General features: G+C 40.8%; 1 protein-coding gene across 5 annotated transcripts; it reads right to left on the minus strand.

Moving 5' to 3' along the window:
• Positions 1-22,870: 22,870 nt before the first annotated feature.
• Positions 22,871-88,347, minus strand: akap13 (A-kinase anchoring protein 13). 5 transcript variants are annotated; one of them, XM_080002617.1, is made up of 38 exons: positions 86,961-88,347; positions 81,994-82,067; positions 70,135-70,225; positions 66,493-66,635; positions 64,303-64,474; positions 62,998-63,202; positions 62,021-62,080; positions 60,514-60,573; positions 58,424-58,616; positions 57,221-57,329; positions 54,929-54,971; positions 52,990-53,113; positions 45,599-45,761; positions 42,055-42,122; positions 41,777-41,831; positions 40,659-40,839; positions 40,250-40,356; positions 38,658-38,804; positions 37,717-37,826; positions 37,205-37,348; positions 36,579-36,704; positions 35,860-35,977; positions 34,046-34,166; positions 33,531-33,661; positions 33,050-33,126; positions 32,843-32,909; positions 32,635-32,749; positions 32,309-32,391; positions 31,814-32,005; positions 29,260-29,415; positions 28,676-28,746; positions 28,461-28,505; positions 28,186-28,236; positions 27,520-27,720; positions 26,478-26,759; positions 25,771-25,890; positions 25,278-25,488; positions 22,871-24,705 (listed from the first exon to the last, which is right to left on the minus strand). In XM_080002617.1, exons 1-38 carry the CDS (start codon positions 88,204-88,206, stop codon positions 24,650-24,652), a joined length of 5,718 nt encoding a protein of 1,905 aa, XP_079858743.1. In that variant the 5' UTR covers positions 88,207-88,347; the 3' UTR covers positions 22,871-24,649. The 5 variants fall into 5 exon arrangements, with proteins under 5 accessions (XP_079858743.1, XP_079858744.1, XP_079858742.1 ...); XM_080002618.1 differs by having other exon boundaries at positions 28,186-28,233; positions 41,777-41,834; XM_080002616.1 differs by having other exon boundaries at positions 41,777-41,834.
• Positions 88,348-144,179: the final 55,832 nt, after the last annotated feature.

Here is a 144,179-nt window from a genome sequence, read left to right on the forward strand (position 1 = left end):
GACATAAACTAGGAACTAGAAATAAGAACCAGGAGCTAGGAACTTGGAAGGGCGCCAGTAGCGATACAACTCGGGTAAGCTACTTGATGGTCTGGCAAGGAATGACTGGAAAGCTGGGGCTAAATACTGTGCAGGTAATTGATCCCAGGTGTGTCCAATCGGGCTCGAGTAGGGAGCTGCAGATGGGGCAAGGGCGGCCTCTAGTGGCGCTGGGAGGCCGTGGGCCTAACAGATCGCCTCCATGCCACGCCGCATTGATGCAGTAATTCATGCAAAAGGATGCCCAACCAAGTATTGAGTGCATAGAAATGAACATACCTTTCAGTAGCCTGACATTTCTGTTTAAAATATCCTTTTTTTATTGATCTTATGCAATATTCTAATTTTCTGAGACACTAAATTTTGGGTTTTCTTTATCTATAGCCACAATCATCAAAATTTCAAGAAATAAAGGCTTGAAATATTTCACTCTGTGTAATGAATCTATATAATATATGGGTTTCACTTTCTGAAATAAGTGACAAAAAATATTGAACTTTTTCATGATATTATAATTTTATGAGATGTGTTTGTGTGTGGGTGTGGGTGTGTGTGTGTGTGTGTGTATATAAAATAGTGTGTCATTCTCATCTGGTTCTATAACAGCAATTCCATTAAAAAAAAACATTCCTCTGTGACGATTGAATGACATAAAAACAACGACAAACAGCATGGTTAGCATCAAGGTGATAACGTACTTAATACCAGTGTAAGGTTTAGAAGATAAGGTAATTCATATATTTGAGTTACCATATTTCCTCAAATATAAATAGTTACTCAAATAAAAACCAGGCCTCTAATAAATGCCGGGAGTTATATACCAGGTTTAGCGGAAAATCCAAGGATGAACTACTGATGCCTGTTATACAGCAGGTGTACTGTATGCCGGTTAAGCATTATGTACATTTCCGCTGCTTTACTGTAAACTGATAAATTCCTGATCACAATCATGTTATATTCAACACTCGGTAGCTCAGGAGCTCAGGAGGTAGAGCTGGTCGTTTAGTAATCTAAAGGTTGCTGGTTTGATCCCAGGCTCCTCCTGCTAGCGTGCTGTAGTGTCCTTGAGCAAGACACTTAACCCCTAATTGCTCCTGATGGCTGCGTCCGTCGGTGTTTGAATAAATGTAAGTCGCTTTGGATAAAAGCGTCTGCTATATGTAATGTAAAACACTCTGTTGTCTTCAACTCATTGGTAAACCTAACGCTGAGAATTGGAGCATTATAATTTTTTGCCGTGTGGGCACCTTGTAAGTTATTATTACTTTTTACTACTACTGTACGGAAATACTAATTTAAAGTATATTATTAGTATCTATCAAACCCGTTGTTATTCCGAACGACAACTAATGCACATGTACAGACACAAGTGTAATTAACCATCTGTGCATTGTGACTATTGATTGTATGAGATCGTTTTTATCTGAATTGCTGCACTACGATTGCTTAACACTTTTTTTTCTGTTTTAACTATTGCTTCCTACTTTCAGTTTTTTTTTAATCATCATTTGTATCGGAGCCTCCCAGGCTAAAACTTTCACACAAGGGTACAATACTTGTCTCAATTGCCACAGTACATATTTTTCGAGTGACTACCGAAGCAGATCGCAGGTAAATCCTTGGGCCATTTCTTTGTTTGCACTTAATGGCCGATTATTATTGTATTGATTATTGTCACCAAACAGGTCTGGAAGCCCTCACACCTAACCTGTACATACTGTACTCAAACGCAGACCCATAGACGAAAATCTCCACATCCCAATGGAGCAATCCACCCCTTTCTCACTGAGTGGAATCAAATATCCAGTTTACTATCATACAGGTCTTCTTAATAATTCTTAATTCTTATTCTTAAATTCTACTCTTAAAACTAATAGATTTATTTAATAGCTGATAACTAATCCGTCAAGGAAACCATGGAGTTTAAACTGTATAAACAGTAAAACAATCTTGAGTGTTCAGAAGGACCCATAAACTATTTAGTCTCTTTCACGTTTGTACAAATTATTATTATATCCCTGGTATTGATTTTATTTGATCAACTTTTGATCAACGACTGGTTTTTAACATTTTATTGTGCCATTGTTGTTTTTTTTTTTCGAATTTGGAAAATCAATCTGATAAATGGGGGTTGTGGAGGGCGGTTTCTCCGACAGAGAAGCTCAAATGCAGAGATTTGTTGTGATATTTCACAATTATTTTGAGTAAAATAAAAATATATAGTTCAAAAACTCTTATTTTGACATTAAAAGGCCAAAGACTAGAACCTTTAACTCCCCACACTTGACAACTTTAAAAATAGGCTGGTAAAACTTCAAAACTAGTCACTTTAATGTGTCAAGTATTGCATTGCATACCTGTTTTGTCTTACCTTTTAGTAGTACATGGCATTGTTTGTCTTACAACACTCTGTCTATCTTGCCATTCAGTAAGACACTGCATTGTTGTGGTCCACGACTATTTAAGATGTCCACTATTAACTTGACTCACTGTCATTATTTTCAGTATTCTATTTTGTCTTTATTTTAGGTAAATACTTTTATATTACTTATAAAATGTTAAAAGTTGTCTTTAAAAACTGTTTAAATTCTCGTTAAATTCTGTTTTTAAATACTGTTTTATTTTAATCACTTATACACCCTTGTTATACATATAAGTTGAGTAGCCTCTGAGACTAAGAATCCCATTACTGGTAATGATGCTTGCATTGTTATCAAGTATTTGACAATAAACTTAAAACTATAATTACAGTGACCTGGTTTGAGTGCTCTCATTACAAAGCTATTGAACTTTGTAATTTAAAAAAGCTGTGCAACATGTAGATTAAATAAAAGCATTAAGACCTGTTCTCATTTATATGACAAAAAAAACAATGGAACTTTGAAAGATGACCTCTGGTCAGGGTTCAAAGGACAATATCTCAGGTACTGGGTTAGGGTTAGGGGTGAAAATCTGAAATCGAGATGGTGGAAGCCGGCACCATCGAACCCTCCACGAGCTCCTGGGCGGCGCCGGTGGTCCTGTTCGGGGAAAAAGGACGGCACGTGGCGGTTCTGCCTTGACTACCACCTGCTCAAAGAGGTCACCTGCAAAGACTCTTACCCGCTACTACGAGTTGATGGAACCGCTTTCGTCCACCGCCGCACGCCTGGTGGACGAAATGTTCTGTCGGTTCGGGGTGCTGGAGGAGCTGCACAGCGACCAGGGTCGGAACTCTGAGGCTCAGGTGTTTGCAGAGGTCTGCCGCCGGCTGGGCGTTAAAAAGACCCGGACTACGCCGCTGCACCCACAGAGTGACGGATTGGTTGAACGTTTAACCGCACCTTGGTGACCCAACTCGCTATTCTGACGAGCCACGAGCAGCGAGATTGGGATCTTCACTTGCCCTTGGTCTTTTGGGCATATCCGACAGCGGTGCAAGAATCCACTAAGTGCACTCTGGCAGCCCTCATGTTTGGATGCGAGCTCCACACCCTGTGGACTTGATGTTTGGCCCTCCCCCCGAACCAGAGGTGGCCGGGGAGCCAGGCATGGACTATTTTCGCCACCTTCAGGAGCAGCTCTGGGCAGTGCATGAACTGACTAGGCAGGGTCTCGCCAACGCTGATTCCCGTCAGAAAAGGGCTTACGACTACCGCGCCAAAGGGGAGGATTTTACCTCCTGGGCACAGGTGTGGGTCTACAGCCCGGAGATGAAGAAAGGCCTCTCCCCGACACTGATGAGCCACTGGGCGGGACCCTGTCCGATCCTTGAGAGACTCTCTGATGTGGTGTACAGGGTGCAGCTGATCAAAAGGAACCGGGTGGTAGTTCTTCATCGCGATCGGCTTGCCTCCAGTCTGTGCCTTGCCACTGGAAGCAGCCGAGGGGCCCCCTCAGCGGACCCGGCGACAGCGTCAACTCCCCAACACCTCAGAGACTTTGTGGCGGACACATGGGCTGTTGGGGACAGCTAACCAGCCAGGTGGGGGCAATGTAGCGTGTTGGGGAATAGAGGTGGGGCGGAGATTTCCCAGCATGCTTGTTATTGTTTTATGCTATTGTTTTATGTGTTCTTAGTTACAGTTATGTTAATGTTGTGTCGTTGTCAGTGTTAGTTAGCCATGTTACATGTGTTATGATAGATTGTTATTACTTTTATGTCTTTGTTGATATGATTGTTGCACCAGTCATGAGAGTGTGTGTGCCGTTATTGACCTGCCTGCCTTAACAGTGGGGTGGTTAAAATTATTGTTGGATTATTGTTTGTTTCTCTGCCAGATAGTGGGCACAGGCTACTGTGCTTGTCTTTTTTATTTTATAACTACTTATTTTCATTTGTTTCCCACATGTATGGAATGATATTTTTAAACACAACTGAGTTAAGGGACTGTCCTGTTACAAAAAAAACAAAACAAAAAAAAAATGTGATCAATCTGTTTTCTTACTATGTGTGAAAGGGTAAATCTAGACAATGTCTAGAGTGCATGTGTGAAAGCAGATTTAGTATATATTATATATAGTATTTAGCAGACGCTTTTATCCAAAGCGACTTACAATTGTTCAAACACCGACAGACGCAGCCATCAGGAGCAATTAGGGGTTAAGTGTCTTGCTCAAGGACACTACAGCATGCTAGCAGGAGGAGCCTGGGATCGAACCAGCAACCTTTAGATCACTAGACCACCAGCCTGAGCTACCGTCCCCCAGAGGTATCCGAGTTGTACGTCAATGGCAGCAACAACCATGCAAGGTGCACACCAGCTCATCGAGAGCACTTTAGTGTTCAGTGTCTTGCTCAACGACACTTTGAGATGCTGCCAGGAGGAACAGGGGATTGAGCCAGAAACCCTCTGATTACTGGACAACCCGCTCCACCTCCTGCACCACCGTCGCCCCCCAGTAGTGATGAAAAGTTTGGTTTCTTTTCAGAGATTCGACTCTTTATGAGCGAGTCGGTAAAAAATTTTAAATTTTCCGACTTGTCATGCATTTCATTCAGTTGGTATAACCAGTCAGAAGAGTCGGTTCAGCTGTGATTTGTGAATGGAATTCTGACAAGAATCATTTAATTCTGTCAGAATTATTTTTTGAGGTGAAATGCAAAGTTTAACTCAGTCACATTCAACGAATAAGGTGAAGTATGGTGAGGTGACTTGAGTTGACTCCTGAGTCATTGAAAAGATTGGTTTGCTATGAATCGTTGTGAACGCTATGAATCGTTGCGAGTCTTGCATTGCTACTAGGGAGAACGCTGGCAGGAAATAATACTTCTCAGGGGGAAGTGATGTGAATCGTGAAAGATTGAGAGCGAACACTGGAAGATCTGCTTCTACAGCTCCTGTGAAAGAAATAACGTTGTTTTTTTTTTCTAAAAATCCAAAGATTTTAGGGTCGTTTAGACGATTTGTTTGGGGATCGTAGTCTGAGTGCCAAGGGAGCACTAAAACTCTAAAGCTGTTCTGTTCATCCTTCTATTGTCAACATCCCTCGAAACCTTGCTTGGAATGCACAAGCCCACTGAAGTGCTGCATCGCCAAGCTCGGGCGATGAGTTTCGTTGAGTTTCTCAGCCCTCCAGACAAACTGGTTTTGGTTTCTCTGAGAAGATTTTACTCATAGCTCAGCTCCACTGCTAGACAAGGGCCAATGAAAGAACAGCCGCAGGGGGTTGGAGTAAGATCAGTACTTTATTAACCTGCTGGGGAAGAGTTTCTTTGTCACAGCACAGAACAGAAGATACAGAATGTGTATAAAATATGAGAATGAGGAACTGTTCGTGAATACCATTGCATGCATCTCTAATTGCATTTTGTGCTCTACTGATTCAGTCATTTATTATTTGAGCAGTATATGTCTTAATAAACAATTTAGCAGCAGAGCATAGGTACTTTTTGTTGAAGCAAAATGCATGTTCTATAGTTAATTTTCGTTAATGTTAATGTTAATTAATGTTCATTTCATACAAAATTGTATTTCTGTTATGACAGAGGAGAATTTGACTTTCATAGTTTTTCTAGCCCTCCTGTTTGGTAATAGTATCTAAAATGAGGGAAGATCGTATAAAAAGAAAAGACCATAAAAACAAAGAAATTTAAAAATATATAAAATACATTAAAATAATAAAAAGTCACATTTAAGAGTGCTATTATTAGTAGCAAATAAGGCACAGGTGAACATAAAAGTCTCTAGCCTGTTTTTAAAAGTAGCCAGAGTCAGGGCCAATCTAAGAAAATCCGGAATTTATTCCAGCTATGTGTGGTATAATAACTAAATGTGGCTTCACAATGTTTTGTTTTTAATCCTAGGAACAGTTGGCAGCCAGGTCCCTGATGACCTAAGAGGTCTTGTGGTTTCGTAGGATGGAAGCAGGTCAGAGATGTATTTTGGCCCTGAACCATTGAGTGATTTATAGACAATCAACAGTTTTTTGAAGTCAATTCTATGACACACTGGTAGAAATGACCTGAGAACTGGTGTGATATGTTCAGCTTTCATAGTTTTTGTTAGAACTCTAGCAGCAGCATTCTGAATGAGCTGTAGCTGCTGAAGTGCCTTTTTGGGAAGGCCTGACAAAAGACTATTAAAGCAGTTTAACCTACTGGAGTTTAACCTAGTGTGAATTTATTTTTCTAGGTCTTGTTTGAACATGTATCCTCTAATTCTTGGTATATTTTTAAGCTGATAATAGGTGATTTTGTCATTGACTTGATGTGGGTGTTACATCTGAGTCAATAATTGATGACATTCACAAAGACTTGATTTTTGGACTTTAAAGAAAGGGAATCAAGATGAGCCAATGAATGCGTTTTTTCTTTGTTTAGTTGGAGGAAACTTTGGCGCAACCAGTGATTGTTTGGTCAATACATGGACACAGCGAGTCCATAGTATAGTCAATTGATGGGAGAGCTATGTATAATTGAGTGTTGTCCACATAGTTATGGCGAGGGATTTTGTTCCTTTGCATAATGAGGTCTAGCGGGACCATAAAGAGGTTGAAAAAAAAAAGGTCCCGGAATTCAACCTTGAGATGCCCCACATGTCATGCTAGTTTGCTCAGATGTGTACTGTAGTTGCCAATGGAAACAAAGTAGTGCCTGTCTTGCAGTTAGGATCTGAACCAATCTATGACCTTGCCAGAGAGTCAACCCAGTTTTCCAGTCTATCTAGTGAATGGTCGACAGTATCAAAAGCAGCACTAAGATCCAGATACACAAAGATTGAAATATAGCTGGAATCAGTGTTCATGCAAATATTGCTTAAAACCTTTTAATAAGAGCAGCTTTGGTGCTGTGATGGGGTTAAAAACCTGATTGTAATTTGTCAAAGAAAGTATTTGAGGTTAAAAAGTTAAGATGTTTGTAGACAATTTATTTTGATTATTTTACTTATGAAGGGTAGATTTGATGATGATTTGATGATTTGATGATCCGTAGTTGCTAATTACGGAAGTGTTCAGTTCAAGTTCAAGTTCAAGAGATTATTTGTCACATACATATACATATAGTTATACATATGCAGTGAAATGTCATGATACCCGGTGATTACGCACAATAAGCTCTATAAGCTCTTAAATACTAAAAATACTAAAATGTGTGTAATCTCCACAAGGTGCTCACGCAGGCGGTCGCAAGGGGCGGTGCCACAATCGTGATTCTGGATTCTATAATGATATAATAGAATTAATTGTCTGTGTTGTATTAAATAAACATTTAAATCCTCCGAAATTAAACTTACCACAGTTTCGTAGTCAATGGCATTAAACAGGGTCATTTTACTGGGTCAAGTTACTTTTATATGAATGCAGTGGTGACACATTTTGTTTAATGTGGAACTACTGATAGATTGTCTAATGTTTTGAACTGTATCCCTAAAGAAAGAAGCAAACTCACATTTATAGGTGGATAGGCGTTCAGGGGCTATCATGATGGGGGGGCGGGCAGTCAGCCTATCAACAGTTGCAAATAAAGTGTGTGCATTATTATTGTCTTTGTTGATGATGTCAGAGAAGAAGGATTGTCTAGCAGTTTTAAATTCCAGAAATTCTCTCTTTATAGATGTCATGGTCAATGTGGAGCTTAGGTTTTTGCCATTTACATTCAGATTTATGGTACTCATTTTTATGGATTTTTACAGGTGCAGCTTTTCTCCAGGGTGCTATTTGCTTACTAGTTGTTGACTTTACCTTAACAGGTGCAATGCCATCAATAATTCACCATTTTAGAATTGAAATTATCTAAGAGATCATTAACACGAGATGAGGTAAAAGTTGGTGACAGGGAAATCCATCAACACTAGTGCACTAGTGCACTAGTATTCTCATTAATATACAGTGTTTTTTTCCCATCTAATACCAATGTCAGGAGCACTAGACATTTCAAGGAAAATATCAAGATGATCAGACTGAACAACATCAATAGCCGTAACAAATGATGACTTCAATTTAGATTTATTTAGATTTAGTTATCACCCCTTGTGATAAATAAATTAGAGCATTTCAGTACAGAGGCAAGATATTCAAACGATGAGAAGTCTCCAAACGATACCTGACTACATTGAAACACGTCTTAAAAAAGTTACTCCTTCACCTTTCTTATCAACTCTGGGGGCATCAATTAGGTAATAATTTTGGGTGCTGATTCAGCAAGGACAGCCACTCTGTTATTCAAATCAAGCCAAGTTTCATTAAGGAACATGAGATCTAGTTTCTGACTAATAATCAGATCACTGATTAGAAAAGACTTATTCGATAAGGATCTTAAATAAACAGTGCAGGCTTGAGATTAGGCTTGATGTACTTACAGAATGTGTTGAGTACTGATCGTTTAGACCAGTAGTTCTCAAAACAGGAATGGCAGAGTTTACACTTAGAACAATTTTATGGGCAGGCTGTTGTGACACAGTGTTCTTGGCAGATTGGAGATTAAGAAAACAGATAAAATTGCCTTTTGTCAACTCTGACTGCTGACGGGTAGTGTCATTGGTGCTGACATAGACTTTTACTTGTCAGGAATGAATGCAGGAGTCCTGGGAAGTTCTCCAGGATGTCAGTGGTAGTAGCTCCAGGACAACAGCGCAAGACAGGGACAGTCTTCTGATGGATGAATGATGTTGGCCTGAGGAAGTGGAATTGGGACTGGGAGTGACGAACCTGCCCAAGCGCCAAGGAGGATAATGCACAACAGATACCGATGCAGCAGCTCCCTCCAAAGAGCAACTGATCATCTGAGGAGAAGGGATCCATTATACCCAGCACCACAGAACTGTTTCCCCATTGGATGACTCCATTAGGACCCGCGGTGTCAACGGGATGCGGGTTGGCCACTGCAGCAGCCGGTGCAGCCATTGAAGCAGGAGTTGTCCTAAGCTGGGGCAGGGATTCCACAGGTTCCATACAGAAAGGAGCAGCATCGGCCACGGGAACAGCATCAGCCACAGGTATATCCATGGAGTGAGCCGTGGCATCAGCCATAGCATGGCAAAGCGATTTAAGTGGTTCCAGGGCGGAGGGGGGGCAGCTCGGAGTCTTCCTGTCTTGCAACCTCCCACAACCTCCGACCAGGTAGCCTGTGAGCTGAGAGTGGAACAAGAAGAGGGCCGGCAACAAGATGATGGGTGCCAGAAAATGGTATCCGAGAAGGCTGAGTTCATGACTGAGATCGTTTTGGACCTTGTGGCTGCAGTGTCAATGAAATAGGTCCTTTCAGCTCTTTCATTCCTTTTTTGGCAGTTCATCTGAGAGCCGTCAGATATCCTCCTTGAGATTAGTAGAAAAAGTAACACTTTTTTGCTTTTAGGCAGTCCTCGCAAGGCATAATAATATTAAACTAGTTGTTCGATGTTCACAAAAAACAAATTCCAATACGAAAAAATGCGTACTCCACTGCAATAAAATCCGTAAAGTCTGTAAAAGACCAATAAAAAGGTAACAAAATCCGCGATCAAGACTGACCTGAGCTGAGCTGGGCTCAAAGCGCCGCTGTCTGGCTGCTGGACTCCCCTCTCTCCGGTGCCACCTGCTCAGTTTTGCTCCTCAGGCCAGGATGGGGCTCTGCGGCCTGCTCCCATGCCAAGCAATCCACAAGTGAATCAACGTTTTGTAAACAAGTCCAACTCTCCTGACTCGTTTTCAGACAACCTATATCTTCCAATCCTGGGGACAATGATACTCAACAACACTTTGCATGCACCAACCAGCGCTCTACCAAAGAATCACGAGATGACATTCACAACAGGGCGTGAACCTCAAAGTGTGATTGGCGGATTCTCTTTAAAATACACACACACAAAGGTTTGACCATTGGCCAGTGGTGTGTGTGTGTGTGTGTATGTGCGTGCGTGCGTGCGTGTGTGTGATGAAATGTCTTACTGTTTGTTGTCGTCATCTTTGGTGTTTCAGCTTTTCTCTGTTTACACCACAGGACAATCTGATCCCCATGGTTAGTGTAACTAAAATAAGAACCTTCTAGAGGAATCGGAGGATTTTTTATGTGTATCACGACCCGTGTGCACGCGCGTGCACATGCACATGCACACGCGCGCGCACACACACACACACATACATACATACATACATACATACATACATACACACGCACACACAGTTTGTGCATTATTTATAGCTGTTCCTGTCTGAATGTCTAAGGAACAACCAAAAATGGGTTCACGCAGGACAAAATCAGTATGCGGCTTCTCTCTAGAGATGTACAGCCGAGCAAGTACGTGTGTGTGTGTGTGTGTGTGTGTGTGTGTGTGTGTGTGTGTGTGTGTGTGTGTGTCTGTGCATTTGTGTGTGTAAAACCTTCCTGCTCCATCGAAAATCCACCACCACCTTGCTCTTCTTCCCTACATTGAGCTGTGGGTAGTTGTTGTCGCACCATCCGATGAAGCTCGTTGTCTATCTGCATTGCTGCATGCTTGTCTGCCAACTGGAGGGGCCGCATGGTGTTGACGCTCATGGGGACTCTCCTGGTTGTTATGGTTGTGCTCAACAGCAGAGGTGTGAATGCGGGCAATGGCTGATGGGTTAGACTGTCCTGTGGAATTCTCGGGGGAGGGGTGTGGCTGCTTAAACCACACCACCCCCTCACCACAGACTTACTTTAGCCAGTCATCCTATACTATGATAGTTGGATTAAATGAGTAATTGTTCGTTTAGAAACTGCAGAAGTAGTTCACCATTGCATATTGGTCTCAATGGTTGGCCTGCCATCGAGTCGACTTAGCCTTAGTCTTGTTACTTCACCAAGAAATCTGGCACATAATACCACTCGTACTGTGCTGGGTAAAAAGGCCTTCAAGTTTTCTGTTCCCTCTACTTGGAGGAGCCTACAGTACCAAGTGATTTACAACAAACTTAGGTCTCTTTATTATTTCAATATTAGACTTTAGACTCTTTTAACCATATTTTACCATTGATCTCATGTATGTTTTTTATATATGGTGTGTGTGTGTGTGTGTGTGTGTGTGTGTGTGTGTGTGTGTGTGTGTGTGTGTGTGTGTGTGTGTGTGTGTGTGTGTGTGTGTGATGAAACTGTATGAATGTGAATCAGGGCATTGCTGTAAAAGAACATGCATGCTCAGCCAACCTACCCTGTGCAAATAAAGGTAAATTAATACAATTAAATTTCAAATATTTGTCACAATTAAACATCAACTAAAATTACATGATCATGACATCCATTGCTAAGTTATGGCATTGGCCTTTATCAAGATGGAAATGTCTTCTTTTTCCTGTTTGTTTGACGTCTTGCTTCAAACATCTTGTTTTGAGGTCTTGCTTCAAATGTTTGAAGGTTTTGTTCAGCTCTTCTGTGGTGTTGGGAATCAATGAGCAAAGTAGCACTGGGGCTAATGATGTAAAAAAATATATGATAAGACCTACACTAGTTCTCTCATTTTTATTTTAGGTTTACATGGCCTGTAATGGTATAAATTATTACTACTATTTATAATAGTAAAACACATAAATTCAATAGGTTGTGTCAAACATGTTAAATAGTTCCAACAGTTCCAACAGGTAACATATTGTACATGTGATGAGGGAAGCAACGTCATCAGACAGCGCCTTGTATTCCTTGAGTAAGATGAACAGCGCACATGCTACAAATGGACGCTGTGGCACTTTGGCCTGCAACACGCCACCCAAGTGATGTTTTCAGGGCCTTTCGACACGATGGGGTTGAAGAGTACCAGTTTTATTGTAGCAAGTGCACAGGGTGGAACAAGTCCAGAGCAGATGTAAAACATGTCATGACAAGGGCTCCTCTCCTGTGTGTGTGTGGGGATGGCAGTTTAACCTGTTGCTCACTGATTACTTTAAATCTAATCAAAGAAACACGGACCCAAACTGTTACAGTGTGGATATACATTATGTGTGGGACCATTTACTGGGCCGCCAGATGTTTATTCGGAGCATTATGGGATGGATACATCTCCTCCAATCCCAAATCTCATCAATCTCCATGATGACCTATTCATCACTCAGCCAGGGGTAGCTGCAAGATTGCCATGACTACCAAGTTTTAAAATACACTGTGACATGTGAATTCAAATCAAATACTTTAAAGGCCACCTCCAAGTGCATTGTTTAAAATGTTCCTGCTTTTATGTTTTGTGTTCTGCGTCATTTCCCGCTCCAATACCATGGTCACCTCCATACACGTTTGAAAAATAACTGATTTTAGCACCAAAAGTAAAAGCTGTTGTTGAAAAGGTACTTGATAAAAAGTAACCTGTTATTATCCAAGCTGCCACACCCACTCACCATGAGATACATTTTTTCACACTCGTTCTGCCACTTAGTGACTACAGTAGTAGACACAAAATCTATTCAGTGAGTCAGTTATCAGGATAGAAAAATCCAACACAAAACCTTTGCTTGAGTGATTTATTTTTTGTTGTCCTTGCTGAAAAGTCATTGAGATTTGTAAAGTCAAATTTTCTTGGCAATTTTGCTTACTTTCCTTGGCAATTTTTACTATCAATGCCCACATCATTCTAAATAGTTAGAACTGATGCCAAGCGACTCCCCTATATGCCATTGGAAAATTACAGTAACTTGAGAAAACAGTCCTAAATGCACCCGTCCAGTGACACATCCCTATGTGTCCGGTGACACATACAGTATGTACGTGTCTCATGAATATTTTGGTCCATATGTGTCACATCTAGGTCTAGGGTTCGCGGGAAGTTCAGCAAAAAATTATCAAAAAAGCACAAAAGTCCAAGGCCCTCTTCTGCCCAAAACAAAAAGAAAAAAAAAAGCCTTTATTAAGATGGCAAATTCATAGTGGAGTTGCTGAAGTCTAATGCATAAAGATAAGGATGTAGCAGCAAAAACAACCTACTAGGAAGATAAAGGAAGTGGACTAGAAAAGTAAGATGTTTTCTTTGACATGTGTTGCATTTATGACTCCTGGTGTGACCTCCTGGTTTCATCCCTCTCCTTTTCTCCCTCCCTTACTGCCATAACAATCACAGGAAGAGGCCACATAATAGCTGTTCCAATATTCCTGGATGTAATGTCAATTTACATGTTGTTTGGTGGTTTTTTTTGTCTCACCTGTGGTGATTCCCCCCTCTTAGTAGTAATGATGATTAGCTGTTTAAAGACCAAAACATGGTAAGATTGTTCTCCAAAGAGGGGATCGGTGGCGGTCTTGTGTAACCAAAAAGTCTAGTCGTGACTTTTTGTCATCGCACAGGTCGTCCACAGGACAGAGTTGTTGCAAGCAGTTTGTGATGATTAAATAATTAATAAAATAAAGAGGCGTTGCAGGTTGAGAAGCCTAACTCCACTTGCAGACGAACTCAGTCCTAGATGCAATAGCATACAGAAAGCCTGCTGACAGCACAGGTTGGAAAAAAACTAAAAAAACAGGCATTGACACACTTGTTCGAGAGGAGTTCTTCTGAAAACATACAGATTTTGCACACTAGGTAAGTGAGTGCACCTTCCTTACTCTTAAGTTATTATTCATGTCTAATGGACGGCACTCTGAAACTGACTGGTCAGCACTACTTTCAAATCAATTAACACAAGACACGGAGGGAGGTAGTGAGTGTGTGTGTGTGTGTGTGTGTGTGTGTGTGTGTGTGTGTGTGTGTGTGTGTGTGTGTGTGTGTGTGTGTGTGTGTGTGTGTGTGTGTGTGTGTGTGTGTGTGTGTGTGTGTGTGTGTGTGTGTAATCATAGAAACTACAATAAAATGTTGAAAGGTTCTAAGAGATTGAGACCGCAGAGTGTATGTAAGTGTGCAATTAAAGAAATTCTCCAATATGTTACTGAGGTTACGATAGGTTCACCATTTTTCAACCCAGGCCTTGTAAAATTATTTACAACTGTTCATATCACAACCTTGCTGAACACTTTACTATTGCGAAACATACCACTCCACTGAGTCCAGAAGACCATCAGATCCTCCCACTTCCTCTATGTGAGGGGTTTAATTATTTGGCTATGTCTTCTGTTAAATCAATAACACAATTTAAAAAATTTAGCAGCACACTGGGATTTTGACAATTCTTAAATATGAGGTCATTTCATCGTGTAAAAAGTTTAATTCAGTCCTGTTTTACTTATGGGAGAACCAACTTTAAGAACTGCAAAATATGGTAAATATAACATTAGGAGACGTGCTACATGATTTGCACAAAGCCATTTCTTAAAATAGTGGATCTGGATATGTTGTTTGGAATACATTTGGAGCTCCAGCATTGGGTGTGTAAACTGATATGATTCTTGCAACACTGTATGGCTGCACAGGCCTTGGTTCCCATGGATCGGTCTGTTTGCCGCCTGTAAGAAATTACTCCAAGAACTGGAAGGGAAACATCAAATTCATATAGAATTGATGTGCTCTTCTATCAGGCAGGTGTACTCTAAGTCACTGTGGTCGTCATGAAGAATTCTTCGGCTTTACACAAAAAAACAGAGGTGCAATGCTTGAGGCATAGAGAATTTGATGTCGCACTTACCTGACACTGTGAGTCACGTTATATCAAAGTACAGGCTCACAGCATTATAGATCATGTTGTAGCTCAGTGGTTCTCAACGAGGGGTTTGGGGATCCTCCAGTGGTCCCTTCAGCATTTTCCTGGGGGGTTCCCAGCAAAATGACTAATAGTTAAGCTTTACTCTTATTTCGTTTAGCCACATCAGATCATGTACAACAATGGCTGTTTTGAGTAAAGTTTCAATATTTTTTCCCTAAATATAGTATAGAAAGGTATGGAAGTTGGAAATAAATCATATCTAATAACAAAAATAATCAAATGGGATCTGTTGCCTATTGCACATCAACTTAACAGTTGATATGAAAAATGTTGAGAATCACCAACTTATTCAGCAAAGTTATCTTTTTTATAATTTCGCTAAAACCAACCTTGACCCATGTCATTCTTTATCTGCAGCAGAGAGCAACACTTCATACTGACTATCCACGGCACCAACACCTGCACAACAATTAAGAATGCAGCTTTGTGGTGCTAAAATATTACAATGATGCTGCTGGCACTGAAGGGGGACCAAACAGTTTTAAGGTCAAGTTAGGGGAAAAAAAGATTAGTGCTTACCAGCAAAGACTTTGATACACAGACAACCCCATCATTTGATGTCTAAAAACATAGTTTGCCTTTCCCATGGTGAAAACTGGTCACGTTTTCCGTTTCCAACAGTAAACACTGAATAGTTCCACTTATTTAAACAGTGGAAATACAACTTGTGACCAAGGTTACATTTCATTTGGGCACTTTTTGGAATTCTGAAATCCCTGATTTTTATTCAGTGAATCCAGTTAAAGGATAGGTTTGCCATTTTTAAACCCAACCCACACAAGCTCGGTGAAGGCTTTACTATTGAGAAATTTACCAATCTGCTGCAACTTCTTACTGTGCTTAAATGCAATCCAATGGGGCAAACAACAACTTCACAAAAAACATTCACATTGTAATCAGTAAAGATCAATTTACATCTTTGTTAATTTTTATTTAAGGTTAGAGTACTACTGTGTCTTTCTAACCAACTCATGTATTTTTGGAACCAATGCTGCCTACCTACATAACACACAAAGCCATTTTGTCCAAATCAGCAGTGATGACGCACGGTGAGCTGCAGTAACACCGGGAAAGAAGAAGTGCATCGATCGATTCTCACACCAACTCTGTGTTTTCCGATATTCTCACTACGGAAGGGGAGGAAACGTGCCTCACCAGAGACAATAGAGGAAAAACAAGGTCAGCAAGAAAACATGGAAAGATAATGATCCCAATCAAGATAGCGAGCGAGCACACACACACACACACACACACACACACACACACACACACACACACACACACACACACACACACACACACACACACACACACACACACACACACACACACACACACACACACACACACACACACAGATTGAAGAGGAGGAGATACCGGCTGCTAATGAAGTTAGTCAATGAACCTTCCCCCAAATGACTGATGCTCCGAACAGTCTCAGGGCCCACAGGAGGGTTTAGGGCTAATGTGGGAATCCAAGGGCAGATCCTCGGAAAGAATGGAGGAAGGAAGGAATGACTGAATTTAAGAGTAGATACCTGGAGGCAGGCAATGGCGGCAGGGGGGTTTATATAGTTTAGGGGTTCCTCCCCTTAAACTATATAAACACCGGAATCTGAGCATCAGTGGTGAAATAAACGAAGTTTACAGCCTGAAGTTTTAGATTAAATGCTGTTTTGGAAATAGAACACCTGGAATAAAGGAAGACTATTCAGGGAGACCACAAACTCATGCCAAATCTTGGCATCGATCCCATGGGCACAGATCCGGTGGGTACCTCCCCTCAACACCCAACATTTAAACATGGATGTTATTCCAATGTTACGTTTATATATTATTACACGGTTAACGTGAGTGGGTGTGGTTTCAGCGTCTTCAGCGGAAACACCCCCAGTGCCTCAGAGCAGAGGGAACTGCCTTTTTTTCACGATTTTGAAATGAAATCGTATTTACGTGGCAATTTTTTAAATCATTCTAATTCGGCTGGTCGGTTAATAACATTTTTCTGTGGTGTGACAAACTCACTCAGAACACGTTTATTTTTTCACTTTGCAAGTACTTGAACGTCTCTGCATGTGCCTGCTGAGAGGGAGGGAGGGAGGATGGAAGGAAGGATGGAATGGAATTCAAGAGCAGATACGGGGAAGGAAAGGAGGGAGAGAGAATGGAAATAAAGGGAAGATACCAGGGTGAAAGAAAGGACAACACTCTTAACATAAGTCGGAAACCATTGAGTGTGTCCATGCTTCCCTCCCAGGCCAAAGCCAGGTCCAGGTCCCATTTATATATAAACAATAATAAAAAGTAAAATAAATACATATACATACACACACACACACACACACACACACGGCACCTGGCCAGAATCCCGTGTCTCACTCCTTCACTTCACGTGGTTACCTGAGCGTGGAAGCATCTCTTTTGTGCTTGCGTTTTGTGCTTTTTGTGCAGTTATTTTGCCAAAAAGAAAACATTCTAAGTGGCAAACATCAGTGAAGAAGATTGTTATTTTTTTTAAGTTAAGCGAAAGTGAAGTGAAAAAAAAAAAAAATAAAATAAAATTGTAGCAATTAAGTTAAGCAATAAAGTGTCGCAACAAACGAAAGCGACCAAAAAAAGCACGAAACAAATTCCTCCGCCTATCTCCTCCACCTCCGCCAACATCTGTCATTAGTCCTCTGATCTCCAAGGAAAACACACTTTATAAAACCAGTTTATTTCTTTATATTCTCTTTTATTATGTTTTTCTACAATATTTGTAATTTATAAATACATTTTTCTTATTTAAAAACACGTAACAGAAAAACATTGGGTTGGTTTTTTGGGGGCTGGAATGGATTAATGGCCTTTCAATTAATTTCAATGGGGAAAATTGATTTGCTATACGAGCAGATTGAATAACGAGCTCTGTCAAGGAACGAATTAAACTCGTAAGTCAAAGTACCACTGTATATATATGTACACACACATCTATATACATATATATATATATATATATACATATATATGTATATATACATATATACATATATATATGTATATATACATATATATATATATATATATACATATACATATATATATATATACATATACATATATATATATATATATATACATATATATATATATATATATATACATATATATATATATATATATATATATATATATATACATATATATATATATATATATATATATATATATATACATATATATATATACATATATATATGTATACACACACACACACACACACACACACACCGGCCACTTTATTAGGTACATCTTGCTAGTACCCGGTTCGACCCCCTTTTGCCTTCAGAACTGCCTTAATTCTTGGTGGCATAGATTCAACAAGGTGTTGGAAACATTCCTCAGAGATTTTGGTCCATATTGACATGATAGCATCACGCAGCTGCTGCAGATTTGTGGGCTGCACATCCATGATGCAAATCTCCCGTTCCACCACATCCCAAAGGTGCTCTATTGGATTGAGATGTGGTGACTGTAGAGGCCATTGGAGTAGAGTGAACTCATTGTCATGTTCAAGAAACAAGTTTGAGATGATTTGAGCTTTGTGACATGGTGCATTATCCTGCTGGAAGTAGCCATCAGAAGATGGGTACACTGTGCTCATAAAGGGATGGACATGGTCAGCAACAATACTCAGGTATGCTGTGGCGTTTCAACCATGCTCAATTGTGCCCAAAGTGTGCCAAGAAAATATCCTCCACACCATTACACCACCACCACCCGCCTGAACTGTTGATACAAGGCAGGATGGATCCATGCTTTCATGTTGTTTACACCACGCGGTCGCAGCTGAAATCGAGACTCATCAGACCAGACAACGTCTTTCCTTCTACTGTCCATTTTTGGTGAGCCTATGGGAATTGTAGCCTCAGTTTCCTGTTCTTAGCTGACAGGAGTGGCACCCGGTGTGGTCTTCTGCTGCTGAAGCCCATCTGCTTCAGGGTTGGACGTGTTGTGCGTTCAGAGATGGTATTCTGCATTCCTTGGTTGTAACGAGTGGTTATTTGAGTTACTGTTGCCTTTCTATCGTCTCAAACCAGTCGGCCCATCCTCCTCTGACCTCTGACATCAACAAGGCATTTCCGTCCAGAGAACTGCCGCTCACTGGATACTTTCTCTTTTTCGGACCATTCTCTGTAAACCTTAGAGATGATTGTGCGTGAAAATGCCAGTAGGTCAGCAGTTTCTGAAATACTCAGACCAGCCCGTCTGGCACTAACAACCATGTCACACTCAGAGTCACTTAAATCCCCTTTCTTCCCCATTCTGATGCTCGGTTTGAACTTCAGCAAGTCATCCTCCCCATGTCTACATGCCTTAATGCAATGAGCTGCTGCCATGTGATTGGCTGATTAGCTATTTGTGTTAACAAGCAATTGAACTGGTGTACCTAATAAAGTGGCCTTTTATATATATATATATATATATATATATAAAAGTACACTTTTATATATATATATATATATATATATATATATATATAGTTTCATCATCTGAGCAATTCTTACTGAATTTCATCTGATGTACTTGCAGTGAAGCAAATTGTGTCCGTTTTGTAAATATTGTGTTAATATTCATATTTGTGTGCAAAGTCTGTGGATAAGGGTAATCGATGACATTTTGACATGGGTTTGAGCTTGTCTGCCACTCGTCCTCGAAATCAAATTCCACTGACCTCCATTGTGTGGTCATTTAAAGGATAGGTTTTTGCCATCGTTCAACTCTGGCCTTATTAAAATGTCGGTTCTCATCATTTATAACTGCTCCTGTGAGTTTCCATTTGAGAGATTTACCAGGCTAAAACGCTTGCCCCATTGGACTGCATTTAAACAGAGTGAGAACCTGCAGCAGAGTGGTAAGGTTCTTAATAGTAGTTGGTGTTCAGCAAGGATGTGCTATGAACAGCTATAAAGGATGGGAATCGACATTTGACTAAGGAAAAAAAAAAAAGCAATTAGGTAGGAAAGAAATCATTTAAAAAAGGAAAAATAGCAAACCTTTAAGGGTGCAATGTGTAGCATTTACGGAATCGACTTGGCAGAAATGGAATATAATAAGTGTTTTAGTTAGTGCATAATTCCATGAAAATATTGTGTTTTTGTTATCTTAGAAGGCATTTTTGTCTACATAGGGAGTGGGTCCCCTTCCACGGAGGCTGCCATGTTGCACCGCCATTGAGAGGGGTATTTGGGTGCGATTTGCAACCTCACCATTAGATGGCAGTTAATTATACACACTGCACCTTTAAGACATTTGACTTTGAGTTTTTGATGAGTTTTTATCATTTACCCAGGTGTTTAATATCTATTTTCCATTCTTCTCCCAGTGTCTTTATCCGAGCCTTTTCTTAATCCGTGATCAAATTTTTTTTAACTCCTCACTTCAGTCTCAACACCAAAACGTTTCCTCTTATGGGAATATCTCTCGATTCGCTCGAAAGTGACGATACACAACGACAACGGCTGACAAACAACAAAGTGATTTATTGAAAAGGGGGGGGGGGGATTACTGTACATTTTTCATATATTTTTTATGCCTCCAAACAGTAAGAGTACAGATAAATATAGCCTTAATAATTATTTATAAAAAAAATCATTGAACATTGAACATCCGAAAAAAAAAACCTAACAAAAGAAAATCCACAGTCGTCAATATTTTGAAAGTTAAAATTTTGTACAAACTTATTTACACAATTTGTTCTGCCCTTCTTTTTTTCTGCTTGACACATGAAATTAAAAACAAAAACACTACATTTGTACCTTCTTGGGTTTAGTACAAAAAGTCATTCGTTAAAAGCTTTGGTGTACAGCGCAAAAACTGTAAGATCTAATGTGTTTTATTTTAAAGCTACTGCGAGTTCGTTTTCGCAACATTTTAGTGCATTTTCATTGGGAATTCCATCCATGTTTTGAATAATGCTGTATTCCTCTGCACTCTATGAGGCAGACTGTGTGTGTGTGTGTGTGCGTCCAGCTGCAGAGGTATTTCCAATGCTGGAGGAAAGAAGCAGGTAAGACGGCTTCGGGACATCTGCTCTCAGGTTTGTGTTTCTTAATGTGTCCCCGTTGTTTGACCCCCCCCACACACACACAAAAATAATAAGATTAAAAAAATAAACACATAAAAGGGGCATTAAAGTAAAGTCCATGGAACGTTGTTGACTTATCCACAGGGAAAGAACTGTCTGGCTCAGTGTGTGATGAACACACTTAAACCAGAAAGACAGTTCGATTTTTTTAATAACATTTAATGTTTCTAAAACACTTTGAGTTGTAACCCAGTTGAAGGATGAAATGTCTTTTGAAGGGGAAAAATAAAAAGTTATTTGGCCTATTGATGGTCGATCACCCGGTATATATTTGACTGCTCTCAGGTTTTTCACAGGGTGGCGATCTGGAGCTGTCGCGTGCAAGCAGCAGTAAAAAAAAAAACCCAAAAAAACAAAACTGCCGCAAAGGTAGAGTTCCATATTTTGGCATTTTATCCCCACCGAGATATTTCACAGGGACAGACAATTTACCTTTACCAATTCCACCTCTTGGGATATTAATGTGCGCTTCCAAAAATTGCGAAACTAAGAGGGACAATTTCTGGACCTGGTGATGTCTCCCAAAGTGTGCTTTCACCAATTTAAAATCCTTAAACTGTAATATTGCAATGCATATATAAAAAAAATAATAACAAATGAAAATGTTATTAAATTCTTGGGGGGCTTTCTACATCAGTGTCGTAGCTGTGTAAATCCTTATATAAACAAACCCCTAATCTGTTTCATTTCGGTACACTGGTGTAGGCAATATTTGTCAAATAACCATAAACGGCCGATGGCAGTGTGCTGGTTTATCCAGACCAAACAGACCTGTAATAAATGTAATGAGGACACTCGAAGTTCATGCGTCCAGGATCGTCGCAAACGACGAGGCGATGAAAAGAAAAAACACTTAGCAGTCCGACCCGTTCGTTTTCACACTTTAGCCTTTTCTTACATCGGTCAAATAATTTAAAAAAAACGAGGAGGATGGCGAGAAGCTCCCCAACTCCCTGGAGAATCTGCACCTGTCAGCAGAAAAGGGGCGGGTGGCAAGGAAGCAATCGGAAATGAAATATTAGTATCTACAGAGCCACAGGGGCTCCCGTAGGAATCCCACTGTTCACTCGGGAGATAGAGAAGAAGAGTGTGTGTGTGTTTAACCTCAATACCAGAACAAGCCTGATTGGGTTAAAAGGGAAGTTGCTGTGGGTTTAGCTATGGTCTAAAAAGGCTGCCCCCGTGACGGCAGGAGCCGTTGACTTTGTTCTAAAGTGACAAAAAAAAATAAAATATATATACATATATATATATATATATATACACATATATATACATATATACATATACACATATATATACATATACACATATACACATATACATATATATATACATATACACATATACATATATATATATATATATATATATATATATATATATATATATATACATACATATACATATATATATATACATACATATATACATATATATATATACATATATACATATATATATATACATATATACATATATATATACATACATATACACATATATACATATATATATACATATACACATATACATATATATACATATATATATACACACACACACACACACACACACACACACACACACACACACACACACACACACACACACACACACACACACACACACACACACACACACACAGCCCCCCCACCCCCCCCCCCACTTCATTGCGGCTTTAATAATTGTTTTCACCAATATCAAAAGAGAGAGAGATGCGGACTGGCCTAAAAAGTTCTGCGCAGCGCAGAGGGGTCAAGCATCATTTATTATTATTTTTTTTTAAGATTCTCGGTATTAAAAGGGAAAACAAAAAGATGATCATCTCATTTGAACAACAACGCCATGGTATTCGTCTCTGTGCTTCAATCTAAAGTGCTTGGAATAAGCCTCCCAGTCGAGTCAATCGTGTAGAGGGAGGAGCAACAGCGCCGGTGACTGGAAGTACAGCGACGGTTACAGATACAGGGGTTGGCAGCACCGCTCGTACAGATTGTCAGGGTAGGGTAGACTTTTTTGGGACAATTCGTCCTTGAGTTGTTTTATGTGGGGGGGGCATCTCAAAGATGACGAAGACAAATAAAAGTATCTCCGGATGAGTTAAAGCCCATTTTCTATCATGAGGCACCACTCTGGAGGTATTTCCTTAACATCCATTCACAAAGCCAGAAGGATCCGTTGGAGGGCCAGTTTCATCAATGCCCCGTGTTGGCCGATTCACAGGGTTTCCTGAGAGCCGTGAAGCAGTGGATAGCAACGAGAGGGTTGGAAAGGCCAAAGAGCACTGTGTGAAGGTCATGGATAGGTTCCAATGTAAGAATGGGCACCGTCAAACTCTTTCTCAGCGTCATGAAACACCATAAATTGGCGCAACGATCAAATCAGTCCGTTTACATTCTCTCTTCTCTGCATCTTTCTCTCACATCCATCCAAGATTCTCTGACCATGTCTCTCACACACACACACACACACACACACACACACACACACACACACACACACACACACACACACACACACACACACACACACACACACACACACACACTCTCTGAGGTCAATGGTTTAGGGGTGGGTCCTTTAGCCCTTTGTAAAGGCAGAGATTCTGCTGAAACAGCATTCAGTTCCAAGTGTAGAATGTGAAAAAACACTGACGACTTTGGTTTCCATCGGAGGAAGACGTTACCGTTCAGACAGAGGTTAGCATAAAGATACACAAAACAAAAACTAATACCAAACCAAACTGTTTTTCTTTTTTTCCCCCCCCTTCACCCCTCTAGGGCTCACGCTAATGTGGGGAACCTGGTAGCGTTTTAAAGTTAGCATATGCAATGGGATAAGAAAAGGGCCAGCCGGGGTTATTTGCCTTTAAAGCTCAAGATTTGCTACAGTTCCCAACATCTGACGGGGATCAACACCCCTCCACTTTCAAATGCGTCCAAAAGTTATTTTCCTCTCCTTGAGGGTAACTGAAGGAGAGTAAAAACAAACCATTTTGTCCTATTTTCAGTCTAGTCTTTCCTTGCACTACCTGGCCTTCCTAGAACTGCAGATTGCAGACACATGCTGCGTTATTAGAGTGATACAGAGGAGAAATGTCTCGCAACCGCAGGCTATTAGGCTTATTAAGAGGCTAAATGGTTCTTTACCATGAGCTATGTATTTCCATGGCTTCTCCCACCTTCTCCACCCGAGTGACTGAAGGATGGAGATTCCTGATTGTCATCGAGAGGGGAAATTCGGGCCTATTACGCTTCCCGCTCTTGGGAAGACGCCCAAGCTTTATTGTGCTTAGCACCTGCAGGCGCTAAAGGGTACTATGAGAGATTGGCTTTGCTGCAGCAGGTGCCTTCCTGGCTTGTTGTTCCCCTGAGAAGGCCGACTGGAGGTTGCTGTGCACAGACAAAAGTCTTAACCGCCGAGAGAGTCCGCTGTCCGGGGCTGTCATCAGCAGTAGAAGCTTTCTCCGTCGTTGTGAGGTTCTGGCATCACCGTGGCCGCACCTTCCAGAGGAAGAGGAACCATAAGTTGGCACATAGGAACTTTCACCTGGGCAAAACACACCCATCCTGGACTACAGACCACACAAACCTTCTATCTGGCCTTTCATGAATACCAGCAACACAGCAAATGAATGCACAACAAGGCTCAGGACATAGGGAAGCGGAATCATGGGATATCTGGATCAATCGATTAATGTCTCCACAATATTTTGGGGGGAGCCCAATTTTAGGCATTGTTGAGTTGAGAAAAATGTACACTTAAGACAGACTTAACTCACCGGCCAACAGAAACATTGACCCAGTAAGTGACCCTTATGTCAGTCAGTTACTGGGCAATGGAAGCCTAAACATCAAAATAATATGTCTTATCACAAGCATGTTTATGGATCACACTGAGTAAATGCTGGAGCTGAAATATACCATTTGGATTGATTCAGAAAAAGTTTTCTTACATATTGATTCACAATTTGGTCAACTCAACACTTCAGTCCCCAGAACAATGGTCATTCCCACAGGGTTCAAATAAACAATTGTCAATAATTGATGAATTGGCCTGTAGAGTTCAAACCTACCTATCTCCGCCTCCTCGCCTCCCTTCTTCTTCTTCTTCTCCTTTTTTCCCTTGGGCTTGGCCAGCTGGAGGAGCCTGGCAGGGAGCTGCACCTCCTTCTCCCCTCCCTGGGTCTTGGAGGAGGAGGAGAAAGGGTTGAAGTTTTTGCCCATCCTCTTGGATCCGATGCGGAGGAAAGGCTCTTTGGTGGGTGCAGAGGAGGAGAGTTCAACCTGCGAGGCAATGGGGCGACATGGAGGTTATTCGGCAACATAGTTCAGTATTGTTGAGTGGAGAAAGCACTGATGTTCAAGTCATTTCGATTTCAAATACAGATCCGAAATACATTTAGAGAAGGTGATTTGCATCAGAATCTTTTAAATAGATTTCGTAAAGAGAGAATAGCTTCAGCTAACTGCTGAACTGAATCAATTCAAAAGATTCTCAGACCAACCACTCAGGGTGACTCCCAGTGATTGAAAAATAAGGTTTAGGTGTTTATGCTGCCCGCCTACCTCCTTCGATTGATCTGGCACTTCTCTGGGTTCTAGATCCAGGGAGCCGGAGCTGTGGAAGCGCAGAGACTCTTCGGAAGTGGTGGAGGGCGTCCGCTGGTACCGCTGGAGCTGACCCGACTACAAAAAAAAAAAAGCGTAGGCATTCTTTTTAGGTGTCCGAAGCCTGGTGGAAAATGCTAGCAATGGCCCCTGCTCTAGAACTTGTACAAACATTGTTAATATGTTGCAGGCCTCCTCTGCTACTTGTTTTGGGGGGCATTTATTTTTATAGCTATTTATTGTTTTTATATCCCTGCTGCAATCCATTCCACACGCGCCACAAAACATTTTTGACAATTTTTTTGTGATCTTATTATCAAGTGCTTTAAGTTAATTACCTAAAGGTTTTGATTTTTTTATTTTGTGCCTTGAAATTTATTTTGTCTTATACACCAAAATAAGCCATTCATCTCTAAAGCTGGTCCCGGTAAAGTCGCTGCTATCCAGGAGCCCCTTTTCGAAATCTTCTACTTTACTTTCAACCTGCAGACCTCTTATACAGTTTTCTCTTTTTTAACCGTGAGATGGTATGGGACATCTGTGACATGAGATCATGACCGGCTAAGAACGAAAAGAAGACGTGTAAACTCCATACAAACTGAACCCGTGACCCAATTTTGGATCAGGACCCACGAGTTCCCTCTTTTACTCTCTCTCTGACTCACCTCGTCCATCCGGAGGGCCTCCATCCTCTCCACATCTCTCCTCAGGGACTCGCGCTCCCTCTCCAGCCTCCTCTGGGCCTCTCGGAGCTTCTCTAGCTCCCTCTGGTACTCCTCCTTCTTCCTCTGGAGCTCCTCGCGCTCCTCCTCCAGTGCACAGCGGCCCCGGGCACTCTCCCCCTCCGAGCCCCGCAGCCTGTCCTCCCTCTCGGTCAGACACCTCTCCCGCGCCTCCCACTCCCTCTCCCAGCGCCGCTTCTCTTCCTGGTGCGCAGCCTGCTGCTTCTGGAAAAGGAAGAGGGCCGTCAGGAGTAAAGAGTTTGTTGGACTTGATGTTGTTAGAAATAAAGCTGAAATAAAGTCATACAGTGACGTGCAATTTTGTAGTAATTGCTAATGATGATGCAAATAAATAATAATAATAAAATAAAAGCTGTCAAATTGGCACCATTTGTGGCCCAGTGAGGTACAAAACATAATTTGTCCCCAGAGGCGCAAAAATACCCATACCAATGATACAATCTTGGGTAAGCAGACATTGAAGGTACTGTTGGTGGGACAAGCCATTTTACTTTATTCTTTGCTGCATGAATGGAGGATTTTGCATTTACAAGCAAGTATATATAATCTAGGGAGGGAAAAAGTTTTCAGAACACTCTGGTTTGATCACTTCCGTGATTAAGAAATCACAAATCTGTGCAACTTCAATATCACTCAATCTGGCTTGGTAAGCGTTTTTATAGCCTTTATACAGTAGGTATATGCATTGAAGAGGACATGTCAACATTTGTACAACACGTTCTGAAATTCTTGTTTTGACTGAAGAAAATGAATGAAAGTACATTAAAACGGCTCCTTAATCCAGCGGGGTCAGGATTTAAACTCTGCCATAAACAAACACACAAATATTCAACATTATTACATACAGCAGGGCCTACATTTCACCGTCACTTTTTAAAATTGAAGCCTGTGGAATACTTTTCTTAGCGACACACAAGTAATAAAATGATTTCAAATCAATATTCTGTGTTGTGTAGAGCTCCACCTGCAGGCTGGCGGCTTCCTGCCGCTGTCTCTCCAGGCTCCGCTGCTTCTCCTGCTCTATGAGGGAGGAAGGCCGCGAGGAGGAGGAGGATGAAAGTGAGGATGAGGACGACGAGTGTCTGGAGGAGGGCTGGCCGGCTGGACGTTCACTCAGACCCTGCCGCTGCTCCTCGATGAAAGAGTCTTGTTGGGCCACAACTGCCTGCAAGGGGATGGAGGGAGGCATTGTAAAAAGAGTCTTCCATATCTGAGATCTCAGCTGGTTAGCAGTGTGCATAAGTGCTTGTTCTTACATTCCTCTGTCCCCGTATCAAACACTGCACGATTTTGAATAAAATGGGACTGATGATTTTCTTGATTAGAATTGAGATCAAGAGTCTCTCATTATTCTTTTAGATCGAAGACAAAGGTAAACGCGGATGTTTTGAAAAAACAAAAAATAAAGTTGCAGTTTTGAATGGTAACTGCAACTTTATTTTCCACCCAACACAGACAATCTTATGGATTGCAACTTAAAGACACTGTTCCTACACGTGATGTTCCCTAGTTATGCTCAAACTGTGCATTGTGGTATGACCATGTCGTGAAGTTACAACAACATAGAGAGACATTTCCCGTCTGTTTCTGGATCTAGGGTAAGAATGAATGCGTGCGTTTTGTCGGCTACCTGAAGCGAAGTCAGCAGGTCGTGGAGCTGGATCACACTGTGCTGGACCTGCTGGACACACACACACACACACACACACACACACACACACACACACACACACACACACACACACACACACACACACACACACACACACACACACACACACACACACACACACACACACACACACTTAAATTGATCTTTCATTCCAGAGGAGTGCACACTGCTCCGAGGTCAAATGACGTAAAACATCCGATCTCGCTATTCGGCAAAAAAGCCCCGACAATTACCTCATTATTCCTTTTATGCAACATCTGCAGGCTGGTAGTGGCTCCCTGTTGAGAAAACCAAGCAACATGTTCAAAGGAGGAAGTGAAAATAACGCCCACTCTCTAAATACTTGATAGCCAATCTGCTTTAAATCTACAGATTTTGGGATACCCTAATAAATAAATAAAGAATGAATCAACGGTGATAAGATGAACGAAACATATTTCTCACACACCTTCTTCAACACGCTGTCTGACTCAGTCCTGCGAAGGTCAAGTGCGTCATCTCCCTCTTCTTTCTCTCCGTCTGGGGGAAGAAAACAAAAAACAAAACACGAAAACAAAAGTGTGAGAGATAGAAACGGAGAGCGATCTAACTCCTTCCTGTCAACAGAAAGACCTTGGATGAATCAGGATATGAATGAATGAGGTTGTAACGCATGTATAGTCATTTAAAGTATTGTATTGGTCCAAAGCGCTGTATTTCCCCAAGTAAACCTCCGGAGATTCCACATCCTATATCGTGACGTATTTGACATTTCAAGCAAAAATGTGAAACGCGGTACCGCGCCAAATTAATCACCACTGAGAGACACAACGTTATTGAATTTATGCCCAGCCCTTCAGCGGTGGTACCATTAACACAAACACCTCAATAGCATATAATCCTTAAAACCGATGTGAGCTCACCATTTTAATTAGGCCACATTTACGAGGTATTGATTCAGGACACTGTTGTGTGTCTAAGTGTGTTACAGTCTGTCTGCCAGGTGGGTGGGGTTGTGTGTGTGTGTGTGTGTGTGTGTGTGTGTGGGCTTACTCTTGCTGATGTTCATCTGGTGACTGTCGAAGCCGCCGAAGGTCTCCGCTCGTCTGGGCAGGCACACCGGTCCCACGCTGCCCCCTGCCAGGTTGACAGGGCTACTGCACCCTGCCCCACCCACGCCACTGTTAAATAAGGCCTGGAGCGTCTCCACTGGTGTTGGGGAAGAGACCAGGACAAAACCAGTAAATTACAAAAACAAAATAAATAAAAAAACAGTGGGATTCAAGGGCTCACGTTAAATTTAAGACTAAGCTTTTTTTTTTTTTTCATACCTGATACAATTTAGAACCTTTTTTTACAGTGAAAATCTCCCAAGTAAATGTCAAAACTATAGTGACCAGAAAGTGAATTCCGACCTGAGGCTGACACAGACATGCCAACCTTGGGAAAATATTTTGAGTAACACAATAGTGTAACAGGGAGTCTCCGTGGCGTTTGAGTTACTGCAGCAAAATGACTCGATCAGTTATTCACACAGTAGCCACCTCATAATGAGGCTAATCACATCATATGCAAGCTACTATGGCTAAGTATATACAGTATACAAATTCATCTCATTAGGATACATCCCTTAAAATGCATGATCTCGTAAATTACCGAACAGGTTTACCAACTAGAGATGCACCGATTACAATTTCTTTGGCCAATTCAGTTTCCTGATTCTTTTAAAGTCTGACCTGCCGATTCAGATTTCCGATCTGCTGTACGTCAATGACAAATGCATTGCGTGATCTGATGATGCTCACGTAATGGGACAGCTGCACATACGGATTACCGCGTCAATTTTCAGTTACCACAATAGTGAGATTGCTGATTTTGACACTATTTATTATTGTTCATTATTCACTATGGAAAAATAATAGAACATAAAACTGCCCCTGAGTTCCAATAAAATAAAATACAACATGGAACGGTAACTGAGTTCCAATAAAATAGAATATGGGACTGTCACCAAGTTTCAGTATAATGCAAACTGTAACTGGACACAACATATGACTAACATGGAAATGGTCCAATTCAAATTTAAATTAAAGTCTTTCACTTTTAAGTGCAAATATAAATTTATATTATATTTATATGGTACTTGGCATTCCAAAATAAATTGCAATCATTACAAAAAAATTGAATATAAAACAAATGGCACTCTTTTCACTTTCGTTCACTGGAAGTTCTAATTCGCTCATCGTACATTAAACCAACTGAATCAAATCGAATGACTCGTTTTACTGAGTGACTCGTCAAGAACCGAGTCTCAAAAAAGAGTCAAACTTTTAATCACAAGTGGAGCTACGCTGTAACAGCGGAAGAAACGCAGTTTGCACAATGTTGGAATATTGTCAGGCAATAGATAAATAATTGATCTAATCTTTGTTTACCTTGAAGTACCTCCAAATAGACTACATTTTCTTTCTTTTGCTCTCTTTTTTGAGTGTCAACTACGGTACATTACGTTGGTATCCGGTTTGAGTACCGGAGCATTTTTACCAGTACAGTACATAAGCGCAGTATCAAGCGTGTAAATTGGCAAAGAATCTGAAACTATCTGACACTGTTCGTCCGATCACCAGTCATGGCCGATTAAGCTGAAAAAAGCCTGATGCATCTCATGTCAATTTTATTTGCTATATCTAATATACCAATCCTATTGAAGGCTGACAAAGAATTTAATTTAACTGACATATTTTTATTGTCAGTAAGTAAAGCTTTATTTATATTGAACTACTTAAAGCACACTGTTGCAAAGTGCTTTACAGACATGTGGCAAAAAAAATACAAACACAATGCAAAATAAATGACAAACTGAAACATTTTTGACAAAATAGGCATGCAATTATAACACAAGTCTTACCTATAAACAAAGATAAAACCTACAGAATTGTGTTTTCTCATGATCAACAGATTTGGCTGATCTAATAGATCGAGGGAGCCTTCTTTAAGCCTTCTGACTTTTGATTATAAGTCACTGACAAAAGCACCCACTAAAAGACGTAGGGACGATTTTGCAGACGGGGTTCAATCTAAATCAGGACTAATTCATCCAGAATTTAAAAACACCTTTCTGAGACGTTGCTTAATTTAAGATGACTTAGTTCTAGACTATAATGTCTAGAGAATAAGGTAATGAAGACTAGTCAGCTTCTTCTGTCTGGTCTTGGTGCTGGTCTTAGTCCAGATAATCAATTTTCTCTGTTTTCAAGGTTGACCTGGAGGCCCACATCCATTAATCCAAAAATAAACCTGCCAGGTTTAATTTAAGCCTTCACTTAGACCTAGATTAGCTCTCATCTTCCTTCTGGAAATACACTTTTTTTTTTTTTTTCCTTTAATCGAGATTCGGGCAGTCAGACTATTTTAAACCATGAATGACAAAAAGGCCATTTCACAGATTCAAAGTTTGATTCAGTCCACGATTAGGCATAATCTGTGTCTGAAAACCATCCCATAATCTAATGCGATATGATACAATGCTTAGAACCACCTGTCCTTCTAGGAAGCTGAAACAAAGACCTGAACTTCCCAAGAAGCACAGGTCTGTTCTCCCACCCACCTTCCTTTATGGCATCCTTCATGATCGGCTCGCCCCTGGTGATGCTGTTGGGCGTGGCCCTGAACAGCATGCGCTCCCTGAGCGATTGGACGGCATCCTCAGGGGTGGGATTACAATCACATAGGTCTCTGAAGATGTTGACCTTCTCCTCCAGCAGGGAGACTATCTGTTCATCCTTTCTCCTCAAGAGTTCTTAAACACACATGAATTCATGCAAAGTTAAATCAAGCGAAGTTTAGAAATTAGCTGCCAAGTCTTTCCTTGTGAGTTCCAGCATGCAGTGATGGATGAATATATAATGACCGTACATATACTGTATTGATATCACCGGTGTGAAATATGGTCTGGATACCAGATTATACAATGTTGGTTACCATCAGTTCTACTTGTTCTTCTTGAAACAAAAGTGGAAATTGCAGATCAGAATAACGGAGCAGAATTAATTTTTTGAACATGGCGGAATTAAGTATTGAGGGCTGCAGACAGAGTGTCTACCTCTGATCTCCTTGGCTCGGTTTTCCTGCTGCCTTCTGTCCTCCTCCGTCTCGCTGGGGACGCCCTCGTCCTCCTCTTTCTCCCTGTCATGTCACAATGCACCGTAAAAAAAAAAGAAAAAACAACAAACAAAAACAACCTCATGTCACCATCTTTGTTTAACCTGGTTTTGATGATTTTAAATGTTATATTCAGGGTTGGGAATGTTGTCATTTTTCTGCCAAGAATATAAATAAAGCTGTTGCTCTTCATTTATCCAACAAAGCAAAGTGTTTAAACTATGTATAGTTCTTATTATTGATCACAGTGATGCTCTGAGGTCTTACATGCAGTGCATGGTGTCCTGTATGAGACTCATCCAGGTGTTGCGTTCTTCCTTGCTGCTCGCCAACACCTCCACCATCTCCGGCCGATTGCTGCCCGCTGTGATCAGAAAGAGGCCTGGGAGACAAGACGTATTCAGGTTGTCAACTTAAACATGGGGATTGAGGTAACAACAACAAGAACAACAAACACACTAAAAATTGAACAGACCTCTTTCTTCGTTGGCCACCTCCCTGACAATGAGCTTCTGTAAAGAAACAACTGTGGAGCGCTGATCCTGAGACAAATGAATGAGACTTTGTTAAACACACTCTCTAGTGCCCTGCCCTTTAAAGCAGCAGTTGGCAACCAAAACAAAAAGAAAGGAAATGATTGGAACTAATTCAAGACCTATTTTCGTATTTCATCCCAACTCACCAGAGAGGCGAAGACGTACTTCTGGTCTTTCTCCTGAAGGAACACCAGCACATCTGACAGCAGCATGGCATGGACATCTGGAGATGCATTTAAAATGGAAAATAGGGGTGTATTTAGCAATTAGTAAAAAGTCATATTTTTTGCCTCATGAATACATAGAGTTCATAGGATCAGTAAAATATTATAGGCAAAATGATAATGTAATGTATTGTTGTGTTATCAACAGAGCAGAACCTGATTGGCTCACAACAGTATATTTTGAATTGGAATGGAACGTGACTGTCTCAAAACAACATAAGAAATAATATTATTTGTATTTCTACTATTCCCTCAAACAGTCAAATGTTTGGTGAGACCGTCCAGTTACAACTTAAACGGTGTTACGCTTACAGCAGTCAACAGGTTGTCAACAGGTCCCATTAACAGGTTTAGTGGTGATATGTGAGCTTGAAAGAATGACATAGTTGCGCAGCGGTGGAACCTTTGAGCCGGGCCGCAGAGTTCTTGAGTTGCAGTGGCCCGTCGTGATGCAGCCTCCTGCCTCTGATGAGGTCCTCCTTGGCAAACATCTGGCCGCTCTTCATACGCATAATGGACTTGCTGTCCGTCCGACTGGGGAAACCAAAAGGAAACACCATTAGGTGTCCATGCATTGCTCTTGAAGTTTACCTTTACTGATAATGTTCCAGCAGAAAAGGTTAGAAAGGGTAGGTTACACAACATTTTACAGAAAGGAGCATAGAACTCAATAAGAGATATAAGAATGACTATATAAAACAGATATAGTAATTTGATATTACTAAACATTGTAATGGTTGCCAGTAGAAAGCACCACAACTTCCTTTTTCTGGTCTCTTAAGTTGGCACTGATGTAGCCCAAAGGGATATAACTAAAAGGAGATTTAATTAAGACTTAAATATTTGCCTCGTTGATAAGAGCGGTACGTTTCACAATATTATGTCTGTACACAATTTGGGGGGGGGGGTTGGGCTTACCTGTAGACCTCCCTCAGACGCCGCTTCTTCTCCTGCTCGTTGACCTTGCTGTCCACGGCGGCGATGAGCTCCTTCACACAGCGCAGGGCATCAGAGACACACGCGTGATCTTCATCCGTTTCTGCACGGAGGTGGGGGGGGGGTGTCAGAGGGAGAGAGGGCGCTCTGACTGCTGTTGACTGAATACTACAGAGGTTGAGGGCATTACAGTATTCCTGATACTCAAATAAATGTCTGATTAATGTAATAGTGGGAGGTTGAGGTGGTTTCTGTTGTTGTTACACGTAGAATTATGATGTTTTGCACCGGTGGCTGCACAAAATACAAAGGGGAATTATGCAGCTTATATGACGAATTGCCTTGCCATCAGTTAATAATATTTAACAAATTTTTCCATAGACATCGATAGTAGAGTCAGATCCAGTACTATACTCTTGTACACATACTTGTAGAAACACTGTTTCCACAAGTATGCTGCAGTGAAGTAGCTGCATCAAGTAGGTGTTTATCATTTTGTTTTGGGAAAATAGTTTCATAGGATATGTGATTTGGTTTAAACAAGGCAGTGAATAAATCCATTACTGAAGATAAAAAACAGTTAATTACAATTTTGTATACTAACATATAACTTATATACACTTATGTATTAACATTTAATCCATAGGACAAACTAGTCACTTTTTAAAAGTACTTATATTTTACTAGTTACTAGTTGCTATTCCAACAGTTACACCAGTTACTATTTTAGTTTTACTAGTCAAAATGTATGAGGTACTAGTACTTATTTATTAGATACTAGTAACTATTCTCATTGTTACTTGAAACTATTGCTATGTTACTAGTAACAATTTGGACTTTTTTTAAATTTAATCCAATGGGGCTCCGTGTTTGCGCTATCAAATATTTGCCTCAGACTAGTATCTATTCTGATTGTTACTAGAATCTATTTCAATTTTACTAGTCACTATTAATTGAGTACTAGTACTTTTTCATTAGTGACTGGTGCCTTTTTCTGCTGTTACAAGTAACATTTTCATTTTTAAAATAAATGAGTAAAACATGAGTAAAACCCTAATTAAACTAACAACAAGCTGTTCTGTCAAGTATTTTCTCATGGCGAGCTGTTCAGAATCAGAATAAGAAAATGTTGCTAGTAACAGCAAGAAAAGGCACCTGTCACTCATGAATAAGTACTAGTATTATATTTCTAGAAACAAGTAACATTGAAAGAGATACATGTAACAATGGGAATATATACTAGTCAGAGGCAAATATTTAATATCTGAAACAGAGGCCCATAGAATTCAATAACAAAATTTGTTATTAATTGATAATTGCAAATTGTTCCTAGTAACATTGCAACACAGGTACCCCTCAATTAACGACCTACCTGTTTAACGACGGTTCGGATTTACGACCAGCTCTCTGACCAGTCTGTATTGTACGCTGCGCACAATACCATGGCGTCTCAGTGTCAAGCACCTCATCGCGCATTACCGCAGTCTGTCAGTATTCACTAAACTAGCATTCACAATTGCCACACCGCCTTATCGTGAAATAACACGGGTCCTCGCTTCTGGACTAATTTGCTTAATGACCTGGTCCTATGAATGGAACTCGGTCGTTAAGTGAAGAGTACCTGTAGGTACTAGTAACAATTGGAATAGTTACTAGTATCTAATAAATAAGTACTAGTACCTAATACATTGACTAGTAAAACTAAAATAGTTACTAGTAACTGTTGGAATGGCAACTGCTGACTAAAATATAAGTACTTGTACATAAATACAGTACATTCTTTGGCCTCCTCTTACCTTTGGTGTGTTGCAGTATCCTCTGGATCAGCACGGGGTACTTGGTGATCCTCTGCGTCACCAGCAGGATGCACTCTGGGATACTGAGCCTGCGTACAATACTGCTGCTCATCGTCCTCTGGTGAAACACAATGGGGGGACAATTAACAAAAAATAAATTGATCATTCTCTGTTGTTCTATGCCCTCCTTAATGATAAGGTTTGCTAGTATTCAAAACAGGCTTTATTCAAATTGTTTTGCCGTGAAATGTATACATATTAAAAAAATAATTGTAGGGAAACGTAGAATTTAGGCATGCGTGAAGCATCCACGTGACACATTCCCAAGATATGATTGGCTAATTCAGCACCCAGGGTGGGCATCATCCCCCTGGAACAATTTAAATTAGCTTGTCATGTCAATGTTAAAATGTCTAAACTGCTAAAAACACTTTTTTAAGCAGGTTTTTTTTAAGGTTTTTTTTTTTCTTTAATTTTTCCGTGAAATCTGTTATTTAAGAGAAACAACATCCATGAAATTGAGAAAAAAAAAAATCACTGAATTAGACCAACTATACATATGACAATCTGGCTGAACACTTGGGGAACACACCATTGAGAAACTTACCACTCTACTGCAGCTTCTCACTGTGCTTAAATGCAGTCCAAATGGGCAAATGTTTAAGCTCCCTAACCCCCTGAACCACCCTTCACACTTTAGTGAACCCCCCCCTGCTTACCTTGATTAGGGCCTGGAAGCGCTTGTCTTTGGCGTGCAGTTCTTTGTAGAGGTTGACCGCTTCATTGTGGCGGCTGCAGAACTTGCCGTAGACTTTCTTCATGCGATCTGCGTTAGACCCTGAGAACTAAGGAGATCAAATCAAGTATTCTTTTAAAGAGAGAATATAAAAATAGAATCACTCTGGTGGTGTGTTTTTTTTGTTAAAAGTTCTTTACAAGTTCAGCAAAAACAGATATTTTGAATGTATCCTATTCATTGTATCCTTACCCTGATACCTCATTAAGCTATCTGACATAGTTTTCTTGTTCCAGATGCTTCATAGCACTCAACATTTTGGTTCTTGCAGTCATGTCACATTTAAAGACAACAGTAAGATTTTCCGGCAGCTCTTAATTTCTAGAGAAATAGACCGAACTAAAAGATGGACCCGGCTTTGTCCTCACAAAGAAAAAAACCTGCAAAAACAACTGACTGGCTGAGTTTGTACATACAGCACTCAATGAAAGTCATCTTCGGGATACCATATGATATTTTGATATTCAGGGAAAAACCACATTTGATGCAAACTTCAAACACTGCCTCATGAAATCGCGTCAACCCTGATGCCTTCCTCGCTGTTCTCACCTGATTTACAAGGACGTCACCGATACTGCGAATCACAAAGCTGCCGTCGCTGCACCCTTCGGCCGAGGAGGTCCTCTTTCGCTCCAACAGCAGGGTGAGAAAGTGAGTGTGCGTGTCCAACAGGTCGTCGAGCACGGGAAAAACCTAAGTTGAACAATCAAAGCACAATATTAAATGAACGGATAACAGCACTTTATGTGTCTTTTAAAAAAAAAAAAAAAAAAAAAGTCTGTATGATAAAAAATATACATAGTAAGAAAGAAAAACAAAATAATAGAACATTGGCAGCAATGGTGGGGAATGTAAAAATGGGTAATATGTAACGTATACTGAGGGTTGTAGACCGAGATATACGTACATGAGTATGTATGACTGGACAATAAGAAGTTTATTAGCCTTTCAGGACAGTGTTTTTATGCCATGTGAGAATACAAATATTCGTAAATACAGCTTGAAAGTTCCATCCGCACATCAGAACCAATACAATTCTGGAGCAGGTTATTAATCTGTACCTTGTCCAGAGTATGTGTGTCCAGCTGCAGCTCTTTCTGAACACTTTTGTAGTAGACCTCAGACATGATCCTCAGCGTTCTGACATGGTGGAATTCTGTCTGATACAGCTCTGAGGCCAGGCGGAAAGGAAAAGAGGAGGCAACTATTTACAACAAAAAGACTTAAAATATAAAATGTCATTACATTTAAACTTTGAAGTGAACAAACCTTATGAAATAAATCACTTGGATCTAGTCCAATATCAGGGTGTCTGCATGTATCAGGCAGTTACATCTAATAAGATTTATTTCTAGGACCTTTTATAGAAAGTATTAAGTACAAATATGGTAGGTTATGAACTAGATGATTCTACGATTGTTTATTATAACATCTTCCTTTAGGTCAGATGGCAAATAAGTGATAAAGGAACAGTAAATAAAGCTCACCATTACATTTAAGTCCATGGATTTTCTTGGTTCTCTCTCGACAGGTAAGTATAAAATATAGAAATGTTGACTCTGATGCAGAAAAATGTGACTCATTTTGAAATTGTATTTATTTATTTATCTTACATTGTATATACAGGTAGTCCTCATTTAAAGACCTACCTGTTTTTTAACGACTGTTAAGACTTACGACCAGCTCTCGGGCCAGTCTGTATTGTACGCTGTGTACAATAACGCTGCGTGTGCGGCGTCTCAGCGTCAAGCATCTCATCTAATCACCCTTTATATACTATATACACTCATCTCATCACTGTTCTCAGTGTCGTTCCTGCAGTCTGTCAGTATTCACTACACTAACGTTCGCAATGGCCACGCCCCCTTACCATGAAAAAACATGGGTCCTCGCTTATCAATTAATTCGCTTAACGCCCTGGTCCTAGGATTGGAACTCGGCCGTTAAGTGAGGAGTACCTGTACTCAAATCTTAGCAAGAATCACTTCTTTTAAATTTTTACCGTAAATGACGTCTTGTCTCTTGACTTCGTCTTTCTTATGCAACTTCAGGAACTTCTTGTCCACTGTGGCGCTCCAAGAATCTGCTTCCAAGTCTTTGACCTCACACTCAAACTCTCCCATCAACTGGCTGTCAATCATCTCTGTACCTTTACAAAAGGAAAACATATATTATATCGTTCTGAATGCCAAATATCCTTTTATTGTACTTTTAATACTTGGTCAATGATCATACATGGTTAAAAATGAAACCATCTCCTTCTAGCTTGAAGAAAGTAACATTTAGTTTCATTTTTGGCCTGTTGTAGCTGAAAACAAGTCACATAGGTATCAAACATTGGTATTAAGTAGCGACGCACTGATCCAATGTTTTTCAGCTTTGATCCGATTCCGATACATATGTGCCAATAAGATACTGGTTACGATGCCAGAGCTCTTTTTTCTTCTTAATGTTGTTGTTGGTATAATGTGTAAGGTAACATGAGGCTGTAGTAAACCACACAGCACTTCTTATTAACAAAGCAAAATATATACAAAAACCCATTAAGTTTAAATGTATTCCAAAGCAATTTATTTGAACTGTAGGTTAAGTAGACTTCACATACTTCACATGTTACCTTCTCATACAAACAGGTGTAGGTTTACAAAGTGAATAAGTGAAAAAAAATAAAAATAAAAAATAAAAAGATTAAGAACCGGATCTGGACCTTTGGAACGTACATCAATGGGGCTGCCATACTGGAACGGTCGTGGTCGTGGACGGGCGGGAAGGGGACACTTTTCAAAACTATTTTCTACTCCACGTAGATCACAAACCCTTGACTATAAAAATGACTCATTGACATCGGTTAAGAAATGTACACACTGTAGTGCTTTTTATCCAGATAAAATGTAGCTCCCCAGTTTACTTGTATGTGTTTACAGGCCAGTCTTGCTCATTCCAATATGGCGGCGACGTTGACGTAGGATCATCTTGTTTTTAAACCGGCCGCAATGGGCAAGGCGAAGGACCTTAAGGTGTAATTTTTTATCCTCATTGTTTCAGTTTGGCACTGCACGAATATAACTGAACTACCTCTATGGCGGCGGATATTGTAAATATCTCATGACGTCTTCTTTTGAAGACAAACACAGGTGAATGGCTGCTTCAATCAGTGACAGTTTGTCCATTATAGGTTAATTATTCACCCAGTTGAATTCTCGAGGAGGCAGACCATACATTTTTTCTCTGATGGGTAAATGACGTCAGTATTGGCACCCAGTACCGATATTGAATCAGATCAGTCCCTTTTCAAGTATTGGGCGCGGAATGCAATTTGGTTGATGACATTAAAATATTGATTCTCTGTATCTAGCTCCAGCAAATACTGATTCAAAATCTTTAGGGAGTGCAGATCCAAGCCATTACTTTTACTGCACAGCATTGACTAAAACTGTTAGTTTGTGGTCACGAGTATATTGTATTTGACGTATAATCCATTTTCTGACATTGGAGAACATGGATGTATTCATTCTACATTTACCTGTGTACATGCACGAATGCATTTATGCACATATTTGGATTTGTATCTGGAGTGTGACTGGTTGGCCCTACCTTCGTCACAGAGGGACTCTGTGGAGGCGTTGACCTTGCTTCCCTTATTCAGAGAGTCGGTGGACTGAGAGAGAAACTTCAGGCCTTTCAGAGGCACATCATCCAACCTACAGGGGACCAAACCAGCAAATAATATTAGAGATTTTATAGAGAATAACTATTGATAGTAGGTAGAAAAGGTTCATGTCTTCACCGTGTACCTCGTGTATATGCCGTTCTTGTAAATAGGCTAGAGAGGGTTCAATACCTTGTTGACAGGTTTGGCATGTCCATTATTATTGTTATTAATAGTATATTTATTTTAAATATCCCACTTGCTAAAGGGAGGACTGAGTGGCAATTTGTCGATTGCGTATATAGAATTTGGAAAATTTCTCTCCTTTACTGTGTGTGTGTTTGTGAGACTCGCCCTGCTATGTTGCTGGTGGAGATGCTCTTGGACAGGTTGCTGTGTGTGTTGAAGGACAGGATGCTGGGGTTCCTCCGTGGGAATGCCAGGGCAATCTGATCCTCAGGGCCAGTCAGGGTGGACCAGCGGTCGCGGGATAAGGAGGAGGATGACGATGATATAGACGAGGATGAAGATGTAGCTGGAAAACCAAACAAACAACATATGAAAAAATAACTCAAATGAAATTGGATATGTCCATTCTGCAAGCAAGTAAAAAAAATAAAATCACACACACCCATGCACGCACACACACACACACACACACACACACCTCTCCTGGAAACCCAAACTAATTATAAATACAGTATATTGCTCTTCTCGTACAGCACCCGAAAAGAAGAGACGCATGCTGATTGATACAAGCCGCTCCCGAAAACGGTTTAGAGGACTATTTTGGGCTGCCCAAATAACATGGGTGGTTTGACGCCAGTTTAATGAGCCTGTGATGAGACACAGTTTATTAAAGAAAGTGTGGAGCTGAGCCGGGGATAAAGAAGCCACTTCCAGCACTCCCTAATCTGCACGGAGTGTGTAACCTCCTTTTGGGTTACAAATTAAATACATAAAATTTTAAACGTCACTGCTCGCTTCATTTTTTTCGAAAAAATAAAAAGTTTTTATTCCCTTGGATTTACATAATTGAAAGTCCCTATAAATTTTATATTTATTTCATTGATGATTGGGTTTTAGAGGCTGGTTCGTGTCTCCGTGATGACTGATGTGCTCAGAAGTCGTACAAAGTCACCACACAGAAGCTTTGGTCACAGAAAACATCTGCTGGTTGGATGACAATTGATAGTATGACACATCTTAAAAAAAATAAAATAAAATAAACAGTACCAGGCGGCACTGGTGTGTTATTAAATTATTTGGATGGATAAGAAATGATAATACGATTAACTGATTAATAGATTAATCAAAACACTTTAAATAACTATCTATACCTATAAAACGATTATGTTATAATCATGTTGATAACTGGCATAGTTGCTAGATATACATTTATATGTGTAAATGTTGCCAGTAACAAGTTAAAATGAATGCATGGTATCAGCTATAAATAGCTGTGTTCTTACATTTGCTCCGCATGTTCACAGCTGACCCAGGAACAGCTTCTGGCGCCAGTAACTGCTGCTGGAGGCAAATTTGGGACAGGATTAATAGGAACAAAAATAATGTGCAAATAAAATAATCAGTGCTTGATTACTTTTGCGACAAAGTGCATTTCCGAGTTGTTTCATAACAGTGGAGTTTGAATGGATACTATACAAAATGCATGCCGAGCTGCAAGGTATTTAAGATCAAGTTGCCGAAAGCCGCATGTTGTCATAAGGTGTCTGTGTTTTAAACTTACCTTTATTCTGCTCTTGGTGCAGGCGGACAGATTCTCTCTACAGCTCTTATGGACCTGTGCACCACAGTCTGAAAGCAACCCAGACACAATGGCTCTTATTTAAAAAAGGTATGCAGCAAGAATTTGTTTGTAGCATTTTGGCATTAATCTGTTATTAGCTGCAGTTCTCTATTCTACGGTTAAACAGCATTTACACCTGCCCAAGACCACGTACATGTTGTGAAATTCATCCAAATATAAAGTTAATATGAAAAGGCTAATTTAAAATTTCATTTTAATTTTTGTTATTTCTGAATTTGCCTCAGGATTAGGAAATGCAAAAAATTAAAATAAAATAAAATAACAACCCACTGTTTCGCCAATAACATCTTAACCAGACCTCAAAGGTACAATATCCAATATGCTTGTTGCACAAATTGTGGTTTGCAAATGTTATTGATCACAGCCAGTCAGTTCACTGTTATCTCAACATCTGCTGAGATTTCCAGCTGTCAAAACAGGCCCCCACAGGACTTGAAGAGAAAATGCCCCCCACCCCCAAAACTCAATCCCCGCTCAATCCCTGCCCCATGAACTACACCGCTTATTGTATATGCCTGAACTGGTTTCAATTTAGTTTGTGCAAGCATGGACAAAAATTCAGCTCCAAACAAACGGTGATGCAAGACCCCTCTGCTATAAAGGATAGAAAACACATCACATTTGGCAATGTTGACTTCCTTCCTTTATCCAATGCCACTATTTGTCCAATGTTAGTGATTGTGCCTTGAAAAATCTAACGAAACTCTCTTATTTGTCAGAAATGTTGGAAAGCTAAATTAAAAATGGTGGGTGGACTTTATGAGTCCTGTAGAGCGCAAAACAGACATCAATATGGGGCATCTTCGCCAATGTCATTTGAAATATATGTTCATAATGCTCTTTTAATGGGGACCCGTACTCGTCTAGGCCAATCAATCTCAAATCTTTGCCTGTTTTTGAGTGGCCTCTTTGAACAGAGACAGTGGGCGTCTAGTCAGCTGGCTGACGCGAGTCATACATTCTTCTTTCTCCCACGGGGCGCCGACCCCCACTGCACCGAGAACACACACTCCAGTGTGACACCACACAATCCAGCCAGTTGTCTGAGCGGACCAATGAAAAACACAGTCTGGCTCGCTCTCCCTCCCTCTGTGTCACACACACAGTGTTCCCTTTCACATGCTCTTAACAGCAGACACGGCGGATGGTTTCTCTGTATATCAAACAGGAAGTTTGTTTCTACGGCAACGGCAGTCTAAGCAGCTACAACGCGGACGGGCGTGTGCACAGGCAGGCAGTAGTCTGGCAGCTACCTCAAACACACACACACACACACACACACACACACACACACACACACACACACACACACACACACACACACACACACACACACACACACACACACACACACACACACACACACACACACACACACACACACACACACACACACACACTGATGCAACAGTTTGCAATATTTAGCGGATGGGAACCGGCCTGTCCTGCGTCTCTCGCCACGCATGGAAAATATTGAAAGCAATCTGGTGCATCTTAAAGGCACAGACCTTTTCTGTCTTGAAATAAGCTTTTTCCACACACAGACTGTCCACTAAAAGACGGTTTCTGCGCCATGCCTGCATTGTGCATCCAATTGACTATACCATGGCCCAACCACCGATAGTAAAACTGCTTTGGCTATGTTGATCTCTGAAGGGGCAGTACATTAGATATTTCAAAAAGGAGGAAAGTATAATTTAAACTGTGTCACATCCTCCTATTTTGTACAATTCTGGTCGGCCAGAACATACATTGCGAGACAAAGAAGACACAACATGGGTTGTGAGGCAGCAGTTTATGGTGTAATAAGGTTTCCTTATACAGTATGCATTTTACTTGGTTATAGAGACATCAAGCTATACAGCTTTGGGAATTTACACCTAATCATCAAAACATATCTAAAATGTCCGGTTATTTTTGCTGGAGCCTACTACGGGGTTCGTACAGGGCCTTGAATGTGACCGTTCACCTTGATCAAAAGTTGGTTGATTTCTCATAAGAGGAGATTTAATTGACATCAAAATGCTATTTTGTTTCTCCTACTGGGCATAAAAATAAAAAAAAAATCCACCATTTTGAATGTTGTCACTCAGATTTTTTGCACAAAAAAAAACCCATTAAAACTCAAGCATCTCGAAATGTTTGTATGAACTTTTTTGTACAAAACCTAATTCTTTATATTCCAGGAGAGCAGCTACGGTTGTTGCCAGAAGTTACATTTTAGAAAGAAGAATACAACCCGTTTATATTTAAATTAATAAATGCACGCATACAGTATCATGCTGTCTTTGTAAAGAATAACAATATGGGATGTATATCTGGTGAACCTTTTAAAAGACCATGGCAGCCATCTGTATTGTCAGATGCAAACATGTATTTGGACATTCATGTCTAGCTTTTCCTCTTGTGTTTTATTGGGTATTTTACATATTTTGGATGTCATTCCAAGTCAATGGAGTCAAAGAAAGAGCAAGACTGAGAATGTTAATACAGCAGCCAGTAAAATACAGCTTTGTGTTTAACTAATTAACAAAAGGAACTATGGATTTTCTTGGATTTTGTAGGAATTCTATTCTGATACTTGGCTAGTGAGTGATGAATGATTTGTCTCCACTACAGACATGCTGGGCTTTGTACTCTGACAGCTTGAGTTTTGTATGTAACAAATAACCTCTTGAATCCCCTCTTCCCCTAGGAAGAGGCAGAGACCCAAATGTGACTTAGGTTGAGTTCAAGGATGTTTAAAGGGAAGCTTTAGAGAAGTTGGTAATGTGGGTTTTCCAGACTTGCAAATTTTGTCTGCTTTAAACATATGCAAGTTCCATAGAAAATCTATAAGTTCCATAGAAGATCTTGCTTATTGGTTTAAATACTGACTCATTTCTGAGTTCACTAAGAAGCTGCTATTCAGTTGGTTTTATCTGGCCTACCTATGAATAGATATTCAACATAACTTAATAACTTTTCTGCATCATGGCTGATTAGAAATAAATCATTTTATTGTAGTTATCACAATGAGCTCATGGCAGACACCATGACCGACAATTTCAGCTATGAAAACCAAAGAAAAAAAGAGGAACACTACTAAATAAGCAAGTGCCATTTATATCTGTGAGACCGACAGAGAAGTAAGGAAGTACGAGAGACAGGTTGTAATAGCACAGTAAGAGGGATTACTTCATCCAGGATGGAGGCCATGACGGAAACAGGCTGAAGAGGAGGAAAGCAGGAAGGAAGGAGTCGAGAAGATGAAGAAAAGAAACAAGGGAAAGACGCAAGAGGCTTGCAGAAAAAAGGCCACTTTGTACTTTCTTTCGTACAGCACACTTGTAGGTTTGTAGAAATGGGTGACCGAAGGGATGGTAAAAGGAAAGAAGCAGAAAGAAGAAGTGAAAGGAGAGGTAGAGGACGAGTAGATGGAAATACTTGATCAAAAAGGGGAAGGAGTGTGTGTCTGACATACTTGTGCAGAGGAAGACTTCCTTGGCGACCAGGGGTCTGGTGCACTGTTGGCAGGTGGCAGAAGGAGGGGGTGAGGTCGAAGAGAAGAGGTGACCATTCAGTGGCCTCTTCTCCTTCTCCCTGCTCTCTCTCTCCTTCTCACCTTTCTTCTCCTTGTCTCTCTCCTAGAAAGAAAGGGGGAAGAAAACCATTCACCATGTATTTAGTCTTCAAAGCAATATGTGGCTTGGATGGGGCCAGTGGTAGGGTGGCGCATCAAACCTATAAAGAGAAGAATGGGCGATAAAACAACATTGGTAATTGTTTTATAACAATTCATGATAACTGTGACGAATGTTAACTGGATTTTGATAAGATTTTCACCTGATTTACAGTTCTTGTTTCAGTAAAATTGTATTTGTAAAGCAATTCTTAAAAAATGACAGATCGCCCCTGAAGGAGCAGTAAATATTAAGTAAATATTTTTATAATAAGAAAATTTGACCAGTGGGGTGGCATAGAAGATGTAAGATGAGTTTTTGCATCCCTTTCTTTCTGTATGAGAAAACAATCATTTACATTTTTTGTTACTCTGGTATAGTTAAAGGACAGATTCATAGGGTAATTTTATGCTTTAATCTTATCTTGATATTAAGAGTAGATATTCACTGTAGAATACAGTGGCTATTGTCACATTGAAATACCACATATTACTCAACTTAAAATAAAGCCTATCTAGATACTAGATAGGCTTGATATGTCTAGATCCGGGGTTTTTTTTGGCCAAAAAATTAAAAATAAAAATCTGTCTGGAGTGGCAAAACATATTTTAACCTTATAATGAAGGTAACACCACCTATTAAGTCTAAATTAGCCCTAGCAGCATTAGTGGAGTTTGGAGATTTGATCCAATTCTTAAAAGTACATTTGCTCTGCACTGCTTTTTGCGGAACTTTGTCTCATCCCCAGCCAGATACTTTCCTGCATATGCAGTGTGCTTGTTCTAAAAATGTCTTTCAATGTTACTTTTTTTTGTCTTTGGCTAATTTCTTGCCGCAGATCAAGCATACTGGTAAGACAGCATCGTCGGCGGTGAAAGCAAACAAATCTGTCCCCGCACTATTAAATTTTCTATTTTCCTCCAAGATGTTACTTTTTTTGTATTTTGAATCCATAGCTAGGCCTTGCTAGGGAAACTCAGGCACTGCTATTGAGGCCAGCCTACCCCTGGTTGACATATTTCTAACTTTCTACTCATTAAGTTCCTGTGAATATGGACAATTCATTCTATGTTCCATTTCATTGCTGATACTGGCTGTCTCCATTTGAGAACACCTTATACAGTATGTGCTACAAAACCCTGGATGGATCTAGTGGTGATTAAAAACACTAGTACGACTCCTTCGGATGAAACCCCATACATCATGCGATAGCCTTTCTACCACTATTAATAACCCACACGGCACCTTCAGTGCTACTTTAAGAATTGGATACATGTTCCAATGCTTGAGAAGGGTGGGTCCTATAAACATGCCGTGGTAAAGTAATTGCTTTGTGTTTGGTTCTATTCTGGGCGCCAAAGAGAGAGAGAGAGAGAGAGAGAGAGAGAGAGAGAGAGAGAGAAAGAAATCGGGGCAGCAGTCATTTCCCATCAATGACTGAGCATGCTGTAACGTCATTCACTAACACTGTAAACACGCAGGCCTATTATGGCCTGGTCTCTTAGATACAGGGCATTTATATTGACGGAAACTATTCTCTAATCACCTCAAGTTAAGGTTATACCGGAAAGCAAAATGGCTCCACAGCAAAGCTGGTGGAACTGTGAGAGTGATACGACGCTCTCTGTATTTCTTAAACAGACAATATTTTCTGACAGCCTTTCTAACAAAACCTAAGCAATTTACACAAGATAATAAACTCTTCACAAACGCACACAAATCTAATCACGACCATTGCCTACCTCATTGAAGAGCTTTTTACCTCGGCACCTTACGGAGCAGTGGAACCGCTTACAGAATATCTCTGACATTTCCTTGTCCGTCCGACAGTCCTTCTGTCTCCCTGTCGTATTGTTTTTCTAGATTGTTGTCCGGCTATCTAAAAAGCAAATTTTCTGCTGACTTGTTTTACTTGCATATTTGAACGTCAGCACGGATTAACCTCTTCATCATTTGGCCTGTTTCTTAATGCTCTCTCTCAGATGCGCTGTACATGCTAACGTTTGTGTGTGCCTTGAAATGGGGAAATGAGCAAGCATCTGCTGTAGCTGAGCCTCAGAGAGCAGAAGTACTGTGCGCGCGCGCGCGCACGCACGCACGCACGCACGCACGCACGCACGCACGCACGCACGCACGCACGCACGCACGCACGCACGCACGCACGCACGCACGCACGCACACGCACACACACACACACACACACACACACACACACACACACACACACACACACACACACACACACGAGTTATACTTTGCATCTGATCTTCAACATGTTCTCCAGAAAGCTTGCATTTTTGTCAGCGCTCTTGTTACATGAGTCCAAATGGCAAAATGTTGCTCTATTGCTTGTACCGCTAGTCCTGTTTTTTAGTTTTATGATTGTAATCGCACCTTGTAGATGGCAATTAACATTTTTGCGGTCCTTATTTAGTGCTGAAACCTTTTACTGTGCGCAACTGATGCCAACCATACGCTTGAAGATATGTGGCTGAAAAACAAACAAACAAAAGGTTTCAGCAGAAAGTGGTTGATGGGTTAGTTGACAGATGAGGCAGGCCCTGCCTCTTCCTTCCTGCCTGCAATGTGCCACTTCCTTGTGCTGGCCTTGCACACACTGATTCAATTTGAAACATTTTGACTATCAAGAGAAATTCATGTTAACAAATCCAACAAGGCAACATTTGCTTTTAGTGCATCTCAACTGGAACAGCATTGCAGATGTAGTACTGCTAAACTTGAAGGCTGCGTAACACATCCTACGATGTATATAACCATTGTCATAAACAAAGTGGTTCGAAATTCAACCCTTCTTTGCTCAATTAATTTTTTATCCACTGGAAAGTGGATGGCTGTTGGGTACTGTGGCACCCTCTTGTGTTAATTAAATATATGGATAACTAGAGTTAAATCCCACCTCTGATAGGCCTCAACCACAAGACCATATTGTAAACGCTTGGCCATTTATTTGAAATCACCTGTTTATTTGAAGTTACTGGATATTTTTAAGTGGTCAGAATTGTCATTGGCTAAATGGTTAAACAATTTAACATCCCTAGTATTGAGTGTGTATTTTAGGGAGTGCATTAAACACCACACTTTGCAGACGTGCCAACCTTGGGAAAACATTTTGAGTACCACAATAATGTAACAGGGAGTCTCCTTGGTGTTTGAGGTACTGCAGCTTAATGACACCTCGTTATTTACACTGCAGCCGTCTCGTAATGATGCTAATCACATCGTATGCAAGCTAACTATATACAGTATATAAAATAATCTCACTAGGATATACCCCTTGAAATACATAATCTCTTAAAGTTACCAAACATGTTTACCAACTAGAGATGCACCGATTGCATTTTTCTTGGCTGATTCCAATTCCTGATTTTAGTAGTATGAACTGCCGATTCTGATTTTGATTTTTCCAATTGTATGTTCATAATAAAACATTGACTATATATTGACTATGCATTGAATATATTTTACATTGTCGTCCGATCATATAGAGTTTATATCTGTGATGAGAGAAATTTTATTTTCATTTGGTCTCATTGGGTATATCTGCTGTACGTCAATGACAAATACATTGTGTGATCTGATCACGCGCATGTGATAGGGCAGCTGCACAAACCGACTACCACCGTAATTTTCAGTTACCACAATAGTGAGATTTCTGATTTTGGCACTGTGTTTATTACTGTTCATTATTCACGATGGAACAATAACAGAACATGAACCTGTTCCTGAGTTTCAATAAAATTTAATATGGGACTATCACCAAGTTTCAGTATGATGCAACCTGTAACTGGACATAACATATAACTAACATGGAAATGGCCAGTTCAAACTTTAAATGAAAGTCTCACTTTTGAGTGCAAATATACCTGTCTATTATGTTATATTGTACAATGGCATCATTCCAAAATCAACTGCAATCATTAAAAATTTATTTTAATAATGATAAATGGCTGACTCTTCTCAAGCTGGTTCACTGGAAGTCCTCCACTGAAACCAACTGAATCAAATCGAACAACTCGTTTTACTGAGTGACTCATCAAGTGCCGAGTCTCAGGAAAGAGTCTGACATTTCATCATGAGCAGAGCTCGTGCACTATGAACAACCAGAGCAGACACTCCACTGTAGTGTCAGCGATAGATAAATCATTTATCCAATCTTCTGTTTACCTTGAAGTACCCCCAAATATCTTTTTTTCCGCTCTTTTTTTCGAGTGTCACCTACACAACTACGTTACATTATGTTGATATCGGGTTTAAGTATCGGAGCATTTTTACGAGTACAGGACATGAGCACCATGTCGGGCGTGTAAATTTGACCGGCACAAAATCTGATAGATCCGACACTGAGCCGGTCACCAGCAGGTCGGTGCATCTCCCGTTTTATATGTAACATTACAGTCACATTTTCATTCTTGATTATTACTCCCACATTTCTCATTTTACCTGAGCAATGCAGCGTTATGCCTCGGTGGATAAAAAAGTACCCTTGCAATCTGAGGGATGTACTTTAAATACCCAATAAATGTACTGTACTGTTTTGTATTGATTGATTGTTCTGCTGAATTAAATTACAATGATATATATATATATATATATATATATAGATATATGTGTGGACAAATTTGTTGGTACCCTTACAGCTCATTGAAAAAATGCTTCATTCCTCCTGAGATGAAACTAAAAGCAATTTTCTCATGTATAGCTGCATGCTTTTGGTATGTCATAGAGTAAAGCAAAGAAACTGTGAAAGGAGATAAATTATCGCTAAAGAGACCAATTAGATTCTAACTTAGAAACGTAGAAAATATTATAATTAATTGGATTATAGTGATATTTCTAACTATCTGTTTTCTTTAATTGGTATCATACATGTCTTCACTCTTATAATCAGTCATTCAGCCGATTTAAATGGAGAAAAGTAGTCACTTTGCTGTTTGGTATCATCATGTGCACCACACTGGACATGGACCAGAGAAAGCAAATGAGAGTTGTCTGAGGAGATCAGAAAATTACAGACTTATGTTAAAGGTAAAGGCTATAAGACCATCTCCAAGCAGCTTGATGTTCCTGTGACGACAGTTGCAAATATGTGATCCACCCCAGCAAAACCTGCCATTTCATGCATTTCTAAAATCGCCAGGAGCAGCCAAATAAGTTGAAAAAACCTTTCGAGGAAGGAAAATTTGATTTTTCCAGATTCATGTTCCCTTGTGGGTTTTTTTATCTCTCAATGTATTTTCAAAACCAAGTTTGATTTATATATAGTAGACAAATGTTAAACCGTGGAGTTAAATATTCCTGTTTGATTACATGGGGAAACGCAGTTCACTTACCGAGCGCTGAAAAACACCGATCGATTGTTTCCTTTAAGTGATTGGGTTAGGGTTATTAGTTAGTGATTGTCCAGGTGAAGATCATTCATCATTATACGTGATGTGGAGTCACAATGTGAAACCGTTTTAAAAGAGTTCAACCTTTAAATCTGTCGCTTTTTGAGTGACAGTGGGCTCCATGGAGAAGACCCAAGAGGACTCCACTTTTGAAAGAAAGACAAAAAAAGCCAGACTGGATTTTGGTTAAATGCATATTGACAAGCGACAATGCTTCCAGGAGAATGTCCTTTGGACAGATGAATGAATCTGAATCTGTGTAGGGCACAATGAAATCTCAAGACTATCAAGGCATTCTGGAGCGAAACGTACTGCCTAATGTCAGAAAGCTCTGTCTCAGTCGCAGGTCATGGGTCCTCCAACAGGATAATGACTCAACACACACAGCTAAAAGCACCCAAGAATGGATAAGAACAAAACATTGAACTATTCTGAAGTGGCCTCTATGAGCACTGATCTGAATACTATCGAACATCTATGGAAAGAGCTGAAACATGCAGTCTAGAGAAGGCAACCTTCAAACTTGAGACAGCTGGAGCTGTTTGCTCCAGAAGAGTGGGCCAAACTACCTGTTGACAGGTGCACAAGTCTCATTGAGAGCTACAGAAACCGTTTGATTGCAGCGATTGCCTCTAAAGGTTGTGCAACAAAATATTAGGTTAAGGGTCCCATTATTTTTGTCCATGCCATTTTAATTTGTTTTATTATGTAAAATATTCTGCTGAATCAAAAAAGCAGTCTGATTTATATTAAATATGGAATAAACAATGATGGATGCCAATTACTTTTGTGAGTTTCAAGTTATTTCAGAGAAAATTGTGGGTTCTTCTTTTTTTGTCAAAGGGTACCAACAAATTTGTCCAGGCCATTTTAGAATATAATTGATCTCGTTTGCAATTATGTATTTCTTCACACAGTTTCTTGGCTTTACTCTGACATACCAAAGGCATGCTGGTATATTTTCATCACTTTTCAGGAGGAATAAAGCATTGTTTCAATGAGCTGTAAGGGTACCAATAAAGTTGTCCACACACACACTTTTTTTTGGCGTAGTTTCAGATGGCATTTTTTACCTGCGTATTTGGACCAAGAATTGCGTGGTTGGTACACAAAATGCGTGCAGGTTGGCAGGCCTGACATTGTAATGCGGTGGATTTCCAAAGCTATTCTGAGGGCAGCTAAAATTTTACGATCTCCTGCATGACGTGCGATGCTGTACTGAGGAAACTGTAGGTGATGTAATGCTGGAAGTCCAAATGTAAATAAACTAGTTTCCTGTTTGAAACTGGGCAAGATGAGCCAATCAGCACAGTTTATGGATGTCCCTGTGTGAGTGAGTGGCATGGAGATAGTTACACTTCCGTTGCGCACTGATCTATTGCTTGCAAAAATGTCATGATATGTAGTGTTAGCTTCGCTGTGATGGCCAATCGGCACTAACACGACAGCCAATCCGAATTGTCTGTGATAACAGTGGAAAAGGAGCATGCGTCTAGACCGATAAAACGTGTTTGGGAGTGGGACCCGACACTCAAATAGACAAATAGACACCGCGAGCGATTTCCCAGGGCTTAGTGACATCGCTGCACCTTTCGCAGTCGCTTGCGTTAGCTCAAGACAGGCTCATTGGAACAAAGTCCTTTTAATATTTTTTTGTCGCTTGTGTCACTGGCAGTGTGGAACCTGGGACAAGCACAACCCCACCATGTAGTTTGCTGTATAGAACAAGGAGAAACAAATCCACTCGCAGTTTAACCGCCAAACACAAAGGAAGAGACCCTGACCTTATTTTTCTTGCTCATCTTGCTGCGGAGGTAGCTGAACGTCCGGCTGACCTTCGTACCACCCCCTCCTCCTCCTCGGCCATCGCCATCGCTCCTCAGTGGGCCAGGCTCCTCCTCGCAAATACTGACGGACACAGAGCAGAATTTGCTTCAGAAAAGGTCTAAGGTCCTGGCCATGCTTATAGGCACCTCCTTTGGTCAAACATATTTTATGTTCTTGCCATTTTCAAGATTTTCAATAGAGCTTTTACCCAATATATAGACAGATAAATCTTAAGGAGATAGTTATAATAATTATAGATAATTATTATTATTTTGTTTTTATTTATTTATTTGTTTTTGGCAAACAAGTTAAAGGTCCTCAAGTTTGTAGTTACCCAAAGAGGTGGCGCTAGTGAAGAAGAAGTTTTGTTTCATTGTGAGTGGGTGCACAAACTTGGATAATTTAGTACAATTTTTGGCAAATAATGTTAAGAGATGTACTTTTCAGTTTTTGGTGCTAAAATCAGTTACAGGTCAGGATTGTGCAGCGAATGTGAAATACACTACAAAGCCAAAAGTGATCCTTCAAATTGATGGGTTTGGCTATCTCAGCCACACCCATTACTAACAGGTGGATCCAATCAAGTACACAGCCATGCAATCTCCTTAGACAAACATTTGCAGTAGAAATCAGTTTGTCAATCAATTTCTGCCCTGCTAGATCTGTCCTGGTCAAAAACAGATCTTATGGTTATAAGATCTGTTTTTGTGAAGTGGAAATGTCTAGGAGCAACAACAGCTCAACTATGAAGCGGTAAGCCACACAAGCTCACAGAACAGGACTGCCAAGTGCTGACGCATGTTGCGTGTAAAATAGTTTGTCCACTCACTACTGAGTTTCAAACTGCCTCTGAAAGCAAAGTCAACACGAGAACTGTCATTAGCATCATGAACTGGATTTCTACGGCCAAGGAACTGCACAGAAGCCTAAGAACACCATGCGCAATGCCAAGAATTAGCTGAAGTGGTGTCAAGCATGCCACCATTGGACTCTGGAGCGGTGGAACTGGTTAACTGGAATGATGAATCACGCTTCACCATCTTGCAGTCAGACGAATCTGAGTTTGGTGGATGCCAGGAGAAGGCTACCTGCCTGAATGCAAAGTGTGAACTGTAAAGTTTACGGGCAGAGGAATAACGGTCTAGGGCTGTTTTTCATGTTTTTGGCTTAACTCTATTGAAGGGAAATCTTCATGCTAAAACATAAAAGGACATCCTAGAGAATTGTGTGCTTTCAACTTTGTGGCATTAGTTGGGGGAGGGCCCGTTTCTGTTTCAGCATGATAATGCCCTTGTGCACAAAATGAAGTCCACAAAGAAATGGCTGAAAGAACTGACTCTGGTGTGGAAGAACTTGACTGGCCTGCACAGAGCCCAGATCTAAACCCCACTGAACACCTTTAGGATGAATTGGAATGCCAACTGCGAGCCAGGCCACATCACCAAACATCACTGCCTGACATCACTGATCCTCCGGTGTCTGAATGGGAGCAAATAACCCGCTACCATGTTCCAAAATCTAGTGGAAAGCCTTCCCAGAAGAGTGGAGGCTGTTCTAGCAGCCAAGGGGGGATTCACTCCATATTAACGGCCATGATTTTAGAATTAAATGTTCAGCGCGCATGGTGTTCTGATGTCCACATACTTTTGGACACATAGAGTCGATGAAAATTGCGAATAAATACGAGAGGTGGCCTTTAAGAAACTGGGGTCAATGTATGTGAACTTCAACATTGGCCGAAACACGATTTACAACCTTCAATTAAAAAATAACTGATCACATGCACGAGACAAAAAAAAAAAAAAGTAGCAAATGTGGCAAAAAATCTAGTTAAATGATTCTGACCACCAAATTCCATTTCATCCATATCAACAGATCAATCAATCATGTTCTTACCTGTATTCTAGTGACCCGGAAGTACTAGAGAATGGCCCCGCCCCTATAGGAAGTGAAGACAAACATTGACACGTATGAGGACAACATAATCAGATGTCTCTAATGGGACTGACATTCGGCCAATTATGGATTCCCAGAGTGTCCAAATCTGGCAGGTGGCATTTCAAAATCCATCATTGAGGTTGGCTACGTAAAAACAGGATCCACAATGTGATGTAAAATTGCTCTGAACACAATAGGTCCAAATGAGACTGAAAATGAACACATGGCACTACAAACTACATTCATCATAAGGATTTATGACCCCAAATGGCAACATAGTAGATACAAAGAGTGAAAAACAGGTGAGCAGTACAGAAGAGAAGTTTCCAGGTATATGCAGCTGTAGTAGAAATTCAGAAGTCAGTAGTAGCAGACTGATAGTAGTGGAGTAGTAGTGAGGTCAAAACAAAGATTTTTTTTTTTATTGACTGTGGCAGTCACACTTCCAGGATAAGGTACAATGAGGTTGTACTGTACATCCACATGATTTACATGGTTTTGGTCATCTACTACTAGATGTTGGAATGGGTTAGGTTATAATTAAATGTTTTAATTGAACAAAGAACAGTGCTAAGCATTGCCCGTGTATCTCCGGTAATTATCTTCTAGAGCCAATCTGGACTACGCTGTGAAAGGACTAGATCAAATCAACTTGGGAAACCATTGGCGCCTGTGGGAATTCAACCAAGGTAGAAGGCACAGAAATTTGATCAATGCATTGATGAGGATGCCAGGCAGCAAACAGACGTAGGGACAACAATTGTATCTGCCGAATGTAAAGAGTGGAGTCGAAAAGGAAGGCAGATTTCAATTTGGATAGAAAAAATGCAACCTTTGTTTAATTCAGAGATACTGCTGGGCCTAGGATGTGTGGGGCTGTTGGTAGGGAACATCTGTTTGATTTAGACAAGCCATATCATCGAAATAAATGACACTGTTCCGACAACAAACCGTTCCAATTATTATAATTTTTTTCCCAAATGTATCAGTCAACTGAACCTAGGAGATTTGTATTTGTTTTTGGTAGGAGTTTAACTAAACCAATTAATTTAGGATTCAGTTAGGACCTGGTTTCATGTATATTCATACATGTTTTGGTCATTCAAACATTGCAGTTTCCCAAACGACCGTCATTTCTGCGGAGTTCTGCTAAATTCAATCTTTTAATATCAAAAGAGATGTACAGATCTTTTTTAACTGGTATACCATGTATCACAAGACTTTATCTGACCTCTTGGGCCTGCGAGTTATAGCTTTACATTACACAAGGACTGCCATTCTTTATTTCATGGATTTGTAAGTTTTAAATGTGTGAAACATAATGACTGATGCACAATTTGAAAAAATATATAGGTTATGGCATATGCACATAGTTATAACCAATGCAGTTGGTCGATGAAGGTCATGGGGTCAGTTGACGAAGAGATTCTGGACGGGGCGACAAGAAATAGAATGGATAGAACAAACACACCTCTGTACAGTAATTAGTAGGTTGGTCCACATAAGATTATTGCAACAGAAGACTAATCAGGACAACAGCTCAATGGTGCATGGATATTGGAACTCTGAAAATTTTTGACATTGTTCTGATTGTAGTGGAGGGGAAAAAAAGTATTTTTCGGTCTTTAAACTTTGTTTAAAACACACAGCATTGTAGAATACAATGGCACATGATAGAACAAGTGTTCAGTGTATCCATTCTGATTCGGGGGGGGGGGGTACACACAGCCACAGCTGTACTTGTAACTGTACTTACTCCCTCCCTCCAATTCCTCGTCGCTGGAGAAAGAGCCAAAAGAAAAGAGGCTTCTAGTTTTAGGGAGGAATGGGGAGATACTGAGGGAGAAGCTGATGCGTCGCTTCACCCGAGGCCGTCCAATCGCTGAGGAGGCATTTGGAAAAGGAGGCGGGTGCAATCAACAATGAAAAGGTTTGTAGGTCATTGAATTTCATTACAAATAAAATTTTAATAAATAACTACAGTAGAACTGCTGTTTATCTATAACTCACTTATATAAACGTACCCATCAACCAAACCAAATATTTTTCTCTCCAGCCAGCCAAGCACAAAATTATATTTTGTTGTACATTTGTCTACATTTGCTGGATCATACTAACTATGAGTGAATAACAGATAAATGAAGTTCCACTGTAATGAGGGACGAGGGGGCAGAGAATTGAAAGAATCACAGAGACAAGTCAGATCATGAGAGAAAGACAAAGAGAGGGGGAACGACAGCGAACACTCACCGTCAGTCTCGCGCTGACTGATGGCCACCATGGAAATGGACTTGGTAAGGGTGGGGTGGTGGGAGATAACCGGACAGCTGCTCTGCATCGACAGCACTCGGTGAGAGCTCTATGAAAACAAAGACAGACCATTGAAAGGCCCTCATTTATTAATCAACTGTACTATACTAGGGTTGCAATGGTACAGTGGGCTCACGGTTTGGTATGAATCACGGTTTTGGGACCACGGTAACAGTACAGTATCTTAATCCTTTTTTTTTGTTTTTTATTAAAAAAGTTAAAAGGTGTAAAAAATATTTTTATATTAGTCTGCCACAAATAACTAGTAAGTAGTAGTAATGGGAGGGGGGGAGACAGAGGTTCAAGTTCATTGGTTGGTTGTTATAATTTGCAAAAGTTCATCTGATTGGAGGGGAGGTGTCCAGGATAGTGGGTAATTCAAATATTATTTTTTGTTAATATTTATCTATTTATCTATTTATTTATATAATACGTTAAAAGTTTCACAATAAAAAATAAATAAATAAATAGTGTAGAACAGGTATAAACAGTTTTTTCACAAATAAATAATAATAGTAAAATCACTTATTGAAATAAAACCTCACAGACCTCACGTGTATGCCTTCGCTTTGTGAGTCTGACGTGACAGTAGGTGCTATCCTTTTCAGCCAGAGCACCCCCCCCCGGCGAGGGAGGAGCAAAGGCTATCTCTTACATGGAGTGAGAAACATTTGCTGGTGGCAGGAGACGGCCACTTAAACAAACGTCATAAAACTGTAAAACTAGACAAAAATAAAAAAAGAACGGCTCATCGCCCAGCGAGACTTGGTTCCCTTCATTCCTACAAAAAACCCGTTCCAAAGAACCAGATCATTTCGTGTTTCTCTGGAAAAGGCTGCATAGCTGCGCACCGTTAAAAAATTTTTAATAAATACACCTCCCGCGCAAAAAGAGAAATGCTGCACGCAGGCTCCGCACGACTGATGTGGCCAGTGGAGCCACAGCAGTGGATCAATAGTATGCAGCACCTACTCCATGCCGCGCTGCTGCGCCAACGCGTCCAGTGGACTTCTACCATGATATCATAATACTGTTGTTAACGTGTGCGTATTGTACCATAGGGGGCATACTGAACAATTTGATAACATACCATGTTGCATCCCTAATAAATACATGAAGTTTTCTGGACATGCGCATGCCAACCTGGCTGTCGAGGCTGCTGATGTCTCCTTCTTGCTCCTCCTCCGTGAGGGAGACCAGCGAGCCCCCGCCCCTCTCCTGGCTGTCCAGCCGTGACCCCCGAACCATGGACCGCTCCTCGCTGTCCATCATGGCTGTGCGGGGGCAGGGGACCCGGCCCACCCTCCTCTCGATCTCCAGGCCCTCGAGGCTGTAGCTGGATGGAGAGAGCGAGAGAGAGAGAGAGAGAGAGAGAGAGAGATTAAAGTTTTTGAAAAGAGAAGTTCTAAGATCTCTCAAAAAAATCCCATTTAGAAACACAATTAGTGCTTTACATGGTTACATTTGGATAGTGCTGTACTCCTTCAATGAGTTAATGTCAAATGTGTTTTTCTGAAATATTATTTGAATCATTAATCTATAAAAATATCGGAAAATGCATAATTCAAGTTAATCCTTAACTTTTTAAATTTCAAGGGAACCTATTATGTGCTTTTTCACACATGTTAATAAAGGTGTCTTAGTTCCCTAAAACATGTTTTTGAATTTTTTTGTAGCTTTATTTGTAAATGAGCAGCCAAGGCCCTAGTTCTGAGCCAATGTGGTTTGAGCACAAGTTCTGGATTCTGTGAGCCAATGGGGTTTGAGTTTTACGCAGGTCTCCCTTTTATTTACTCGGTAAACTTTCACTGATTTCACCTCATCAGTAGACTAAAATCTGATTTTGAACAACTTTTAGGCGAAAAATAAGCATTCCAGTTGCTGAATCTTCACTTGTATGAGATTTACAGGGCATAATTTTAAAGTTTGCTCCAACTTTGGTTGCCATGCTCCAAGCTTGTGGGAGACACAGACACGGCACTGTGATGCACCGGGACTATGACCCTGGGATTTTTTTGTTTCATGTAAACATCAGAAAATAAAATAAACAAAATAAATAAAAACCCACACATTATTATTGGTTTTGTTTGGAGAAACGCACAGAGGATCCAATGAAGCAGATGACCATAAAATGAAATCCGGTGCGCTGAAAGTAGAAAAAAATCTTTGAAAACTGAGTGTTCAGAGCAGTCAGAAGCCTCAGCGTTCTGCTCACAGCGATTATTGTACTTTGTCATTAGTTTACCTCATTATTTGACCCTTTGGCCACAGCTTATATTAACATCCAACATTGTAACATTATATATATATGACAGAAAATAAGGAAAAGCATAATAGGTCCCCTTTACATTTTTTTTTATTCTAAGTTCATGCTCATAAAATTAGCATGATCATAATCATCATAATTAGCGCTGATATTCTGTCACTTCTAAGCATTCCAATTTACTGCCTTTATTGTTTTATAACCATGATAGTTTTTAAGAAAGTGGCAAGTTTCAGATTGTGCACATGAAAAACCAGAAAACAACAATTCCCAGAATACAAATGGCAGGGCCCTCCCAGCCTGCAAATGGTTATATGGGCTAATATATGGTCAACTGTTTCCTTGTAGACAATTAAAAAAAAAACAAAAAAACATGGCAGGTATAAAATAGAACTGAATCTTAGGACGCCGTCTAATTGTCCTTCGAACATGTACACATATGTAACAAGTTCAGACTTGTTACATATGTGTACATGTTCCTAACTAAAAACGAATCTGGAAAGGAGTGTGCAATATACGTGCAATAACACTGGTATTACACTGTACATACTGTAATAAGCTAGTTAGCACATAGTAATAATATACATTACGACATATTTATAATTTTAACCCTATATACACACAGAACAATAATTTATCCTGTATATATCTGACTATTTTTGTTTTGTATTTTAGGGCTATTTGTATATATATTTGAGAATTTAATTATTATTTTGTTTTTATTATTATTTATAAAGTTATAAAAAGTTAAGTTATAAATAGTTATTTTTATCCAAATTTTTTTCCCCGGTCTGTTAAAGCTTTTTCATTTGTTAATGTTAATGGTCTGGAGTGAAATGCACCAATTATTGTATATTTAAATGTACCTGGGGAATAAAACTGATTCTGATGTCTCCAATTCCATGTGAATGGCCAATACACTTTTTCACACAGTTTGGTAAACGGTGGTTCATTGGTCAATATAAATTACCTTCTGTTGTCAATTTGCTGCGGATGAATACGAGGCAGGTTGGAGGGACACCAACTCATGCTGGGGAAAGAGTGACAGGAAGAGGAATGGATGGATACCAAAAAGAGAAAAACAAGGGTGGAGGTGCACAGTGGGTAAGTGGAAAGAAGTGATGGAAGGGGAACAGGGAGGTGTGACAAAGGAGAATAGGGGTGGATGAATAGGTTAGAAAATGAAGCCACTGTGAGTCCTTGGGACAGGGTCTGGACAAAGTTGGAGAACAATGGTGAAGGCTAGTCCATTTCACCTGGGATTGTTTTGGAAAAACAACGCCCCCAAAAAAACAAAAAAGTTCCATTAAAATCCCGACAAGAGCTAGTACCTACTACAACTGCTCTAGTGTACAGCGTTGCACAATTCCTAGGTAAGAAAGTCAAAGTCCTGCCATGTTTTTGCTTCACATATGCACCTCTGATTCTATTTCTCAAACTCCTATTTTTTATCCTTCCTGTGTTGCTGCAATTCTCAAGCTGGCCAGGTGTTGTGGGGATGGGAGCTCAGGAGGTAGAGCTGGTCGTGTAGTAATCTAAACGTTGCTGGTTCGATGCTGTAGTGTCCTTGAGCAAGACACTTAACCCCTAATTGCGCCTGAATGCTGCGTCCGTCGGTGTTTGAATAATTGTAAGTCACTTTGGATAAAAGCGTCTGCTAAATGCAATGTAATGTAATGTTATTAGCTGAAGTTCTAGAGATGACATTGGGCTGAAATCCGCACATTATTTTGTGCCTCAAGACGCCATACTGGATGGTCCAAAAATGTGGATTTTCCATTTCTATCCTCACTTTTGTCCCTCCCAGATGCATTTTGCCCCATGTGCCATGTCTTCAGTTAAACAATTACTTTTTTCCACTGAATGCTTAGAGAACTTGGAGCGAGGCTCTCGTCTCTACGGATCGAATGGAAATAGAGGATGATGGAACGGTTTTCTCCTCCCACGTTAAAAAAGGCAGAAATTCTCCTCTGGCACAGCCCTTCATGATAGATGTTTCTACAGAGTGTTCTAGTTGTCAGTGAAATGAATGAGTGCTCTTACTTGACACCGACACCATCGGTTCTAACCAGGACTGCACCAAGTACTTGTGTCGCACTTCTCATCTGCTATAAATATCAAAATGGCCCTTTTTCGTCATAGACTATCGATGGAAATAAAATAAATGAAGGTGGTTTGCTTTCATGTATTTTTCTGAGCCTTTTGTCACTTTTCAACACATATCAATGAAATGCTATGGATCGGGCTGACTTAAAACACGAGAAAAATGTGACTTAGAAGAACGTGCGTATTGGCTATCAGCTGCTTGGTCACTACAGCCGCCTCTCTTGTGAGAACCTTAACTTCTGCAGACATCCTTTTCTTTTTTTTCTAAATCATAGAATTTCATGTCTGCATGTGTTGATTTATTTGAGTCAATCCAGGGAATGCATGCCTGCATGGGATGGACAGATAGAGGGGAAAAATGGAATTTCTACCTTCTCCTGTGGAGAGGCGGTTTGGCTCTCCTCACCTCCACTGGCAGGCTCTTCAGTGAACTACAAGGAGGTATGGACAGACAGATGGATGGATGGAGGAATGAATGAATGGACGGATAAATGAATGATGGATGGAAAGCATATGACAGGCGGGGCAAGTGGAAAGGTTTGAACAAAGGAGTATTGTTTTGAAATACAGGCTGAAGCAGTAGTTGGCTTAATGTTTTAATGAGGTAAAGCTGTTAATAATCTTCTGCACTAGTCAGTCATCCCTGTTCCCCGTGTCAGGTCCCAAAAGTCGACAAAAACATTAAGAGTGTGGGACAAATTTTCTTTTCTGTTCATTTTATTATTATTATTATTATTATTATTATTATTATTATTATTATATCATAAAGCCCTAGCAAATATCAATATATCTGTCTTTGAAATGTCAACTCTAGGTGGTCAGAGTTCACCAGAAGCTTCTCTTGTTAACTGTAGTGTATCCTATGCTACATCATCCTCTTATTTTGGTGGGAAAAAGTGACTGTACAGGAAGTTTATGGCACACGAGGAAAATTGGGAAATGTTTCTCACATGTGTCCAAATGACTATCAGCAAAGTTGGAATTAGACTAAATAGTCCAAGTAATAGTTGGGTCAGCAAATTATGTTTATAGAAGTTGAATGTGTTTTGAGGGGGTCAATGTGTGTCCTATTGACCACTGGAAGGGTTGTTCCCACTATGTCAGAGCAGAAGAGAAGGGTGTGGGAGGTCTTGGGTTACATCTCATGTACACAGACTTGGACGCTTCCCCCGAATGGGCTTTAGCGACAATGGTCAAGAAGAACTGCAGGGATTTGCTCTGCGGTCACACTTGCTGTTTCCATTTTGTTCAGCGTGATGTATCAGAGATTAAATTGTCAAAGGATTTTAAATATCTGAGAAGACATCCCAATGTATGGATCAACATTGTAGAAAATAGGGGGGCTCACCTGCGCTGTGCCTGCTCAGTCCCGCCTGCGGCTCCATTGTTCCTCCCGGGCTCCCAGCTGTGTCGTCGGAAGGGAGAGAGTGAGCGGGTGGAGGCACGCAAGATGGCCGACGTCACTGGGTTGTCTGGTAGCTGGTCTTTCCTTTCCTCCTCCTCTCCCCCCACCCCGCTTCCTCCATCCACACCTCCTTTGATTGCGTTGGGGGCTGGGTCATATGGAAAATAGGGCATTTTTAAAATTTAATTTACAATAGTCAGAACCTTTTTAAATATTGTTATACATTGAGCAAATTGGCAAATGAAGGGATGAAGTTGGACTATAATCATTCATATAATCATCAATAATATACTCAAGAATTTGCGGAACACATGTGAATTTGCGGGAGATTTGTCATTCATTTTCCAGCAGAGGTGCATTATCAAGTCTTCAACATTTCCCAATAGACCTACTGAATTTGGTATTTGCATGATATGGCATCCCATATTTAGTCAAAAAAGAACTGTTGAAACTGCATTACTTTGTCTTGGATTATGGTAATGTAATATATAGACATGCTGCTGTTACCACCCTTAAGCCTTTAGACCCTATACATCACTCTGCTCTTAAGATTTACTACTGGCCTACAGTACCAATCATTGTACTCTCCATGAAAAAGTAGGCTGGCCCTGTCTCCTTGCGAGACTAGATCAACACTGGTACATGTTTATTTACAAAGTGCTTCTGAAAAAAATTACAAGTTTACACTGCTTCACTATTACACCTTAATGTAGGAGCCCATCAAACCCGCTCTCAGGACTGCTTTACATTAGATGTTTTGTGTGTCAATTCCGAACTCAGAATGACTGCTTTTAAATTTTGTGCTCCGGATTTGTGGGATAACCTAAAATGCACTTTAAATATTGGTTCCTTGATACCATTGGGACATTTTAGAAATATGCTTACAAATCTCAATTGTTTTAGAATGAAATTGTTTTAATGAGAAATTGTTTTAACTAATGTTGATGTTTGTGTTCTTATTGTCTTCTCGACTTATTTTGGATGTTTTTATTTTGTTATTTGTGTTATTTATTTATTTTTATTTTCTGCCTAATGTGATCTCGGCATCATTGAAAATGAGGGTTCATCCCTCAGTGTATCTCGGAGAAGTAAATAAAGGTGAAATGAAATGAAAAATTTGGCCAATGACAAGTTTAGTATTCAGTAACCAGCACCAAGACAGAGAATTGGAGAACATCTAGAATATTCTAGTGCCTCAAAACCTTGATGTTAATAAATAAAAAAAAAAAAGCAGAATAGCCTGCCTACCTCCTTCATCTGTCCGTGACTTCCAGGGGGGCTCTGAAGTGGCTGTGCCCACCGATGAGGCATTGCGGCTGGGCAGAGAGGAGGGGTTGAGCGTCCCGGAGCTGGAAGCATCATCCACTGAGGACCAGGAGGAGCGCACCCCTCTGTCCTCGACCTTGCACCGGGACTCAGGCTGGAGAGATAGACAGACAGACATTTCCCCAGTTCAACAAAGCTCACAACTTATGGATGCGAACAGAATTTTTTTCTGGGGGGTTATAAGGGTAATATTTTTGATCAAAACTATTGATGTACATTATAAAAAGTCCTTTTTTATTTTATTTATTTTGTTTTAATCGCTCAGTAATTATTGGGTGGTCAGAAAAGCAGAACAACGTTAGTGAAAAAATAATTATGGTAATATTAAGAAATGATTAACTATGATTACAAACAGATAAACTGTACGATTTTAGTAAGATTGAATACATGAAAATGGCTCACACATACACTAAGACATTAAGGCTGAGATACCTATAGTTCAAGTATCAATTTTCTGTAAAACAAGGGTCGATTTTACCCCTTTTCCACTGTACCAAAAACCCGGTAACAGTTGCTAACATCCAGCATTTGTCATTAGTGGGAAAGGTAACACCCGGGTTTCAGTCCCCGGTCAAAAGACCCTGCAGTAGACACAGGTTTTTATTGGCTCCGGCTCTGATCAGCAACACCCGGGCTGACCCGTTAATTTTTGCCCCTTTGCCTGCACGATTCGACGCGTGTTGAAGTTCCGGACTTGATTGCATCCCAAAAATAGACAGGAATAACAGTGAATGATTACATAATTTAATATCTAATTTAGAATCCAAAATCAAAATCAGAAGTCAATGACTTTTTCCCCGCAGGGGGGAGCATGAAATGTTTTGAGTGTGGGGTTCGCTCCATGGGGACCACAGCGAAGAACCCCAAGCTCCCCACGCTCCCCACTGGGCTCCGAGCTACTCCAGCACCGCCCCAAGCAACTCTCATCCCCACCGCTGTAGTACCTTCAGTGATCCAGTATAGATATACAAACAATCCAATTCTTTTGAACGGCTCCCTTTGTAGTAAAGAAGAAAAAGAATGTCACGCCCCTTTTCCTGTGTGTTTGTGACTTCAAACGTGACACACCAGAAAAAAAAAAGTTATCAATGGAAGTTCTCTTGGCAATGGGAAAGGCATCAATCGCCTATTTTTAGCGTGTTTGAAAAACCGTGGTATACCCGCTAATTTTGGTATTAAAACGGTATTTGTTTAATATGGTGTATCCCTATACCATACTACCACAATATTCCACTGCAACAACCATTAACAAAACCCTCTGAGTCAAATGACGGTTGAGATACTCACAAAATCTTGGTCCTGACAGAAAATAATTGTGTGTTTGTGGGACTTTGAGATGCAAACCCCGTGGATCTCTCTCCCTCTCTCTCTCCCTCTCCCTAACCTTCCATATTGTTGATGAGGACTGCCAGGCTGCTGAGTTACCTCCCGTACCTGTCATGTGACCGTACGAGGAGGGGGGATAGGGTGGAACATTCTATTGCATAACAGCATCTGGGCCACTGGGCCCCATTTACTGTACCCAAAGGCTTCCCTGGATCATTTGGTTTTAATTTTTACTTCTTTTGTACAGTTTTCTGTTTTTAGAAAGGTGCGGAGGAAAGAATGCGTATAGGACCTTCTGATCCTGCGGTTGGAAAATTAAAAAAAATCCCTCCCAGACCCACTGGCTGACTCAACTTTAGATCCGTTTGGAAGAAGAGGAATGTATTTGACCACGAAACAGACTGAATGGGATCTGACCTAAAGCACAGAGTACTGAAACTGGAGATATTTTATATATTTTAATATATAAATAAGAAAGATACTAAAAGGGTTTCCTTGCCATATTTTTCCCGATATAGGCCTTCTGGAAGGGATCAAATTTACACATTGACACAAATTTACTCACTTGACTGCAGTATACTACAGTCAAGTGAGCCAGCCGTTGTTGTGCAACTACAGTAGTAGAGCAATTATGATACTATCTTTATCATGATCGACAGAAAGACAGACAGATCGGTAACTTTTCTCAATAGGTGTGCTGACAATTAAACCGCCTACCTACCTACCAAATCCCAATTTACCCCTTGCCTTTAGGTGGTGTGTGTGTGTGTGTGTGTGTGCATGTGCCTTTTTAAAGACAGAGTTGTCCAGTTCAGTGCTGGGCATCAGGCGGTCCAGCGTGTCAGATGGTGGGGGGTCGCCGGGCCCCTCCTGCACACACATCGATGCACAATCCTCCTCGCTCACCCGATTGATGGATGGACAGGGAGCTGAAACAGAAGAGCGGAACATGAGCGGTCATTTCAAGGAAGTTAAAACTGCATTACTAACGGTGGAGGTTTTTGATGAACCAAACATTGTAGTGTGCGTCACTTCACTAAAATGTTTATTTAACATTCGACAAAACAGTTAACACCCCGCCCCCCCCCAATCATTTATTTTCCAAAAGCCACCTTGCATTTTAGCTCCTCCCATGTATTCTGGGTTTCCCTCCCCGATTTATCAGATTTGTTCCCTCCCTACACAGTTGCTGGATTGTTTGGACCTTTACACATCATCCAATGTACCTCTGCGAACCGTGAATACATAAGTGAATAAATAATTAAATAAAATTGCTACTAAAAAACGGACATTGGAGGGGCTCAAATGGTCAGCAGATGAGGTGAAAATCAAAATGATTATTCTTTGTAGAAGGAGCGTTGCTACAGGGCCACGAGTAAAACTGTTGCAGCATTGAGTGCAATACAGCCAGACAGGAAACTGACCTCATATCAGCCAGACCACATAAAAATAGCCTGAGAAAAAGGGGGGGAGAGAGAGAGCGAGAGAGAAAAGAGATCCCAGACAAAGCCAAAAAAAAAACCCCACAAACATCCATGCTCACACACACACACACACAGTTTTCCTTTTATTTGATGATGATTTTATTTGATATGAGAGAGAGAGAGAGAGAGAGAGAGAGAGAGAGAGAGAGAGAGAGAGAGAGAGAGAAACATCCATGCTCACACACACACACACAGTTTTCCTTTTATTTGATGATGATTTTATTTGATATATGAGAGAGAGAGAGAGAGAGAGAGAGAGAGAGAGAGAGAGAGAGAGAGAGAGAGAGAGAGAGAGAGAGAGAGAGAGAGAGAGAGAGAGAGAGAGAGAGAGAGAGAGAGAGAGAGAGAGAGAGAGAGAGAGAGAGAGAGAGAGAGAGAGAGAGAGAGAGAGAGAGAGAGAGAGAGAGTTGGCCACCAATAATAACAGACTTTGATTTAATCTACCAGGTTTTTCCTGTATGTTCAGCAGACACCAGCCAGAAAGAGTCTAATTCTGTTTCAGATCGGAATTAGAATATATTTATTTTTTCCTGAAGATGCTCCTGGTACAAAAAAAACAGCCATCTCAACAAGCAGATGTACAGAGGGTTGATTAACTATTACAAGCATTTGGCCAGAACTTGTTTTTGTTGTCAGTCTGTAGCATCTTGGACTAGTGTGGCTGTGTAGCACATAAATGGGGGCCATGCAGTGTCCCTTTTGAGCACAAGGTATGCAAAAGGTAGTCTATACCCATGACCCAGCAGCAGCCATGTGTACAAATCCTTTCCAGAAGACAAGGTCAGAGGATGGGGGACAGGGGCAGAGAGCGATGAGAGGAGATATCATAATCTGACCTGATTTCAATTATCATTTACAGCAGTGGTTTTCAGCTGGGGCACCCCATGGGATTAGAATTTGAATGAAATGAATGCCATTCGTGCTGATTTGTGCGGAAAAATATATAATTTGTGCCGCTAAGGATTTTGACATATTTAACATTATATAACTTTCCTCCCCATCATCTTCCATATCACTCGATGGGTGACCAAACGTCCCGATTTGTTCGGGTCCATCCCACATTTTGACCCATTGAACCTTGTCAATTAAAATAATACAGTATACATTTCTATCATATCAACATTTATGCCCATGCATGCTACCAAGTCAGCAGCTTTTGTGTCAACAAAAGCTTTTGTGTCCTCTTCTCCTGCGCTGTCGGACTCTGGGACAGGATTGGGAGATTGAGTTGCTATGGTTACAGGGACGCGTGCTGTCTCTTTCACTCGGCCTCTCTTACAGAAAATGTAGCCTACTGAAGTTATTCATTGTGCATCTACTGAATAATTTAACTGGGATAAAAAATATTATTATTTTGTGAAAAATTTGTGAAAAAAAGATAATAATAATACATTTCCTTACTTCTGTGCATGTTCAGAAAATCATCTGGCGACATCCAGAAAACATTTGGCTGCCACCCGGGAGTCGGGACCCACAGTTTGAGAACCCCTGATCTAGGGGGTCCCAGCTCTGTTTCTCTATCCACCTTGGGCTAAAAAACGGCTGAAAACCCCTGATGTGACAGTGCTTTGTGTTTCAGGATTAACGTTACATCTTCATTACTTTCCTATTCTCACTGGTTGCACACACTCCTGTGTGATCTTACTTATATTAAAACCGTGAGTCCACATGCGCACACATTGATAAGACTAACCCACAAAACAAGGAATTGTCTCTTCATGGTATGACTCAGGATCCCAGACGCAACTCTGTGTGATGTTCAACCTGATGGTGGACATTTATTGAGTGCTTAGATGCCAGCCAGTTTCCCAGTGCATGCCAGGATGCACACACCTCTTTTACTTTTCTATTTTGGGGACAGCATGCCTGCTTGGATCGTCATTCTGGTTAATATACTTCCTGTGTAGGAAAACAACTGCCATACTGCCAGCTACTAATTAGCAAATCATCAGTGTCCAAATGTCAAATTCTTTCATTGATCATTTGCCTTTCTTGTTGGACTTTGTTAGCTAGCTCACTGGCACTAGTATTGCTGCTTTTTCAAGATAATGATTTTCTTGTTATGACAAACAACAAAATAACCCTTCCACTGGATTGACTTCATGTCAGAAAGATACTTCCCACTACAAGTAAAAAAAAAAATTGTTGTAGTTGTGGTCCATTTAATAAGACTTGATTATTGTCACTTGCTAACTTAACTTGCTAGGCTGTCTCAATACATTTAATATCATACATCATACATTTAAATCATACCATTTAAAGGGAAAATTTGTTGAAGGTCGGAAAAGTGTTGTATGTCGAAGGTGGAGAGCCCAAGTAGGAATAAATATGAGTAGGCTCCACCACTCAACACTTCATAACATTGGACACATGATTACTATGAATATATGTAGCATAGGCTAGGTGTTTGTCATTCATGATGTATGGGAGCAAAAAAATGGCAAAATAACACTCAGTAAAGCAAAGAAAAAAGACACGCATCTTTGCCAGCATCTGTAACTGCTGTGGCCAAGGCCATCAAATAAGTTGAATTAAGGAACTGACGCTCATGAGGAGTGAACAAGGTCCGGAAGGCAAAAGGTGACCTCAGAAACAGAGAACACGTTAATCCATTTCTGGCCTGGGCCAGAAAACACATTACTGGGCATTTGAGAGATGCACTTGAGATATTTGGATCCAATCGCTTTGCCATTGGAAAGACAAAACATCAAAATGCTACTTGAGATCGGACATAAGACTGGAGAGTTCACAACTCTGGTTCCTAACCAGTTAGTAAAGGAAGAATACTTGCAAATGCAACAAACCTAATGTTAGAATTCTTTCTGGACAATCTAAGATACATTTTACCAGTTTATACTAACACAGTGAGCAACCACATTATGTTCCTTCTGCCCTGTGATTCATCCACAACTGTATTTGAGTTGGGGCATCCAAGGAGTCTTACCTTTGCATGCAGTTAGTGCTGTACTGGGCAGAGGAGAGACGCAGGGCTCCAAACAAGGCGGGAGCGGATAGGTTTCCCTCTCCCTCTGGATCTGTGGGAAGGACAAAGAGTTAAGGGAGAAAGAAATATGTCAATTTACTTTTCTTCTTGTTATGTTCTGTGAGTCATTGCTGTCATAGCCATAATCAAATGTGAGGTCTACTGAACAGGTGAAGCTGAGGTGTTGCAGAAAACACATCCCCCAGACGGGCTTAAGCAAAAGCAGGCGGCAGGCAGCAAATCAGAATCCGTACATCTGTACATTAACAGTGTTTGTTACTCATAGCCTGCAGGACAAACTATTCAACAGATCCTTAAAAGTGATCCGCGAATGTAATGTTAATTTCTGGAAACAGACATGGCGAGAATACATATTTTCTTCATTTTTAATTATTAGGCATAAGACATAAAAGCCAGTGTCCCATTTTGGTGGCAAAACGTTCAAGTTATATTGAAGGCAGTAGCAGCCTCCAATTAAACTTGAGTGAGAGAAAAAGTTAAAATTATTTAAATGTTATCACAGTCCCGTCAAATGAATCCAACCTTCCTAAGTGTCAAGATTTTCGTTGGATACTGTGAAGGCGGCTTAACACACCTGTCCCGCAGTTCATAAAAACACATATAAATCAATACGCACACACAAACGCATATGCACGGACACACAGACACAAAGATCACAAGTAAACGATTGTTCCACCTCTGCAGCTGAGACGGGCGCAGTGTTAACAAAACGTAGGAGTCTACTTCTCTGGGGGACTACTGTATTAGATGCATGCACACACATTTACAACTTGTTCACCCTCAGACACAAACTGACACATGTACATGTAGGAAGGACCCTTATAAGGTTTCTGTGTTTATCACACTTACAAAGGGACCACTGTCAGCTACTTTCCCTGTTGTTCCGTACATATCAAACCAGTCCAATGCACTGCCCTGATGTCTTTTGTTGTTATACATGGTGACATTCCCAGTATATATCTAATTTCCTAACATATTCAAGGCAGTATTTGCTGACAGGCATTTTGGTCCATTTATGCGTGTTTGTTGCCCAAATAAACAGGCCAACAGAGGTCTGGGGAGAATCCGAGAGAGAGAGAGAGGTGTAATGAGGGATGACGTGGCCACAGTTATGTCTAGTCACTCCCTTATGTGAAAAAGCTATATCCTAGCCGTTTAGTGTGGTGCAAAAGAGGTAGACATACCAGAAGTAGAAAAAAACTTAAGCATTTTCTCATACTAATTACCAAGAAAAGGGGAAAAAAATACATTTTATAAACTAACTTGAAAGGTGTTTTACAATAAAGCATAACTAACGAGTTTAGTGCAAAAAGCTAGGTGTCACACCCAAGGTCCAAATTAGTCATCTCCCAATAGTACTGTATTCTCATGAAATTAAGACATTGTCATATCATTATAAACAATTTTGTAATCAAAATTATTGATTATGAATTACAATTTCTCATATGCCCATACGCTCTGGGATCAGATATTCCAGGATGGAGTACACTCATTAAGGCTTGGTTATGATCCAAAACAGACACGGCACGGACGCTGTTCTGTACATACTGTACATTTGGGTGTCGGCATACAATGACACTTTTCACACATGCACACTAGAAATCAAAATGGGTAAAAAAAAAAAAAAAACATACATTTACCACAGGCCTCTGTTTAGCTGAATAGTATCAATAGATTACATTTACTCTAAAACTCATAAACTCTGAAGGTTTATGTTTGAGTGACGATTGTCATGATTATTTTTTGGCAAACTCTTCTCTTAGTCTGTTTTTATTATGTTTGGTTGTTCGTATACTGTTAAAAAAAACCTGCCAAAGAACATCACTAGCACATGTGCAGTCTGCAAACTTGCAGGTGCATACAGTCCGGACATTAGCAGCTGACGAAATTTACGCCACATGGACCCTCGCAGCTACACAGACGCATAAAGTATAATTTCGCCTTCACTCCAGAACTTAAGACTTGAATAGATGGAACTAGCCATTTCCACACAAGGTGAACAAGATGGAATCCTTTAATGAGGGACCTTGAATACTTGAAGATATGCTGATTTATCAATATCATATAGAATTCCCAAACGGTTATCACAATGCAAAATTCCTTCTGTCGCCCCACACTCTTAGGGGTCCGTGTTGTGCGACTCCTCCAGCGAAATGAGCTCATATTTAGTTGTCTGATCATTAATCACAGACCGCCAAGGACTCTTTTGTCTTCTGGTATCAATAGATCTGTTGTGCAGTTCGTTGAGCTCTAGAGCTCTCCCCGCAATACCCACATCCTGCTGTGAAGTCGACCCCTCGCGGGCAGACCACTGGCCTGCGTGGGAGAGACAACAGGGGCCTCGTTTGTCAACCTGTTTGTCAATCTGTATTCTGTGTGGTGTCCTTTCTGGGTTCTGTCTAATCCTCTGTTAAAATCAGTCATTCAGAAAACGTATGTAGGGTCAGATCTTCATCATCCCAGTGACATCTTTATTTTATTATCTGGATTTGTTTTTTGTGCAATCAAAACAAAAGGTGTGTATGCAAGAAGGCATTATGCTGATGTGGCGTTACTTAGAATGTCTTATTCCTAATAGAAAAAATAAATCAGCCATGCCAAACCTCATAGATTAACAATAAAATGTATACCAAATAAGCTTTTTATGAATTATATTAACAATGTTTGCTCAAAGCGATTCATTCCCGTATAAAGAATTTCTGTCCATCATGACAGAATTTTCCTTTACTGAAGCATTTGGCCAATAGTGCCATTGGTAGAGTGCTTCTTCAGGGAGAACATGAGATGAGAGAACCACCTGGGAACCATTCTATTCGCAGGTATTTTCACCATGTCTTAATTGTGAACAACCACTAAGTCTGCATGTCTTTTATGGTATTGACAGGGTGTCTACCTCTGCAATTCCACATGAAAAGATACACACATCCCGTTAATAAACAATTGGCGTTCATCAGCTGGTGCACTTACAAAGTTTTGTGAATGTCGCCCATTGTACATTTATACCTGCATAGCATATTTGTAAAGCATGTGTACTAAGACAAGGAACTGGGACTTGATCAGTTGACGCATAAGGGAAAGGTGGAATAAAAATACTGCAAATCGCCATTTTTCAAACCAGGACTCATTCAAATGTTGGTTCCCATAATTTATAACTGTTGATCGCACGACCTCGCTTAACACTTTATTATTGATCCATTCCGACAGGCAAACATTTAAGCTATGAAAAAAAAACCCAAAACATTAAAACTCCTTTTCAAAGACAGGAGAGACACATTTAGGTCATGTGTCTATTTCTTTCAACATGTTATGAATAACTGTAATACCATATTTTATTTAGATAGAATGTCAGTAGTTAGTGCAGCTTCTGTTTTATTTGTCTGTTACATTTATGTGGATGACGCCAAAAGAGCTGATTTGCAGAAATGCAAGACAGTCAAAACTCTGAAAAAACTGATAAGATTCATAAATATTATGCGAACCAACATTATGAGAATGCTTGGTTTGAAAAATGGGGAAGGTATCCTTTAAGTTTATCGACCAATAATGAGTAAAATCTCATATATAATACAAGGAATGTGTTACTAATCTCCTCCTCTCTTCCCTTTGCTACACATAATCTTGTTCCCTGCCCTTTTATTTGATATAGTGTGTCTGGACTATGTCTCTGTAGCTTTGCAAAGTTCATGAAAAACAACTGACTGCTACTGACTGGACACACCCAAGACTCAAAAAAAAGTCGATCAAAATCCATCTACACACATTGTGTTATAGGCAACTCTTTAAAAATTGCAGAATTTACATAAACAACAAAATGCAGATGTATTATTCAAGAATCTTCTGGATGAATTACTGAGAGTAAAAAAATAATATCCACATTTCTATCTGATGCAGACACTGTTATTAAACTATTAATCCTGTGTGCTGAATAACTGTGGTAAAAAACTTCAATTTCAAACAATCGTCCCAGACATTGGGGAGCATTTGACAGTGTACGATTAGTACAAAACAACCGCTGCTTTTCTCCCTGGTTACAAGTGTGTATTTCTATTGTTGTTTTCTACTTAAGAGCCCTGCTTTTCTTGTACAAATGAGGATGTTAGTTGTCTCAGGTTGTTGTGTGATAACAGGCGATTCTGATCAGTCTAATGGGCCCTGGTGGGTGCAGACTTCACGGTGTGATTGTGTTACTCCACTGTCAGTGATAACCTCTCTGTACTGCTAGCAGGCATGAATCCAACACATGCCGTATTCCCCCCTTCTTCCTCACAGTAATCCAACTGACCATCCAAGCATGATATTTTCGGCTAACTAGCTGTGAAAAGGGCTATGCTGCAAAACAACTGGTGAGAGCTATATATTTCAGGATGTAAGTTATTCATTTCTTATGAATCAAAAATGTATTATTAAGAAACGCAGGCCTCATTAAAGCTTTTGGGGTTTACATAGAACGAAGCTTCCTTGTTCCTTTACTGCAGGTCTACTAGAGTAAAGAGAGAGCGCTTGGGTTGGACTTGAAACTCTGCGTCTGGAGGCTTTGAATCCTGCCACAAACACGCAAAAAAACATACCACAGACAAAAAGAACTAAACACACGTGCACTCCAGCACCGAGGGAAGCTAGGGAGAGGAAGGCGGCTAAAACACACCCACAGCAAAATCCCTCTATTGTTTTGCCTTACTGAATCACATCCAAAAGGGGTGCGCCGGTGTGTGTGTGTGTGCGTGTGTCCCCAAGGCTTCAGTTCTGCATCCAGGAACACACTACCCCCAAACCCCCTCAAACTCAACAAATTCACCTTTACATTATCCTGTATATCCTTTCTGGAAAACATGTATCTATCAGAAACATTTGGCCCTAGCTACAACACACTGTTTTTTTCAGAATTTGCTCTGGTCAAAAAAATATAGACTTTGGATCCTCTCCAAAAAGTATTGCTGGAATGAATATAAAACTCCAATAGACAATCTATCCTTAAAGTTTAAAGAAATAACTAAAGTTTTGCTTTCCATTATTTGATGCAACTTATCTTGTCCTGCACATGATCTTGTGACCTGGAAAACATTCAACAACAAATCAGGTAACAATTATTCTTACTTAATTGTTACTGCATCCTATAATTTAAAGAGAATGCAAAGATGTAATGGACAAACATCTTTGATCTTAGACGTTTGAACAGTCCAAACAGCATTGTTCCGAGAAACTATTTAAAAAAAAAAAAGTAAACTAAAATATTAGCAGTCTGTGGAGAGTTAGGAAAATAGTTTACCACCTTTAATGTTATGAACAACAATACGACTTTGAAGCATCCGACTTCATATCATTGTTACACCCTCGCATACAATTTGCTCACATTTCATAATACTGTTTTTACAGTCTAGTAAAACACACACCTACCTTAATTAACACCACATCAACTGTCCTCTCTCCTTTGGCACAGAGGCTATACCTCCGCCGGTGTCTCTCGTACATTTCTAGCTGGAGCCCGACGACCAACTCCGACGGAGACTTCAATTTTTTTTTAATCCAGTTGTCAGGCTTGAGATCCGTGTGCTATAAAATGCAGACCGCATGAAAGCAGCTCTTTGGGTTTGAATCCCAAACGACGCAAGACTGGCACATTTTTTTGTCGGTACTGCCCTGTACTTTGCATGCAGTTGTTTCACTGAGTTGCCATTTTCGAGAAAAAGAATCCTGAAAAAAAATAGATCAATATTTGGGGTGGAGAACCCACTCCTTGAGGGGATAAAATGGTATGGTCCTTGGTTTACAATGGTCACCGTGAGAAAAATGTGCAGAACGATAGACCAATGCTCAACTAAAAATGAAGCCAACATTAAGGAACAAAAAAAGAAAATCAGACAGCCAAAAACAAAGAACACTAGCAGCTACAGTATGCTGCTCATGCGTCTCTCTTGGAAGTGTACCAAAACTCAGACTGTACACAACAAGAAGATAAGTTGTAGAAAAACTACAGGACATGTAAAACTTGCTTCCCAGCCTTCAATTATCCCCACTGCTAGCATGCTAAAACGTCCAAAGATAAACTCCAATCCAAAGTGCTCGGCTCGCAGATCAGTGGGAGAGCGGGTGGGGGGTAGGGAGGCAACGACCGGTGCCCATGTTCCAGTGCGTAATCCGGTAAACTCCAGCTTCACTCCGCCTCCCTGCAGCACACATCGGAAAATGAGACTCTTTGCCCACATCTGTTCCTAGTGCCGGCCCCTCCCGGCCCCTCTCTCTTTCTCTGTGTCAAGCTCCCTCTCTCTACCTCCCTCTTTCTCCCTCTCACACACTCCACCCATAACATCAGTCCTTCGTCTGCTATGAACAAATTTCTCTCAACTTCCTTGTCTTTCTTTAGCCTCCACACACACACACACACACACACACACACACACACACACACACACACACACACACACACACACACACACACACACACACACACACACACACACACACACACACACACACACACACACACACACACACACACACCAGAAGAGCCTCTTCACTCCTGAGTGACAAAAGTAGACGGTGGGCGGAGAGATAAGAGATTTGGAGGAGTCCACGGGCTGGGCGTTTGGGTTTTTGTGTAGGGACAGAACGACAGTGTGTTGTAACACAAGCTAAAATGGGACACAAATTGAGTTTTGAGATTGAGCGGAGATAGGATGAGTTGGACCGTCATAACTATGATTACAGAGGGCGGTTTCCATGGCTTGGTTGTAATCTAATGCTATACCCCACACTGTGTGATCAAAACTCCAGACTGAGTCCTCTCGCTTGCATCTGAGCTACCTTGTGTTTTTCCAGGCTCTTGTGCGGCAGTTACATTTAGCAAAAACAAAAACATTAACTTTAAAATATCTATCCCTCTATACATACAAACATATATCCATCTCCATCCATCTCCTATCCATTCATCTGGTACATGTTTCTATGTACGGACAAAGTTAAATAACTAACACTAACCCATGTATCAACTAATTCTAGACACATTTGTTTAAAAGAAAACAACTTTCAGCCAAATAGGGTGACATGAAGATGAAGTAAATCAGACTGACTAAAGGTGATACTGTTTATTTAAAAAGAAAGAATAGATAAAATAAAAGGCCGCCATTGTCATCCGTTTTGTGACAATGTGGCATTTTGTGTAGAAACTCGGCTTTGAATTTTTTTCTTCTTGTCTCAGGCCTCTTAGACCTTCCATGTTGGTCCGTGTGTTAGCTCTTAACAGAAGCCACTTTATAAACACAACAAATGATAATCTTGTGAGACCCACTGAGCTTCATAGTTAATTTTAAGCCTTGCAACAAACCTTTAGACACAAATTGTGCACACAATTCATTATAAGGCAGGAAATGTATGCATCAGTTAGATTCCGTTCAGCTGCTTTTCAGGCAAAAAAGGTTTTTTGCTCCCTCTGTGACTGGAGCTTTCACTTCCAGCCAATGAGGTCGAGAGCAACACAAGTCCATCTGCAACCAATCGGCAGCACACAAACACAGCTATCTCCATGGCAATGGCTGGCACACCGGCCATTTGTGACGCAGAGGTGGGGATTCCAATTCCAACACGGGGGTGTGAGGGAAGTTTAAAAGGGGGGGGGGGGGGGGGGGGTGGAGAATGAGTGGTGCCTGCAGACATCTGTAAGCAGTTATACCTTCACCCAACACAAGTGGGCAGCAAAGGTAGGCAAAGGCAGCAAACCTTCAACAGAACTTATATCCGTCACCTATAAAGGGTTAATAATCTGCGTGTCAAAGTCTGTGTTGGTGAAGAGACTAAGTACAACATTGCTTCCTCTCCTTAGGCAACCGGTGTGACCTCTAACACAAAAACAAACTAATATTCTGATTTGGCTTAGTCATACTGCTCCGTTTGATACAAGAAGCTTTGTGTGCGACTTCTGATTACTGTCAAGCCGCAACGGTAAACGATAATAAAGATCGGCATCCAGAGCTGCACTTGATATGCCTCCAGATGGGAGTGGCGGTGTTAGTTGTGAGGACCGCCCTCTGTCAGCATATGTTATCACTGATGCTGCTCTCTGAGAAATGTGGACGTTTAAGATTTAGGGACTTGCAAAGATTTTAATTTTGGGCGCACGTTGTCTGGTTGGCTTTAGCCCTTTAAATGTCTGACTGTTAAGAGGGTGGATTTCTCGAAAAACCGGCATCAGATAAACATTACATAACCACCACACTTTTAACAACCTTCTGTGTGAAGGTTCACTAAATGTACTTGCCCTTGGCATGTTGGTGGTCCCTGTACAAATTGACTTCATAATGCCTGCATGTGTGTCTGGAACGGTCTCTCAACTACTTCCATTGGTTTATTGCACGCGCCCTTCAGTGTTTATGAAAGCCACTTGTAGTAGCTATAGCAGCAGAGCTGGCAGTGTGATCATCGCCCGGATATCTGTACTATGTAAACAGCATCACTTTCTGTGTGGCAGGTTTATTTCCAATCAATGCACTATCCAGCAAACAGACACTTAAATCAGTAATCTCATGAATGGTTATAACAGAACAGTTATTTAATAAAGGCTGGGTTGAAAAGTAGTGAACCTATCCTTTAACATCGCTGGCTAGAATTATCATATTCTGATTATTTTGGTTGTTTACCTTAACCAAGTGTAAAGATACACTGACTTTCTCATCATACAGGTGACATCACAACTTATCCCACTCTTCATCTTTATCTCTATGTATTTCGTGTTGCCTATGTAATCTCTTGGACTTTGTTCACATTTGCTTCCTCCTCTTCCTTCCACCCTCTTGCAGGACATCAACGCTACTCAGCAAAACAAGACAGTGAGGTAATCCTGTATAAACATACACATGCGCATGAAGGGGGAGTTCAGAGATCTGGCTCCAGAGATTCCCAGATCATTTAGTCTGACCTCCAGCGTCCTGAAGGCTAACTAGTGCGTCATAGGGACACACTGAGGAATATTCTGGATGCGCCTTGATTGGTGACCTCTGCCTCCCTTGGCATGGCTTAAACTGGTCTAACTTGACCTTAACTAACTATTAGCCGTCACTCCTGTTTATTTTCTAAATCCAGGCGACTTTCATAACAAAGTTTTACACTGTGGTTACCGCCATCAATATTTAAAGGAACAATGAGTGATATTCTTGACATATTCTGTATTCTCAACTTATCTGTTAAGAATATCACTCATTGTTACTTTAAATATTGACAGTGGTAACCACAGTGTAAAACTATGTGTTTAAAAGGAAATGCCCCCTCACCCCCAGACCGGTGAATCTCCACTCACCACACTGCCCCCTGAACTACACTACTTATATCCTTAAACTGGTTTCATTGTAGTTCGGCAAGCATAGACGGACATTCAGTTAGAAAACAACCAGCATTACAGGTTAACGAAGGCTAACAGTAGAACTACACCAAGCGCATTGGTGCAGTGTACAGGGGTGACGTGACATAAGTGCACGCTTCCTATTAAATACATATGAATCCACTGTTGGAGCTACTCCTGCCACGGGGTCTCCACAGAGCAGTGCCGACACCTAGAGCTGCTGTCGGATATGCTGATTGATCAAGAACCGATATAAAAACAAAGAACAAACACATGTAAAAAGTAGAAGTAACACAATACAGTCCAAACATGGACCAATTTCAACAATTACAGTTGCAGCTCACATTTCAATTATATTAAGAGTAATTTATGGCAGACTTTTTACTAGTTGTTAAACAAGTAATAAGCAGAAATCACAAAGATGTATTTTTCACACAATAACTAATAAAAGCATTGGGGGCACTTAAGACGTAAAACATATTATCAAACTGTCTTTAAAAATATATTATCGCTGCTTTTAATATTCCTTCTCTCTCTACGAAAACATTGACACATCTGGGATGATTCACCACGTAGCCGGTAAAAAACACGCTCCACCCTGCACCTGTACGCTGTGACAATGCGCCCTCCTTGTGAAGGAGGAGCAATGATGTTCGACAATGTTGGTGCAATTTCAGTTAAGCGTCATGTTGCTGTCATGTTGTTATATCCTCTCTTAAAAAATAAGCAAGGCTAAGCCTTTGAAGAATGGTGTGTTTACCGATAAGATCCAAGACCCATACGGACCAAGATGGATTTAAACTTATTTGGTTTGGTTGCCTGGAAAGGAACCTATCATAACATTCAACACCAATAAAATAAAAATCAATACTCTTGGAAGACAAACAGGAGGCGCTTCACAACAGGTTGTCTGATGCCAATGCCTGGCCTTCAAAGTTGTGACTCCATACAAATTTGGAATTCACTTCTCAATTTAGTAAAAAAAAAAATTATTTTATTTTTTTTAAACCTGTGCTGTCAGCATGCTGGGCATACAACATGGAGTATTTGTACGCTATTGCATCTAAGACAGTTAGTCTGCAAGTGAAGTTCAAGTTCTCAACCTGCAATGCAACTCTTTATTAATTCTTAAATCATCAAGAACTGCTGCAATAACTCTGTTCTGTGCATGTCAGATGACAAGAGCACAGTTTTTTGTTGTACAGAACCACCACCAATCCCCCTCATTGATGAATTATTTTAAAATGTTTGGGTCTATAAACAACTAATCACTACAACAGGGGGAGAATCACCATGGGTGAGACAAATAAACATAGAACCAAACAACATGTACATGGAAAAACATGAACATAGAAACAAACAACAAAATGTAGACTGGAAAACATACACATTGGACGACAACATGTATCGAAAAAAAACCCCAGTTTGGTCCAGGAAAACTGGAACAGCAATTGGGCATGTGGCCTCTTCCTGTCATAGTTCATAGCATCATCATCGTCTGACCAGCGATGGACACTCATCACCAGGTCCCCGGGCGCGTCCACGAATGCTGCCCACTGCTCCTGGCCGTGCCCCCGGAGGAAGGACAAGCCAGGATGGGTTAAACGCAGAGGCCTCATTTCACCGGCCACCATCCAAAGCATGTGTGTGCGTGCATGTGTTGTAGTGTGGTGTGCTGTGTGAAGATTAAAGATTGTTGTTGTTGTTCTTCTTCTGTAGTTATGGCAGTAAATGAGGAAGAAAAGGAGAGAGATGCAACCAGCAGGGTGCGTTCAAAGCAGGTGCTGGTGTGGTGTGTGCGCACCTGTGATGAGAACACCTATATGTGTGTGTGTGTGTGAAGTGTCCACCGGTGAATGTACAGTACTTATCCCAATTGGTTGTGGTGTATAAGGTCGGTATTATGTCATGGCGCCTCCAAGCAGCGGAAAGGGCCCCTAAACCATCCCTGAGTCCCGCAGCCGCATAGACACGCCATGGCTGCAGGAAAGCCTGAGCACCCCGCCCTGCAGCCACAGAAGACGCCCCCGGCCCTCAGAGAAGCCGGAAGCCTCTCAATTTAGATTTGTGGATGATGGGCAAATGTGTTAGAGTTGGGAAGATGTCTGGTGAGTAATGGTTCTCACAGTTTGGATATCGTACATATGATGAATTCACCATGTTTGTGCATTTTGTGTAATTATACTGCTAATTCAAATCCACAAGCCTCCACGCACTCATACACTGATGGCAGACTTCCCATTTCTTTTTGATAGCTGTGTGTTATCTCTCTATAAAAACCATAGAAAGTACTAAAAATAATGATGAATAAATCACACACTTTCCATCTTTGGGACTAAAAAAAAAAAAAAGGTGTTTTGATGTTTGAGTATTTTGGACTCAAAAAAACAATTTCTCACAGTTCTGCTGAGCTCAAGTTATTCCGAACTCTGAATTCCCAACCCTCCCCCCCGTTCAAAATTAAAACTCACCTCCAGACTGGGTGCACCATCTGAGATGATGTCTGTCTCAGGGGACTCCCCAGCTCCCGAACAAGTTTCTGGCTCTGATGGGAGAAAGATAGAGATGTTTATCTGAACACAGGGATCAAGAGTGGCATGTCGCTGGTCATTTTATTTTTGTTTTGTTGGTTTATGGTCTAATTAGTCCATACAGTGTTGTCTTTTTTTAAGTCATAATTTAGTCATATCTTTAAAACCCTGCGGAATATTTCCACAAGGGCAGTGTCCCATCTAGACCCTCAGTATTGATGTTAAAGTCTGTTACAGTGGATGGAAATAAGATGCCGATCTTTTTTTATATGGCTAAAAAGTTAAAATAATTTTCTGACTTTTGAAACAACTTTTCAGAATGAAATTTAGAAAAAATTAAAATAAATTAAATAAATAAAAACATTGTTTTGATAGACTGTCCCCCACTCTATAGAAATACATGCATAATTCATCATCACACCCAGAAGTAAGAGTGCTTGTGTAGCAAGCATTTTCTTGAAAGAGAAAAAATAATTGCAGTGCAAATTCACTATTACATCTCAGAGTCATGGCGGTGACTCTATTGCCAAACAAGTTATCACACATACAGAATTTAATGCTCATGTGTCATTTAGTGTGTTTATCAGTCAACCAAAGGGGGCTATTCTACTCTTATTGGCAAACCAATCTGAGAGAAAATCCTGTATGAGCTCAGAACTTGGCTTATCAGAAAGGACCCTCACAGACCACTTCAAAGGAGAACAACAATATTGGAAAAGAGAAAAACCAACAGTTTTTGAACACACGCGTCAAATGCCCGAGTCAACAATATAGCATGGGCCAGTACCTTTACGGACCAGTTGAAAAATGCTTTTCTAATGTGGCAAAGCAACCAAAACCTGTCCATTTTAATGAGAATAAAGTGTTATTAACAGTTCAACACCCAACAGCTCTTCCAAAAATGGTACCTGTGAGCAGAAATGGGTGATATGGAAGAACATAACTTGAGTCAACAATGTTGTCTGTGAAATGGTTTTAGATTCAAATTCATATACATAATGATCTTTCTGATGCGCAAACCCCCTTAATGACTGCACACACTGTACTGTATTGCATATTCACATACATATCACATGAATGCAATTACATTCCGAACTTCATATTCCTAATTTTTGAACAATCCATTCTGAGCACAGTGATTATCAGCTGTGACGCGCCAATTCATGTGCGTTGAAGGTTGCCAGGTACACACCACAGTGTCTCACACCAGGACATTACCATCAATGAAACTCAGCTGACTTAACTGGCAACCCTAGAGCACCAATGTGTTGAGATTCACAAGCAGGTTGAATTCATAACTAAGATCTTGTTTTTATCTTTACTCGTCAGAAAGACGCAAGATGTATGGCTTAAATAACTCATTTTGAGATTCTTGAACGTGCATATTAGGCTTGGACCGATTTACGAATAAATCGTCTATCGGGGAACGACTCCATCGATCGCGATTGACATTGATGACAGAAGGTAATTTATTTGTTTAATCCGGCAGGAAAAATCTGAGAATTGAAACGGTGTAAGTGCAGTTTACCGTGTTCCTAAACTGGAACAGGGATGGAAGGGGCGAAGGATCTCCCCCTCTCCTCTCAGAGCTGTCCAGTAACCACTGGTGATCGGGTCTCACCTTCCCTCTACAGTGCCGAACATAGCCTTCGCGAGGGGCAGGTGCTCAAAAAAAAGAAAAGGCATATGGACCCCCAGCTCCGGTTCTTGGCCTTTTGCCGCTCTGGGCAAATGGAGCAGCACAGCGAAGCCGCTGTGTGTACATCGCAGGTGCTTGGAGGTTCAAGGATAGTGAGGAATTCCTTATGAATATATCTTATATCTTATTTTGTTTCTTTAGTTTCTCACTTGAAGGGAAAATAAAAAAAACATAAACCTAACTCAGAGAAGAGTAGGGTTTTATTTGTTTCCTCCAGACAGCGGTGCACGCAGGCTTCCGTGCCAGTCTACTTATTTTAGATCTATTTATTTTCATTTGTTTCCTACATGTATGAAACACAACTGAGTTAAGGGACTGTCCAAGTCCTTACTCTATATTGTCCCAAAAAAAACTGTGCGCCCCCAGTTGGGACTCACATCTCCCCGTTGCTTTCTGTTGCTATTGGACTTAATTTAGTAAAAACTGGATGTTTTTGTGTAAATACTTTACATGTAAAAAATCAATGCTGCACTTCTGGAACAGGGAGACTGCATTTGCCACATTATGTTCTATGGGCTCGCGAACCACACTGCACACGCGTCCTTGATAAAATCGTATATCGCCGGCTCACAGTTTGTCTCTGCAGCCGTGCATTTAACTAACACACTTACCATGCAGCCTATCAATATCTTTGTTCTGGACACAGGGATAAAATTGGCATCAACCTTCTTGTATGAATCTGGGCAAAAAAATATTATCACTTTAACAATTCAAAATCCAGAGCCAATATCAAGAAAGGCAGTAATATTTAATTACCGTCCAGCCTGACCGGTGTGGTAACTAACAGCAATAGGACCTAAAAAGTTCAACCAATGAGGCTGTGATCATGCATACAAATTCATCACAATTCAACCAATTACCCAACAGCTGTGAACTCAGCGGTGAACACAGCACAACTAGATGACTTCTATGATGCCACACAATGAACACAACACAAGGTGCAACACAATGAATCGCATGAGATTCACACATTTCCTGGGAGTTGCATATTGCTTCTTTCGGTTCAAGTGGAGGGCTTTCAAAAAATAGGCAGTTTGTTGTGTTATCTTTTGATGTAATTTAATCTCTGCTGCTTTAGCCATACTGCCAAACTGTGAGAAATGCCAAATTCCCTTTTTCTTTACCTCTTTGGTTTTCAAGTCCACTCAAGTAAGTAAGTAAATCAGGAAGTATGTCAGTAAGAAATAAAGTGTGACAGACACAAATATAAATAAATAATCTATTAATCCATATTTTGCAATTTGTTTGTTCAGACCAACACATCCAGTTTATTCAAAGTTTTTAAATCCCTTCTAAAAATAGACACCAACTTACATTTAGACATTTACATTTAGTCATTTAGCAGACGCTTTTATCCAAAGCGACTTACAATTGTCCAGGCAGTTTCAGACTCAGCCCTAATTCCTCAAAGACGGAACAGTTTTTCTGTGGAAAATCATTGTTTATTCATTACTCCTATACAGTAATAAAAATTATGGAGTCCCACCGCATTACCTGCAGACTATGTAATGCATGTACAACTATTGTTACTACTGGTGACTGCTAGCATGTTAAGATTATAAATTATTGTGATCATTGGGGGTTCTATGGGGGGGCTTATTATGGGAAGGAAGAAGGAACAAACGGAAATGGCTGTGAGATAAGAGGATGTGAGAAAGAGGAAGGGAAACAGTGCGACTTGACACTGCACACCCACACCAAAGTTAAGAGTTCCCCACAATCCGACATGTGTATGTGCGTCCAAGTATTTGCAGTATATATTAAGCACTCCCACACATGGTTTCAGAGTGTGTCACAAAGCTATTTCCATCTTTGGACAATGATGTGGCAAGGGATTGGGCATTATTGTTCTGTTGTTAAACACACACACACACACACACACACACACACACACACACACACACACACACACACACACACACACACACACACACACACACACACACACACACACACACACACACACACACACACACCTTGAAGCCCACTGTTCAAGTTGATCTCAGACAGTGTGTAGACTTCACCTATTTAGGAAATACAAAAGTAACAAAATTTGTTTTTATAATAGGAACTGAAGATAAGATAAAGAAAAATGAAGTATCAGAATTTTCTGTTTTGTCATCACCACAATGATTCCTGAACAAAGGAATTTGCATTGGTTGTTTCTTTATCTAGTTTTCTTATGTTTGCCCAGTCAGAAAGCGATAGCCTTGGATGACAAATAAAGCCAATCAAACACTGTTGAACATTAAGTGCTGCGCAATTTGAATGTAAAGTGAAGACATTTTCATTTTGGACTTTTATAAGATCTTTTTATAGTTGGGTATTAAAAGATAAGTCAAAATTATGTAATAAACGGTGATACTCACAAAACGACAATCGTAAAAAAATCTGTACGACACAACGACCTCTGTGAGGACCTTATTAAACAAACCTTGTTTAACTACCGGAGTCACAGCAGGGCAGAAGGACATTGACTGGACCCATCAAACACAATCACATATACTGACACGCAGTAAAATATTTAGAGCTGACATACTGGGGCGTGCATGGGGGGCGGGACTTAACCCTTTATTCAACCACACACGGACTGTTTGTCAGCCTGCCTCTACTTTTGCCATGTACTGTAAAGTCCTGATCACGTAATGGGGTTGCCTGGAAACCTTGTCCACACACAAACAGCAGACCTGCGCGCGCGCGCGCACACACACACACACACACACACACACACACACACACACACACACACACACACACACACACACACACACACACACACACACACACACACACACACACACACACACACACACACACACACACACGGCAGCCAGCCAGCCACACCCTTTCGGTGACATTACTCTGGTGTGCCTCATGGCTTCCCTCTATTCAGTCTATCACAATCCCAACAAGGCAGCTCAGGCTTGACTACCATACTTGCATGCTGAAGACAAAGTCAGACAAAGGCAAAGTTGCACATTTGCCTTCGATGAGATATAAATATTGTTACAGCATTAATATCACATCTTGCACGTGTACAAACTCAAGTCAAATGAGAAGCCGAGTGAGAGGCCACACTCTCAGCAGTATTTACAAAAACCCTGTACATCCAACCTTATCTTGCTATGAGTTAAAATCAGTTGGTTTGGCGGTGAAGATAGGGATGCCGAGTAGAATTTTGGACAAATAACATGGACTTTCATTTTACCTGTCTGGGAACCCTCTTTTGCTGTGATGTCAGCACTCAGGGCCCGATCTCCTTTCTCCGTTTCCTTCTCCTTCCATCCATCTATGGCACCCAGAGAGTCCAGGTTCTCACCCTGCTTTTGATAGGCACAGTCCCTGTCGTCTCTAGGAGCTGAGCTATCCCCTTCGCACTGGGTAGTTCCACTTCTGAGTCTGGAAATGTTGTTGGCGTCAAAGGCTGTCTCTGGCAAAGGCCTGGTTCTGCCACAGTCCGGTCCCATAGGATAAGGTAAATTGAGTGGATTCGACTGGACAGCAGCAGAGTTGAAGGGGAGCGATTCGTAAAGGTTTACTGGAAGTGTGATCCTGCAAGGAAGGCAGTTTAAATCCACCTCTACATGAGAGTCAACCCCTTTCTCCACTGCTGTGAGTTTAGTGTGAGAATCTGCTGCCTCACGATTCTCAATGTCAACATGCAGATCTTGCCCATCTCTGGTGCTCTCTGCTCGGATCATGCTACTGAAAGCGAGTAGGTCTTGGGGCATAGAGCATTCACCACTGGGTTCTCTGCATCTCACATTATCTGTGAAGTCAAAGGAGTTAGGTGCTAGGATGCTGTGCTGCCCTGTGTCTATAAAGGGGCAGTGGGCTCTGCCATCCAGACACAAAACTTCTTTCCCAGGACTGCTCGTTTCCATAGCTGTTGCGCTATCTAAATCAAAGTGTTGGTTGCCTGTTGTGGTCTTTTCTGATTCAGCTAGTTCTGTATGTGGCGACGCAGCGTTTGATTTCATCGGCTGTTCAAGAGCAACCGGCTCTCGCCAACCTGAGTGTGTGGGTAGTCTGTCAAGTTGCCGTGTTGGGAGTAAGCTCTCCATCTCTGGAGGGATGAGAGCAGTAGAAGTAGCTAGTGTATCGGTTGCTTTGGTCAACCCAGGGACGCTGCTATCTGACTGTTCTCGGCTGCCGAATTCTGTAGGAGATTTAATATCTGAAGCTTTTGGGATTTGTGTCTCTGTCACAGTCAGTGATTTGGTGTCCAGGGGACGAGGTTGTTTTCCAACAGGCTGTTTCAACGTCTCTTTGTTTGTTTCAACTGACAATCCGAGACTCTGTATACCTAGTTTAGCATTTGAATCTTTTTGGATGTGTTTTCCAGCCACTGCGGCGTCCGTTTGTTCCATCTGTTTTATGTTAACCAGGCCTGAGGACCAAACCTCTAGACTCTCAGTATTAGATGACTGTCCGGACAATTTGTGTTCAAGCATCCTTTGGCTCAGTTCTACTCTGGCGACAGCCGAGGCCAGGGCAACAGTGACTACAGCGACTGCTGTGGCTGCTAGCTCCTCAGCAGAGTTCTTTCTCGTGAAGTTTACAGAAGGCTTTTCCTCTTGCCTGTCCTGAGCCTGACTCAGTTTCCCATCCCACCTCTCTTCTGTCTTCAGAGGTAAATTTGTATGTACATCCTTCCTTCCCGTCTCCTCCACCCCTCCTCCCGGACTCTCTTCGTTACTCATGTCGCTACCCTGAGAAATGTTATGCCCTTCACCAAGCCTCTGCTCATCTATGGGCCTCTCATTTTCCCCAGCTGCTTTTCTTTTGTTATCCTTTTCATTTAGGTTCTCTCCCTTTGCCTGGTTAATTTGTTCCTCATTCTGACAGTCTGTGGGCTGCTCATCGTGTTCAAAACAGCATCCCGGAGGAGCTGTTGCACTTGTGACGGCACGTCCTTCCTGTTTTTGAGACGCTGGAACGTCTTCGCCCACCTCGTGTATGAGACTGCTGACTTCCATGGCTTCCTCCGGTTGTTTGGACTCTGTAAATGCTGCCTGTTTTTCCATACATTTTGATAGTGGTTCTGTGTCATAAGACTCCACAGTTTCTTCTGTTTTTGCATCACACTCTGGTAGTTTGAAACCATCCACAGATTTAGGTGTAGCTTCCAAAGTTTCCACAGGTTGTGGTGAGTTGGTACATTCCATAGATATAAGTTGTGTGCGCTGCTCAGAAAATTCCACAGGATCAAAAACATGCTTGGAAACAGCGCTGTCTGATTCGCCAAAAGACAATTCCATCGTGAAGCTAGATTCCACAGTTTCCAGAGGTTCTACCGGCGACAGCGGGGTTTCAAACACTACAGTAAAATCCCTTGATTCAGAAAATTTAGTAGACCCTTCATCGCTCATCGGTGCTCTTAATTCCACATGTTTGATAAGGCATTCCCGCTCTACAGCTTCTGTCGAATCCAATAATTCTCTCAATTGTGGTTGCTCCGCAGACACAAATTCCCCGTCGTCTTTTGTTCTGTCACCGTTTTTTCCGGGGCAGGGCGTGGCACCACCGGATTTGGGGTCTGAGTGGGCAGCGCTGGGTCCACTCTCCGTCTGGCCTGGCATACGCATGAGGGCTGCCTCAGCTTCCTCTCTTAGAACTGACTCATCGGTACGGGGTGGCCAGCTGGATTCTGTGCTGGTCACTGCGTCGTCCAGTGTGTCTATCTGGATATGGGACTCAGTGCTGGAGCTTGAGCTGAGCTTGTAGTCTGAAAGCCCGCCCCTTCTGCCCCTCTTTTTCCTTCGCTTCTTCCTGCCCTTGTCCCCGGTCTCCCTGCCCCTCTGCTCGTCCCCCCTCTCCTCTGCCTCCTCTCCATCTAGGCTTTCTGCTCTGTCGCGGGGCCCTGCTACGCCCTGTTCCCCGTCCCCCTCCCACTGCACTCTTCCTCCCTGTTCTCGCAGTGTTCCGGGTGCTTCCTGTCTTTGTGCGCTGGGCCCATGTGACTGCGCTGGCTGTACTCCAGCGCCACCAGGCTGACTTAGGGGTGATGTTGACAATTGAGGACTCACTTTGTGTTCTAACGGGTGCACGGCCCAGAGGCCCGAGTCTTGGGGGTCCTCATTTAAAACATGTCTATCACATTGTGCCGTTTCGAGCGGCGACCTTGCGCCATCCTCCTCTGCATCATACCAAACTGTCTCCCTGCCAGAGGCCATATTGGCTTCCTTAGCATCGGTCTGGTCTATGTTTTCGCCCCAGTACCAGACCGTGTTGGCGGACGTTTCTTCCCTCTGTTCGGTTGGTCCAACAGCAGCCCCCATCCAGCCGCCATCCCGCCATAACAGCCTCCTGGGTTTTTCGCCACCAGAGCTATTGGGGATTCCCCGCTGGCTGAGCCGAGGGCTCTGCTCCCTGGTGTCTGGCTGGGCTGGCTCTCCTGAGTCTGATTGGCTTTCCTGAAGGTACTGGGCCTGTCCCTGGCCCATGTCCACTGGTGAAGGAGAAAGACAAATGTGGTTGGGGGATGTAAGAACTGCAAAAACTGAATTAAACATGGTGTCTAACTTTTTTTTGTCTGCTGCCTGTTGTGTTAACAGTTAAGCAAATTTTAACCTTTTCTTTTAATTACATGTACAAACAAGAGTAGTCAGACAAGATACACACTGGGCATATTCGACAGTCAAAGTCAATAGAGTCAAGTATTAGGAAAGCAAACCAAGGAGAGCTTTTTTAATTTGCTGCTGACTTTTGAGGCTATCATAGCAGATGTAGCCCATAGTATGTAATGGTTTGTTTGGAAAGAGAGAACTCAATGTTTTATGGTAGATATTTGTCTTCTATAGGTATCCGTCGATGGTAGATAGACAGTTGGATGCTTTGCTTGCATTCAAGCTATGTAATAGCACACTTGCATGTCATTACACAGATTGTCACACATAATAAAACAAACAAATAAAATATATATTAGGAATGTCATATCAATGAATGGTCCGTACACAAGACATTGAAGTACATTAATACAAAGATATATTTGAACAATTTGAATAGTTTGATAATGTTTTTAAAAAACAACCAATATTCATATAGATATTAAACTTCATTACCATATTACTGTTAGGATATAGTAATGCAACCAAGCGGACGGTTGGTTGAACACAAGTAAACAAATTACAGCTTTCCTAAACATGATTATAACTAGGCTGAGAAATTTGGGAAAATAATCGAATTGTGATTCTTTTAGACTAATATTGTGATTGCGATCTATTGTTACTTAAATTAAGTTAAATGGGTTAAATAAAAATACTATTTTAGAAATGTTTTTATTTAATTTTAAATAACACTATAAAGAGCTGCAATTAGTCATAAAAGAGCTGCATGTGGCTCGTGAAGCACAGGTTGAGTATCACTGGGTAATATTGTGTAACGTAATTTTTTTTTTTTATTATTATTTTTTTTTTTTATCACAGCCTTTGCGATTTGTAAAATAAGTTCTATTAAATTTTGCTGTAGGTTTAAATTTGATGAATCGTTCAGCCCTAATTACAACATAGAAGTGACACTACTTTTTCCAGAGTTGTTACACTATTGAAAAATAAGAATCCCGATTCTCAATTGTAGTAATATTATCTGCAAAAAAAAAAAATCGTAATCAGTATGCACAGGCCTACCTTTTCTTTCCGCAGCTGATTCAGTGGCTGATGTCGTCAGTTGAGTCCTGCATGTCTGCTTGTTCGCTCTCTCCGTCTTTGTGACAGAAGTCTCAAGGCAGTGTTCTGAGTTCCCTCCTTCCTGTTTTTCTGCCCAGCTGGTAGCCACGGCGACACAGTGCCCCACCTCCCGTCCCAGCCCAGATGGAGGCTCTATGGGAAATGGAGTCTTCCGTGACTGGAGTCCTTCCGTTGCAGGTCTGCTCGTGGTTTCCGTGGATTTATCCTCCACGAGCGACGGGTTTCCCTCCAATTCGCTACTTCCTGCTGTCCTTGTACAAGGCTTACCTACATCTTTTTCCAGAGTCTCTGCAACGCTTTGGTCATTTCCTGTGCTGTGTTTTGGAGTTCTTTTTCTGTTTTTTCTACGGGACGCATGCCAGGCGGCGGCCGGGGAAGCTCGTCCTGCTGCTTCCTGGATGCGACGGGGACTTTCAAGGTGGCGAGGTGCAACACTGACAATGGTAGACTCCTGCCCCTGGTGTGACTCTTCTAATAGAAGGCTGTTTTCCTGGCTTTCCCTTAGGTCGCTGCAGTTCTCTAGTGTGCTGGCTGCCAGGCCTGCAGCATCTCCATCCTCCAGTCGGCCGTTTGAGTGAGGCCACTCCTCAAGTCCATGACTGGAGAAGAGGTGCAGAGAAGCAGGGGTTGGGGTGATGGTATCACAAAGATCTGTGATTCCCTGTAAAAAGAAAAAAGCAATGGGGGATGAATGATCGAGATCAAAGATAGAGGAGTAAGCGCTTTTTTTCCTCTTCATTTTCTGCTTGTTGGAGCAGGTCAAGAGAATTCTGGAACACTGCCGGTCCCTCGGGTTACAAGAGAATTCTCATACAGATTGCTTAATAAGAAGACACCACATATTTTTGTCTGTCACTGATCGCTATACATGTTTTGTAGCTTTCCAAGTTTCATTTTTCACTAGACTTGCACAACTTACTTGCATACCATTACACACTTTTAATTATAATATATATATATATATATATATATATATATATATATATATATATATATATATATATATATATATATATATATATATATATATATATATACACACACACACAACAGAAATATGTGCACATTCATGGCATATCCAAAGGGTCACACAGTGTCATGTTTTGTTGGCCTGTTGGCCATTTGACCCAAGTAAGGCAAATTCCAATACCATTAGTAATTCATTCATTATGTGCAAAGAAGTAATCCAGTGCAGCTTTACGTATTATATAAAGATCGACCATGCAATAGTAATACCACGTTAAAAGGAGCGATAGGCAAATCCCCTCACACAGACCCCAGCCACCCAGCATTTCCAAGTAGTATTTTTTGCACTACTGTTGCAAAGACAACTGGATCGCTTGACGTTTTAACCGGAGCACTCTGACGAAATAATGTTGTCCACTTTGTAAATAAGAGAGAAGAAAGAAGCATGTTCACTGATGAGGTAAGTTGAAATTGTCACAGCTTTAGTTATATTTTTATCTATCTTGGTTGCCCAATCATACACATACATACATACATAGACGCCTCATTATCTGCTTCGGCCCGTTTCTACGATACGTCAACATCACTGCCATATTGGAGCGGGCAAGACTGGCATGTAAACAAACAGAAGTAAAAGGGGGAGCTGCAGTTCTCTGGATAAAAAAAAGGTTATACGTTACGACGTTTACATTTCTCAACCGATTTCAATAAGTCATTTTTATATTCAAGGATTTATGATCTAGGAGGAGTAGATTGCTCCACTGTCCACTATTTCAGCTAATGATTGCGCATTGGTTGACGCACTTCTTGTGACTCGTTGACGTAAACCGATAATTTTTCTGGGGTTTCGTACCCAGTGCCACGGCGAATTGCACAGTGAAAGCGAGGCTTACAGGGAACCAATCAAAACACTGATGTTGTAATTTTTCTATAGCCATAGATGGAAATATCCATATAGTCTATACACTGTGCAATCACACTTACTTCATAATGATAAGTAAAAGAAAAAAAAAATGTCTATTGCTCCTTAAGGCTCTGTCAGACCTGCCAACCTTGGGAAAATATTTTGAGTACCACAATAGTGTAACAGGGAGTGTTTGCAGAGTATGAGTTACTGCAGCTAAATGACTCCAACAGTTATTCACACCGTAGCCGTCTTGTAACGAGGCTAATCACATTGTAGGCGAGCTACCACAACTAACTATATATACTAATTTATTTCATTCAGACATACCCCTTGAAATGCAACATCGCGTAACTTTACTGAACATGTTTACCAACTAGAGATGCACTGATTGCAATTTTCTTGGCCAATTCCTATTTCTGATTTGTTTTTAAGATTGACATGTAGATTACAATTTCCGATCTGCTGTACGGCGATGACAAATACATCCCTTGATCTGATCATTCTCACGTAATGGGACAGCTGCACATACAGACCACCACCGCAATTTTCAGTTACCACAATAGTGAGTTTGCTGATTTTGACACTTAATTATTTTTCATTATTTACTATGGAACAAAAGTTTCAGTATAATTCAAACTGTAACTCTTACTGAGTTTTAGTAGGACCAAACATATAACTAACATGGAAATGTCTAATTCAAACTTCAAATGAAAGTCTATCACTTTAAGTGCAAGTATACATGTATATTATATTCATATGGGACTTTGCAAATAAATTGCAATCATTACAAATAAATAAACAAAGAAATAAATGTCTGACTCTTTTCACTTTTGTTCACTTCTCTCAACGTGAGTTAAACCAAGTGAATCAAATCGAAAAACTTGTTTTACTGACTGTATCATCAAGAACCAAGTCTCAAAAAAAGATTCAAACTTTTCATCACGAGCGGAGCTCATATATAGCAGTCTGCACAATGTGAGGATATTGTCAGGCGATGACTAAATAATTGATCTAATCTTCTTAATATACCTTGAAGTACCTACAAAAAGCCGACATTTTCTATTTCTATTGCTCTTTTTTGAGCAGCAACTACGTTACCTTACGTTGGTATTGGGTTGAGTATTGGAGCATTTTTTACCAGTGCAGTTCATGTGCACTGTATCGGGTGTGTGAATTTGGCCGGCACAGAATCAGAAAAAAATTCCGACACTGATCGGCCAGTGAAAACCAACCAATTCCGGTCAACGGCCAATCGATCTGTGCATCTCACGTTTTATATGTCAACACTACGGTAAACATTTTTGTGCTTTATTATAACTCCTCCACTTCCCATTTTATGTCTCAATGCAGCGTTATGCCTTATTGATAATAAAGTACCACTCATTGCGCTGCGTATCAGCAGATGTTGAGTGAGAGGAGAGGGCGGGGTTACAGAACCAAAGGTCATAGCATCTGGTCCAATCCGAGGTATGTAGTTTAAATATCCAATAAATGTATGGTATTGTTTTGTATTGATTGATTGATTGATTGATTTCCGTCATTCAATTATGATAATATGTACTTTTTTTTTTTGCGTAGTTTCAGCTGGCATTTTGTACCTGCGTATTTTGACTAAGAATTGTGTAGTTGGTACACAAATTGCTTGCAGGATGGTAGGTCTGCTCTGTGATGCAAGTTTCATGGAACTTGTCAATGGCAATATTCTTGATTATCAGCCAGAATCTGGCTAAGTGTACGGACCAGTTTGCCATTGCGTCACTAACTCAAAAAGGCATTCATTACGGGTGCCTTTCAAAACAAGTAGTATGAGCTGGACCTGCAATAGCACAGTTTTTGGAGCAGTGTAAAGCACTTAATAGTTTTGATGGGCTGCTTAAGGAGATTTCTCTAAAACTAGCGTGGATTTCCGCACAATTACAGACTATACAACACATGCCCAACTCATCCAGGCTGGTATTGGTCAATAAAGTTCTATACAGACTGCAGGTGACAATGACTGCCGTTTCATGAGCAGCAGGCAGCAAAAACATAAAAGGTACTTTCTAGTGTATGAATATACCGCAACATTGCAAAGTTATTAAATAGGAGCATGATGGAAAGGCAATGTGGCCTTAATGACATTGCAATGCAGAACCAAGTGTGCCAGGTACACAACCAAGATAACACTCTCAGACTCAAACCTATAAAACAATTCCTCTCAACCAGGGCTGCAACTAGTGCTTGTTTTGTTGAAGTCAACAGTTTGACTTTACGTGCGTCACATTCCATTACCCTTCAAGACCATAGCTTTAGCATAGCATGCTTCCGCTAGATATGGTGCAATGGCGCTTGTCCTCCATAGACAATAAATGCCTAGTCTAAAAGATAAACTTGTAAACTAGAGTAATATTTAATATAATTATGGCTTTGGAACATGGCATATAGGATAAGCTTTGAAGCCATTCCAAGCTGTCTTATTCCAAGCTGCCCAAATAATTTGTGCCAACTGCATATTTGTTAAGACAATTGACTTCATACCGCAAATGGGGCATATCGGGATGCCCCTTGGAAGCTAATAAGATATATTTGATACATTCCCGAAGTATAAACAGTTGGAAATTGCAATAGACATTTAAAATGCAAGTAAGACTAGCCTACTAAAAGTATTGTAAAGTAAAATATTGTTTTTGAAAGCACAATGAAATAAGATAGTTATAGTGACTGTTGGGGCAAATTGACTCTTGATCGACAATTGTTGTTCAATCTACTATTTATAAAAGAGAGATTGGATTATCCGACTCCCTGTCCAACGTAATTAGGCTACTAGAGACCTTTAGATCATCTTCATTAAAAACTAATATATATATATATATATATATATATATATATATATATATATATATATATATATATATATATATATATATATATATATATAGAATAAAAGTTGTAGTACTTTGTTAACAACAAATACTGGAGCTATATCTGTAATGTTAGAAAATTAGATCAAGTCATTAAATATCTACCCCAATGATGACTACCAAATCATTTTGCGAAAAGGTGTACACTAAACCACTCTAAAACACATTTAAAGTATGAGTTAAACTTCAGGAAAGTAGCTTATGCACATTAAGACAGTAGCTAGTAAACAATAGAATGTTCCGGGTTACCTTCTTATCTCTATGAAGCCGTATGAGTCCCCTGAGCTCCTCCACTTCTACTTGCAGGTGACTGCTGTTGCATGTCTCCCTTTCAGCCTCTCCCTCCCTCTGCCTGTGGGCGGGGAGAGTGAGGGTGTAGGTACCCAGGCTGGGGTGATGCCGAAGCACTCGGCCCCCTGGGTAAGTCTGGAGACAGCCCTCTGAGTCGTCCTGAAGGTCCGCTGTCAACGCCTCATACCTGCAGCAAAAGCAACACACCTGTCGTCAAGGAAATGTCGGCCAGTTGGCTTGCAGCCAAACAAAGCCGGTCAACCCAAATGCTTTCTAAATATTTCCTCATCGTTATACAAATGGCAAAACAAAACAATGAAGCAGAGATCCAGAAGAAAGCAGACTTTTTTTTTTTTTGCTTTTTGTGTTTTTGAAGTAAAAGAACCTAAAAAACACAGTAAACAAAACCACCTTGGTTAATCCACGTAGTCCGACACACACCAGACGCTGCCACAGACACAAACGGACACATACCTAACAAGTGGATGGCATCACATGACTCACGCAGCCACTCCCTCCTCAATCCACCCACACCCGAGGCTAGGATCAACGTAACTGTCAATCATGCACAACTGCTTTGCCCAACACTTGGCGCAGGGCCAAGATCACAACAGCGGCGACTGAACCTGCCGCTGTGGAGTCGGCTGGAATTATTTGCATCGGATGGACTCTTTACTAGGTTCTAGCAGTGTGTACAGCTAGCTTTCGGTTGACAGAAAGCCATTTTTCCCCAGCTGTTGATTCGGCATCCGCAGACTGCAGTCACAAAGGCCGCTTTGTCTGAAACGGGTCTAGTCTCACAACTGTTGACACAGACCTATGTACATTTTCAGGCCCCCACCTCTCCCCCCCGCATGCACACACACCACTCAGTTACAAACCCGCGGTGTGTCAAACACCTCTGTGAGAATAAAAACGGCAAGCAGATAAACCACACCCCAGATCGCACAGCAAGAACGGCCACACAGGTGGTTTCCTACTGTGCTGTGAGCTGCAAAGAGGGCTGAGCGAGATGAAAGAACCAATGACGTTAAAGGGCTATTTCGCTTGTCGTCTGTCTTACCGAGGCAAAGGGAAAGACAAAAAGCTTGCTGTACAAGTCATGGAGCTTGAAAAGTGCAAAGAGTCACAGTGCACTGTGTAAACTAGGTTACTTGTGAGAGATACAGTAATGTGTGTGGTCCAGTCAGATTAAAAGAAAAAAAAAAAGAAAGTTATTAGCTGTACTGTATAATCCCCTCTGTCTGTCTGGAGATGACTCAGTATCTCCACTGCTAGATTAGAACACACACACACACACACACACACACACACACACACACACACACACACACACACACACACACACACACACACACACACACACACACACACACACACACACACACACACACACACTATTCTACACCACCACAAAATAAATACTAATTATTTGTTATACCATTTTCAAATATCTGTAGTTAGACAGGCGCACACACACACCCACACCGACACAGACACAGACACAGACACACACACACACACACACACACACACACACACACACACACACACACACACACACACACAGGTTTAAGCAGCTTAACAAGTGCAACATCAACAATATCGGGTTGCTCACATGGATCTACAAATGTAAATTGCCTCTGTAGGGAATTCTAGAGCACAAAGGAATCTGTAGTTTGGCAGACATTAGGTGTTTTACATGAACCTATCTACAATGAAATGAAAATGGTTGCTGAAAAACTGGAAGTTAGCCATGAGCCATCTAACTGACTGGTTACAGAAAGTAAGCATTTATTAATTAACACCATAATTCCATAATGTCATGTGAGATTCTGTGTTTGGCCTTCACCAATTCCTCACTAATGTGCTGACTGTTGAAGCCGTTGGTGGTGCTTCAAATTTACAACAACAGTAAAGACAATATTTGCCTTTGACGTTTATTTTTCCAACACAGCTCCATTTCATGAGCACTCTCTAACCTAGGGTCACATTGTGAAAAATTGGGAACGTTATTCACAAAACACAGATTTCTTCATTCTTACACTCACCAGGTTGCGAGATACATCCTGTGGATGTATCCCCTCAGGATTCATGTAACATTCAGCGTCCATCGACTTGTGTACACCGCAGGAGTGACAGAGAATGAGTGCCAATTGTTACCTAACTGGATGCCTATATCTGTTCATGTTAAGTTGCAGAGGTAGATGCCCTGTAGAGACTCAAATTAAACTCACACATTTTGTGACTGCACGGACTGTCCGCGCCTACAAGTGTGCTGACTGCGCATGTGCTACAAAAGTAAAATAGATGCTTTCACCCACACCTTTCCAACTCATCTCTAGAAAAGTTATATTGACACTTTAACTGATATTTTATTGCTCTTGAAAGTGAGTCTGCTGAATGTATGTATTATTTGTGATCATGGGATGAGGAGAAGAGAGATAAATGAAACAAATAATTGACGCAAGATAGAGCAAACGTGTGTGGAACAAAATGTAGTGAATACACACCCTCGTTCGTGCCCGGGGGATGTTCACGTCCACATAGCCAATGCAGAAAGTATATCAGAGCCTTTAGAGGTTAGTATGAGTTAGTATGCAAAAACGCCATGCTGAAAAGACTCAAGAAGAAGTTAGCGCCGTCTCTGAAGACGTTCTCTCTCCTCATTGTACGATGTGCCAAGAACTCCAATAACACTAAATGTACCACGTTTGACCGATTTGACATTGCGGTCTTGTGTCCTTAATACATCATCATTAATAACTTTGCACGGGTCTACAAATATCCTTAAACATCTTATTAACGTGAAATTTGCCAGTACTGTAACTGATTTTTCATTAGGAATAAGGCATTCAAAGTAAAAGCCAGATCAGTGTAAAGTCTTCCAGCATGTTTCCAAGTTGGTGGAATTGTTCTTAAAGTGATACGTATTTTCTGGGAGATTTGCTTTTAGTCAATCTTGACCAAATTCAAACGAGAAGAAAAACAAGATCGTTTCAGCTACATTCAGAATTCAGCTACATTCGAAACTATTTTTGATGTATATCAATTTCAGTTTCATTTGCATAGGCGATATATGGCCTAAATAACTCAGCTTTTGAGATACTTGGCATTTATCTTGTCGCCGAAATCTGAGTCAGAGACAAAAAGCAAATTTACACAAAAACACACCATCCAAAATTAAATTACGCACATTTTGATAATTATGTGTCTCATAATTTGGATCCAATCGATGCTCTCCACTGCTGCCATAGGTTGTGTTGGCCATTTTAGAAATTCCATATAATGTCGTGTTTGGTGAATTAATGTAGTGAATTCCTCTGGAGTGTCAAGGGAATAGCTACCCTGGCCGATTGAAACGTGAGTCGAGAGTTGTTTTTTTGTAGTCTACCATCAACCAACACAGGTATGGATTATGGATACTCAACATAGACTGATATGGAAACCAACAACGAAAATATTTTCCTACAAATGCAAAGTACGTATGACAATCCAAATAGGTCAAATAATAAATGTCAAACATACCTTGAAGGTCAGTTGAAGGGTGTTGTTGACATGTATGCATTTATTGGACTCTGTCCTTGTGTCTCCGTCTTATCAATAATACACACAGCACTACAAACACATTTTGACATCGGCGTGTGGCCGAAAATGTGCACTGTTCTCAGGCCCTGCAGTTCCACAGATCTCTGTCACTGTGATCGCTCGGGTGATGACACATTAACGGCAATTCTAGGCGATCTAGTCGATGAATGTACTGTATATCAACTTAAATCATTTTGGTTCTGCAGGAACAGCAGCACACAAAGGTCAGCCTGTTGCTATTGTGTTGACATGTGTACCGCTCAAAATTTACAGCCTTAAATGTCTCTGAGAATATCAGTTACAGGCCGCTCTGACAGCACTGCACTCAGACATCAGGTTAAAACGGCAGCTGACGAACATCAGCATGACTTGGAAAACATTGTCTATCGTGTTACGCAAGACACGGGGTGACGCAAGACTCATGACCCACTCCACTTAAGTATATTCTTCATGACTGTACAATTGAAAGAAAGTCAACCAGTCAGAAAGCTGCTCCTTTATAGCATTAATAAAGTTAGTGAGAAATTGAGTGTTCCTTTTGCACAAAATATTAGGGGACTGGTGAAGAAGCTTCCTACTTGACTGGCGCAAAGCGCTGATCTGGTGATGCAAAGAAATATGAGGCCTTTTTTTTCTGCTCCGCACACGGATTAAGGAAATTGCAGTTGCTGGTCTGGCAGTTTTACAAAGCCAGAGTGTTATATATATGGTGACTAAGGATCGAGGCGTCCACAGGCTAATTCTAACGCGACAATTCAACATCGACATGTGAACAGAGTTTAAAATGAGCTTTTTGTACTGTATGTTCTTGCGTATAATCAATCCAGAGATTGCAAAAAAAGCCAAAAAAAAAAAAGAGTGCAATGAACATGAATCCAAAATAGACCGTCTCTCTTCTGCTGTAAGCTACTTTTTCCTAAGGCAAGACCTCTCAAGCAGCTCACTGCTTGTTCCAAGTAGAGATGCGGCTCTTAACTACTGCACATGTTCCGGCTCCTTACTTCGACTACAACCGCGGGAAATCTGCAACACGATATGGCCAGCAAGCTAAGCAGCCAGTTGTAGTTCCTATCATCAGAGCGGAACTGCCGATGCCACCATTGCTAGTCGGTTCGTGGAAATTCCAGTGGCCAGCAATGAGAGGAAAGGGGAATTGAAATTGTGTACGCCTCAACCCGTTGGAGCAATTTAATTATGTTTTGTGACGAAATGCACCTTTAATATACTGCTATTATGTACAAAATTTGATTTAGGAGAGTCGCGCAAAAAAAAAAAAAAAAAAAAAAAAAAAAAAAAACAGCAGCAAAAGCCCACAGTATTATTACATTGACAGATGCATTGATCTGATTGACTGCCAACTACATGTATCTATAAAGTAAATAAGTATTGCCACGAGTATGAGAAAAACACAGTCTCTTAAGTTTGCCAAAAGCATGGTCAGAAAACTGTGAAAACAAACACCTAGCATCATGACAACAGGCTTTTAACCAATCGCTATGAGGTTGTCAGTTGTTTTTGGAACAACAGGTTGTCATGTTGATCTGTCTTTTGGTTGTTTTTGATTTAACTATCTAAAAAGGATCTATAAACTGACAGCCTCTGTTAGGTTGTCAGTAAGGGTGAGAATATATATATATATATATATATTAGCCCTTATAAAGCGGACCAACGCATTCGTTCACTTAAAACACTTCCGGCTGTGGCGTACTGACCGTGCGAAGAGCTCCGCCAGTTGAGGGTGTCCCTTCCTTCTGGCTAGGGCTGCCGGAGTGTCTCCCTGCTCGTCGGTCTGCCACAGCGCCTCTCTCCCCCCTGGCTGCCGGAGCAGGAGAAAGGCCACCCTCCTCAGGCCGCGGCTGGCTGCGAAGTGGAGCAGAGCAGACCTCTGATGCCCCCAGTGGGAGACTTCTGAAGAGGAGAGGGAGGAGGGGTTAGGCTTTAGGCAGGCCAGCAGCAGGGGCAGATACGAGACTGGCAAATCACTGAGGCAAAACACTGAGGCATGCAGAGTGCGACAGGTATAGAGTGAGAGAGGGAGAGAGAGAGAGACTGTTAAAAAGATAAGCAGACACACAAAAAAGAAAAAAACTGCCGTAAAAAAAACAAAACAAAACAAAAAAATGTTATTGGGCAAAATGTATCAACCAATGGGGTGAAAATTTCCCTCGTTACGATTTCTCACATAAAAGAAATATATAGATACAAATCATCTTATATTCTTAGAAAGGAGACCTTGAATACTTGAACTCTCATACGTGTGGAGTTTCTCACCCAATTATCTTACATGTGTAATTAAGGCCAGTCAATTGAGATTTCATATTTATCAGTGTAAAGACTATTTTCGTTGTGCCCACTGAGTCCTTTCATGCCATTCCTTGTTGCTCCTCTAGAGGGAATGTGGAAGCACTTTCTGACAAGACGCGATACAATCAAGAGTGTCACCATAGTTCTCTTATTTGGATAGCCTACCAAACATCAGCAGCAAAAATATTTTTGTGAAAATTTAAAAAAAAATGACTTTCAACAAAAAAACAATATTCAAAACTCCAACCATTAATGCTACAACAGCAGTGTTTTGTTTAGTTATTTCACTAATCAGCTGAAAGCAAGGCAATTCATAGCTTCTAACATAATGGTGCATTCAAAAAAAAAAAAATTTCAGTCATGTACTGTGTCTGACAGGTGCCTGGCTGAACTTCAAAATAACAATGGTAAAAAAAAATGGTAAATGGTTTGTATTATTGTATTGTAAAACCCCATTTCAGATTCATGAACACACGCACACACATACACACACACACACATATATAAAAACACACATCTATATCTATATATATCTATCTATATATATATATATATATATATATATATATATAAAAACACACACACACATATCTATATACACATATACGCACGCACGCACACACACACACACACACACACACACACCTATATACACACGCACACACACACACACACACACACACATCTATATACACACATATATGCACACACGCACAAGTAAAAACCCACTATTTGTGCTTCACTTGGATCCACCCCTACTTTACGGCAATGTTACTGCTTCCATTCCCACACTTTCATTAACAGCCATATCGGCAATTTGAAATTATACTTGGTCGAGAGTTGAGCAATTTACGAAACGACATTTACAGAACACCGAGATCGGCTCCAATTCCCACATGACACCAATACGGAACATTGACAGTAGATTTACGGCTTTACAAGCAAGTGGGAAAAAGGCTATAGTGTTAGAACAGACCTTTGGGGGGATGAAAGAGGTGGCATTCCCCATATGACAAGTCAGTGTACCATCAAAATAATTTTGAAGCTGTTATTTAAGTTTAAAAAGCTTTAACATGTCTAAAAACTGACAGTAACTAAAACTAAAAATAAATTCAGTTCTAGTGCTTTGGGAAAGCACTGTGTAGAGACTAATGTGCGATGGTATTTGATAAGACACCTTCGGATACACAAGTGTACCTCTCCTCTACCTCCCCACCCCAAACTGGCACACAAATCCTTGGCAGGTCAAAAGAAGTATGATCTTGACAAGTACAGCGCCATTTGTGTGGGTGGTGGCTCAATATAAAGAATCTGATAAGCATCCCAAAATCTGGAGACACAGCTGGCGGACAGACCAAATGTCCTGATTCCAGCTACTGATTTCCCGTGTTCTTCTCACATAGTCTATACCAAGGAATGAAGAACTATTTATTTTAAGAACTAGAATTACTTTTATGAAGAATAAATAGTTATGTGTCCGTATTACTTGAGGAAGTTTTGTACAGATGAAGCTTCGTCATAAAGAAAAGAAAGAAAACATTAATAATTTCCTTTGAGCTATCGAGTAGCCCTTCCGTTGCTCGGCAACTCAAAGGAACTTATTTATTTTCTGTAGAAGTAAAATGTCAGACTTTTTTCTCTGTCAAGTAACGACTGACCTTATTTTTTTGGTATTATATTTTCTCGTGATTCTCAAGGATGGCTTATCATTCCAGTAAGGACAAAGAACTACAGTTCCTCTAGACTACCGTTCTGCTTTGGCCCATTTATGGCAGAAGGACGTAGAATCAAAGAAATAAAACAAATGTACAGAAAAAAGTAGAGTAGGGTTGAAAATATAGACATATGCACATTCGAGAATGAATTCCAAGACACCTCCTGTTCTCATTCACCGAGTGATTTCCCCCTTAAATTTCTCCAACCAGAAAATGGGATGTGAAGAGTAATTGAGCATCACATATGAGAAACACCATAGCAAACACTGAATAACAAACAGATTCTCACCAACACTGGGCTACTTGTTGGATCGAACAATACCTGCAGAGTGCAAAACTAGACATTGCAACCACTCAAAAATGACTTTTTCGCCTTAAATTACGGACTCGCTTAATAGACTTGTCGTCAAAAGGCTGTAGTAACCTTTTTAACAAGAGCTTGAAATTATGAACATTGAGTGAAATTAAATCAGTGAGTTGCCACAAATGTTCGTCGGTCACTTTGGAATCCATGTATTGCAGCAGGGTGAGCCGTAGAAAAACAATAAATAGCTCAAAAATGTAGAAAATCCTGGAGGTGGCTTTTGAGCCCCGACAAATCCTATAGAAGACCTCTCCTCTTCCTGTGCCGTCTCTCCATCAGCGGTTAGTATGCCAGCTGAAAAGCTGGAAACATTCCTCCATTGCCATGGCTTGATTATATCGTGGCATTGTGGGATTGTGGAAAGAGGGAAAACCGCTTTTAGGAGCTGGTGCTACTGGAAAACTTTTTCAGTCCTTCTCCGTTGCCCATCCTCGTCGCTACCAGCTACCTCTTTTCATTCCATCACACTTTTCTGTTTGCCTCTTCTCACTGATGTTCAATTCTTCTTCTCTTTATTCCCTGCTCCTTCTCTTGCACCCACAACCAGACTTTCACTTCCTAATGTGCAATCAGAGAGCAATAAGTAAACGGAGACCCGTGTAGTCATATGCACCAGTTGGTATGGCTTTAGTACATACTGTGCGTACACACGGTCCAAGCAAAAATTCAAGATCCAAAAATATATTCTTACTTTAAAGAACATTAACTGCAACGGACCAGTCATATACACAAATATCAAATAAGTGGCGTATTTGAACCACAAGAAAAAATGAGTAAATTTTCAATATTATACAATATACTGTATTATAATAAAAAAACATGTATTACCAATAATAATCCCGACACCTATTATTTCTCTTCTTTCCGTATCTTGATTTGTGTGTGTATATGTATGTTTCTCTATATGTTGAAGTTTAGGATCCTTAAAAAAACTCTGCTGTATGTGCAGATTGTTAACTTAACACACACAGGCTATAAAGGATTCATATTAATCTCCAAGCAGGCGTGACAATGGCATATTTCGTTTTATGGATATTAGTGAATGTGTCTTCGGGAGAAGAGTGCACCTTTAAAGATCACCGAATCTGTTTACTGAGTGAGATCACCCGGTTTACACTGTCAAAAGAAGCCCTTCTTTAATTATTTTATATCTATTTTAGTCTCACCAGGGGGTATTGCCTAATGGTCGCAAGGATTAGACGGCGATAACCCACGATAGCGTCGCTTACGTAAGGGGCAACTGGCGGTCTGAGCTCAGTGGGTTCTAAAAACACAGATTGGAGCTTACCCAGACTCTTAAATCTGGATAACATGGAGAGTCCATACACTCTCAATATTTAAAGGATCAACCAATCAGCGGAATGCAGTTCAATACAGGATCAATACAGAACCTGACATTTCCTTTACATCTAGGGAGCAAGAATGTCTTGACTGGGAAAAATGTGGAAAAGACTTTTTACGGCCTCCATCTGCATCTGCCCCTTGGAAGTCACAGGGCCCTTCTTATCAGGCGCACTTTTTTTTTGAGCGTGAATGGGCATCGAGGTAGTGTATTGTCAAGGCAGGATATATTAATGAGGAACTCCTCATGCACCTCAGCGCACCTGCGATGTACGCACAGCAGCTCTGTTTTGCTCCTCCGTTTGCCTAGAGCAGCAAAATGCCTAGAACCGGAGCTGGGGGTCCATCTGCCTTTTCTTTTTCTTTGAGCACCTGCCCCTCAAAGTCTCTGTATCGGACTGTAGAGGGGAAAGTGAGACCCAATCACCAGTGCTTACTCGACAGCTCTGAGCAGAGCCTCAACCCCCTCCCTCACCCTCTCTGCTCCAGTTTCAGAACAAGGTCAAGTGCACTTACACTGTTTCAATGCTTGAACTTTTCCTGGCCAGAAAAAAACAAAAAACACATCTTCCCACACACCCACACACACACACACACACACACACACACGAACTTAAGACAAGCAATGGTTTCGTGGTGGACCCCTGAACGGTGACGCACTTAGCCCTCAAACGCGCTTGCTCCCGACCAGGCTAGCTCCAAGGCACAGGTTGCCATGGTAACCAAGCCAGCACCTTTTCTAGCGAGATCTTAGGAAACTTCTTATTAGTTAATCAGGCTAGCGGAACTTAGCCTCGCTTATGGCGTAAGCAACCTTTTGGGAATACCCCTCAGGGAGTTCCTTATATGGAGTAATCAAGGCATGGTTTACATGTATTGAAAATTTCACGTACGCGCCTGTCAATTTAGAATGTTTCAGATTTATGCGCACGTGTTTGGGAACAAATGTGGCTGGTACGCACGCATGTTGAATCCAGTATTGACTTTGAGTATCTAGCTCAGCTGCACACAAAGTAAGAACCTCTCCATGCACATATTAGTGAATGAGGCCCACTAAAACAGAACCGTTACACTGACCTGTACGATTCTCCAGTTGTGTGGTTCCGTCCCTCCATGTGTCTGTTTGGGCCTCCATCACTGTAAGGCTGCACTGCTCTGGTGGCACTACGGTTGGCAGGAATCCACCTGAGTCCATCCATGTATCCACATGTGTGCTGCCAGTTGGAGTGTCTGGGGCAAGAGGCCCTGGTGCTCCTGAGTCTCTCTGCAGGTGGGCTGAGGTCAGGTGTTTCAGCGCCAGGGCAAGACTTCGGTCCAGCTTCTCACACTCTTTCAGCGGAACCTGGCAAAGGCAGGTGAAATCATTGCTTCCAAAAACACTACATCCAAACTACAGTATGTGAGGTTTCTTTGTTGGTAAAACATTATATTTAAATTGTGAGTATTGGAACTGGAGCCATCAAGTCAAAATGAAACTAACATAACCGGCCAATGAGAGCCTTTGGATTTGATAATTATGAGTGGCTCACTGGATAGTACACTGAGTATTATAAACTTACTGTAGGGTATCTGTAGGTATAAGCAAATGAAATTTACTACAATGTATGATTCTTTTAGTGCTACTTGTAGCATGCCTTGGCAAAGGTCGCTTTTCTGTCTATTAAATATAAATACAAATTTAAGTCTAATTTGAAACCAATTTTATAACTAAAACTACAAAGTCTAGCCTTTGTACAGTATATTTGCATTGGTGTTTATTAACTGCTCCACCTTTTTCTAAATATAACTATGAATATAACAATGAATGTACAATGAATTTTTATATGTGTACACACACACACACTTTATATTTTATGTTGTTAATATATCCCACTTTTGCCTGAAGGTCTCGATGGGTCAACCCTTACCTGCTGGTCATCCAGCAGCATGGCTCCCTGCGGGGCCGTGTTATTGAGTAGGAAATGGGCCATGTCCAGCGCCAAGTCCTAAACGGCACGCACAGGAAGCAGACATTTTACAATTCAATCAATCAATCAATTATGGACAACATTTTACACAAAATTTTTCTCTCGACTGGAATAACACTTCTGCAGAGTCTAACATTTTGATAGCAGAAAAGAATTCCAGTGAGAGAAAATAATTTGTTGCGATCATATTCCATCTTGATAAAGTATCCAAAGCCAAATAAGACAAGAAAACACAATGTAGATAAAACTGTCCCTGTTCCCAAAATAGCTGAATTTATTACCGGCACATAGCAGAAGCTTTCCTGTGAATGGTGGTCCACATGTTGACCTGAGCGAGCTGAACACAATGTCACAAGGACCTTCTCACAGACATCATGAGCTGGACAGACAGAAATAACATGCAATAGGGAAAACAAAGTCAGGTTCATGACAACATGGTGAACTTCACCAAATAACCAGAGACAGCATGCTTGAGTAAATTAGCACTTCGCCAACACCATTGCACATTCCTCCAAATGCACATGAAAATGCACTTGAAACCTGACAAACAGTAAAAAAAATTGTTACATTTGCTAAACCTCTCAGATATCTTCACACAAAAGTAGCAAAGAATGTAAACCACGATGTGGAAATTGTATGCAATAGTGATCAAATGGAAATGCTTCAACACAGCTCTTTACTAAAAATGTGGCAGGACATCTTTTCGGCAAAGTCTCCATCTGTTCAATAGCTTGAACAGATGGGTATTCAAGGTAATTATTATATTATAGGTATCAGCTAATTATTCCCCAGTGAGGAACTGTGCGAAAATGGCATGTTGAAGAAATTATAGAGGTCACTTTGTCTATTGCATTTTAAAGAAATGACCTTCAAAACAAAACAACAAACAATCATATTCGTATCGAAGTATGGACAAATTATGTTGCTAGCTCCAGGAGCAGCTCCGGTGTGACAATCAGGAGCAAGAATGGCACGGCACTTCTGAGCGACGAAGAACAGGAGGCTAGGTGGGTGGAAGACTTCAGCGAGGTTCTTAACCAGCCAACGCCTTCTTCACTCTTCAGTTTTGACCGGGAACCATCAGCTGCAACCCTGAATGTTACTTCAGAGGAGATAACCGGGACAGAGGTTGCCAGAGCAATCAAGAGCCTCAAGAACAACAAGGCACCGGGACTCGATGAGGTAGCTGCCGAGTCGTTGAAGCACGGCCAGGAGGTCGTTGTGGAGAGCCTCACCCGCTTGTTCAACATGATTTGGCATGCAGAAGAAGTTTCTGCCGATTGGAGACGTGGGGTCATTGTGAAGCTGCCTAAGAAAGGAAACCTCGCGGACTGCAACAACTGGCGGGGCATCACACTGCTGTCTATCCCTGGCAAGGTATTCTGCAGTGTATTGCTCCAACGCCTAAAAGAAGAGGTGGATAATTTCTTGAGGGAAGGACAAGCTGGCTTCCGGAAGGGAAGGTCCTGCTCCGAACAGATCTTCTCTCTTCGCAACATCATTGAACAGTGCCAAGAATTCCAGACACCCCTCATGATCAACTACATCGATTTTAAGAAACTTTTCGACAGCATCCACCGGGAATCACTGTGGCAGATTGTGCAGCTGTATGGTGTACCACCCAAATACGTCAACATCTTCAGGGCCCTGTACCACAACTCCACTTGCAGAGTCAAAACCAACAACGGCCTAACCTAAGACTTTGACATCGTCACCGGAGTAACCATTATTGTCATCAACTTTGTGATGAGGAAGACCGTCACTGGTGAAATCTTCGGCATCAAGTGGGGAGGGGACAGACTGGCCGACCTGGACTTTGCAGACGATTTGGCTCTGTTCAGTCATACCCACCTTGCACTCCAAGAGATGACCAACAACCTCCATAAGCACGGGGAAAAGGTCGGCCTACGGATAAGCCAAGAAAAGACTAAGGCCATGACCGTCGGACAGGACCAACACCCTCCACCTCTCACTGTAGGCGAACATGACAGAGTACGTTGAGAACTTCACATACCTTGGAAGTAACATCTCAAATACAGGAGACGTGGAGAAAGATGATACGAACTAGAATCGGCAAAGCTGCAGGAGTATTCCAACGGCTCCACAACATCTGGTCGTCCAAAGCCATCAATACGGACACAAAGCTACGCCTCTACATGTCAGTGGTCATACCAACAGCGACCTACGCCTGTGCGACGTGGATGAAGACAGCCAGCATCACCAACAAGTTGGATGTCTTCCACCAACGATGCCTCAGATCCATCTTGAGGATCTCATGGAGAGATCACATCACCAACGAGGAGGTGATGGAAAAGGGCAGGCGTGGCAGCCCTGTCCGATATTGTCTCTGCTAGGAGAAAGAGAATGGCTGGGCACGTACTCCGACTGCCAAGAGAGAGACCGGCAACTGTGGCAATGGACTGGATGCCAGAGGGTGGAAAGAGGAAGAGAGGGAGGCCAAAGAAGACATGGAGACAGACAGCCAAGGAAGACCTAAATGAAATGGGTGTCAGCTGGCATGGAGCAAGAAGGGTCGCCAGGGACCGGAGCAAATGGAGGGGACTCGTCGCCCAATGTTCCAGAAGGAACGGGAGGAACTAAGTCTAAGTAAAGTTGGAGCTCTAGATTGGCGTCACTCTAAATTGTATTGAACAAAAACATATTTAGTCGGACAATAACACGTAAAATAAAATTAGGTTGAGATATATTTGGATTGATTTCTTTTTTACAGATTTTTTTTCCTTAGTGCGCTTCTCTTGGTTTTGCACATTTTCTTTGTTAATCATCTCTTCATCCATGACTTTCTGGTTGTTTTCATGTTACTTGTTCCCTGCACAGCCCCTCATAACAAATGTGTTTGTGAACAATTTATCATGATTAAATATAATGCTCTTTATTTTCTCTCTCATTTGCGCCAACTTTCTCAACACTGTGTATTTGCTCATGCATGTTCACATTTGTGTTAGTGCAAGCCCTACAAATGAGAGTGATGCCTGATGCTTTCAGGAACTGTAAATGTTTACATCTTTATCCATCTAATCCATTACCGAAGAATGTCTCACAAACGGGAGCTTACGAGTCCTGCTCTTAAAATGCCATGCAGGGCAGAAATGTTCCGCTCTAGTCGAATTAAAAGGGGTCAGCGGCATGCTGGTGGAAGGCCAACTTGTAGCTGGGAAAACTTGAGTGGACGGTGCCAACAGGAAATGACACACTAGGGGCTTTGCACGATGGAAGAAATTGTTGTCAAGAATAAAATGGGAAATTATGTTGGGAAATCTCTCTCACACACAATGTTAATTATGTTATCACCATGTTAATACTAAAATAATACTTTTCAAAAAAAACACCATCAAATACTTTAGTTTGATCATATATTCTCATTGATTTAAACTAGAAAATTGTGTAGTATAATATTATATACAGTATATATAAATAATATATAATATATCAAGTGCTTAACTAACACCATTAAGCAACTGAGCAAAGAGTAGTCCAATAGGCACCAGGGGACCCACCTGGGGGCCAGCAATATATGACTGAGTCATACTGCAATGTTTATGGGTTAGTGTGGTCGTGTGCATGTAATACCTGGGCACACGGCTTGTAGAGTCACATGGCTGACTCGGAAGGTCGTAGTGAGATGCCGCTGGTTTGAACCCGAGAACAGAAGGTAAAACTCAACCTCCTTTTCCTCGTTCTTCCCCTCTCCGGCCCAGGATGCCTCTTCATCATCAAGACAAACGGTCAACACGCACTCCCCCTGATTTAAAAAAAAAAAAAAAAAAAAAAAAGAGCAGGAATTTATACAATGTACCCTCTGAAAACCTCTGACATCCAACTAATAGAGATAAAAAAACACATACATTAATTGGGAGACAGGGTTTAAGGATTCATTTTGTACAATTGAAATAGAGGCAGAATGTGCTGTTGTAAAACACACACTGCAGTCGGTTGGAATTAACACCTACCGCTCAGCCACCAATTTGAATTAGTGCCGGCGATAAAACAAATACGATAATTATCACCATATTTTTTTCCTCTGTGTCAAAATAAAATTTCCGCAGATCTGTTAATTTCCACATTTGGCAAGTTGCAATGGAAGGCCAATCAGTTTGGACAATCCAAAGCTCACCTCGAACCAATCACGTTTGTGGATATAGAAAATAAGCCACGCCCCTGCCTCGTGGACAGGTCGCGCTCATAAACACAGTAGACACACAGAGCAGCGACAGAGAGCAGCGTCCATAACTCTGAGAAGCAGAAATATGGTGTAATGTGACAACAAGGACACATACATCCATAGTTTTGGCGTTTTTTGTGATATTTAAGTTCTGACCCAGAGCAAACCGAAAACATCCATTGCGGTGTAAAAAACGTCGATGAGACATTAAACACCACAAACTTAAGTTTAACATCCAACAAGATGGAGGATTTGCCGAGGAGTGCCGGCTTTTTGGCCTTCTTGGCTGCATACTCTTCCAGGCGCTTCTGTTTGAGGCGCTCTCTTTATTTTGTTTTTATCAAAATTGTACTGAAGTGAAATGTTAATTAAAGCGGCTGCACTTGTTACTTATTGTTCACGAACGGAAATGATTTGATATAAAGTAGTAATTTACATATTTATTATTATTATTATTATTTATTTCTAACAGGATTTATAAAAAATTGTTAAATATTAAACAAAAAATATATTATAAATCGACATGCCTTCATGAAATAATTATTTATATAGCCTGCCTATCAATTGTTTTTAAGCTCAATAAACACATAATATTTGACCGGAATCTCTCCCATTTGTCTGGGACACTGAAATCTTCCAGGACATGTGGACCGGCACCAATTTCTTCTAACTGAAACCCTGGTCAGAAACTCTGGTTTCCTCTTGACAGATGAGAGGGGAGAAGCAAGGTTATCTTTCTCCATGTGGCACAGGCTGCATAGATCTACATCACCTGAAGCAACACAAGCAGTACATCGCCTTATAGCTGTATTGCTTTGAAGAGCCATGCTTCAGTGTGGACAAATGAGTGGGGTTAAAGGGGGTTGACACATAGGCTTTAGGCCTATTGGGGTGTGGTGTGTCGGGTATCCAGCCTGTGCCTGAGTCACAAAGCTTGCATGCTAGTGAAATGACAAAGCCCTGGGCAACACCAGCGTTACTAACACTGACTGAAAACCACAGCTATGGCTGTGATCTTATACATTTGTTCTTACCACAGTGAAAAAGCAATGTATCCTCGCAAGATTGCGGTTTACCAATGGGGGTGCGGGACCAATGTCACCAGAAAAACAAAATAAATTATGGTCTTCTTTTATTGGCCTTTACAGTCAATTAATGCTATTTAAAAACATGCACAAACAGAGTGAGCATACACACTGTGCATTATAATGAAGCCTTAGGCACACTCTGCATTACAATAACAGGATAGCTTACAAAAATGCACAGGGATAAATATTCAATGAGGAATTATAAATAAGGGGAATCAGTCGAATATTCACATTTAACAGCCGAAACCTATTTGACTGACCTAACTTTCACCAGCAAAAAAATGAAATACAAAAAATAGATCTATGTTTTATTATTTGCAGTGATGACGGTAATGAGCTCAACCCTGCGGTGGAGTCACGCGACCGCGTTATTGTGGTAATCGTCACAGCCCGAGCCACAGCTAAGTTGGGGAGGGGAAACAAAGTTGAGACATTTATAAGCCTTTAATTGATGCATCTACTCTGCCATTTGTTCGTAAACCCTCGCAGCATAAACTACAGAGAGCAACTTTTAGGCAGGTCTGGGTGAAGCAGGAAATGTGCTGCCTTCAGCTGAATATGCAGTATAAGTCAGATCAAAACCCCTTCTTATAACTGACTACCAGAGTCTCAGTTAGGAAAAGATTAGTGCCGGTCAACGTGTCCTGGAAGATTTCAATATACCAGACAAATGGGAACGATTCCGGTCAAATATTATGTGTTTTAGCTTAAAAACAATTTGCAGGCAATATAGAGAATTAAATCATCAATGCATGTAGATGTATAATATTTTTGATTGAATATTCGAAATAAAATAAGTCCCGTCAGTCAACGCCATTTTAAAATTAAATAAAAATTATGAATATTACTACGACCGAGTTCCGTTCCTACAACAGGTCATTAAGCGAATTGGTCGATAATCGAGGACCCGTGTTATTTCACGGTAAGGGGGTGTGGCAATGGCGAACGCTAGCGTAGTGAATACTGACAGACTGCGGGAACGAGACTGAGAACGGTGATAGGCGATTAGATGCTTGACGCTGAGACGCTGTGCACGCAGCGCGCACGCACGCCGTGGTATTGTACGTAGCGCACAACACAGACTGGTCAGAGAGATGGCCGTAAGTCCGAACAGTCGTTAAACAGGTAGGTCGTTAAGTGAGGCGTACCTGTACTTGAAATCAAATAATTTCCATTTGTGAACAATAAGTAACACGTGCAGCCTCTTTACTTAATTTCACAAAAGCTTTATTTGATCAAATCAAAAACAAAATAAATATGACTTGTAGGTCTAAATAAATAAAGTTTGAAGTGTTCGTCTTCGTTGAGACTTCCCGTTGACATATTTTACACAATGAATATTTACCATCGGCTTTGGGTCTGAACTTAAATATCCCAAAAAACGCCAAACTATGGATGTACTGTATATGTCCCTCTTGTCAACGATACATCATCTCTCTGCTTCTCTTCTGGACGCTCTGCTTTGTCTCCGCTCCGTGTGTGTGTATTGTGTTTACAAGCGCAACCTGTCCACGATGGAGGGGGCGTGGATGTGATTGGTCAGAGAGTGAAGCTTTCAGATCAGCTTTAGATTGTCCAAACTGATTGGCTTCCCGTAGCAACTTGCCGAGCGCGGAAATGAACAGATCTGCAGACTTTTTTTTATCTAAATGATCCACCTAACACTGATTGAAATTGTGCTCGGAAGGGATTATTTTCACCCTACATTATGACTGGAGAGACTTAAATATACAACAGATTTGCCAGATCAAAAACTGGCAAAACAGATAACGGAAATGCTGGTGACTACACATAGGGTGGCCATCCATCAGTTTTAGGTCAGACAGTCTTAAAACCCCTGGTATTCCCACTAGCTTGGCCTTCAGCCGGATACGTCGTTTTGCCCCTCTTGAGAATGTCCCTTTAATAGGTATTAGGCTCCCTGCACTGCCCTGTACTTACCCACTGATTGGTGGAGTGGGTGGGTGTGTACTGCCGCTTTACCCTCAGAATGCATTGTGTAATACACTTTCAAGCATAGTGTGCAGTATTTGCAGACTATATGGATGTAGCTGGAAAGGGTTGAAATAGAAAGTGGCATGGGATAATTTTGTTTTCATATTATAATCACAATGCATGTACCTTTTCTGATTTGTGTATAAACTTTAGAATTGGACACCACACAAATAGTTTAATAATGCATGAGGCAAGAGGTGCATGCCTCTGGGTCGTGATTTAATTGGTATGGAGAGTAGGGATGCCACGGTGAGGAAGTTTTCCCACTGGTTAATAAACTTATGACAACACCGGTGTTACTGGTAACACCAGACATTTTACAATGGGGGGGGGGGGGGGGGGGTCGTGTGCGCGGAGTGTCCCCTAGTGATGGGAGGTTTGACTGTTTTTACTGACTCGAGCTTGTATGAGTCACTCACTAAAGCAAGTTGGGTTTTCGAGTCACCGAGGGCTTCAGAAATGCCCAAAGGGCTCCAGGGCCATAGAGCATGCGCACCAGGGACTTCCACCGGCCGAGACGGGTAACTTCCTGTTTAGCCCTTCGCTAACTTGAATGGCATAAAATTATTTAATGGTCCCTATTATTTAATTTGCTATTTTAATTTTAAAATTATCTACTGTTTTACAGCCGCCCCTTTTCCCACGATCGTGTGTAGGAAAAATTATTTTGAATATGTCAAACTGGCGATATTCCTGGGGGATTGCTCAGAAGAACCACTCAACCAATCAGAGCTACACTGACTGACTCACTCACAGGCCCACGAGTCAGAGTTGCTCAACTCGAGTTGACAGCCAAGTATCAAGTCATCCAGTCGCTCACTTGCACCCACCGGACCAATGAGTTCAACCCACTCCCATTCCCCACTAATTGACACCATCCGGGCCACCAGTTTGCTATGGGAGAATGATCCATATCATTGTGTTAAGAGAATGAAAGACCACGAGTTCTCAAATGCAAAACCTTTATTTTCAAATTAGTTTTAATTTAAAGTTAATTAAAATTTAATAAAATGTTATGATTAAAAAAAAAATCTGAATTGAGTAGTAGTAAACTACTAAAAAGGGACAAATTAAAATTCATAGACGGTGACTGTCACTGTGGCAAGGAAGTTGTGGAATAGGGAATGCTGTGCAGCGGCAGCCGAGTCATACCTTCAGCTCAGGGTGGGGAGAGAGAGTACTGAGTGAGTCAGTGATTCGCAACCCAAGTCACTGACACGAGGCTACAGACTCAGATTGTGACTCACCCAGATGCACTCAGGCTGAGAGAGCAGGTGATTGGTGAAGCTCACGTCAGACCAATCAGCTCAGGGCAGGGGGCGGGGCTCCGGGCGAGTACTGAGTTGAAACGAGCACTAAAGTGTTTTTTTCTCTCACAGGGCTAAGTTCATACAGTAATTAACTTGATACATGTCCACAAATAGAGTTAATATAAGAGTTGCACAGTAGTGTAAGTGACACGTTTCCTAACTAGTAGCAGGTAGGAGGAGCGAGTCAGTGAACGAGTACATGGAGATGAGGACTCGTCACTCCCAAGACAGTAAAAAGAGTTGTTAGCTTTGAACGATTCGTTCAAACTTGCATGTCACTAGTGCCCCCGTTATGCATGGACGCTAATTACACATGGAGGGAGAGAGGTCACGATCTAGACCTGATCTAAGGTTTTCTTTCCCTCCTCTCCTTCCATGACTCAGCAGACTGCGACACTGATGTGCATGCACAATACCACTTTCAGCGTCAGATTGATAACACACTTAGTAATTTACAAATTGTCATCAACATCAATCTGATGTGCAAAAATTTACGAAATGGATTTTATTAAAAAAAATAAAAAAAATAATAAAAAAAAATTTAAAAAGGAAAACGATGGTGGGGACGGTGGGAAAGTAATGTAATCAGTTCAAGCCCAACACCTTGTTACACCGGCAACCCTAGTGGAGAGGTAATGAGCAGCTATTCACAAGCATGCTCCAGTCATTGGGAAAACTTGCTCATCTCTCCCGTAAAATTCGGCCTGCTGCGCTCCCCACCCTGCGACTTCCGAAGATTTTTTTATATAAGTCTTTAGACCCTGCTATATAAATGCTGTTTGTGTGTGTGTGTGTCTGTGTGTGTGTGCACATGGTGCCATTCCACACCGCAGCACTGAGTCGTGGTCATGGAGTAGTTGGCTGGCACATGGATGCTAGTTTGCACACTCTATCCATGGATTTGGGCACTCTCACTCCCAACTGTCATCAGTGTCCTGCTTCATCAAGTGCCCTTAATAGAACAGACCCTTGTTGTTGCTCATCATCATTAGATCGGGTTCATGAGTTCATAGCTTATGGGTGTAACTTGTGAAACTGAAAGGAAAACTCTTTCCCCTAGCAAGCTCATTAGTCGGCAGGCCACCGGATAGTTGTGGATACCCACCCATTGTTGTTTTACACAATTACTAAATATGAAGATGAATGTTAAAGAGAGGCCAATGTGCAAATGTTTACTTCACTGAAGTATAGAATTACAAGAGAATAATATGACGATCCCTGATTGAGTTTATTACTTTGTCCAGAAAATGTGATTTTGTATATTAATAAATTCACCCATGTGTCATGCACAGTGTATTTTGGTGTTATCCGGATCACAGAAGATAACACAGTGACTACTGCTTGTAATGTTTCTTATTCCATATCCAATTTCCCCTCATCCCACACAGCACAAAGTTCTCATCTGTTAGAAACACTGCACATGACTATATACCGTATTTTCTAACCAGAGTTTCTGTTAGAACAAATTGGTGGCAGTCCACGTGTCCTCGAAGATTTCAGTGTCCTGGACAAATGGGAGAGATTCCGGTCAAATACTACCTGTGGTTATTAAGCTTAAAAACAATTCATTAGGCAGGCTATTTTAAGAATGAATTCATGAAGGCATTTTGATCTATAACTTTTTAAAATAAATAACTTTATAAATAAATAATGCCATTTTAAAAATGAACATTACGCATATTACTACAAAATCAAATAATTTCCGTTCGTGAAGAATAGGTAACGAGGGCAGATGCTTTAATTAACATTTCACTCCAATAAAATTTGGATAAAATTTAAAACAAAATAAATATGCCAAGTAAGTGTAATTAAATAATTACGTTTGTGGTGTTCTATGTCTTGTCGACAAATTTTACAAACACAATAGATATTTATGGTCTGCTTTAGGTCGTAACTTAAATATCCCAAAAAAGCCAAACTATGGATGTATTTGTCCTTGTTGTCACATTACACCATCTTTCTGCTTCTCCTTTGAGTTAGGGAAACTGCGGTCTGTCGCTGCTCCGTGTTTGTGTGTCCGTGCTTACAAGCGCAACCTGTCCAAGAGGGAGGGGCGTGGCTTATTTCTATATCGACAAACGTGATCGAACCGAGGTGAAAGGTAAGCTTTGGATCGTCCAAACTGATTGACTTTCCGTTGCAACTTGCCGTGTAAATGAAAAGATCTGCGGAATTTTTCATCAAAATGATTGAGTCATGAAAAAATTATGAAAATCGCAAGACTCAAAATGAGTCTATTTTATTTTGACACAGAGGAAAAAAAATATGGTGATAATTATCGTATTTGTTTTATTGCCCAGAACTAATTCAACTGTGCTTAGAGGCAATTAATTTCACCTCTCTTTCACCAGAGAGATTTAAATATGTTGGACTTCGACAGATTTTCATAGTCAAAAAACAGTTATCACCGGATAACGGAAACACTGTTTCCAACATCATTTGGTTGGCATGCCAACCAGCAGTGTTGAATTTGTTTTGAATTAAATTAATTGAGATTTGTTTTGTATTGGGTGCACACTAATCCCTCACCTGCCAAGTAAATGTTTAAGCATAAGGCTGAACAAATAGTTCCAACATAGACAGTGCGCAATGGCAACATCGCAAAGGGCACAATGTAGTTAACTTAAGCCTGGTTCATGCTTCTGCAAAGGTACACGTGAAAGTCTCTGCAGATCTACACAGTGAATGATGTTATTGGTAACCGTAGGTCGTAGAGGTGCACACCTCCTAAATCTTAACACCGCTTTGTACAGTGTTTTGCACATCATACATGATGATTTATTGAATAGTCCAACTTCCTGTCGGGAAGAAATGTAGCAAATAGAAGAAAATGTAGCAGATAGAACGCCTTGTGGATGATGTTCTAAAACAGATTTCTATTTGTATATGTGACCCGACATCCTAACCAGCAGCGCTCTACTGTTTGCTAGATGTGAAAAATATCTGAAATTTCCTTCTCAAAAAATCAAAACAATATTATAGCAGATTTGTTTTCTATCGCTCTACTTGTTTTAAAAAATAAGATTGATTTCTAAATATTTGACAAATATTAAAAATATACCTGTTCTACCAGCATTACGAGGGGGGGGGGGGGAAAGTCACTCACCAACTTATTGAACAGCGCAAACGGCTTTCTTAGGGTTCCCTTTGATGCAAACATGCTGATCAAAATCATCCTTCGATATTTCGTGTGATGTGAAGTCAGAATGTGAAACTGTTTTGATAAAATAAGGTTATAAATTAACCCGGACTACACCATGTCTTCTTCGTGGGATGAAAAAAGGACACAAAGAAGAAGAGCGTATGTCAGTTCCATAAACAATGTTTAAAGAAACAACAAATAAACACCAGAAACAAGAAATTTCACTTCTCCATGAAAAGGTTTTCATTTGAACAATGTGAAACGAGCCACTTTCCAATTCCAAAAACTATAATTGTTATAAAACATTAAAGACAGCAAATGGGAATGTTTAGAAGTTACAGAATAAGAGGGGTCGTTCTTGTTTAGTGAGCATGAAATGAGAGTGAAAAATAAATAACTTCAAGTTAAAGGATTAACTTAAATTATGCATTTTCCAATATCTATAAACTAATGATTCAAATATTATTTCAGAAAAACACATTCAACATAATCTCATTAAAGGAGTACAGCACTATCCAAATGTAACCTTTCGTGTAACCTCACAACCAGCAGTAATTGTGTTTATGTGACCCACCGCAGCAAAACCTGATATGTCGTGCATTTCTAAAATCGCCACGAGCAGCCAAATAAGTTGAAAAATCTTTTCTAGAAGGAAAATGGGATTTAACCGGATTCCTGTTCCTTTATGTTTTTTTTTGTTTTTTTTTTTTGTTTTGTTTTTTTTAATCGCTTAACTTATTTTCAAAACAGGTTTTGATTTATCAATAGTAGATAAATGTTAGACCACCGAGTTAAATATTCCCCGTTAGATTACATGGGGAAACAGTTCAGTTTCTGAGATGCTGAACAGCGCGAACGCCAATCAATCGTTTCCCTTAAAGCGACGGTCCAGGTAATAATCATTTTTCCATATTCCGTGTGATGTGAAGTCACAATGTGAAACCATTTTGATAGACTTCAACCTTTAAATCTTACTAGTTTTACACACACCTGGATACATTATTGTCACTTCCGTAAACAAGACGAGGAGCCTTAGGTTTCACTTGTCTGTGAAAACTTTAATTTCTGTGTTGTTATGGATTACGAGTCAATGTGGCGGACCGAGGAGGCGTGGTCAAGCTGCTGCTGCAGACAGGCTGTGCAGGTTCCCACTTCCTCATTCCCTGGTCCTGTGCCAGAACACACCTCCAGTCAAATTTTGCAATGTGAGTACCACAATAGTGTAACAGGGAGTCTCCATGGCGTTTGAGTTACTGCAGCTAAATGAATCCATCAGTTTTTCAGACTGTAGCTATCTCGTAACCAGGCTAATCATATCATATGCAAGCTACTACGGCTAAGTATATATACAAATTCATCTCATTACGATATACCCCTTGAAATAGATAATCTTGTAAAGTTATCGAACATGTTTACCAACTAGAAAACATGACAAATACATCATGTGATCTGATTATGCTCACGTGAAAGGACAGTCGCACATACGGCCTTCCAATGCAATTTTTAGTTACCACAATAGTGCGATTGCTGCTTTTGACACTGTTTATTATTGTTCATTTTTCACTATGGAACAATAATAGAACATGAAACATGTCACTGAGTTGCAAAAAAATAAAATATGGGACTGTCACTCGGTTTCAGTATAATTCAACCTGTAACTCACTGAGTTTTAGTAGGACACAACATATAACTATAACATGGAAATGTCCAGTTCAGACTTCAAATCAAAGTCTTCCACTTTAAGTGCAAATATACATTAATATTATATTTATTTAAATGGTACTTTGCAAATAAATTGTAATCATTACAAAAATATAAACAAATAAAATCACTTGGTTAAACCAAGTGAATAAAATCGGACTTGTTTTACTGAGTGACCCATCAAGAACCAAGTCTCAAAAAAGAGTCAAACTTTTCATTACACGTGGAACTCCGCGATTCTAACTCCGCGATAGAATTGCAGTCTGTACAATTTTGGAGTATTGTTGGATAAATAAATTATCTAATCTTCTTTGTTTATCTCAAAGTACCTCCGAACAGATGACATTTTCCTTCTTTTGCTCTCATTTTGAGCATCAGTTACGCAACTACATTACATTGGTATCTGGTTTTTCGGAGCATTTTTACGAGTACAGTACACAAGCACAGTATAGGGCATGTAAATTTGACTGGCACAGGATCGGAAAATATATCCGACACTGATCGACCGGTGAAAACCAACCAATTCTGGTCACCGGTCGATCCAGGGGGAGATCTCACGTTTTATATGTTAATATGACCGTAACATTAACGTCACATTTTTGTGCTTTATTATAACTCTCCCACTTCCCATTTTACCGCACAATGCAGTGTTATGCGTCGGTGGATAATAGCCTACTGCTCAGTGCGCTGCGTATCAGCGGATGTTGAGGGAGAGGAGAGGGAAGGGTTACAGAACCACAGGTCGTAGCATTTAGTCCAATCCGAGGGATGTAGTTTAAATACTGAATAAATGTACAGTATTGTTTGATTCATTGTTTTTGTTAATTAAAATACCACACACACACACACACACACACACACACACACACACACACACACACACACACACACACACACACACACACACACACACACACACACACACACACACACACACACACACACACACACACACACACACACACACGTAGTTTCAGCTGGGATTTCGTACCTGCAGATTTTGACTAAGAATTGTGTAGTTGGTACAAAAATTGCATGCAGGTCGGCAGGTCTGCATATGCATATTTTTGAGTTCTAAAGTTTTCAAAATAAGTTTGGAAGAAAAAAACAAAAAACCAAATTCCTCTATGTTTTCTGTACATTGTGGTTTACTACGTATGACACTGCCCCCCAGTGGACACGTAATGTTAAACACAAAATCTGTACAAGTATAAAAGCAAACAGCCATGTGAACGTCTCTGAACTCGTGCACGGTCCCTTACGTGCAAACGGAAAAGAATATATCAGCTTGTAGTGAGGTCATACAAAATATTATTTTATTAGCAGTCTTTTTTAATCCTCCTGAAAATCTATGCAAACCCTGATACATTTACTAAAAGACAGTGTTCTTCCATTCTACGCCTCCAATCCCAGTTTGTTGTTATCCACGGGACGTGGCAGAAGGCTACTTTCTTGAGAATGCTAAATTAAAACAGAAAAAAATAAATGTTCTGACTTTTATAGTCCCTTGGAGTTAAACCAAAGAAAGCGGTGGCTGTTTATACAGCAGATGTGAGTAAATAGCACAGTTTTTGTGCCTTCAAGTGCACCCTTTCCGCAAAATGGAAAGTGTGCAATAGCAAAACCTCCTTGAGTTCAAGCATCGAAAGTACAGCTAGAAATCAACATGATTCTGATCTGCCGGAATATATACACAATAGCGGTGCACAAATGAGATGCAGCATGGTTTGCAGTCATGAGGCAGGAGTACATGGTGTAATTCTGTTTATCCCTGTGTTTTTATCACTGATAGTTGCCAAGCTAGCAAAATTTCTAATTAACTATATAGCTTTGGAAGCTTTAGATACACTTTACTCTTTGGATGTGAATGGGGCCACAACATTTTGTTAAAATTGCCCTTCAACTTTTAGGGTTTATATGGCTCCAATTAGACTGAGATTGAATTGTAAACATTTTTTCTTTTTAATAAACTGCTTTCACACACGAACTCCGGACAATGTCCGAATATTGTCCGGTGTTGCCCTTTCACACATGTAGCAAAAAAACAGAGATTGTCTGTGTCAGACGCATTTACACCTAATGGAAATACTCAGTTTGGTTTAGGCAAGGGGCTGAGCATGCAGGAGGCAGGACGTGATTCAATGTTGCATGACGCTGTGGAGTTTCCCCAGACACCCAAGATGGTGGACAAGGCTACCGACTGAACAGTAACGGTGACTTTTTTGTGTTAATACTCACATGTATTTGGATGCATCCGCAAAATAAACTGAAAAGAAGAAGTAAAAATAAAGCAAAGCAGAAAGGAGTACAAAGCGGCTACACTCCGTGCACAACATGTGGATGAAACTGACATGTGGTTAGAACCTCTCTCCTGGGCTCTTCCGGGACTTTTTCTGTGTGTGCGCTGTGGAGTTAACGGAAGCTGGTCTGACCTCTAAACCTATGTTTAACAGGACACCTTTCTCCAAAATCGAAAGAAATCTTAATGATCTCATTGCAAATTAAGACCATGTGGGAGTCCTTTGCATAGTTTGTGCGCTTCCAGTTCGACTACTACACACCTACTACTAGATTCTACCAGAATCCAGTTCTCTTCCTGAGCTTGCGTATGTAAAGACTGAGAATATAATTAAACCACAAAGAACTAAGAATATTATGAGACTATGAGTTCAAAGGAAGATACTCACATAAAGCGGAGCTTGCTGAGGATTCAGTTTCATGGCTCTGGAAACTGGAAACAATAGAGAGAGACAAAGAGAAACAGCGTTTACATTACAAAAATTGCATTATTTAGCAGATACTTTAGCCCAAAACTAAAGTAAATCCCAATAAATCTACACATATTGACTTCTATGAAAACACATAAATGGCAAATAATGTTGACAAATAATATTGATTTGCATAAGCATCACATTTGGAGACTGGGATAGATAAAAAAATACCAACATTACAACAACAGTACCACCGCAGGATTGATCAAGGATATAGGTAGATTATTATTTCTCTAACCCGTGGAAAGAACAATGGAAACAAATATATAAAGAAGAAATTAAAGCATTGGAACATAGACACGCAAATAAAGCACAAGCATATCTATTTAGGAGCTTTAATCCGTGGTGCCACCTAGCTATTAAGTCCATTTTGTCTCAGAACGAACAAAACAATGTCTCCTTATTTTGAGCCGAAACTTTCGGCAGACATGAAAATTCACAACAAGGTGCTGCATAGTCACTGGGAGACGATGTACATAAATCACTAGTGTGTATAATTGGCTCACTGTGTCAATGACATTGTAATTAGAGAGATGTCATGCAAGCAGTGATCTGGGGTCGGAACTGAGTTATTCTGAATGTTGTGATGTGGTTGGTCCATTCACGGGGAAGGAAACAGGAATTTGGGGAGAAACGTCAGAAACATCTTCTTGTGTGTGGCCAGAATGATGAGACAGACACCCATGAAACAGAGAGACGCTCTTTCTTGTGGCTAGGAGATATATCTATTGTGATATGAGACTAGATATTGTGTGGGATTTTGGTTATCGTAAAATATCATGATATCATTGCATGCTGTCTTAAAGGATGCATTATAGTAAAGTCATGCATTTTTCTGAACTTCAAAGACTTTACTAGCTGTTCGAACCCATGCCTCTATCGGCTTGGTCATAATAGCAATATTACTAATTATTACTTCACAAATATTTCTTGTGTACACATGTCTTATGAAAGAACCAAAGGCCAAAATGTTGTCAAATTATCACTAGGCCAACTCTGTCTCGCCCATTTGCATTTGGGTGAATATCAGCGTTTCCATTATCCAGTAATGGCTGGATTTTGACCCGAAAAATATGTTGAAGTCTGATATATTTTAAATCCCTCCAGTCATAATGTCCAGTGAAAATAATTCCTTCCAAGCACAATTTCAAATCAGTGCTGGGTGGATCATTTCGATAAAAAAGTCTGCAGGTCTGTTCACTTCCGCTCTGCAAGTTGCAACAGAAAGCCAATCAGTTTGGATGATAGAAAGCTGATCTGAAAACTTCACCTCTGACCAATCATGTTGGTGATATAGAACTCAGCCCCGCCCCTTCCCCCATGGATAGGTTCTGCTTGTAAACTCAATAGACACACACAGAGCGGAGACAAAGCAGAGCGTCCAGAAGAGAAACAGAAAGATTATGTATGGTTGACAACAGGGACACATATATCCATAGTTAGGCGTTTTTTGGATATTTAAGTTGAGACCCAAAGCAGACGATAAATATTCATCGTGTAAAATATGTCGACAGGACCTCCCAATATGAATATTCAATAACAAATATTATACATCTACATGCCTCGATGATGTCATTCTCTATATTGCCTGCTTATCAATTGTTTGTAAGCTCAATAAACACCGAAATAATATTTGACCGGAATCTGTCCCATTTGTCCAGGAAATTTAAATGTTCCAGGACGATTTCTCTTATATATTAAGTGACACACCGTGGCAGATATACAGAGACTCATATTATTGATAGACTGAACATTTTGTTGTGTTGTCTGCCCTTTTAAACTCCTATATAATTCCACTTTAATAAAACATGTATATTATTGCTGTTAAATAATAATATTTTTTTTTTCAAATAAAGATGGTGTGTGTCAATGCTGTTCAACATTCCCTCAAAACACACGAACAATGCAGAGATTGCCCCATTCAGCAGGGCGTCAAGTGGCCATGTGACAAGTAGCCATGCAGCTGTGTTAGTCCTCCGCACCATTTGCATTCAGGGAGCAGGCTGAATGAAGCCTAGTGTAGGTGAAAACTTTGAAGGTGATTATTTCAGAAACACAGTTTGCCACACCCTTGTCATTAACAAGTCATAGCCTTAAAAATATTTACTTGATTTGCACAAGTGACACCTTGTTTTGAAGATCTGATTCTTCACTTTCAAATGATACAGAAAAAAGTCAAAAGCCACCAAATATACCAAAAGTCTGTGGTGGGTCACATAATCTCCTCGAGAAAGATTTTGATTTATTGCATTTCCATCGTTTCTTACTTATGGAAGATGAGAAACGTAAACCTAACTCAGAGAATTGGAGCAGTTTTTTATTTTTTATTTCTCCTCCTACCAGCAGTTCCTGACGCGTGTGCATGTGTTTTTACTTTAGATCTATTTTTTTTTGTTTCTGTTTGTTTCTGAAACTAAATGTATGAAACAAAATTTTTTGTTTACATAAGGGACAGTCCTGCTCCAAAAAAACAAAAAAAAAAAAAAACCTATTACTTTGACGCTATGGGACTTAATTTAGTAAAATCTGGATGTTTTTGTGCAAATACTTAACTTGTAACCAATTGCCACATTACATTACGTTCTACATGCACGTAGTCCTCCTGATAAAATCCCATATTGGCGATCACTGCCCCCTAGCGATTTGGCGAGCATCGTCTGTGTGTGTGTGTGTGTGTGTGTGTGCGCGCGCAAGAGAAACAGCATACACATATATACAAAATCTATCCTTTTGAATTGTTTTGTTTTTATTTCAAACGACATAAGAGACTATGAATAGCTTATTGTACAAATACCTTGGAAATCAACAGCATGTGTTATGTAACAGGAATGCACACTCACCCAAGAGAGAGTGAGTAGGTGAGGGTGTTTGTGTGGCTGTTTATGAATGCATAATTGCTTTGGCCAAGACAGGTTATAATGAGCTATTGACACTCTACAAGACATTCTCAGGAAGTGCGTTCACTTTATGAATGACAACCATGTAAACAAACTGCCTTTGTACTGTAAGATAAATATTTGACTCCCCAAACAAGGAGTCATATGCAATAGGATATAAGGATCCAACCACCACAAAATCTAAAACTTTGAACTTTGAACTTGAATTTTGATCTGCAGAAGAACAGTACCAGCTCCCGGTACACATTGTCGTAGACGTTTGTCAGAAAATGTCTGACTTGTCAAGGCTTCTGAACATTATTCATAGATCCTAATATGGTCTACTCTACACCTCCAAAAGGCCAGTACAGTTGACCGAGAAATGCATTTATTACTCGGGATGTTAATGACAGTTTTTTGTGAGTCGACTGTCGGAGGCACTTAGCGATTTGTTTTTTTGCGATTCTAACGCAGACCTACCAGCTTAAAAAACCCACTAGGTATATCAAAGACAATACGTTATTTGGGTAAATTCACCCCAAAATGTATCTTAATGCAAGGTTATTTTCCCAGATAGGCCTATTTATTTCCCCATCAGATATGGATTCACTTTTTCCGCAATTAATCCCCAGCCTACCCAGCCAATCACCTGTTATTATTATTATTATTATTATTATACTATAGTTAGAAAAGTTGTTTCAACATGTATAAAAATTAAACCATTTTGCCCAATCATGAATGTATTTCTTTGCGTTCATTTGCGAAATGTAGCCTAAAAATAAATTAATCATGACGAATTAGATATGATGAATTAGATATTCAGCATTAAAAAAAAACTACAGTAATGCATGTTTAACGACAAGTGATGGCAGTGTGACATAGAGAGATGATGGCGTCTGAAATTAAACCTTGTTTCACTACGCGGCTCATTTGTGTGATGTGTGTTCATCATTGGACAGAAAAGGGGGCAGTTGACATCAAAGGCACCAAAAAATAAATAAATAATAAAATAAAAAAATAAAAAATAAAAAAAATATCTGATCCGCCCGCCTCAAGATTCAATTCAAGATTCAGGAGGTTTATTCGTCAAATACATATACATACTTTCATACATATACGCAGTGAAATGTCAATGCAACGCACCCGGTGATTACAGACAATTGTTACTAGACTGAATACAGTACCTAAGAATTTCTGCTTGACAAACTGATTCCGAAAACATAATGCAGTAAGTCGCATACTATAGAATAAAATGAAAATATATAGAATAAAATAAGGACTCAAAGGTAATGCAAGGTGGGGGTACAAAATAGATGAATGGAATAGGCTTATGTATATGGGATAGACTTATGTACAGTATATGGGATAGGCTATTTATGTATATACAGATATGTGCATTAAAGTGGCATGTGAATAAAGTGAGTAGTGTTGTGAGATATACAGCACAGTATACAACAGTATGGTGGGGCAACACGGTAACACCGAACAACCCTGAACAGCGACACAGTATGCGGTACAGTATGCTACATACAGTAGGGTAGTGGAGCCTATGTGTGTGGCTCAATGAGGTCTCACTAGGGGTGAGGCCAGCATTGACAGATCTTATGGCTTGCGGGAAGAAACTCCGTCTCAGTCTCTGTTCTCGCTGTGTGACTGCAGAGGCGCTTGCCTGACCGCAGCAGCTGGAACAGTCTGTTGTTGGGGTGGTGAGGATCCTTCATGATCCTGCGGGCTCTGCTGCTACACCTCCTGGTGTATAAGTCCTGCAGGGAGGGGAGTGTAGTACCAGTGGTACGCTCAGCTGAACGCACCGTCCTCTGCAGGGCCCGCCTGTCCTGAACAGTACAGTTCCCAAACCAAGCCGTGATGTTGCCTGTCAGGATGCTCTCCACTGCTCCACAGTAGAAGGACTTGAGGATCCTCACTGAGACTTTCCTCAGCTGCCTGACGTGGTAAAGACGCTGCCTCGCCTTTCTCACCAGAGTGTCTGTATGTAAAGTCCATGTTAAATCCTCTGTGATGTAGACTCCCAGGTACTTTAAGCTGCTCACTCTGTCGACAGAAGTCACATTAATCACCATGGGCGCGTGCGTCCTCGGTTGTTATCCATGCCTGAAGTCCACAATCAGCTCCTTAGTTTTGCTGCCGTTCAGGTGGCGGCTGTTGTCCTGGCACCAGAGTGACAGGTCAGTCACCTCCTCGCGATAGGCCTTCTCATCACCGTCGGTGATCGGGCCCACGACAACGGTGTCGTCAGCAAACTTGATGATGGTGTTGGAGCTGGACCTGGCCATACAGTCATGTGTGTACAGGGAGTACAGTTGGGGGCTGAGGACGCAGCCCTGGGGAGATCCTGTGTTCAGAGTGAGGGAGCTGGACATGGGCTTCCCCACCCTAACCACCGGGGGCCGGACTGAGAGGAAGTCCAGGATCGAGGCAGACAGTGGTGTATTCAGTTCAAGCTCCTTCAGCTTGACAGCCAGTCTGATGGGGACTATGGTGTTGAAAGCGGAACAGTAATCGATGAACAGCATTGTCACATAGGCCCCCTTCCGGCCATCCAGGTACGTGAGTGTGGTGTGCAGTACCTGGAAGACTGCGTCATCCATGAATCTGTTCTGCTGGTACGCGAACTGCAACGGGTCCCAAGTGCGGGGGAGGGAGGCGCAGATATAATCCTTAATCAGCCTCTCAAAACACTTAATGACCATCGAGGTGAGGGCCACCGGACGGTAATCATCCAGGCAGGCAGGAGAGGCGATCTTTGGGACAGGAACGATAGTGGACCTCTTGAAGCAGGACGGGACCACTGATTCAGCCAGGGAGATGTTGAATATTGTAGTGAACACCGGGGCTAGCTGGTTAGCACAGGTCTTCAGCACTCATCCAGATATGCCTTCTGGGCCCGCAGCTTTCCTGGTGTTCACCCCCCTCAGAGCCTTCCTGACCTCCTGCATGGACACAGAGTGTGCGCTCATCCCCAGCGGTGTAACTCCAATTAGCTGGCGAGCTAGCAGTGCTGTTGCCAGACTCAAACCGCGCATAAAAGGTGTTCAGTTCGTTGGCTACGGAGGCGTCCACACTCGTGGCTGCGGAGGATCTGCTCTTGTAGTTTGTTATAGTCTGCAGCCTCTGCCACAAGCGCCTGGTGTCACGTTGCTCCATCTGTAGCTCCACAGTCTCTCTGTACGTCTGTTTAGCGTCCTTCACTGTCCTCCGCAGATTGTATGACGCAGCTTTGTAATTGTCCATATTTCCGGATAAAAGACCGTCGTAAGCACCCGTGCGAGCATTCAGAGCGCAGCGGATGGATTCACTGACCCACGGCTTCTGGTTTGGAAATATCCAAACTTCCACTGTGGGAACAATGCTGTCAGCTAACGTGGCCACGAAGCTCACCGCTACGTCCGTAAACTCGCTGACGTCACTTGAACTTGATTGGAACATGTCCAGGTCTACGTCAGAGCATCCTGAAGCGCAGCCTCTGATTGGTCCGACCACCGCTTCACTTCCCTCATCACCACCAATTCTCACGCGACCAGATGCCTGTAAACGGGAACCAGCAAAATCGTGGCGTGTTCTGATTTCCCAAAAGCAGGGAGCGAGACGGTCTTGTATCCATTCTTGTACGTGTGTAGCAATGGTCCAAAGTTCTATCTCCCCCGGTGGCACACGTGATGTGTTGGTGGAAATTAGGCAGAACTTTTTTAAGGTTCGCCCTGTTAAAGTCCCCAGCCATCACCACAGCCACGTCGGGATGTTTGTTTTGAATTCCGCACAACACATCATACAGGTCCGATAGTGCTGTGTCGATGTCCGCCTGCGGTGGAATATAAACGGCTGTGATGATGACCATGCTGAATTCCCAGGGGAGATAAAATGGACGGCATAAGATTGTCAGGTGTTCCAGGTCCGGCGAGCAGGAGCGGGAGAGAGACTTTGTGTTGTTAGGGTTACACCAGCAGTTGTTTACCATGAGGCAGACACCTCCACCTCTGGATTTCCCTGACTCCCCTGATCTGTCGCCGCGGAACACGGAGAAGGACTAGGCTGGACCAATGGCCTCATCTGGCACCAGTGGGTTCAGCCATGTCTCCATCAGGCAGAGGACGCAACAGTTTCTCATGTCCCGTTGGAATTTAATCCTCGCTCGAAGTTCATCCATCTTGTTCTGCAGAGACTGAACATTGACAACAAGGATGCTTGTCAGAGGTGGACGGCAAGGTTGCGTCCTCATTCTGACCCGAATGCCACCTCGTTTACCACGGTGCTTTCTCCGTGGGCCCACTCATGGAACAGCGGCTCCATCCCGTTGTGTTTGTTGTTGTTGAGGGTGTTCGCGTGTAAAATTTCAGTCGACCACTCGAGATCCACGAATAAAAAGTTGTTCATTTATGGACGTTTTTATATCCACGAGTGCATCATGGACGTAAGAGAAAAATGCCGATGCTTCTTTGGCGGACATTATGATAAAAAAACTGAAAAAAAAAAACTAAGATGTGCGAAGTCGACTGGAGTGCTGGCAAGGGCCGGCGCTACTATCGCCACCGTAATTTGTAGAAAGAATTCTGGGAAGCATAACTCCTGCAGCATGCACCGCCACGTGCACATGCACACTCTACTCCCTCTGCCATTTGGAAAACAGTACCGTTATTTTTTTTTAGGCTAAGTTACATTTTAAGAACGTAAAATATATTGAAAAAAAAAACAGATTTTCGATTTTCCTTTTTACTGTCGACACAGAGAAACAGTCAACAGTTGGTAAATTAGGGGACACATTTTAACATCCCTATTTATTACCAGTATAGAACACAATGTCCTTATCCAATGAGGACTTTATTTTTTTCCTCTCAACTCACAATCTTCAGAGGTCCAGTCTTACGCTTGGCCTAGATAAGTAACACAGAGCCAACATATCTCTAAGAAGCCTGTTTTGGAGATAAGAGAACGATGACTTCCCAAAAAGAAAAAGCAATGTTCAGAGTAGAAGCCTTTGCTGAATTTGATGTGGCTTGAAGTCCAACAGCTGTCTTGTTTAAGCGGGCAACGTTACTAGGCAGCTACAACAGAAACAGTTCTGCACTGAGAGCCGTAACCATGGGATACTTAGAACAGTTCCCTTGTATCCAATGTCAGGCTAATATCTCAGAAACAGTAATCCGTTTCAGTTAAATACTCAACTAATTTAAAAAGTTACCACTAGAACTGTCATAACAACAACATGATAGCCTGATCACAATTATTTATGCTTATCACGATCATTTTGTAAAATTGTGACATTCTACGATAATTCCAGCCATTTTATCAGAGGAGTTGAGGAAACCGTCTACTAGGGCTGTACCTGACTCAGAATTTTTTGAGTCAAATCGGATTTGGCTGTTCAATACGAATATTCAACTATTCGTTTCAGAGTTGCCGTGAAAGCAGCATCACTTCCAAACAAATTATAGCATTTTGAGTTCCCATGAATGCAGGATCACTTCCAGCTTTCAAAAAACAAATAAAAAAAACAAACGCCTACTTAAATTAAAAATGAAACCTCAGTCGACTGACAGGTTTCCAACAGATGATTCAACTCCTCGACTTTCAGGGGTCAGCCCTACAGTCTACCAAAATTCTTACATTCCAATGATCAATGTCAATAAATAGCTCTTCTTCAAAATTATGTATATCATTGTACAATAATTATATTAAGATAGTGACAAAAGACAATTATTTGTATGACAAAATCATCAAATAAAATGCCATGATCATGACAGCTCTATTTATCACATTGTTTGCAAGTCTCTCTTTGGGAGCAGTAATTAATTCTGTGTTTCCCATATATTGATTTATTTGTTGCAGCCCACCACAATATCAACATTGACCGCCACATATATATATATATATATATATATATATTTTTTTTTTTTTACTATTTAAAATGGGTAAAATATACATTGACAAAGGACCCGTCTGAATAGCCCGTCCATTTCGTGCACACTCGTGCATGGGATGATTTATGAATAGCCCCGATCTAAAAATATATATATTTTTTTTACAAAATTAAGAATAAAAACAATAGTCCCGGATCTATTCATCTTTCATTATAATCATACATCAAAGCCCTCAAAAACAATGACAGGAGAGAGACGTTCCTCTAAATAAAAAAAAAATAAAACATTGTGTTTATATTTAATATTTTAATAAATTTCCTTATCGAAAAAAAAAACAAGACAAATTTAAAAAAAACGTGTGTAACAGGGACACTCAGTCACTCTCTTACACAACCCCCTGCCCTAACAGTATTTTGAGTCACACTCATTGTGAGCCACTTTCACTGTTCTGTGAAACCGCTGGAATCGGCGGGGTGTGTTAACGTTCACGGAAACATTTTGCTCCGAATACCAATCAGATTATGCATTGTAGCCAGTCTAACGTGCCTTTAACCCATCCTGTTCCAGCAGAATGGCTTACTGGTTAGCGCTATTGCCCCACAGCAAGAAGGTCCTAGGTGTGAATCCAGGACCTTCTCATTCTCTCCATGTTTGTATGGGTTTTCCTCTGTGTTCCTCTCACCATCAAAAACATGTTAGGGTTTATACTTCTGTCGGTGCACCTGAACAAGGCACAAGCAGAAGAGCTGGAGTTGGTCCCCGGGCACTGTACTGCGGCAGCCCACTGTTCCTAGGTATAGGATGGGTCAAATGCAGAAATCACATTTCCCTCAGAGGGATTAAAGTATAATAAATAAAGTCCAGGTTCTGTGAGCCAATGGGGTTTGAGCTTGATTTTTGAGTTCAGTTGTATTTGTCTGTAAAACATTCACTGATTTCACCTTATCAGTCCACCAAAATCTGTTTCTGAACAAATTAGGTCATATTAGGTCTACAAGGCTTCATTTAAAAGTTTGTTCCGACTTTCGTTGCCGTGCTCCAAGCTTGTGGGGGACATCGCACTTGTACACAGCACACAGGAATTTTTGCTTCATGTAAATGTCGGAAAATAAATACAGCTACAATAAAAAAAAAAATTTTATTATTGGTTTGGTTGGAGAAACACACCACAGATCACACGCCGCAGCCTAAAGGCTATCTACGGCATCATCATTTAAAAAATATTTTTTATTTTTAGAAAGGAACTTTTTTCATTCATTCATTCATTTTTCAAAAGTTATTTTCGAAATACTTACTTTTCCATCATCTGCTGTCTCTTCAGACAGTTGGTTATTCCTCTTTCTTTGAAAAGATTTGTGCTGTTCTGTAAGCCAACAGAGCAGTTCCCAGCAGCGCTTGTTCTCCAGCCGTGGGTGGAGTTACTCAGACTCGGGCTGTTATTCTAATGGAGCCGCATTCGATGTAGGAACGGGCTGCAAAAAACGGCTTGTTTTATTTTCTGAAGTAGACTGAGTAGTGAGAGTATTTCTGGTGGGAGAAAGTACAGTTCTAAGGATTTGTCTTGTGGGGCATGCGTCCATTAACTATAATGAAAATTCTAGGCAAAGTCATCTAGGATGGAGGGGAGGAAATAATTTGCAGGGATACGGTTACCCAGTAATTCTAAAATACCACATATACTGTATTACCATGAATGGCAACTAATTTCGTTACTAAATTTGAAATTCTAATATTTAATGACATGTGTATTTGTCTACAGTCCCGTACAGTCTTTGCGACGGGCAGGTGCTCAAAAAAAAAAAAAAAAAAAAAAAAGGCACCACGTCCCCAAGCTCAGGTTCTAGGCATTTTGCCCATTTTGCCATATGAATATATGTTCATATCATTCTCTTACCATTGCACTTATATTACTATTATTGAAACAAAAAAAATACCAATATTTTCCATAAGTGTATCCAAGTGTCAAGTAGGGCTGCCCCCAACTAAAGATTTTCAGAGTCAACTATTAGTCGTCAGTTCAGGCCATTAGTCGACTTATCGTCACACGATAACGATATTGATTAAATTATTTCAATTTATGTTTTTGGGGGATCAGAAAATGGTTTGAGTTCCAAGGCTGTGATATGAATGTGAATGTTATAACTAACATTGTTAACACTGTGCTACATTACAAATAAATAATAACCAGCCTTTATAATATAAATTTGCACAGTGCGCACGCACAAAGCGAGCCGCCTGTTAATTACACCAGTTAAACATTACGTCTGTTAAACTAATTAGGCCCTATTATTATTTTATTATTGTACACATTAATTAAGTAAATTAAGAAAGTAAATTACATATTGACATCATTTGCACTGAAATGTGGCATATGGAAGATCGTTTTCCTGTTGTCGGCGTCACTTTGTTAGAGACCCCTCGTCTGGGACATTTCCTGGGGCAGCGGAATACCATCTGCAAATCCCCGCTGCAAAGCCCGCGGCCGTCCCAACATCATGGCAGCCATCCAGGATCCCTGTCCCCCCTTGGGGCTCGGGCGCACCACCGCCGCAGTGGCATTTAAAAATAAGATTTGGTTATTGAAGATTGTGATTAACAGTTTCAAATGGCCCATATAATATGCAATATTTTTTTATAATATATACAATATTTACTCAGACTTTTACACTAGTCGACTTCATGCCACGCACACGCGTGAAGTGAGCTGCTTCTTAATTACCGGCAAAAGCCACCCAAAGAAAGTTGAACAACCATTAAGGATACCGAACAGAGGCTTTGCGGCATTTTGCCGCTCTGGGCAAATGGAGCAGTACAGCGGAGCTCAGATCACTAGGAGGAGATGTTCCGTCGGGGCCCCAGTGATCTGTACTCCGCTGTGCGCACATCGCAGGTGCACCAAGGTTCAAGGTTCAAGGTTCATGTGGAATTCCTCATGAATATATCTTGCCCAGACAATCCGCTAGCTCATTAATAAAAAATAAATAAATAAATAGAGCACTTGATAAGAAGGGCAATGTTTGGTCAATGTGGCAGGTGCTCTGCCCCCCCCCCCCCGCACTTACCTGCCACTCAATATACAAATCTTGTGATGAAAGCAATAAATAATCTCAGAGAAAGATTTAGATTTATTTTGTTTCCTTAGCTTCTTACTTGTATGGAAAATGAAAAACGTAAACCGAACTCAGAGAATTGGAACAGAGATTTTTTGTTTTTTTCTCCTCCAGACAGTGGTGCGCGCCGGCTCCCCTGCTTGTCATCTTATGTTAGATCTATTTGTTTTTGTTTGTTTCCTACATGTAAGAAACTTTAAAGACAACAGACTTAAGGGACTGTCCAAGTCCTTACTCTGTAGTGTTTCAAAAAAACCTGTCGGGGCGCACGTCTTTCGATTTTTTTCCGTTGCTATGGAACTTTATTTAGTAAAAACGGGATGTTTTTATGTAAATAATAAATCCTGCACTTCTGGAACGGGGAGACCGCATTTGCCGCATTACGTTCCACACACACACACACACACACACACACACACACACACACACACACACACACACACACACACACACACACACACACACACACACACACACACACACACACACACACACACACACACACACACACACACACACACACACACAGGGGGGTGATGTTTCCACAACTTGTTGTAATTATCTGTTATACAACTCAATGCTGACATAGGCTGTTCCTTTCCTGGATAACTGCACTGAGAACTTGGAGTCCAACTCAGCTGGCCATAAGATATGTCTGGTATGGAAAGAATGAGAGGCAGGGGAAAATAGGAAGAAAAGAAAATAAATGCGATAACAGGCAAATGGACAGAGAAAGCAAGACCAACACAGACAAGAGAAGGGAAATGACAGCACAGACAGACTGACGGGGACAGGGAAAAGAAAATAAAGAAACAGAAAAAGATGATGAGAAGCAGAGAGAGACAGGGGTAAAGTGAGAAGTTGAAAAAGGACAAATAAAGACAAGCGGCCTATTTCCAAAGTTAAGGTAATTCCAAAAAAGAATACAAGAGCTCAGAGAACAGCAGTGCTTGATTCCACTGGCTGCACACCCCGAGCAGGGTGGGGGTTGGTGGGGGGTAAGGCCTTGTGAAAACAGTCCACCAGGCTGGAGAATAGGGTGAAAGAGGGTTTAGTGGTAGCCATGTTACAATGCTCCTTTAACCCTGTGGCTATAACTCAGCAGTATCCACGCTTTAATTCACAATTTGAAATAAATAAATAAAATTGTGATTGACGTTGTGAACCACCAATCCCTTGCAAGCAAATTGTCACTATGCACTTTTTCCCCTGACAAACTGCCCAGACACCGATGTTGAAAGAACACTGTTTCATGACTCACAATAATAGCAAAATGGCTTAAAAGGACTGACTATTGGGAATGGGTATTGGGAATGATACCATGATTTGATTTTGAAACAAAGGGTCGTGATTCAATCTAATGTTTTAATCTGATATTCAAGGGGTCACTTATGATACAATCTCTATTGATATATTCACACTATATACATGAGAATTGCTGCCAACTTTTATCATAAGCATCAGGAAGGCAATGTTATTTGGTGGGATTCTCCAGTTATTTACGGAAGCAGGACTTGACATCACCTTCGCACATTTTTGATATGGTGGCCATAATTTCAGGGGAGGGGGGGTTTATAGCAAATCAAGAGCAGGCATTTTGGGACACAAAGCTTGTGTGGTGTTTTGCCATTTTATGAGAGTGAGTCTTCAGCCATCGGACCAAAAGCGACAAAAAGTTGTTGCTTTTGAAAACAAGCCTTCCAACGCTAGAACAGTGGTGCGGTGAACACTGGAGTGAGCATCTCTTTAAAGTGACCGCGTTGATCTGCTGTAGCTAAAGCTTGTACTGCAAATTTCATTGATGTCGTGTCGTGTGTGAGGCAGCCCAATCTCCAGGAAAATCTTAGATCTGTAATGTAATAATGCACGTAATGCATCATCATAAGTAAGTGGCATTTGAAGTGCAAACAAACAACACAAAAAGTTTATTTAGCCAATATGTGTTTGGGACAAAAGTGTTTGAGGCATAGTTGTTTTTCAGCAAATTAGGAGTCTTGGTATAACCATGTGTGTCCCACCACAGCAAAAGCCGCCATCTTGCGCATTTCTAAAATCGCCAGGAGCAGCCAAATAAGTTGAAATAACATTTCTTTAAGGAAAATTAGATATTCCCAGATTTGTGTTCCTTTGTGGGTTTTTTTTTTTTTTTATCTCTCAAATTATTTTCCAAACCGAGTTTGATTTATAAATAGTAGAAAAATGTTAAACCATGGAGTTAAATATTCCCGTTAGATTACATGGGGAAACGCAGTTCACTTACCAGGACGCGGAACAGCGCTGAATTACGCCGATCGATCTTTCCTTTAAAGCGTTTTGATAGAATTCAACCTTTAAATCGTACTACTCTTACACACACGGAGCCACTGTTGTGCAACGGCGAAGAAGAAAACCCCTTTGCGTCACGCACCTACGTCACTTCCGTAAACAGACGGTTAAAGAGCAGCACGGGGGTTTTTCGGTTTCACTTGTCTGAAAACTTTCTTCTCCGTATCGTTATGGATTACGCGAAGCGGGTGGTGGAAGCTCTGAATCATATTTCGGATCTTAATCTGCGTACTGGATTCCATTTTCCGTGATGATAGTCAGTTCTCCCACAGCGACGCGGAGAACGACAGCGATGCTGAATCTGATATTACTCCGGACTTGGAGAACATTTCAAAACAGCGGATTTCAAACTTAATGTGACGATGAAACGTAAGATTTTCAATAAACACTGGAGGAGACCAACGCTAAGTTTGTTTTTACAACGGAAGAAGTTGATGACGTGATGAAGTCCGTTGAGGTTGGTGACAGATTTTCAGATTTCATATTTTCTGAGACTCATAATATTGATACTCTACATTTTGTTGTGAACGTACTTTTAAACTCCAAAATAATTCCACTTTTATTAAACATGTATATTCTTACTGTTTAAAAAAAAGCTTTTTTTAAAAACAAAATTAGTTGTGTGTTGTTGAGCTGTTCGTGATTGGCCCATTCAGCAGTATGTTAATTAGCAATGAGGCTTTGTTTGTTCGTCAACCCCATTTGCATTCCGGGAGCTGGCTGAATGAACATGGTGTGGGTAAAACTTTGGAGGTGATTATCTCAGAAACAGTTTGCCACACCCTTGTCATTAACAAGTCATGGCTTTAAAAATATTTGCTTGATTTGCACAAGTGACAACCTTGTTTGGAATCTCTGATTCTCATCTTTCAAATGATGTGAAAAAAAAATCTTGAAAGCCGCCAAATGACCCTAAAGTACATGGTGGGTCACATATTACCACCTGCCCAGGGTTGGACAGGTGGTTTCCTCCATTCCCTCTTGGGAATGCAAAAATGCACACAGACTATGAATTCAGTCCCTGAAAACCCAATTTATAATAAGATATTTCCACTATTTCTAATGTGATCCAAACTGTCTACGGCTTGAATGTTAATAAAAACTGAATTGTGGGGTCTCATTTAGGCATAGTGTTAAATTGAAAAGGTGGAACTACCGTACTGGGGAAGGGACATCTCCCTTTACTGTCAAACTCACACCCTGTCTCTGTGCCAGTGGCAGCCAATGTGATTTTAGAGCTGTCAGAATGGGTTTGCCAATTGACAATAGAGATATAATCTCTCTATCTCTCCCTCTCGCTCTCGACATACCTATCCTTCTTTCTTTTCTTCTCACTGTATAATGTTTTTTTTTTAAATAAGTTTTGAATAACTGAAGTAAAAAGTCAAAGTTTATGGTAGAACTTTGTCATGTGAATGAAAAAAGCAACTACTAATCAGACCTGACATTAATAGTGCTTTTGAGCAAAAATATGATTTTAGTGCTCCGTTTTACTCCAGGAGCATAATCACGTCTATCAACGTTTCAGTCACATCAGACCATCAGGCATGAAGGCTTGACCGGGACTGTCACAACATGTATAACTTTTTTCCAGGTTTCATTGACCAATCACCGCACTGAAAATATAATCATGCTGTTACCAGGACACACCTGGTAACATTATTAAGTAGGCATTATTAATCCATTATACACTTCCATAGAAAAAAGTAACAGAAGCAGACAAAGCAATGTTTGAAAATTTTACCATGCAATCAGGCATTAGGCCCAAAGCCAGGAAGACCTAGCTCAGTTATAGCTTAATGGGGTTGACATGAGATGACACTACCATGATTTTGAGCTCCAGTCCACTACACTATTACAGCCTAATATGGGGGATTGTGTCAAGATTACCGATGCTATTCCTTTGAAAAGCTAAAACAGATGACTGCTGTGTCCGAAAGGGTATATAAGCCTACTATTAGGTACGGCAAATTAGTGTTTAGTATGTCAGAAACCAAACAGTATGCCAAAAGTAACATTATGTAATTAAGACCCTTTTCTTCAAAGCGTTTACCAGGAAGACATACGACTTCCGGTGAAATATAGTGGTATGCAACCACTGGACACCATGCTGGGAAATGTATCCCACAATGCATTGTTAGGGCAAAAAGATTCTTTGCAGTATCATCATCAACCCTCAATGTGCTGAAAGCAAGTGGCTCTATTACCATTCTCCACACCAACATTTAGTGCGTCAACCCACTAAAAATAGGCGATTGACACCTTTCCCATTGCCAGGAAACATGCAGTTTTCTGGTGCATCATTTTCGACGTTGGAAAAAAAGGCGTATGTCATGGTTCCAGTGTGATTGGGAATAAAACAATAGAGGAGACAAGGCAACTTAAACAAACATATAAAACATAAAACTTGAATTTTAAAAAAGTATTTTGAGCTCCCGGCGAGGAGGATTAGGGTTCTCCACTGTGCGATCTCCACGCAAAAGTCAATAAATTCTGATTTTGGATTCTTAACGGAATATGAAATAATGGAATGATAGACAGATATTCATGTCTATTTATGCAGCAGCGTCCAGACTTTCAACGTGCATCGTATCACGCAATTAGTGGGTCACCCTGGGTGAAAGTGATGAAAAATAAAAATTGTCATTTGACCTGTAACTGAGACCAGTGTTTTTCCTTTCCCACTGGGGACAAATGCCGGACGTTAGCGGGTGTTACCGGGTTTTTGTTGCAGTGGGAAAGGGGTATGAGATGATGTACCATGTCTGAGAAGCAAACAATCTTATTTACTTGCATACAAAAGCACACTGGATGATAGTACAAAGAATGTAGTACATAGTACACCATTTCGGACACTGAGTGTTGTCCAGATTAACAGACAGTGCCCATTCAATGTTAAAGCCTTGGTTATAACTTTGCCCGGGGGTCCTTTGCCGAATGAAGAATGCTAAACAACAAACATGGCTGCATGCAGGACATTAGCGGCTGTTAATGCAGAGGAGGAATTGCAAAAGTGTCAGAAAAGGAGATGGTCTGTCCACCCTGTTACATGCAGAGAAAAGAAGAGGGTGTTTGAACTTATGTCCTACTCAGCATTTGAAAACAGAACTAACTGAACTCCTAAATGCAAGATTCTCTTGTAAGAAACTGCACATAAACACTGATAAAAATGTTACCTTTTATTTGTAAACTGCATAAGAACTTTACAATGATCCTGTTAATTTACAATAAAATCACAAAACCTGAGTGAGCTGTTTGCATATAATAGATTTTGGCCAACATATCAGAAATAACAACAGCAAAACAGTTATCTTCTATTGCTTACGATGCAATTCTTCCATTCTGGACTGAAGCGCCAATCACACCAAGTTACAAAATCTGGGGAGCTGCAGACCATGTGCCACGATGTCGTGCAAGTCCAATGCGCCGTGATGACGTCATTAACAGCGCATGCCACCTCCCGCCCTAGCGACTGCTTTAAGCATAAACTTTCCCTTAACACCTCAAACCCACGACAAAAAGTTTTGCACCCATACTTGTAGGGATGTAAAACCTTACAGATTAGTACTGGTATAAGATTTAACCAAGCTATGATTTTAAATCTTGTGACTTAAACATTAACACGTTTTACAACATCACGAAAACAAAAATAGTAAATAGGGATATTTTTTATTGATTATTCCATGGCCAGTTTGTTTTTATATTGTATGTATTTGTGGCAGATTCACCTACCACACACCACCCAAGTGGCGTGTTCAGGGACCTCCGGCACAGAGACATAGAAGACGGGGGTTGTAAACACCAGTTTATTGTAGAGAGTAGGCCAATTGGAATTAGCCCAGGAGCAGATAGCTTGCGTAATGACGTGGGCTCCTATCCTGAGTCTGTGTGGGGATGGGGGTTTTACCTGCTGCTCGTTAGACCAACTAACGAACAACAGGTACGCAACCAACCTGATCCCAATTACCTTGATCCAGGTCAGGAGTGTCTGTTCAAACCACACCATCCCCACACCACAGGTTTTTTTTGTAGGCGTAATAATACACATCACACAACACAACATAAGCTTACATTTTGAAAAGCATGGCTGTTTGGGATAAACTTAGTTATATGCTGTAATTACAGAAAATATTGACGTTTTAGAAATAGTTCATAGGGTCATGATAATTTTGACTAAAAACAAAAAGTTAAGTCGCTAAAGGTCACACCTGGTAGCAAGTGTGACCTAAAAAACATCATTCATTTTTCAATGAAGACAATAATAAAACCATTGTCTGCTAACACACTGACTGTCATTGCAAGAGGAGGAAATACAAGAAATGTGTTTCATCAGTTAAAGCAGAAACACCTGCCTGATATATTTCAGCCTGGAAGCCAGGCAGGAAGAAACTGTTACTCGTGATATCAGAACAAAGGCTTTGGGGCTGTCAATGATAATTAGTGGAGCTTCAACTTCACAAACAATGGTCACAGAATATTTTGCGAGCTGTACTCTTAACAATATGCAAACCATGAAATTGACAAAATGACAACCCAAAGTGTAACCAATACCTCTTTCCTACACCAAAAACCCGGTAAACACCCACTAACATCCAGCATTTGTCATCAGTAGGAAAAACCCGGGCCTCAGTCCCGGGTCAAATGATCCAGCTATAGGCACGGGTTTTAATTGGCTCCACCGCCGATCGGCTCTGATGTGAACAGGACACCCAGGTTGACCCGCTAATCTTGGCCCCTTCACCGACGCGGTGCGACGGGGGTTGAAATTCTAAGCGCTGGTGCTTAAATAGAAAGGAATATCCGTGTATCATTCCATATCCCATTTAGAATCCACAATTTTTTATTTACTGACTTTTGTTCCACATGGGGGACGATGAAATTCATGGGGAGTGTGGGGGTCGCACCGTGGGGAGCACGGCGGAGAACCCTAACCCTCCCCGCTGGGAGCTCTAGCATCACCCCAAGCCTGTCCCCGCTTCCCATCGCCGAAGGACCGGTGCATGCACTAGTCGGTGGGCTCTTGCGCGCCGGTGCTCCATGCTGTTTCTATTGTAGTGTTGGGTCGTTCATGAACGATTTGATTCTTTTGAATGGCTCCAAATACTTTATTTTTCAAGTTCTACAGTTTTGTGTTTTTTAAGTTGCTGTCTCCTCTTCTGTTTTGTTCCCAATCACAACGGAACCATGACACAGCCCATTTCCGACATGTTCGTGACGTTGAACGTGACAGGCCAGAAAAAATAAAGGCATTTCTCCTGGCAATGGGAAAGGTGGAAGTCGCCTATTTATAGTGGGTTTAAAAAACCTGGGTCAACCCGCTAATTTTGGTGTGAAACTGTACAAGAAATGTTTGTTTTAATCTTGTCCCTCTCTTCTCACTTCCTTTGAGACAGAACTGTTATGTTCCAGAACAGGATTTTGATGTTCGTCAGTGACATGACCGTGGATTCCCCGGTCAATTCCTTATGTATTGACCAACGTTATCACCATTCCAAAAATAACCTGATAAGACTATGCAGCTCAAGGAGGGAATATATTTTTTGTATGTTTTCCTATGAAGTTAAGAATATCATAACCAAAAATATGAGATTTGAAAACCATTAGGGCCCAACTGTAAGCCACAATTCCTAATACAATGCTGTTCTTATGCAACCTCAAAATCACCACGCTGCAACACCCTCTGCTATCCGTTGTCCTCCAAAGACACTGGAGGACATGGAGGAAATGTCATTAACACCGCAGGAGGTGCTTATCTCCTCGTCTACCACATTTCCACATTTCTACCAAAGCGGTGAGAACTGGTTTGTGTGCACACCCCTCGACCTGAGGTGGCGGAAATATATGAATAGATGGAGGTTCATTGCGGTTTGTCAAATGTACAAGTGGTGTTTGGCGTATGTACAAACAAACAGCCCCGGCTCCATAGGAAGGCTGTTCTGGCCCATATGTGCCGCGTGGCCTTAAACTTTGACCGTAATGGCTATAATCACTGGTGTGCGAATGACTAACAATTTCCCTA

Source organism: Zeus faber (assembly GCF_960531495.2).
Source record: "Zeus faber genome assembly, chromosome: 6".
NCBI lineage: Eukaryota > Metazoa > Chordata > Actinopteri > Zeiformes > Zeidae > Zeus > Zeus faber.

Coding starts and splice junctions, on each gene's coding strand:
- akap13 (XM_080002616.1), bottom strand. CDS start 88,206: ATGCTTGAACACAAATTGTCCGGACAGTCATCTAATACTGAGAGTCTA. Junction 37,827..38,657: donor GAGACAAGACGTCATTTACG/GTAAAAATTTAA, acceptor GCCTGGCCTCAG/AGCTGTATCAGACAGAATTC. Junction 29,416..31,813: donor GAAGGATGCCATAAAGGAAG/GTGGGTGGGAGA, acceptor CCCCAACACCAG/TGGAGACGCTCCAGGCCTTA.